The sequence below is a fragment of the Netta rufina genome, assembly GCF_964035555.1.
Source record: "Netta rufina genome assembly, chromosome: 10".
NCBI lineage: Eukaryota > Metazoa > Chordata > Aves > Anseriformes > Anatidae > Netta > Netta rufina.
The window spans coordinates 3,514,366-3,657,479 of NC_140133.1; the positions used below are offsets into that span (position 1 = coordinate 3,514,366).

The window sequence follows — 143,114 nt, forward strand, 5'->3', positions numbered from 1 at the left end:
ACCTCTTCCTTGGTTTCCAAAGTCAGCGCAAGGCTCAGCAGGCTGATGTTTTACTCTAGGTCTGTAAGGGAGCAATCCCTTAGAGGCAGCATACTAATGCTTTCCTCTTTTCTTAGAGATTACTTCCCGTTGCTGTTTTGAAGGGATAAAGCAAATCCGATGTGCCTCTCGTGAAAGTTCCTAAGGCAGACACTGGTATCACATGGGTGCAATCCCCTTCTTAGCTACGCAGAACCAAATCCCCAGGGACTTGCTTGCCACGGGGCTTTGCACTCGCACGTGTGCTGGCTTCGGTACCCAAATGTTACCCCGTGCCGTGCCTTGCCATCAGCTTGTCCAGAGCTGGCGGGTGTTCCACCAAGGGAATGGCATTTTTTGAAATCAGGACCAATTACTTGATATTGGAGCAAGTTGTTTGTGTGTCACCTTTGGCTTTGTAATTATTCCTGTGTCTTTGTCAGGATTAAAACAGTAGAAAGCAACCCTGCAAAAGCAAAGTAAAACTTGTAAGAATTAATGATTCTCATGTGAAAGGATGTAAAAAAAAAAAATAAAAAAATCTGTATCCTAACATTGGAACAATACTTTGGTTAAGAATTTCTGACAAAATTGAAACTAGTTTTCACCTGGAGGAGAAGCATTAGCCAGACATGGGAGTTGGACAAGTTCTAGGGAGGTGAAGCCAGGACCTGGTAACAGCAAGTGTCAGGCTGGCAGCTGCTGCCTGTGAGAGCCAGAGCACTGGTTCAGGTGGTAAATGCTACGGCTCTGGTGCCTCTTCCAGAGAAAATGCCCTGAAATTTTCTCCAGAAGCATGCACAAGACATGGTGACTCCTGCAGTCTTTCCCTGACTCAGAGCCAGCATCCTGGGAGTCACGGAGGAATGTCAGTGTCTGAAGGCAATACAACACTGGCGTAAACTGAGCTTGGTTTTTCTTATGGATAATCAATCTAATTATTATCTGTAGAATCTCAGGCTGGATACACATTTTTGAAGTGTATTGGTTCAAGAGACCAGAAAGCTGATTTGTTCTCTAAAAATATAAAAATTGACATTTCTTGTCAGCCAGTGTCAAAATGGTTTATAAAGGGCCAGGCTGGGGTTCTTGGTATGACAAGATGACAGCTTTCCTCTATATGGCCATTATAAAAGTGCTCTGCAACTGAATTTCAGTGGAAAACCAAGGTTGGTAGAGGTTATCTGCATGTGCTTTGGAAATATTATATCGTTTTAAAAGGTGTCTGAATTTATATGGAGAACTGCATTTGTGGAGGAGAATATTGGCACCTCACTGTTTAGGGTTCATAGTGTCCTCATTTCTAATTCAAGGCAACGCAAAAAGCTATTTTCAATTTCAGTAGCAAATGTATGAAAACTGACATTAATGCTTTTAAAGTGGTGCTCAAAACCCATAGAAATTGGAATCCAGGAAAACAAACAGTGAATAATATGGCTTAGCAACAGCCTCCCAGGTAGCAGTGACATACGGCACCGTGCCGCAGGAGCACGGTGACAGGGGACTGTAAATATCTCAGTGGAGGTATTAGCACCCTAGCTCGCACAGGGCAGGATCAATACTCACAATAAAACTCTGAGCATGAGAGAGAGGGGATTGTTTTAGCCATAAAACTGTAACACCTGTGTGAGCATTTGAATAAGGGTTCTCCAGGACTGTTTTTTTTTGCTGCAGGTCTCCTTGAGCTGGCGAGGGGTTGAAGAGGCAGGACTGGACTGACCACAAACAGCGAGCGAGCACAGCTGGCAGCAGCGGCTGGGCTGCCCTGGCAGAGGAGGAGGGCTTGCTCGCACACAAGTCCTGCAGCTCAGTGCTTGGTTGCAGCTTTCAGCACTGACACTACCACCGCAACGCCCTTCAAACAGTGTGTTAATAGGGGAATACAAAAGCATGCTCTGTAAGGCTGGAAGGGAGCATTCTTGTCACCCACCTAACAAATGTCATCAGGCTTCCTTTAGTTAATCTTTTAGAAAAACATCCACTTCTGATGCATAAAGTGCTGGAGGTTGCAAATTCACAGCTGCATTTAGGAAAATCCCCCTTGGCCATCCCCATCAATGTGTCTTTGTAGCATCACACTGTGTGTGCTCAGCTTGGCTGGTAATGCTGTAGCTGGTTAGTCCAAGCAGCCAAAAAATGTTGACAAAAAGTCCCTGGCCTTAGGTATTTATAACTGCCCATGAAGTAATCCCATTACTCTTCCTCCAGCAAATCTATGAGATTTTTTTTGGTGTGATATTTCCACCATGCTTCCCTGAGCCCTTCCCAAACCAGCAGTCTGCCTCTCCTGTCAACACCAGCACTAGGCATGACACTTCAGAAGCTGGCAAACCTGTGCCAGGTACAGAAATAGGAGGATTTTCCAGCTGTTTCTTGATATTTCTGTCTCATAGCCAGTGTTCATCTTTGTGGCCCCATGCAGCACTGGGAGTACCAGACCAGGTGTTTCTGTTTCGACTCTGCAGCCCTCCTCAGCCCTGACTTGCTGCAGTCCTCTGGCCTCCTGCAGATTTGGTGCACACTTGGTGTACATTTGTTGCTTTGCTGTGTCAAAATGCCTGCTGTCAGTCTGCAGCCAGCTTACCAAGGGAGCTGTATTTCTCTGCTGTTAGCTGCTCTCCTGTCTTTGTGTCCTTAGCATGCTTTGCCTGCAATGATTTTCTATTTTCTTGCAGGTCATCAGTATCCATATTAAATAGTTGGATGTCCAGCACCAGTCACCACAGGAATGCAATAGGAACGGGGACGGGCCGACAATGATCCCTTGGTTACGGTTTGAAGGCTGTCAGTCTGCCAGCCGTTAATCCACGTTAATCCTTTGGAAAGGAGGATTGAGACTCAGCACGGCTCACTCCAAGAGAGGGGTCAGGGGGAATCAGCATGCTTTAACTTCTGCACGTTGACTTCCTGCCTCTAATTGATTTGTCTTCATTTGTGAATGTCCCTGTAGAAGCAGGCTCCTGAGCAAAGCATCATACTTGGTACTCGGTCTGGAGTTGCTGGGGTAGGCTGGGTCCAAGAGAGGACAAATGGGGGGAATGAGTGTAGTGTTGGAAGCTGAGCAGGAGAAGGCTGTTTGGATAAACTTTTGGGTTTGTATTAGTTTCTGTTTATCTGAGGGTGTTCTGGTGTACTTGTTCTCGCTATTGACACGTGGAGCAACCAAGTTACCCCTGATTCATAGATGGATTGCTGTAAAGCTCAGTTGATCCCAGATTTGTAGAGGTGCTTATATTTGTAGTTCCTCTGTAATAAGAATTAGGTACTTAAATAGGAATAAGGCATCCAAACACCTTCACGTAGCTAAGCCAAAATTCTTGCCCTTGTCTACAGAGGGAAGACTTTGGAACTGTAAAAAGTCAAACCTGTTCCCATATCCCAAGACAATATCTCAACCATTTGATCTACGGGCACTTCAGGGGCAAACTATTACAGGCATGAGACACTAGCACACTGACTTAGAAGAAGAGGCTTCAAACTAAAAAGAAAAAAAAAAAAAAAGAGAGAGAGGAAAAAAAATCCTATAATCAATAAATCTTTGTTTGTTTAAAAATAACCCCTAGAACTGCATCCTGTAGCAAATTACAAAAGAGCAAAAGAATGGATGACTCATTTTCTTGTCACTTAGTGTTTTTTGTTGTGTTTTTTTTTTTTTTTTTTTTTTTTTTACATAGTCTTGAGCTCCAGGAAGCATTATGTACCAGTATTGACTTCAGAGGAGTTTAGGAGTTCCTCAGTTCTCTGTTCTGGAGTACAAACTGTAACATGGCATGCTTCTTTCATTTCTAACTTGTTCGGCTGACCAGAAATCTAACTTTTGTTTAAAGTGCAAAGTGAAATTTTAGCTTTTAGACTATGTACCAAGCACTGAGTGCTTCTGTGGGACCCACCAGAGGCATCTCCAATGCTGTCCTGAAAGACCTCTGACTCAGGGAAATATTTGGTTCGTGTTATTGATGTTGTCCATTGCACTCATTTGCCCATGTTAACTGAAATAATAGTTTCAGCCTGTGCCAGAAGAACTGCATTCTCACAAGGGAGACAAAGAAAGGTCTATAGATAGATAGAGCTGATACACTAAAGTGTTTTGGGAAGATCAGCAAGTTGCTGAGCACAGTGCTCTAATGCCTGATATAAACCACTGCCATGCTGAGCAGATGCAGCCACCTAGAAAAAGCAGGGAGTTAAATTGCTCAGCATCTGTGGGGAGGGAAGGGAACCTGAGAGGTTCGGAGAGTTCTCCCTTGTTCTCCCTGTGCAGTGAAGATTTGTGAAATGGAAAACAGCTTTAAAATGCATTCTGAGGTGGTTCTGCTCTTTTCTGGGCCCTCTTCTGAATTCCCGTGTTGAAAACACAAATACAAAAGTCAGCAAACCCCAAGATGGCAAGCTGGATAATACAAATGTGTTAGGGAAAGATCTGTAGGCATGAGTTAGGGTCCCATTGTATTACCCGCTGTGTGGGAACCGAGAGCCTTTGCCTGGAAGGGTTTGTGTTCTGCATAGACAAGATAGCAAGCGAGAAGGCAAACCGGGACAAAAGGAGGCACATTAGTCTTTGTCCCTTGCCATTTCCCTGATATTATCATGTTATTTAAGGACTTGGAGCTTGACAATTGGAGCATCTGCAACGCCATCTGACTGGGAGTTTTCCCAAGTGCTCTGGCTTCCTGCAGCTCAGAGGGAACCTCGCTTCCAGGGTTAGGCAGGAGCTTCAGGCTGAGTCAGACGCGGCACGGGAACAACCATTTGCTCTTATCCCAACTAAAAACCTGCACTTTGAGGCAAGTGAAAATGTACATCACAGCGGTACATTCATATACACTGTGGATACATAAACTCTGCTTTTTGGTTTGTTGTTGCTGGTTTTGTTTGTTTGTTTTTAAGAAAGAAAGAAAAAGGAAACAAAACCTGAAATGAAGCTGGCCAGAGGTGTGTGCAGGCGATGCTCAGCCGAATGGCCTGTTCTCTTTGTTGTTGCCTCCTCACCTGTGCTGGGAGCAGGCTGTGCCCCTGTCTGGGAGCACAGCACATCATGTGATCTGCAGAGATGGTGTGATAAGCCTTGCCCAAGCACGTCTCTAATATTCAATATTCAATCAAACAGTGGACTTTGTGCCTCCTGCTGCTAAAAGCCAGCCACCTGGGGCGCGGGGGAGGCACCCGGTGTCTGAGGCTCCATTACAAGGACCTGGAAGGATTTCTGGCACGAGGAGGGTGATCCAGAGGGCCATCCACTGCCTGAATGTCCCATGTCAGCCCCAGGAGCTTCCCTTCGTCTCTTGTTCTTGCACAGGGAATCCAGGAAAGGCAGAGCCAGCCCGAAGGAGAGCAGAGGGGGTGGATCAGCCAAGATGATGACAGGACACTTTTATTTATAGCCTAACTAAACCAGTGAGAAGGAGCTGTTTGGCGTGTGAAAGGGGAGGGAAATCACACTCCCCCTTCTCAGCCCTTTCGTGTGGAGCAGTGACAGCTCAGATTTGGCTTTGCAGAGGTTACCTGTCCCCTGCCTGTTTCTGGTTTCCTCAGGAGATGGGTACCTCCAAGTCTCCCAAGGAAAACACATAGCAAAGCCTTGCTTCAAAAGTGCCATTTGCTACTTCAGCCTGCTACTTGTACAAATTTTTTTTTATTCTCCTTCTCACCCTGCCTGCCAATTGTGCTTTATTGCAGTGATTTGGAAATGAACTCCTTAATCTTTCACATTGTTAGGAGAACGATGGTAACTTCACTTCCCACTTCGCAGAGAGCAAGAGAAAAATGATTACTGCGCTATAATGTGATACCTGCTAAATAGGGGCCAGAGCAGACTCCTGTCAGCGAGAATTGCTCCTCTTGAACTGCGTGGGATGGGGAGGCTGAGGCTTTCTTGGCTGTTTTGTTACTTTCTGATAAGCTTGTTAATATCTAAAACTATCACTAGTAAAATGCTTGCAGTAAAAGCCACAGATTATGAGTGCTAATCATAAGGTGAGGCAGTATTCAGAGCAAGCAGGGCTTCTCTAGGCACAAAGACAACCTGTGCCTGCCGGTGGGGCTGTGCGGGGCTCCTAAAGAAAGTGCTGGGAAAGGTAAATAATGGGAGCTGCTGTAATGCAGGGATGTCGGTTGCTGGAGTGATGACATACCAGCTGCAAGGAAAGGCAGCGATTCTGTAAGATACAAGAAAACGTCCTCATTTACTCGGTTTCTCCACCTCCAACTTAATCTGCTGCCAATTGAAATTCCTGACATGAGCTATAGATAAGTTTCTAGATAACTGCCTCAGTGCTAGTAGGGGAATAGACACGAATCTTAAGGAACTAATGAGAGCAAATAAAACGTTTAGGAAGAAACTTTGTCATTCGTGCCTTCATCCCATGTAGCTGGAAGTGGCTGAGTACACCACGATGCTCTTGGGGATGTTACTTTCCTTGGAAGGCAGTCAAATGCCTGCCTTCATCTTCAGCAATTTCTTCTCCTGCTTTCTCAGAAACCTACCGGAGCATGCCAGCATCTCTGCAGTGTTTGCAGGTTCATTAACAGAACGAAAGGAAGGCTGCTTTATAGGCAGAGACATCTCGTGTGCCAGAGCACTCTGGCTATGGGATATACTGGTTAAAAGGCACTGCTTGGTAGTAGCATTGTGTGATCGTGTCACTAATTTCCCTCACTGGGTGCCTTTGGACAAAGCAGCTCTCTGAACAGGCATGGGAGGTGGTGGCCATCCTATGGCAACGTAAATCACTGGGCAGTTCATTTGGGGTTACACAAACCAGAAAGGAAACTTGGTGGGAGGTGAGGGATCCTTGGAGGGCCATACTGAAAGGGCAAACAGCCTGCAGGTGCTGAGCTGCCAGGCTGCGAAACAGCAGGTAAGTGGGATGCGGGCACGGGGAGCTTGCCTGTAGTGTCTGTTTCAGTATTTGTTCCAGCACTCACTGCTTGGTGATCTTTAAGGGTTGGATTGGCTACACTTCTGGGTGCTGGATTTGGTGCTCACCCTGTCTGAAGGCAGGACTGGAGATCTCTCGTGATCCCTCACAGCCTGAAAGAGTCTCCATTTCTGCAATGGCTGGTAATTTAACCTTGGTAATGTTTGGTGTCACTCGGGTTTAATTAGGTTCAGGATCAGAGTTAGAGCAGAAGGAGAGGAAGAATAATAAGTGCTGCTTTGCTCGGTCTCCTAATGCATGGGCTGTTAGCTGTCGGCTGGTGGTTTGTTGCCAATGTTATGTGTATGCCAAAATAGCATAACTTAGGTTGTTTTGCTTTAAAAACCTTACTTGGGAGAGTATCCAGCTGAGGCTCCTGTATCACAATTGTCTTTGGTTTCCATATGGGAGACCTAAATGTCAGGATGGAGATGGCATTATTGACCCTGCAAGTGAAGTTATCTTGGTTTTAGAATAATAACAGAATACAAACCTATGCATAAAACACAAAATCGGTGTCACGCTGCAGGAGGTGCAGGTTCAGTCCAGCAAGGTGCTTTGGTAATTCTACCTGCATCTCTCAATGGGTGTACAGAGGATGTGAGAGCTTACCTGTGGCAGTTTGGGCTGGAAGCCTATTCCGCACCTAACAAATCCTTGAGGCTTGGACTGTCCCTGAGAGCCACAGGGCCAGCAACAGGAACTGCAATGTGCAGCAATCAGCTGCACTTGCGGATTTCACCTTTTATTCCCTGTCTTCTCTAAGAGTGAGAGTCTCTTTTCTATGAACTCAGGGCGACAGACATCTTGAAAGAACAAACCTAGCAGGAAATAAAGAAACTGCTCATTTATTTAAATAAGGAGTAAAAGCCAGAAGGTGCTGTGTGTGGCTGGAGCTGAGTGGTCTTCTGTTGTATGCTGTGCTACATCAAATCTAGGAGAGATTTTATGGCTCTGAACACTGGAGGTGACTGTAGTCTACAGAAAACCAATGTTTATGGCATCTAAATACTGCTGGGAAATTGTCAAGCTCTGTCCTGAATCTGGGACTTCACAGGGAAGGATTTCTGCAGGACTGGGTCTGTAGCTGTGTAGAACCCAGTGTGCTGGGGTATTGCCCCAAGCAATTCTCTGCAAAAATCCCCCTAAAGCAATATCATATGGGGTCTCCTTTAAATTCCATTTCTTTTAGTTTTTCAAGTACATGCAGTAAACAAGCGTGGCGGAACTGCGTTGGTGTGCAGAGTGCCTGCAGTGCTCTTTCCTCTGGTGAGCAAGAAAAATGTTTCCAAATCTCCAGTTTTGTTCCCGCATGTTCCAGATGTGCCATCCTGCCACTCCTGGGGCTCCACAGAAACTGGGCTGAATGCAAAAACTCCCACAGAACTCGGGTGAATATATTTCTCCTTTGTTTTACCATAATGAATTAGTTAAAATCAAGAGAGCTCTTCTGGGGGAAATACTCACTTTATGTTCTACTTAGTTTTAAAATACAAAATCATCTCTCAGTTCTCTCCTGTTTATTGTTTCTTACAAATGTAGAACAGCCTCTTACAGAACATCCGTGCTGCAGTCTGAGGGAATTTGCTTTTACGCTATTTAAAAACCAAGCAAGCACAAACTGCCACAATATTTATGCACTTAATCTAGATGGGAGATTTGTATGTGATGATGCAATGTGAATTTTTATGTGTATGCATCTATATCTATAGAAAATTATTCTTTATCCAGTTCTAATCGTAGTATTTCAAGCATATAGGAGTGGGTCTGTTACTGATGTAAAAGCTAAAATTACAAAAATAAGCTGCCTGATTAGATCTGGGATTTAGACTGAACCTCCTGGTCTAGAGAGGCTTTGCTGGTAAGGTCTCTGATATGGCAGATTCCTAGCCCGGGGTGATGGTCTGGCAAGTGAGCAGACTCTGTTTCTTAACCATCTCTAAGGGAACTCTAAGGTTTGCAACTTAGGTGCTTGTGCTGCACTAAATTTTGTGCCAAGTATTGAAGATAGAGATTAAGACTGCACAGGAACTTGCACCGACAGCGTTAATGCCAGAGGCAAGGAGACGGCCGGGCTGCAGCCCCTTCCCCTCTGGCCTGACTCTGTCTCACTGTTGGAAAGCTGGTGTCCTGCTTGCACTCAGCACTTGGCGTTCATGTAATGTGGTGGAGCTGCAATATCTTGAGCGCTGAGAGCATCAGTAGCCAACAAAACATCCTGGCTCCCAGAGTGCATGCACAGCTGCTGTGCACTCGGACAAGATCCTGGCGTGGCAGCGGTAGGTGCTAAATGCAGCTGTACATGATACTAAAATTGACATCGTTTTGTGTTTTCTTGGAAACTCTGTCAGTCCCTTCTGTGCCTTATTTGAGCTACGCTTAGCTACAAAGGAAGACCCCTTTGGTTGCTGATGTACCCAGGTCAGGGTCTGCTTTCCCTTGGCTCTGCTGTGCTACTGCGGCGATGGGGATCTTGCTGCTGGCTCTGCCCAAACCCACCCGGTAAGGGCTGAGTATGCTGAGGTGGCTGAAGTTTACTTCTGTTATGGCTGAAAAAGCTCTTTCAGAGTCATTTTTTTTTAATAAGAAAATTACAACAAATAAATATTTTCCCGAGGAATAAATGAATAAATGTTTCTACGATCACTTTTCCAACACAAGGAGGAGAGATGCCCTGAAACTGCTCCATGAACTTCCTCAGTTGCTGACATGTTCCCTTCCCTGAATTCTTTATGTGATCATACATACCCTCTCCATTTTTAGGTTATGCTTTACTTCCATTAGTCTGCAGTTTTCCAGCTTTTCTTTTTGGATATTGGAAGGTGACTTTAAAACAAAGAAACACCACTGAACTCAATTGGGTCTAGAATTGTGGTCACATAATTTTGGATTTGTAGCAAATTATTTCTTCTGCTTTAACTTTCTAACCTCAATGGCAGCACTAAGTCAAGTAGTTCTCACAACTCTTTTCAGATTATGTTTGTTCCCATTTATGCAGCTAGGTTAAATATAAGCCAGTTTAGGGATGGGGAGAGATGGGGAGAGCCTGTGATTGTAATTCATCCTGCAATGAAGCCACTGCCAGTCAGCAGTTCTCCCTCCTGATCTCTTATGGGCCAGCACCAGAGGAGACAACATATGGTACCATTAGGCACCACGTATGTTGTTGGCTGAAGAGTACACTGGGATTTTATCCATGCCCAGCAACCACCATGAATTTTTCTGTGTTGCTCATGTAGCAGCACAGGGTGGCACTGATGGTGGCGGTGTTGTGATGGGCACTGCAGTGAACTGGCTCCTGCCCAGAGCAATGTGCTGGGGGAATTTGCCAGCTGAATGCAACCCACAATACAACAGAACTTAGCAAACACGTGCAGAAATAAAAAGCAAGCTTAGGAGTCTCAAAGTTTTGCGATCTTGGCCTTAGTAATTTTAAACCATATCTTTTGGATTTGAGTTCTCATGTGGATTTGGAACCATTCAGGTTTTCGAACTCTGGCAAACTTGACTGTTCATACATTTTTCCAGCCAGGTTATTGCTCACTAGATTCCTGATTTGTGAGAGCAGGTCCACCTGTGTGAGCCCCAGCAATCAATTTGTTGGGAAGGATGAACCCATACGCTGTTTCCACAAACTTTGTTGTTGTAAGGGCTCAGTCTGTGGACAAGAAGTACTCAGTGGCAAGAAATTCTGTCTACAGAGGGAATTGTGTGCAGGATCTCGGCACATAAAACTTCAGCTTTGTCAGTCATGTGTCTACAGGATGAAAGAAAGATGAATGTGCTACTTTGGCTGTACATGCTTTTTAAATGGAAAGTTTGTCATTTTGACTTGGTAGCTCAAAATGTGTCCAGTTCTTGGTATTTTTAGGACGTGTTCATGTACCAGTCAAGTGTGGGCAGTCTCCAAAGATAGGACACAGTTTTACTCCCTTTTCACTTAATGGAGCATATTAAAGACTAAAGCAAAACAGACAACCAAAAAAATGATGTGTTCCAGCAGCCAAATTGCTGGCTGTGCTTGGAAAACTCTCTTGCAATTTTAATATATCATAGATTAAAGTTATTTGTAATCTAATTTAAGCAGGTGCAAATAATATCCATTAAAATCCCAAATTGTACACGGGAGTGCTTCTCTCACTTTCTAGTTTTTGTTTTGTTTTGTTTTGTTTTAAATCTATTCTCCCTCATTTAAATAGTTACTAAAGCTAGTCATGTTATTAGTCACTAATAATGTATTTTGTGTGTGTGTCAATTAAGCTACAGTACCAGTTAACAAACATCAAATAACATACTCTGGATTGCAATTTACTGGAAAGGCTTTTGTACAACTTCAAGAACACTGCACATATTTACAGAGAGCTTCACAGAGCTTGGCTGTCTGGGGAAACCCTCACAAGCAGGAGCAGCAGCATCTGCCCACTGTGGCCAGCCGAACTCAGTGCTTTTCAAATTCAGGAAAATATTTTTATATTTGTTTGTGTGCCTTGCTATTCAACCAGCTCCAGCTGGCAGTGACCTCTGTAGCAGAGTGTGGTTGGCTTGAACCACAATGTAGGAAATGAATCGGCAAACCATGCACAATTTCACATATTTATTCCTTCTTCTCTCTGCCTATGTGGCCAAGAGACGGGGATCCTGCAGTCGGTGGGGCGATGCAGTTTCACACGTCCAAGCACTTGACAGCTGTGTCGTCTGGTGTCCCCAGTCACTGAGGAGCATTGTCACTTGTGCACTGGCACTCATTTTCATTTTTCTGGTGTTGCCTGAAATATAACTTCTACTCCTTCCTGCCAGCTCTGTCTTTTTTGACAACAGCAATTATTTTTGACAACAACATTATTTCTTAACCATTTCAGAGCCTTGAGATGTCTGGCACAGAAGAAACGTTCCTGCTGGCTAAGCATTTTACCAGGATGGCCTGCCTGCCTTCTGGGATGGGGGGAAGAAGTTCGGCAGACAAGTTCAGCATTTGCTTTATTATCCAATGTTACTAGCTTTAAGTGTGTGTGTGTGTATACATATATATATATATGACTTTACATGTTTTAGCTGATGCTGTTCGCTATTTTCTCTCTCATGTGCTCCTGTCCTCCCAGTCTTTCAGGTTGGCCATATGAGATCCTGCGGGCATCCACCATGACTGCAGTCAAGAACACTACGCAAGTCAAGAACAAAGGTGAGTTTTCTACTGCTGCTTTCCTTGAAACTCGAGAACATTTCCCTGGAGGCTATGGACAAGCTTCTCCAAGCCTTTTTACCTTTTTCAGGTTTTAAAATTTCTTTACTATTTCATTCATGCCTGCTTTATGGCTTGCAGATGACATTATATTGCTCTGATGTTAGCGTGTTCCATTTGACTCTTGGGGCTGCAGGGATCAACTTAGGCAGCTGTGATCAGAGGGCAAAGAAGCTTGCTGACCATGCACAAGGGATCTCATGCGGCTGCTAACGAACTCATAACTTGAGCTTTCTCCTGACAAACGGGTTATATCTCCTGGCTGCCTCTCCACATCATGCTCTAGCTGAGAACTGGGAAACATTTGGAATTTATGACTGCAATGAATCTATCATTTGTAAAAGGAGGTACAGCCCAATGTGAGCTTTTGCAAGGCCTGGTACACACTGGAAAGCCCCCAGTATTCCCCCAAATTTTCCAGATCAAGGTCAGTAGTTCAGTTAGTCGTGGGACTGCAGGATGCCTCGTGGGGTTTCTATGCTGGCTGAGGCAGGATACTTCATTTATTTATGCCCAGGGAGTTGATCCTAGTTTCTTTTGCTGTCCCTGCCTGTTTGTGTGAGAATGGAGCTATTGGTGAGCTGTAGCCAAAGCCCAGCAATTCTGAGTAAGCTGAAGTAAGCTGGTTTGGTGATATCACTTGTAGAATGAAATACGTTCTGTGAACTGAGCTCCTGATAGAATTGTTTCAGAAAGACTGCAGTTCTTTTTTTATTAGAGGGAAGATACTTCTTGGTTGAACTAGATGGACTTGAGACCAGCTTACTTATTAGCACTTGTTAATATCATTTAATATACAGGTAACTCGTACAACAGCGCACATCAGTAACAGAAGAGGTTTTTGCTTCAGGCCAAATATTTAAGCTCTAGCTCTCCTGTTCATGCCCTTACAAGGTAGGCTCTAACAAATGGTTCTTACAGAAAACTGCCTGCATAAAGTGTAACTGTATTTTATACGGAGTAATAAATGGAGAGTGAGTGGATCCACTTGACTTACTCCAGCCACCAGCAAATGTATAGCTTGCACTTTCAGAAGTTGCTGACATATCTCTTCATAACTTGTGTCGGGAATATATTTTTTTCATGGCTGTACTCATTAAAAATAAGCACCCGAGGTTTCACAGAGAATCAAGGTACAAAGACTGAGTGGATACAATGAAGTAAAGGTACTAATTATGGGAGGTAAGTCAGCAGGATTTGGAGTGCTGCCAGATCACACAATGTGTTTTGGATGACTGTAACTCCAGGGGTTAGTTTGTGGTGGGAAAATAAAATTAGCATAAATATCCTAATAATTACTTTCCTTGTCTGTGAAATCAGATTGACAAGTCCTGTGGGGAGAAATAACTCCTTTAACGAGTCTGCAAAGGTGATGACTGCTGCACTTGTTCTTGCTGGTATAAATTTGGACTTTCAGGTATACATTGTGTCTGTCCTGGCTATTTTTGTTGTGAAGAGAAAAAACAGGATGTAGAGGTGTGCATTTAGTTTCAATTTAAACAAAATATGTACACTCAGGAATGCATTTCATGCCTTTGCTTAGAAGCCTTCTTGGTGAAAAATGTGCGTGTTGAAGATGCACAGGCTCAAATTCAGCTGTGATCTGAAGCCAAACTCTTGCTGACTTGAATATTTTTTCATTTATATGTAATAGGGGTGAGCTTTCCCCATCTTCTAGGGGATAATTTAAAAATTATCACTTGAACCTTGGGTTTATTCATGGGCCTGTCAGCTTTCTCTGCTTTGTGTGCTTTAAAACAGACCATGTCACTCCTGTTGATAACACTGCGACCCTATATAAAAACTGTCTGTGGCATGGGACTCAACATCTGGCTGGCCTCGCGCACAGTATCTTGCAACTTCTCAATCTTAAACCCTCCACAAATGCTCGTCTGCTCTCAGCGCCGAGGCAGGAGGGGCAGCAGCTGAGGAACAAGCACCCTCTTTGGGGGGGTTAATGCAGAAAGCCAAGCCCCGTTCTGAATATTGATCACAAGGTGTCGCTGAGCAAGGTCACTGATTTCTTCTGCCTGTTTTTGGTAGCCCACGAGGAGGGAAGGGGTCATCCTCACTGAGAAACAAATCTTTCTGCCCCTTGCTCAGAGAATTCTGCTACTTCTTGGTAATGCCAGGGCGCTGGGAGATGTGTTTCAGCAGAAAGCTGCTTTTGTTTAAAATCAACAGCTCTCTGATTTTCACAGCAGATCAACTTTCCAAGAGCTCTAGGTCTTAAGTGGAGAGGAAAATCCCACTGCTTGCTTGCATTTTTATTCCTCCATATAATCCCCCTACTTAATGCCCCACAGCATCTTTTCTTCTAAGCTAGCTTCTGATTTTTGGAACTGTTTTCATATTTAGATCTTAAATGTAAGAATAAAAAAATATGTATATCCTATTTGTTAGGGCAAGCCTCCCTCTTGCCCTCTCAGCCTGAGTGCCCCGATATCTGGATGCCCCATGGTTTTTGGTATGTTTCAGGCAAGGGTTCCTGGTGTGAGTTTAGCTCCATTCGAAACCTGATGGGAGTGAAAATAATTCTCTTCTTCAGTGTCCAACTTCCAGTAGCTGGGAGGGGGAGAACCTGAAATTCACCCACTTCTTCTTCAGCTTCTGCCTGCTGCATCCCCCAGGCATGGTGTCTGCGGGGCTCCTATCTGCCCTGCAGGTACCACGCTCCTCGGCTCGGCTCAGCCCTTCCTCAGATAACTGCCATCAGCTCCCAGCAGACAGACCCTGCTTGTGGTGAGCCCCTGCGGTTTTCTTATCCTTCGTCAAGGCACCATCGCATCCCCTGCAACCTGCTGTCAGGCAGTTTTTTGTAGACCATCCTCTTACTTCTCTGTCCTGCTGAAAACCTGGAAGTGTCACACAGACACTTTTTTTGTTCTTTTCCTTTTGAGCGAGCCACTTGCTTTCTGTCTCTTCTTTCCCAGTTCCTCCAAGAATTCCCCATTGTTTATTTCCTTTTACTTTGTGTGTGTTTATTCCAATACCATGCCTCTTAAAACCATCTCTACAGGCTCAAATGCTGGTTTGGGGGCTTAAATGGAGAACGTGGAGGCTCGTAACAGCTGAGGCTGGTTTGCAGTGCGCTCATGCACATTCATAGCAGGGCTCGGGGCTGTTGAGCCCTGTGGTGCTGTGCAGTGTGCATGTTTGTGATGGGGGGATTTGCATGTTCTTACCATTTATTTTGTTTCCTGATTCCTAGGCTCAGCACAAACAATTTAAATGGGAAAATAAAAAGCAAACAATGATAATTCTATTATAATTTTAAGAAACTGAGCTGGGAAAGAAAGTGTGACATCTGCCAGATTACCACAGGCACCAAATCCCAAACCAAACATGAACGTGTAAGGCCATGTCTGCTTAACTGTCACTGCGCTGATTAGCACCGAACAATGCTCGAGGAGCGGGCTTGCATGCGAGTGCACCCAGTAACATTTTATCTTGTATTGAAGACACAAATGGCTGTTCTCAGAATGTTTGTTTTTCCAAGCTACTGGCAAAACTGCATGTATATCGATGCCACTTGGCCTGCTGCACTGTTTATTCTTTTCTGTTGCAGAGGGAACAAAACCCTCCCCTCTTCACATTAACTCACCGTTTTCAGGCAGTGCTTCGGTGGGATATATGCAGCTGCATGTTGCTGTGCTTTCCCCACCTCGTGTCACTGCCCCATACCTAGCAGCAGCAGAAGAAAATACAAGGTACTGAGCTACAGCCCCATCCTGAGTCCAGCACCTCTCCGACATCTGCCCACATCTCCCAGGGAGAAGCGCAGGGTTCCTGGGCAGAAGGAAGGTAGAGCTTTGGGTGCAGCCTGTGAGCGGTCCCCTGGCTGTCAGCCCGGTGCTGGTGGCAGCCCAGGAGCAGGTGGAGGAGCTGTGACAGCTTGGCCTAGAGTTTGGCCCAGGCACGCAGCTTGGCCCATGGCACAAGTGATGCTGCAGGTCCCCGCGTGCTGTCTTGCTTGCTTGGAGTTCCCTTGATCACCTCTCTCTGCTGTGAAAAGCAGCTCTGTATCTCCCATCTTTAATCACTTCCCTGTTAGGGCTACATCCTTTCCTGTTATGCCCTAGCTACTTGCAGTCCTTTGAGAAGAGGTTTTGCTGAAAGCCCTTCTATGAAAATCCAGATAGAAAATATCAGCTAGATATTCCCTATATCCTGTCCTGTTGGCTTCTTTAAACATCCCCAGAGGATTTTTGAGATACAATTTAATTCCATTTGTAAAAGTCACGTTGACTCTTCCCCAGTATATTAAATGTATTCATGTTTTTACTGATTTTATTTGCTAAAACATTTCCTACTATCACGCTGGTGCAGATTTTGGGCTTACCAGCCAATAGCTTCTGAGGCCTCATCTGAAGGAAATCCTTCTGAAAAGCTGGTGTTATGTGCTCTATTTCAGGCCTTAGCTAATTGGGAAGATTTTAAGTGAAATGTTATGCATCAGGCTTAAAAATTAATGTGCCTGCTTCATCTTGAGGTTTTTTTGGCCACTTGATGAATGCCTTCTGCTATCGTTCTTTGCCTATGTGGTCCACAGCATCATCTACCATCTACAGACCACCTTGTGCGTCCCTTCAAAGAGGGATTCTGGCTTCCCTCCTTGTTTTCATCACGAGTAAGCAAAGAATTAATTTATCTTTTCTGCTATGACCCTATCTTCTCTGAGTGCTTCTTTCATATCCTGATCAAAGACCCCACAGGCTCTCTGGCAGAATTTCTGCTTGTAGGGCACTTGAGGAGAAATTTACTACTCATTTTGATGCTTTCTGCAAATTGCTCTTCTACTCCTTGACCTGCTTTTTGTGCCGTTCACATTTAGTCTGCTGGATTTTCTACTCTTCCCATTCAAAGGCAACTTCAGATTTTCAAAAGGACACCTACCTGCTCCTAATAACCCTCTCCCTCCAGCTTTTCCTTTCTGATCCTTCTCAAGTCCCGTCTAAGACGGCATGCCCTGTGCCTCCAGCCCTGTGGCCGAGAGCAACCTCCTCTCTGCCGGGGAGGATCTGCCCCTCGTGGCTCCTCCTCAGAGGCTGTTTTCTAGCAGGGCCTCTGCTTTGCTTCCCCTTTTTGGGCTGAGTACAACAGCGGTGAATTGCCTGGCTCCTGCTGCTCTTGCAAAGGTGCCAGATCTCGAGCACGTTGCGGTCTGCAGCAGAGGCTCGGGGGTGACGCTTTGAGGCAGGCTGTGTGCTCAGGGCTGCTGCTGCTCCCGGAGGAGGAGCCACCTCCCTTGGCAGGGGCCCGCCACTGATTCAGAAGCACCCTGGGGCCACTAACACTTCTTACAACCTAGCAGATGATTTCATTGCCATTTGAAAAGGTCTAGACTTTCTTTCAGGAATCTAATTGCTGAGCCTGAGGTGGATTTCCAGCAATAACACCTGTGCATGTGTTATCTGGTTAGAACAGAAACCTGTGGCTGAGAGCTACTGGCCTTCCTTTAGAGAGGTACAGAACAAGCAACGCCTCCTACTCAAAGTTTCTGAGCAAGGTAGACAAAGCCCGGTTTTGCTGCCTCAGGGATGAGGGTCTGATGCTCAGCAGGAGCCAGGCAGCTTCTGCAGTAAAAAGGGAGGAGGAGGAGGTGCAGGGGGCTGGCTGCAGGGGAGGAAGGTGCCAGAGCTCAGCCCGCTGCTGCAGGAGGGCTGGGGAACTGGCACGGGGCACAGGACATGATTTTTAAATCCCTGCAGCAGGGCTCTGCAGCCTGGGGCTACGTGGGCAGCGAGGCCACAGGGAGTGTTGCTTCAGCAGTCTTGTGCCCTTGGCAGCCTTGAGCCAGCCCTAATAACTGGGATTAGAAAATGGTGCCTTAGGGCAGCTTAGTGAAATCCAGCAGTCAAACAACCCCTACACAAAGGCAACAAGTGTCTAGTTGGGCTGCATTGCTTCCAGTGGTGCTGAAGGCTAAGTAAGGGGTCTGCCATAGAAAAACTGGGCTTCAGCATGGAAGCTTTCATGATTTCTAAGTTGCGCTTTCCATGCTCTTCCTTCTTTCCCCCCTAATTTCCTGTATGCATTCCCATTATACTGATGAGATTTGTCACTAAATTGAAAGCATATTGGCATGGGAGGGGTGGCACTCAAAGTGCAATCACGTTGCCGTTGTTCAGAGGTGGACAGCAACACCTTGCTTGGGCAAAACTCCCTTTTATTACAGCTGGACTTTAAGTAAGCATTACAGAAATTGGGTCAGTGTAATTGGCCACCACCTCTACTGAAATCAGCAGCAAGACTTGTGCTGGTGGCAGCACGAGCTGTCACCTCACGGGTGGCTCCAGCCATGGCCTAGGGCTGCCCTGTGCTGGGGGCTTGCCCAGCAGGCGTTTTCAGGACCTGCCTCCCTGCTGGGCAAAGCTTTGCTTTCGGTTATGAAGAAAGACTGGCTGCCCGTAGGAGGGGAGAAGAGTTCACATTCTGCTTTGGCACTTGCTTCTGGAGGTGTGTGTAACAGGAGGTCTGGCTTGTAACACGGTAACGCGGGGTGTGTGACCTTGCCATAGCAGCTGTCGGAGGATGGAGTGGACTGTGGGAGCTATCGCTCCTGGGGCCTTCAAGTGGATTTTGGAGTATTTGGCATTAGTGCAAATGCAGACCTCATTTGTAAGCTGCAGAATTTTCCAAAAAAAAAAAAAAAAAAAAAAAAAGCCACACTTTTTTTCCTAGAGCATGACTATTACTTTTAAAACCTGTGTTTTGGTTGTAGAGCTGCAAATAGCAGCCCTCTGTATCCGCAGCACAGAGGAAGGGGCGCCGTGCCCGGGCGCAGCGCAGCCGTGGCACCCGTGGGTTCGGTCCCTCGCCACTTGCGCTGCCAGCAGAGCCTCGGATCTCCCTCAGCCTGTCTGGGCTCGGTGCGTGTTGGAATTTCATCTCCCCAATCTGCTCCTGCAGACTTTTTTTTTTTTTTTTTAATTCATGTGGAAAAAAAATAATAATGAGAGGGTAAAATAAGCGGAGCGAGAGCGAGCGTCAATAGCCCCAGCCCGTATGCTCAGCGCCTTCCTGCAGAGCTCCCGCAGCAGGGCCCCGCTCAGCCCCCGGCGCTGCCTTAGGGCCCCGGGCAGGGTCAGCACCCAGGGGTGCTGGGCGGGGGCTGAGCCCCGCTCCCTGCCCCGAGCCTTAGGGCCACGGCCGGGAGCGCTGGCCCAGCCCCGCGGGGGCCGAGTTTGGGGTCAGCTGGCGGTGACCTGGGGGTGGCTGTGTGTCACCCCGGGCCTCACCCCGCCTTCCTCCTCCTCCTCCTCCCCGGGGCGGGGCGGGCTGCCGGCGGCTCCCCCGGGACACCGCCTCCCCCCGGCCCGGCCCCGGCGGCGGAGGCGGGCACGGCTGCACCTGCCGGCACGGCTCGGCTCGGCTCAGCACGGCTCGGGTGGGCACGGCTCGGCTCGGCACAGCTCAGCCCAGCCATGCCGGCAGCCACGGCGCCGGGCCCGGAGGTGCCGCGGAGCGCTGCGCCCGGCCGGGACGGCGGCGGCCCCCCCCGCGGCTACACAGGTAGGGAGGGATGCGGCCGGGCCCTCCTTTAGGGCACGGGGCGGGACCCCTGGGGGGGCTTGGGGTCTCCTGTCCCGCCCCCAAGGCTGCGGGACCCCCGTCGAGGGGCTGCGGCTGCCCCAGGTGTGGGCTCCCCTCGGCCGCCCCCTCCCCGCGGCACCCCCCGAGCCCTGGGGGCACCCCGGGGGGCGGCGAGGCCCCCGCCGTGCTCGCAGGGGGCTCGGAGCTGGGCAGGAGCAGGGAGATCGGTGGGGCCGGCAGCTCGGAGCTGGGCAGCAGCCGGGGGAGCTGGCGGGGCACGGCCCGGGGGGGGCGGCTCGGCACGGGGCGCGCTGCCGGCAGCTGCCGGCCCCCGGCACAGCCAGCGGCGGGCAACGGCCCGGGGAGAAAATGGAGCCCCGGGCGCTCCGCTGGAACGGGGCGATGCACCGAGGGCTGCGATGGGAAATGCATCAAAGCTCTCTTGCTTCCTCTTCTCCCCCCTCCGCCCCAGTTTCGTTGCTCAACTTGGGCAGGGGAGCGCGTTTCCAGAGCTCCTTGGCTGGGCTGGGAGCGGTGAACTTGATGCCGATTGGGCTCTGGCCCTAGCGCAGGTGGGACGCGCCCGCTGCACCTGGGCTGTCGCCTCTGCAGCTTTCAGGGGCTGGGGGGCACAGGGGGGTCCTGCTGCCCGCGGCGGTGCTGGATCGGGCTCCAGCAGCTGCCTGCTCGCTGCCCCGGCGAGCCCTGAAGCTGGCAAGGTAAAGCGAGAGGAGCCTGCCGGAGCTCTGCGCCGCGCTGCTCGCCCAGGCTCTCCCTGCCTGCTGCAGCTTGCGGTGTAGGCAGTTCCCTGCCTTCAGCACCAGCAGCGCTCAGCACTTCTCGAGCCCCGGGACCTCATCCTCCTGCAGCCCGTCCCCCCCACGCCCACCTCGCTGGGATCGAGTTCACCCCCGCGGTCCCGGCGGGCTTTATCGATGACCCGGTTTTTATGATGCTGATGGAAACGAGCAAACGCGTTCGGGCTGATGGTGTAGCGATGCTTTAAATTGCACCCGCCGAGTGTGCCTAACTGCGCGTTTCATTTGAATTTAATAGCGCGGTTCGTTTTTAAAAACAGGGAACAGCTTCTGGGGAGCGTCCCTGAGAATTAACAACTCAAACTCAGGCGTGGACACCGTTTCTCTAATTTTTGCTAATTATTGGCTTTTTTGCTTGTGTAAAATCACATGTGTTGGGCTCCATTTAGTTGTTGTGTCAAACTGTCCCCTCGGACTGGGCTGTGCCACCAGGCAAGATGGGTCAGAAGGGGCACGTCCCATGTGCTCAGCCTTTCCTCTTCCTGAGTGGGATAATCTTGCCCCCTTTACCTGTGGCAAAACTCCCAGAAGTGTGGGATCGACCAAAAAATCCCGGCATGCAGACTGGCATCTCAGCCTCGGTTAATGCCTTGGATGCCCACAAACCTGACTCCTGGGTCAAGCCGGATCGCTGTGCTTCACAGCTAGCAAGTACAGGCATTTTTCACCATCTGTATTTTTGAAGTCAGAACAAGAGAATGTGGTGTTACGCTTGTTGTAGTACCTCTAAGGAGACGTTTCTTCCTGTACTGAAGAACCTGATTATTTAGGCTTTGTGTGGAGAGGCTGAAAGGGAGAAACCTATTTTCAGGCCAGGGCTAGCAAGGGGCAGTCCTCCTTCTGCTGTGTTCCCAACCAGAACAGCTCTCACTGTCCTTCCCAAACCACCTGCAACAGTGATGTGGACCAGGAGTTATTATTAGTGGGTGCCAGATTGGAGTCAAAAGGGGCTGGACAGGACCACGGCACAGATACATCTGCATGTAAGTCCACATCGATTGTGGGGCCAGCAGAGATGCTTGCAGCAGGCACTTTTGCCAGACCCACCACTGCCATGCTCCCCGCAAGCTCCCTCACAGCCTCTTTGCCCACTGCTGTGGAGTCTGTTCTGCCCTTCCCCATCCACACAGGTTTCACCTTGGCTGGATATCAGTTTGTTGCTACAAGTGTACTGAGCTAGCCGGATGTGCTGCTGTTAAATCTGAGTGGTTTGGATAGCTAAAATTATGGCTACTTGGTGTATAATTTTTAATTAAACTCTTGCTCAGGATGCTTAATTTAAAATGTGATGTGTTGTTTATGCAGCAGCATTTGCAGAAGTGACCTCCAGAGAGAGCTGATGACAACTGTTATACAGCACCTTTCATTTATTGTGTAGTTATTGGTGATCATTTTTCTTTGCTGCTTTGATTGAGTAAAATTTCTGGCCCTGGCCTGCAGGGCGCTAATAAGTCTCGTGGATAAACTCCTTTGCGTGCTCCTTGTGCAGGGGATGAATGAAAGCATTGCAAGATTTCCATTTGAATCAATATATGAATGAGAGGGAAGTTAAATTCATTGCACAGCCTGATGCATTTAACACTTAGGGTCTGACAGCTTCCTGCAACGCAGTTGTGACATTCAGGCATGCTCTGCTCTTCCTGCTCCTGCCTGCCTGCTGAGGGCTGGCATCTCTCTCCCACTGTCCCTACTGGACTGAACCCAGGGGGACCGCTGCCACCCTTTGCTGGGGAAGGTTCAGCAGGGCATTGCAAAGCAAGCAGTGAGCTCAGCCTCATTTCCACCTCCCGGTCACAGCCAAGCAACAGCTGTGGCTGCAGGTGGGCGCTGGGACGCTCGCTGTGCTTCTCTCGTGCTCTGCTAGCAGACAGGCAAACGCGCAGAGCAGGAGCGTGGGCAGGGGAAGAGTGCAGCAAACTGTCCCGGTGCCTCTCGAGGCTGCGAAGAAGCCTTCTTCTATTGTGTTTTTAAATGATACTGATGCTTTTATGTTCTCCTTATCGTCTCGTGGTTGTTGTGCTGTCACAGCAGCATTACGGCATTATTGCCTTGCTGCAGGAGTTTACTGTGGACAGATGCTCATCAACCATCTCTTGCCAGGCCCGTTATATTATCTGGAAATGCCTGTGAAATTCTGAAATGCTCATTGAAGTGGTGACTGAGCGGTTTCCTGCCCTATGGGCACTGTCAAGCAGAGGCAGGGATGGCCCTGTGGCTGCAGAGCTGCGGGCAGCACAGCCGCTGGGCTGTCACTGAGGTGCTGCTGCCCCTGAAGCTGCTCAGATTATAGCAGGGGGCTCATCGGGTGGAATAGGAAAGGGAGGAAGGAGTAGTAAAGGCGTGTAATTATTTTCAGTCTCCACATCACTGAAGCTGGGGCTCTAGCCCTCTGTTTGTCTAGAACGGCACCTTGGTTTGTGCTGTGGTTCTTCCCCCAGCCCCCAGTGCAATCATGTAGCTCTTTTAAGGCTGCTCTGCCCCAGATTGGGGCAGCACCTGCTGCTAGAAACACCAACCTGCTTCTGCAAATGCATCAGTGCAGCCACAGACAAAGGTAATGTAGGAAAGAAAAACAAAATGTGTCAGAAACTATGATGCCAGGTTAGAACTTGGTAGCTCTCTTGCTGCTGGGCTGTTGGTAGTTGTGGTTCGGCCATATCCCTCTGCTTTCCCAAACCAGGAGGGAAGAGAGGCTGCCTGAGGTAAGCTGCAAATAACCTGTGGGTTGTGCCACAGGAAACCGTACGTGCTAAGTCCAGACAAATTCCTGCAAGAAGTTACCTAGCAGGCACCATTTAGGGGAAAGACACCACCTCTGGCTTAGGACAGACCTGAGCTGTGATTTGCTTGAGGAGGTATCGCTCGGTACTTGCTCGGTTGTACTCTTCTCTGGGTGGCCGTGCTGGGACAGAAGTACCAGGCCAGTTTAGCTTTGGTGTGACCCATGGTGTCTGTCCTTTTGGCACATGCTGTTTTTGTTTTGCAGTGAGGTTGTGTCCTTGCCAGTGCAGAAACTGAAAACATGTCACGAGAACTTATGGCTGCTCTTCCAGGAAAGCAAAAGCACAGTTGTTCAGAGCAGAGAGCACTGCAGCTCCGCAGGTGGGCTGCGAGGAGGTTCTGGGCTCACTCCTGTGATCCCAAGGTGCAGCTCGGTTTCTAAACTGGGGAAGAAAATCTTCATCCTGAATTTTCATTCTGCAGGGCAGGATGTGAGACAACCTGGAGCAGATGGGCTTGTAATTTCTTAAAGGGTTATTTCTCCTTCCTTTTTCTCCCATGAGATCAAAGTGAAACCTTCTATTAAATAAAATAAAAGAAGCGGTGGTGGCAGAATTTCAGCTAATTGGCTTTATCTCCTATACTGCAAAATGCTAATCTCAGTGGCTCTGTGTTTGGACCAAGCATTGTTATTGCTTTGAGAGATTGATTTTTGTGCTTGTCATAAAAACTCTAGAACGATGCGAAATAGAGAAGGAGACGAGTTATGAGGTGGTGTAGCACAGTCCTCCACAGTGCAAGATGTTTCCCTGTTGTACTCTCCAATACTTTGTCCAAGCGCCTCTTAAATTACCTAGGTTATAGAGATGAATTATGTCTAGATGTATGAATTTCAGCTAGGGAACGAAGTGAGCTGAATGTCTTGGAACCAGAACACTGACATTTCAGCTCCAAACCCACCCAAACAACCCTGCAATCTCTGGGTTTGCTGTGCCTGGGGAGCTGAGGGACCAAGCTGCTGGCTTGGCTGCTCCCTGTGTGGCAGGGCAAGGAGATCCCTGGGCTCCCGTGGGAAGCTGAGTCTCCCAGCATATCTGAAACTCTGCGACAAAGGGAATTTTAACTGTGTGGAAATTAGCACGAGATACTTACCTCATTTGTCAGGATTGCCGCTCCCTTTTAACGCACCTGGCACCGCAGCACTTTGCCTTCAATAATTTGACAGGGACAAGGCAGCACGTAGGACAGTTCCTTGTTTTCACTTAGGCATTTTATTGACAACGCTGTCTTTCAAATGCAGTCGTAGATAAGCAGCTGTGTTACTCTGTGGAGCAGTTTAGACTGGCTCTGCGGATCCGAAGAGTGACAGGGAGATGATTTTGCATTTGCAGTGGAAGCCTGCCCTGCTCGCTTTGTGTTTTGCCGTGAGATGACAATGAGAAATGCGCAAGTTGCAGAATGAGCAAGCACGCACCAAATAAAATCAATTCCTGTATCTGTGGAGGGTCCCGGAGGCCGGGCTGAGTGGGGCCTGCTTTATGTAGCAGTGTTTGCTGGTGGGGCCTGGAACACCAGGGCTGGGACTGGCCCAGCAGCACGGTGGTGTCAGCATCAGTCGGAACAGCTCCTGGAAGCACAGGTGAACTGATTGCTTTCCCTTTAATGTAGTTGTAAGTGGTTACTGAGGCCTTATCTCTGGGATAAAATAAAGCCAAACACAGCACCATGCACCTGTATGAGTCTCCTAAGCAGAGGGTCTTTGGGAATTGTTTAGGGAAGTGACGGTGTGGACAGGAGCTGGGATAGGTGCGGGGAAGATGGTGGGTAAAAACCTGAGTGAAAGTGGGGCCTCGGAAGCAGCGTTTAGAGGGAGCCCCTGGGCTGGGGTGGCAGGAGGAGGCGCTGGGGGCACGGCACATCTGGTTGTTTGGTTCCCTAGCTCAGGAGAGCAGAAACGTCTGCCTTCATGTGGGGAGCAGGATGAGGCACAGGAGGGCTTCTCCCCACGTGCCCAGTGCTCTCCAGCACTACGAGCTTTGCTGCCCGGTCAGGTCGCGAGGCACACCCAGCCTGGCAGGGCTGCTTTCGCCTTTCTCCACAATGAGCGGCCCCACAAAGCTGGTGCTGTTTTGTACAGGCAAGGAGGAGCTGTAGCATTCAGCCTGTTACTGGAATACAGGCTGGAACCAAGTTTCTCCCTCTGTTTAACCCTAGGCTACCCCTGCCTGAACACATAAGCCTTCCAAAAGCCGTCTGTCATCTAGCTCACTGGCAGAGCCCGAGGCAGGCTGGAGCATCCTGTGTGAGTGGGGCTGCTGCCCTTTGGTCCCTGTGCCTAAGCTGCTGGCCACCCTGCATGTAACTGGCCTGAAATCATTTACTGGTTTAGTGGAGAAGAGTAAACATGGTGGACAGCTTCCCTGTCCTTTCGCTGGTGTCCCCATCCATCTTCAAGTCATCTCCCGCTAATTCTGATGGCTGGGGAGGCCCCAGGCAGATGTGCCCATCGACTCGCACTGTTAATCATTGCGGGGCTGGCAGGGCTGCTGCGGGCTGGGGCAGGGCTTCCACACCCCCAGCTGTGGCCGAGCTGTTCTGCTGTCCCGTTGCTGCTGTGTGCAAAGCCTGGCACCAGAAAGCCCACCCTGGCAGCAAAAAGGAGGGAAGGAAAATGACAAGCGATAAAAACTGCTACGGGGGCTTTAAAATCTGTTACTGTCTCAGTCCATGAATGGTTTCTATCGCCATAATAAATTGCATGCTATTGCTAAGTCTTGCAGACCAGTGTCTAAAAAAATCAATTATTCACAGAAATTCTTGCTGACAGCTGTGAATGGCAGGTCACTGCTCTGTGGTGCGCTTTTAGCATCTTCAAGCAGCAAACTGGGTAAGGAACAGCAAAGGGGAACAAATGCAGGTGAGCTCACTGGCGTTCAGGTTGGTTTTGTTTAGCAGGGTGGCTGGAAATGCCCTGGCTCTGTGGGCCCAAGAGATGGGCAGAAAGCAGTACCATTTATTGCTGTGGCATCTGTGCTGATCCTGAGTGGGGTCGGGGCTGGGCAGTGAGGACTGCGTCTGGCCCTGTATGCTGACACTTGCACTGGGGCCATCTCAGAGCAAAGGGGTGACAGCCGCTGCCAGGGGGCTGGGCAAGTGGTGCCAGAACTGTCACCAGTGAGGAAGTCAGGGACTGTGCTACAAGTTGGGACAGAAGAAGGGAAAATGTTTTTCCAGGTTGACCCACATTGCTGCTATACTGGAGTGTCTAGCTGCAAGAGAACAGACAAACCTGTATTAAATGGTTTGTTTTAAAACAACAAAGTGGCTTCAAAAAAAACGAGCTTGAAAATTTTCCATATTCCTTTGGAATAAGTGCTCTGAGCAAGCAACTCATATCTTGTCGATTTGGGCCAAAACTGAACATGTTTGCAGCAAGCGCTCCAAAGTGTCCACCTAGGCTTTCATTCTGGGGTGGATTTTGCAGAGACCAAGGCGGGTCTGGCCAGCTCAGCCCCTGCTTCAGCACTGTTGGGCCAAGGCAGCACCGGTGCCATGCTCAGCTCCTCGCCCTGGCTGCAGGGATTTTGGCGGCACACAGAGGTTGTCACCGGCAGGCAGACGTGGTGTGAACGTGAGAGGCCACCTCATCAGGGGACATCTGCTTTTATCGGCGACATTCACCACCCTCTGCACAAACCAGGGCAGCTGTTAGAGGCAGATAGCCTGCTGTGGGTGCTGCGTGGGGCTCTTGTAGTGCCCGGGTTAGCGGGGATGCACAGGGACACGCACATCCTTCCTGCAGGACACAGCTGCTGGCTCCTGCGGGGTGCAACAGGGTCAAGAGCAGCGGGTTCTGCCCTGGTCAAGCGTAAGGCAGGGCATCCTTCATCCATCTGTGGCACCGAATGGATCCGTCCTCTCCCCATGAAAGTAGGTCTGAGGTTTTCTTTTGGCTTCTCCAGTTGGCAGCGTTTCAATGAAGCGCTGAGTTTCTCCCCTTTCTATTGCAAATTAAATGTACCAAAAGCCGTATTAAAAGCAGGAGATTCCTGATATTGCCAGGGCATCTTATTCGTGCTCAGTTTTTTCATCATGCGTGTTCAGATAAGAATTTCTATTGCGCGCACTGTGCCCGTTTGAGATGTCGAGGTTGCTAGCTGAGCTCTGCCAGCTCTCCTTGTCTGCACAGCCCACTGAGGGCCACCAGAAGCACCCACCAGTGCCTTGTGTGTTGAAACTGTAGCTCTGGAGCCTAATGGACAGAACTGCTGCCGGTTTCTCTGTGTTACTTTCTTTACCTGCAAAAAACAGTAAAATCTGAGTCTTGCTCAGTTTACTGAAGATGTAGTTAATTTAATTTTGGCAAGAAAGCATTGATAATTATGTAGGGAAGCCAGAAAGTGTTGAATTTGTTACCAGCTTGCTTTCAGGTTAAATATAAAATTGATGAACTTAAGTGTTTAAAAAAAAAATAAAATAAAACTCATCTCCTCTAAAGAGAAAAAGGCAAATGGCTTTACAGGTTTCTCAGAGGTGCTAAACCATTTTGTAGATGAAAAGCCACAAAGCTGAGGCATGTTCTGACAGAATGGAGTTTTTCTGGCCCCTGTGCTGGGTCCAGAGCTAATAACGTGTTTGTATTAGAACTGGCTGGACAACACAGTTTCAACATTTTTCTTCTTTCTGCATTTTAAAGGGAACAAAAGCAAGGACAGTTCCACCAGAGCTTCTGCTCTCAGGCATGAGGGCCAGGTTGCCCTATTTGGTTTTCCACAAACAAGTACCCAGAGCCTTCTCCAGAGCCCAGAAATGCCCATCAGAAACACTGTAAAAATCAATACCTGTGTGAGAAGTGTTCAGCTCTGCCACTGTAGCAGCATCAATCTCTGCTCATAAAACCTGCCATGGGAATGGTTTGGGCCAGCTCTGCTGTGCTGCCCAAGGTTCAAGCACACCATTTATTGCATTCACCCATCCTTTTTCTGCCTGTAACTTACTTGCAGATAAAGAGCATATAGCTGCTTATAAATACTAAAAGGACTCAGTGCTCCTGGGATCTTGGTTATCTCAGTAGGAAGGGAGGCTGTTGTGGTAAGGAGAGGATTTAGGAAGTTTGACTCCTCTAAGTGGTTGGTGGTTCTCTGTCACGTTGGGCACCTGTATGGGCATGGCAAAGGGCTCACCAAGGATTGGCAGCTCCTAAACCTTGTCTGTTTTTCTATTGATACCTGATCTGTGTCAGCAAGATGCTAAATACCAAGTTGGATGCTAAAATCTAGATTGTTTTGGCCTTCTTTAGCATGCTTATTTATTTTTATTTAGTTTGTGGTGGTGGTTTTCTTGCAGTTACTGTGATGCTGAAAAAGGCTTTGAGCATTGTTCTGAGATAATAGATTACCTTTACTATTGCCAAGGAAAAAATTTAACTTTTCTGGTCATGGCAGTTTCCAGTGGAAGATGCAGTGCCTGGCTAATGGAGCCCACGCACTGCCTGCAGAAGTGTTGCAGTTGGCTGCACAGGTTTAACGAATGAGGGGTTATTCATGAGCACTGGGCAAAAGTAATGATGCAAGTTGAAAATATAAACCTACAGGCTTCTCCAGCCCACTGCTCCCTCAGAAACACCTTGCCAGCAAGGACGAGGCTCTGAGCCTGGCTGGGGACAGCGGGGCCAAGGCAGCAGAGCGGGGCGTGGGGACTTTGGTCCTTGTAAATACCAGCACTTATTCCGCAAGAAGCAGGGTTGTTGGACCTGGGAGATGAGCACAGTGAGGAGCAGACCCCTTGTGCCCAGACGTGGGGGCTTTGGGCTGCCCCACTGGGTCTGCCTGGGTGCAGTCAGGGTCTAGGCTGGAGCGCGACCGAATAGCTTGTTTCAAATTATTCCTCTTAATTTTATTCTCCATTGGACCTTTATTTTAGAAACAAGGCCACAAACTGTGCATTGTGCAAATGCATCATTTATTTATTATCTGCTTTGGAATGACAAAGGGGGAGCCCATCAGCAATATTAGCTCCTTCGCTAAACAATTGGCCACAAAAGCAGCTGCTGGCAGTGCTTCCATGGGTCATCTTTATTTGGGAACTGCTTCCATTGAGACATAACTCTGGTGTGCTCTATAGGGGATGCTTGTGGGTTTTTCTTTTTTTTTTGTTTTTGTTTGTTTGTTTGTTTTTTAATTATTATTTTATCTAATTTTTTAAATATAGAAGTAATGGTGAAGAGGTAAATGGATGAATGCTTTGAATTTATTTTAGGTTTAATGGATCCTTCCCATTCTTGAAAGTTGCAATATTAACTTTTCAGAAGTGTTATAACCTACTTTTCCAGTGCTGTTGGTAAACAGACTAATAAAATGCAGAAAACCCATCTGTTCTTGTTTTACTGGGGACTTCATCAAATACCTCATTTTTCATTGAGTTCTTATTTCTCAATTAATCGTTCCCATAAGAAACATACTCAGTATCCTCTTTGTTGCCAGATCCCAGGGTAAAATCTACAGATGAGAATAACCTGACTTTGACATAAATTGGCAAAAAAAAATCAATGATGGAGATAGCAGTCCAGTGACTGGAACAAATCCTCTCTTAAAAGAGCACCATGCCATACACAAACAAGAACCACTTTACACCAATCCTACACATTATTTCTGTTGGAAATATGAGCAGATTGTGCATGTTGTCAGCAAACCCTAATCTAGCATCTCAGTGATATGTGACTTGGATTTTGCATGGATTAAAATTGCTGGCAGCCCCTGTAGACGGGGAGTATTTCAGAGCAGAACTGCGACATGGTTAGTGCTGACTCCTAAATCTCACCGTGGCTTGTTTGCTACATCGAGTGGCAAAAAAGCCAGATGAAAAATGCTGGGAGGGAGTGAAGGAGGAAAGAAAAAGGCTGGATATTGTAAATGGGGATGAACCAAATTTGTCTGGCTTAGATGTGGACCTGCCTGTGCAGGGTTCTGCAGGATGCAGATGTGAGACTGCCAGAGTGCATTGCAAGGGTCTTGCTCAGAGGCAGAAGCCAAACGTTTGCTGCTGTCTGGTGATTTTTGCTCCCTTAGGCATGACAAGACCCTGAGGTAGGCTTCACCATCTCCTCTCTGCCAAAGGGCACCCTGAGTTGTCAGGAGCTGCGTAGCAGTCAATATGTTCCTGTGTGTTGTCAGACCTGGATTGCAGCTAATATAGTCGTAGGTATATTAGCTGTATTAACTAATTGGCAGCCCTTCATTAAGGGAGTGGAGGCATCCTGCTGCTCTCAGCTGCATGGGACAGCACCAGCGCCTGCTCAACCTCAGCACTGTTGGAAAGGTGATTTAGTGATTTACTGCCCGCTGCGTGCAGTCAGAGGTGAGGTGCAGCAGGATGGGATCCAAACCGAAATGGCTTCAGAACCCAGAAATGGCTCAGCACTTCTGGTGTCCCTTGTTCCTCCCACCAGGCCCCGCTGGTGGGTGCCCCTGTCCTGTCATGCTGCAGAGCCTCATTTAACCACCACAACACAAGTGTGGGCAGGCACCTCTCTGAGTACCAAGGTGTGAATGCAGCCATGAGAAGCTTTCTTCAAATCCTTTCCTGCTTCCTCTGTGTGGAAACTCTTCATCAACGGGACAACAAACTTTTTCAAAAAAGCATTTCCATGTGTGGGTGATGGTGGCCTGTGAGAATGAACAGCAATTGGTTTCCCCCTTTCACAAATTTAAAATTAATTTTCCAGTAGAAAACCAAAATAATTTATATTAAGTATTTTAATTTGGAAATGATGAAGTCGGGCAGATGCAGGGCCCATGTATTGCTAACAGTTGTGTTTCTTTTTGGCCTGTGTCCTGAGAGACAGATGCCTCCTGCAGGCACCTTGCTGTTGCGGTTGTGCTGGTCCCTTGGCAGGCCCGCACTGAGAATGTGCCCTGGGGATGCCCACCCCAGGGCCACCCACCCCTGTGGCTGCAGCTGGGCCCAGGCACTACCAAGCCATGAGCACGGAACTGAGCCTGGCCCTGCCCACCCGAGGGGCATCCTCCAGGTGTGTAACAGCTTCCAGCAGCTCCCTTTTAAACACGACTCTCAGAAAACAGAGAAATAGATGGGAAAGGGCAGGTCGCTCCATCTCAGAGCTTGCTGACGTGAGATTCTGTTAGCAGTCGCTGAAGCAGGTCGCTCTGTGGGACGGGCAGGGAGCCCTGGGGACGCACTGCCCGGTGCCTGCAGCATGATGAAGGGGCTGCTGCAAATTGTGCAGCTTCCAAAGCCTGGGGTCCCCACTGTCACTGCCGGGTTGGGGTTACCTTTAACAGCAAGTTCTCAAAAAGCTGTGCCAGTGTCTGAATCTCCTAGGGGCAGGATAAGCTCCTCGTGGCAGCACGTTGCTGCAGCACCTCACGCAGCTGGGAGCGCAGCCCTGGCAGGGCTCCTGGGCAGCACAGGCGGGCGGCATGCTGCTGGCTGAGGGGGAAAGGCTGCTTTATTTCGCATCCTGGTTCTAACTGCTTTTTTTTTTTTTTTCTTTCCTTTTGACATAGCGAGCTCTTCCAAGAGCTCTTCTGTGAGCTCGCTGCGGATGTTGAACATCATGCCTGTGACTTCGGGGACAGTAATTTCTAAAGCGTGCTTTTGTAAGGAAATAGACTTGCAGAAATAATATCATCAGCCTGTTTGTTTTCTTCAGGGTTTGTAGAACCTAATGTTCTGTCTCTTTCTGGCATCTGGCTATTACAGCATGTTTTAGTTGCATTAAATAGTCAACAATAAGCAACACAAAAGCTTGAGTTACGTGTGTATGGGAATAATGAGGCAAAGTCGTGGATGGCTCTATTTCTGCACAAACAGCGGCTGGCTATCTTGACAAAATGCTTTCAGGTAATTACTGCTATGTTTTAGATCATTTTGGCATGTATTTATGCAATGTATTTGATTTTCATTTTCTGTGTTTTGCTATAGGGAGGGAGAAGGAACACAGGAAATCTACAATGGGCAAGCGTGCTTTACTTACTCTTTCATTTCTGTTTCCTTATCAGCAAAACATAAATCTGCAGCTTGCTGGCAATGAAACCATATGGTAACTCTTCCTGACAAATCGATTTTGCAATACAGATAATCCTGGCTATGCATGAGAAGAGATATTTTGGATTATTGTGTCTTAATTCTTACATTGCTCTCTGTTTTTCAGTGCTTGGAAATTATGTATTTGGCTTTTTCTGGACTCAGTGACTTGTGTGAATTAAGAATTTATAGAGTAGGCTCCTCTTTGATGTTTTGACTTTGGGGGCAGTTATTTGTTATAGGAAATAATGTGTTTATTTGCTACAGCCAATGCCCTTCTGTGCTGTCAGACAGCAGCAGCAGACTGAGATTCTTTTCAAATGCTGAGTATCCTCTTAGTGTGAAGTTAAGCTAAGAAATCAGCTCTTGCTGTACAAGATGCACAAGTACCTCTGAGGCATTTGGCTCCTGGTACCCTCAGCCACGCTGGCCGATGGATGGCTGCTGGTGGTCTCGGCTCAGCCCAGCTGAAGCTGTGCGTTGGCGTGGTGCGTGGTGTGGATGAGGTGTTTCATGAATGCTTTTCAGCGAGTCAAATGAAGAAGCAGGAGTCTTCACAGCTTCTGCTGGGGTTCAAAATTGAAAAATGATTTTCAGCCTTTGCTTCGTAGGGTTGTATCAGCAAATGAGTTTTCTTCTTGTGCTTAGGAGTAGTAGCCAGGATCTGAGAATGCAAGCAGAGCACAGCCTGAAGGTGAACACCTTAGGAGTAGTGGGAGCTGGGTTCTGGAGACATGTATCAAATCTAGGAGTGATGCCATGAAGCTAATCAAAACTAAACACATCATTAATTTTGATGTTTATTGTAAACTACTCACAAATGGCTGATAGACAATGCCTCATGCATTCCTCCCAGCTTTAGGTGCTGGCTGCCAAGTGTGAATCTGTTGGATTTGAGATGCAGCTATTGCAAAAGCTGCATGAGCAATATTTGTTTTCTCAGTATTACATTACTATACACTAAGAGTTACTGCAACCCAAGACCTGAACGTGATATTTTTCTAGACATTTAGAAAATAATTATAAATCCAACTATAAATCTGGCCAGCACAAGTGTTTATGCAGTACATGTACTTGTGTTTTACTTCAGCAGCCTCAAACGAGGGCCTCAGCTGAAAACAAAAAGTCCTGATTGTGGTAGGTTTAGTCAAATACATATGCCTGAAGAGTATTCAAAGGATAAACCTATACAGCACATCTGCTTATATGAGGATGGAAGCTCACTGAAACAATTGCTTTCTGCAAATGAAACCGTAAAATTAACCTAGCAGAAAAGTGAATGCAATGAGGAACCTCAAGAGCTTTATACATGTAGATCCTTAACAGCAAGGGATGCTGGAGCTTACAAGCAGGTCTTACAAATTAATTATTAGAAGACTTGCTGATGAAAATTAGGGCAAATCTGATCCAGAGATGTTAAATCTGAACTTGGATAAGATTCACAAACTCATAGTAGCAAAAATCCATGCATGCATTTCAATAAAAGCTCTTATAAAAAGGAGAAAGTAGTGAAGCCTTTAATGTTTCGACTTTGGTGGGAAGGAATTATGTTGAAAAGCTCGAAGAAGAAGAAGAAATGGTATTTCTTCTACAGCCAAATGCAGATACTTGAAATACAGTTGATGAACTTTTGGCTAAGGACCTGTGCAAATCCAGCTATAGAAGCTTTCAAAATTGTGTCTCTTATTAGACGTTATCAGAGGAGTCTTGAAGTTACTGCCTCAATTACATCCATCCAGGAATGTCACCTGAGGATGATATAATGCTCTTACATCCCAGCCAAAGCAAGGAAATAGCCACGGCTTAATGGGACATTGGCTAAAGAAAAGCTGGAAATCTTTATAGTGCTCAAGTGAAGAAAATATTTTAAAATCCATGGCTCATGAATAATGCAGACAAGGTCACTGACATCTGGAGGTTTTAATCACTCTATGTGTATGATTATGGGCAAGGACAATGCAGGAGAGGGCAAAGAGCACCTGCACCAGGTACAGCTGCACCTATCACTCAGAGTGGTTAACACTGGATTAAATGAAATATGTCCTGAAGGAAACAGTTGAGTGCTAGGTTATCTGTCCCTTCCAGAGAAGAGGCTGAATAATGATTCTAGGTAAACTGGCAAATCTACTGAAAGAGTCTAATGAGGGCTGCTTAGGAGGCTAAGCAAATGCAGTTTGATTCAGATTTGGCTCTGAAATACCCTCTGCATCTCTTGCAGCTAGAAGTGTCACTGACATGAACTCTAAGTATGTGATCGGGTACCTAAAAATAGCATTGAAACTGTAAAATGCAAAGAGGTAGGTACTTTGCAGCTTATGCCGATGGCTTTTAGCGGCAAGTGTCTGAGTGATCCAGGTGGAAAGGAAAGCCTGAACTTGTAATGTGCTGAAGTGAGGAGCAGGATTGTGCAGGTGACACACCTCACGTGTCCCAAGAATCAGATGTGGGAGGGGAGGACAGGAGATCAAGGGAAATGACAGAAAATATTTGCTCTTGTTGAGGCAAATTGCTGCTGTGGCAAGGGATGGAAAGAGGTGGCAAAACAAACAGAAATAATCTGCATGGAATTACGGAAGGCATGTTTTTAAAATCTAATGCTCAGTGCATATTTACTTAGTAGATTGGACAAGTAATTGTCACTGTGGCTTTTGTTTGGTCTTTCACTGAGATTCCCTTGGTTCCTTTTTTTCCAGGGAGTTGGGTTTTTTGAGCATAGACTGAAGATGGGCAGTAAGGCTGTCTCCTGCAGCTTGATTGGATCAGCTTAATGTTAATTAATGACTGGAGGGGTTTTTGCTATGAAAATGGAAATAGATTTGATATCAACATGTAGTTCTGTCCAAGTGCTCTTAAGGAGGCTATTAAAGCTCTAAATTTCTTTTTACTTGTACGTGCAGAAAGCATATTTTCCCTTCTCTTCTGTGTGTGTGTGCCACCATGGTGCTTGCAACCCTGGCCTCACAAGTGCCATCCCATTGCCTCTGCCTGTGGCCCTGCTGAAGTCATCTGGAAGCCTGCTGAAAGATAAGGAGCTTGGATTCTGATGCAGAAGCAGTGCTGCTATTTAGTAACTGTTAAAAAGGGGTATATAAAGCCTTTCTCAGCTTCTGTCAGTGCACAGGAACAGAGAAAACATGAGTGTTATTGTCTTTGAAGTATAGCAGGATATTATCTGTTGTCTTAATGAGTGATCATTAAAATTTATGTTAAAAATTAACGTGAATTAATGAATATTGTGGCAATAAAGCTCAATGTATAAAGCTAGTGGCTGACAATAGGTTGCCGAGAAGAGAACAGCTCATGGCTCAAAGAACAGCTGCATGAACTGCAAAAAAAAAAATAGAGAAAAGCCTAAGGAAGAAAAATGTACTACAAATGAAGGATAAAGCAGAACTTGTAACTTGAAAATGGAGATGTATGTAACCATGCTGTAGGTGCACATCTGACTCTCTGTGACCTCCCTGTACAATGTCCCTTGAACGTGGTGGCTCATTTCAGCTGAGGTCAGCAGAGGTGCTCCAGAGATAGGGAGGTGCTGGAGGGTTGTGAAAAGGTGCTACCAAGGAGGCTGGAAGGCTGAAGTATGTGATCAGGCCATTGGATCCTGGGAAGGCTGCATAGGGAGGCTGTGTTATGAATATTCCCTGCATGGAAGATGCCAGCCTCAGTGCTTATTAACACTTGGAGTCAAGCAAGATGGGAATCGGTAGATGACCAGGCTACTCATAGAGTAAGTTTGGTGGGTTTTTTGCCTTTTTTTTTTTTTTTTGCTTTTTAAATTTTTAGTATGTAACAGACTAAGTAGATACTGTTGCAGGATGAGTACAGCTCCCTTTGTGCTGGGATGAGAACAGCGGGACTGCTGAATGGCACTGATGGGGTTTTGGCCTTGGGCTGGTGCTTGGCAGAGCAGGCAGCGCTGCCCTGCCAGAGGTGTGCTCTTTGTTTTACCCAGCAACTTGGACTGATTTAAATTGAGGTGAGCCTTCACTTGTGGCTCTTGTGTTGCATTGTTTTGCTTTGTTTTCATTCTGCAGGGCAGTGCAGCCGCATATTTCCTCCCCAGCTTGGCACACTGGAGATCATTCACGGCAACGGCACCGCTGTGGGGACGGTCATCGCCTTCCAGTGCTCAGCCGAGCACCAGCTGGAGGGGCCAGGCGTCATCACCTGTGTGTGGAAAGGGAACGGGACCCAGTGGACAGCAGGCGTGCCCTCCTGCAAGCGTAAGGGTCTTCCTAAACAATTTCCAGTCCCTCCAGGCCACCGTGTATTTATTTTGTCCCACGTATCTCCTGCAACGTGAGGATTAATTCTAGACATCTGCACAAGGAAAAAGACAAATTCAATTTCCTTCAAAGTTGCCCCTCTTGACTGTAATTGCACTCCAAATGTGTTCTGACATCATCAATTATCATGACACAGAAAAGACTGTCAGATTTATGCCTGGCCTTACGTCACTGCCTCCAGTAGTGTTGCATCCAGAATAAGCGTCGCTCCGTGGCTGTTCTTCTTTAGAAAATGTGCAGATATGGCCAACCAATCTGCAAACATATTTGCAAACCCTCTAATCCGCTGGCATGCTTTTCTGAAGGTTTGCTGTGAAAGAAACACAATGATATTTTTGAGCAATTTTAGGTTGCTGCCTGTGGGCAGCTGCATGGGAAAGTTACCGTATTAACAAATATTGTTTGAAAGGCAACAGCATTGCCTACCTTTCATGCTGTGCTCCTTCTTAGTAATTTGACTAGAAGCAGACTCTAGGAAAACTCTAATACGTGGTACCTCTAAGCTTTGTGGTGTTTGAATTGAGAAGCTCAGTCTGTATCTCAGACTGTGTATCATTTAAAATCATTGGTAGTTGGGTAGCTCTCTTACACACTTATCAGTCCTTCTGAAACGCAGCTATTCTTATCTCTGGTTTAAGTGACCCCATTAAAGAAATGAGAGAAATCCTCCCCTTGAGAAGCTGCTGCAGCAGAAAGCTTTGTGTGGAGCTCCGCTGAACCGTTCCTGGAGCTGGTATTCGTGTTGTTGGAAGAACTAGACGAGTTTTGAAGCAAGATAAGGTTTAGTGCTCAGAATGAGTTGGCAGAGATCTGCATTAGCTGTGCCACACCACATTCCCACTCCTCCTTTTGTCTGGATAATTCATTTCCAGCGTCAGATCACTGTGAACATGGAGCCCTACAGATACCCTTCCTTCCATCTGCTATCCCTCCCCGAGCAGAGGAAGACTTGGTGTGTTTGGTCACTGCCTGCCAAATAGGATAATCATAGTACAGAGCCATTCTTGTTATAAAGGGCTTCTTTAAACCAACTTACCCTTTTCAGTATTTGAGCTTGCGGCTCCACTCCTTGTTAACCATTGATTAAAAGAGTCTGGCAGCTCATCTGCATTTGATATACTGATGAAGTTGTGCTTTTTAGCTACTGCAATACTAAAGGCATTGTGTTTAATTAATTGCAGTGCTAAAATACTTGTGAACAATTCATTAGCGGCTTATAAACAGGGGATTTTCAAATAGCCCAATTTAAGGCCTGCATAGCTTTAAGTTGAAGCCAAGATACTTTGATAACATATACTGAGGTGAAAATCCTCACTAAACTATTATTAGCAGAAGTGTGAAACAGATAGGTTTCAGCATGGTTTAATGAAAATGCGAGAGAGAGGGATAAACGTGCTGACCTCAGAAATGTGCTTTTGTGTTTGGTTTGCTGCAGCCATATCAAAATATGAGACTTTTGGATTTAAGGTCGCAGTGATTGCCTCCATCGTGAGCTGTGCCATCATTCTGCTGATGTCTATGGCTTTTTTAACCTGTTGTCTCATCAAGTGTGTGAAGAAAAATGAAAGGAGGAGGACTGAAAGGTACGTCAAGAAAAGGCTTTTAAAACTGTCATTAAGATGTGTACATCATGTGGACCCCATTGCTGTGAGAGCAGGGAACTTTAAAGTTCCTTTTCAGGGCTTGATGCTTACAACACTACAGTGATATTAATTACTTCAAATTCTTCATTTATAGATTAGACTGTATGTGTAGAAAGGCTTAGAATTCAAGACTATTTAGGCACCTAATTTCTGTTAATATTGGATGACTTAAGTGGGCCTGGGCAAATCTGGATTTACCCAAAATTATGCAGGAACTGAATGTACAAGTCTGATTTGCTGTCCCGATCTTTCTCACAGAATCACAGAATTTTTCTAGGTTGGAAGAGACCTCAAGGTCATCGAGTCCAACCTCCAACCTAACGCTAACAGCCCTCCACTAAACCATATCCCTAAGCTCTAACAGCCCTCCACTAAACCATATCCCTAAGCTATCGCCTTGAATTATTTAGGTTTGGCTGTATTTTCCCTTCTTTTCTTCCCTCTCTTTCCTTTTTTCCTTTGCTTTTGTTGAACTCTGCTGGGAAATTTAATCAACGTATGTCAAAACCATCAAAGCCCTCACCATCTGCAAAATCTACTTAGAGCTGTCACAAAGATGCGACAAACGAGTGCTGGAAAGGAAAGACATAGGATTTTGTCATATGGCTCGAAGCACAAGACACTGGGCAGAATTACAAACAGGCAAGGGAAGAAGTAAAACTCACTCATCCAGTCCTTTATAAAAACTCAGTGTGAAGGGTGATGGAGGGACCATCGCTGAAGCCAAGCAGCAGTAGTTCATGAGAGCATCCACTCAAACTCATGTGCTGCACGAAGTTTTCTTCATACTCCTCCTTTTTATTTCCCTCTCTCTTTTCCAGCTCACTGTTCCCCAAACTTCATGTAGCTCAGTGGGATGGCTGCACCCCATCTCAAGCCAGTAAGCTGCACTTTTGTTGATTTTTGACCACCTTTTGTTCCCAATAAGTGTTTGAATTGAGGTGAGGCAGCAGTGAAGTAGAGAGAGATTGAGGAAGGCACAAGTGAAGGTCTCTGTGCTCCAGGCTGTGTTTTATCTAAAGCTGTGTGGGAGCCAGACTTTCTCTTTAGGGGGAAATTCTGTAATTTCAAAATCTGACTGTAACCAAAATACAGACTTTCTATTCCCCTTGAAAGGATTTTGCACGGCAAAAAAGTCTTTTGGTGTCATTCCTAGTATTAAGTTTTCACTGACAGCATGAAATAATTTTTGAAATGAAAGGGATGACTGACTCTTGTAGAATTGCTGCTTTTCTTTTTGATAAGACTGTTCATATCAAAGTCCTCATTCTTCATTTATTTTAAATGAAGTTTTGTCAAAAATTAGCCATTCACATGACTTTGAAGTCTTGGTATTTCTTTCTTACAAAAGGAAAAGACCTTTACACTGGACATTTTGACCCAGTTCTGTCATCAGGGCATAAAATGATTCTCTTTGCTGCAGGCTTCTCGGTTCACTGCTGCCCTCTGTCCTTCCTCCTGTCCCTTGAGCCAGCGGTGCAGGACTGGCTGTGGTGCTGCAGTGCTCTGTGGAAGCATGTGTGGTTTGGCCCCCTGTTAGAAAACAACTGAGATCATACAGAAACTGTGTTATGTGAGAAAGAGTATCGCATCCTGGCACAAAACTTTCTCAGCTTGCAGCCTGTGCACCCAAATGCCAGATGACCTGCCTGCGGTGTTCGCCTCACTGCGGCCAGGAGGGTCTGGGAGCTTGGGCAAGTGAGGGTCTGCACGTACAGACAATCTCTTGTTTCAGGTCAGCTGATGTAGTTGGAAAATGTGGACCAGCTTCTGGATGCACAAAGCATTTCCTGATCTGAAAAGAAGCTGCAGGTCTGATGATACAAGCTGAGGACACTTGGGAGGGGGCTGGTTAAGGAAGTGTCTCTTAGACCCCCTCCGACAGAAAGGCAGTCCGTTCCTACGGAGCAGGGAAGGCGTCCTCAGTTGGCCTTTGGCTTTGAAGTCTGCCTGTATGCTTTTTTTGGGCTCTGTTAGTAGACCTATTAAAAAAGGTCACCTCTGCCTAGAAGCCTGTCTTCTAAGATATCTGATGATCTTTGAAGTGCCAGCAGGACGTGCCATCCTGTGCTGTACCCTGCATTTGGAGAGACAATGGACAAAAGCTTCTGAACATCCTCACATAACGCGGCCTCCCCACAGAGCTTGTCCTGCTGCACAAGTGTAGTGCCCGTTTTCTTTGGTAGAAGCAGAACTGCATCCCGAGAGGACAGAAAAGACGTGAAAATCAGCATTGCCAACTCTCAGAGTCTTGTTCCAACCATCTTAATCTTGTCCCAACAGCTAGTGTGAATGTCTGTGACTGTGTGAATCTTAGACTTCTTTTAAAAACAAGAAAAGCAATTGTGATTTTTTTTAAACCCAGAGCTGTAGTGCGCAGCGTGAGAAGTACCTTGAGCATATCCAGAAGAAAATTCTGAAGGCAACCGAACAAGCCCTACCCTTAACAAAGACAGTAATTACTTCCTCCAGTTCATCTGTTAAACCTGCCTGGTGATTTTTGAATCCTTTGGAATGGCACTGCTGCAAAAATTCACAGAAAATATTTTTTTCCCAATAATTTATTTCATAAGAAGGTAATGCTCTGTAGTCTCTTCATGTACAACAGGATCTGGCCTGGTGTGGTGTCACTGATAAAGGTGTCTATAAAGAACGTTGACACAAGACCATTCCTGAAGTGACTTTCTGTATTATTGAAAAAAAACAAAACATAAACAACTGAGTCAAATAGATTTAATTACTGGGGTTTTGTTCCTTTGAACTATCCACAGGTGCTTGTAAGACAATTGCTCTTTGTTGATGGTGTTTTTGTTGGCTTTTTTTTGTTTGTTTTTTTTGTTTATTTTATTTTTGAGGAATGCTAGATAATACTTAAAAGAACACAATTTTACAGAACAATATTCATGTTATTTAAGACACACTGTCCCTTAAGGGAAGGAGATATCTAAGTTTCTGAAAAATTGGCTTGCACTTGAAGTTCAGTGGGTATTTAAATGCTGTCCTCAGTAGACACAGGTTTAGATTTAAACTCTGGTGAATGAGGGCTGTGGTCAGATAAAAGCTCAGATATGTAGTTGTTTATTGCAGTACTGTGTTTTACCCTTCGCTTTATTCACAGAGATATGCAGCTGTGGTACCAGCTCAGAACTGAAGAACTAGAGAACATGCAAGCTGCTTACTTTGGTTATAAAGGAAGAAATAACAACAACAACAACAAGAAACTTAGGAATAAATCTGTATTTGATGACATGACTAACATGGCATATGATAACCAAGGCTTCTACAGGTAAGGCTTTTAAAATGTACTGGGTTTGAATGAGTTTGAAGAACGTTTGGGTTTTGTCAATGATGCATTGAGGAGACTGCCCCTGGGGAGGATGTGCTGCCATGTACAGCCAGGGTGTGCGCTGGGGGCAGCTGTGCTTGGGGCAGGCTCTGCTGCCTTGTGTGCTTTGTTAGTGCAGGCAGGGTTTGCTCACTGGGGCAAACCGAAGGGGTTTCTTTGAACTTGCCTGCCCTGTGGGAGTTACCCAAAGGTGGCATGGCAGAAAAGCTGAGCGTGACCTCCACCCAGCACTTAGCTTCTTTCACCTGCCTGTTGTCTTTCACTGGTGCTTGGTGAAGTCTTGTCTGCAGAGAAGGTTGTGCCAGATTAAGGAGAGAGAGGCTTTTAATTGGCTTTGTTAAGTTGATGCTAAACTGTAGCAGGTAAGTCGCTGGGCATTGCTGTTGCGTGGCATCAAGGTGCCAGCTTGCCTAAGAGCCTTAAGAGAGGAGCTAGCCAGGGCAGCTGGGGCTGTGCTGCAGCCCAAGGTGAGCACCGAGTGCTAGTGTTGGTCCCTCAGTGACTGTGAGAGCTCCCTGGAGAAATATTTCGTTATCAGTGTGTCCAGGACAAGCACAATGGGATCCTCAGCTGCTGGGTGCAGCTGCAGCATAAATGCCACCAGGGTGAGAACCTTGACCATGTGGCAAAGAAATGGCCAAGCTGAAAAGATGTGCGCCCTGTAGCATGGATGCATTCATGGTGAGCAGACATACATTTTGTTCAAAATCTCTCTGAGTGTGTCCAGATGTGTTGTTGCTAACAAATGAAAAATAGAAAAATGAATGCGTGTCAAATTCTAATCACTGTTTTGCTATTACCATCCATATAAATACATGCCGTTGTGTTTTTGATGCCCTTTGAGTTCTGCTTCATCATCATGTGCATCCTTGTTTATTTTTAATTCACTGCTTGCTTGTACAGCTTTTATGTACAGCAGTAACTGTGATTTGCAATGGTTACCTGCTGAAAACAACTTTATGCAAATTATAAAACTACTTCCATGTCACAGTGCAGCTGGAAATTATATTCAAATGGAGCATTTACACAGAAGTCTGATGGCTGTTTAATCAACTCCTAGCTTTGGGTGACTTCGAAAGATGTATAAACCTAATTAAATGATGATTATAACCTAGACAGTTTTCAGAAGATTCAGGATGCAACTTTTAATTTTGGGCAACTTCAATCTGTTACAATGCAAATGCTTTGTAAAAGTATAATCTGCTTTTAAAATAAAATGGATAAACTTACAGAGGGCTGTCCACAGGGGTGAGTGCTCTGCTAGAGCCTCAAGCTCCTTCTGGCTCTTATCTGCACCACTCCACAGGGCAGAAGCTGTTGTATTATGTTTACCTAATACTGTACATCTTAACTGAAAGTAGCAGGGAATATACAATTCTTCTGGATAAGCAGCTTCTCTGGGGCCAGATGTCAACAATTTTATCATTTCTTTAGAGAAATGGAGAGCGTATAGCTCTCCAGTGGGAAAATGCAGAGGGCAGGAGGATAAAGCTCCTGTGAGCTCTTTGGTTTTCCGGCATGGAACAATGCAGATGCCGCGTTCAGCACCGGTGTGCATTACCACCCTTCTGGTACACAAGAGCCATTGTTAATCAAGACCTGCTGGACTTCGTGGTGCAGAGGTGCTGTGATCCTGGCAAATTGCTAGCTAGAGCAAAAATCAGCCAGAAGAGCTGGTGTATCAGGCTGTGCACACCAGAGCCCACAGTCTAGCATAGTCCTCCACAGAGTGGAAGCTGCTTCTAATCAGAGATAAAAATGGCATTTCAGCTGTTACAGACTTAATAAAACTGTCTTGGAATCACTCTAGGAACAAGCGTGACCTGTTATCTGTTTGTGCCACACTTCCTTTCTTCACCCAAATAAGATCTATTTAATCAGGGTTAGTGAAGGTGTTCATTTCTGCTGTTTAATTCTGTTAAATACACATAAGTGCACAGGAAATTATGCTGTTGCCTCTCATGCCACATCTGGAAGATGGCAGGTGGTCTGTCAGCTCTGTGCTTCGCTTGCAAGGCTTCATTTCTGTGCGTAGCCATCAGGCCAGGTCTCCCCATTGGGTGCCCGGGCCCTGCTGCCAGCAGCAGGACGGCATGGGGCAGGTGGAGCTCGTGCTGTGAGGACTGCTGGCCTGAGAGATGTTTACTGCCCAGTTATTTCTGTGGTGCCTTTCTCCATTTAACGGGAAGCACGCTGTTGGCAGCCTCTGTCTGAGGCGTTTCCTACCTGTGTGTGCAGTGCCGCGGTCTTACGGCCTGCATTGTCCGGGGCAGTGGGCAAAGGCATTTGGCGTGGTTGGAAAACACAGCAAGTACGAGGGCAAGCGAGCCCAGAAGAAAACTTAAATATATTGTCTAGGAACTGAAGTGTGCGTACGTGGTCATGAACAAACCGAAAGGTAATTTAACTTGTGCTAATGTTTCAGACACCTGGAGGAATTTGTGCAACATACTGCTAGGCCTCTAGTGGAGTTGGGAATCCTGCTTTGTTTTTCTCGTAAGGAGCTGCACTAAGAAGGATGGGAGGCCGCCACTTGTCAGCCTGCCATTTTCCTGAGGGCTGCCAGGATGTCTCTGGGTCATGGTGGGCAATGTGGCACTGAGCTCCTCGCCCCGGCAGGGCAGGCGGAGGATCAGCGAGTGACGCCGTTTTTACCATGGCATTTCCCTTCTGTGCAGAAGGTTGTTGTGCTGCTTTGGTCTAGAAGAGTTGGGAATGCCTCCACCCTTGAAGAAAACCCTCCTGAGTGTGTCTCTGCCTATTTTTGGCTAGACAAGGATGTAGGTTATGCTGCCTTTCAGATTTAATTGAAATAGGTCTAGGGACTAACTGTAACATCTTGGTTTGCCACTCTACAAAAATACTGTAGGAATAAATAAAATAAAAAGCCAGTTCTTCCAGGCAGGTAAGGCATTGGTTATGTTTTATAGAGTAAGGAGTAAAACACTATAATCTGTTAAAGTGATGCCTTCGTTTGCTGATGAGATAATTTTGACTGTAATGAGGTGCCATATCAGAGATCCAGAATGCTGACACAAAAGTTATAAATAATACAGGAGCCCAGCTGTTGGACAGCAGAGGCTCCAGTGCGTTGTTCTGGGCCTGCCTGACATGAAATGAGGTCCTTTTCCCCCTTGTGTTTGAAGCTTGGAACAAATGTGACGAATATGTAGTTTTGCTGGGAAACATTGAATTTTAATGACAACTACTGTAATTATAATGAACCCCATTCTGGCTTCTTGGGTGCATGAACAAATTGCTTTAAAATGCTGAGAAATACGTCCATGAGTACCTGGGATCATTACGGCGTAGTCTCTGTGGATGCCACCTCTTTGGAGTGGATATAAGGAACCATAAGGAGATTTAAAAAAATCAAATTGTAGCAGAAGCTCTTACATGCAGGAGCTGCAAGCATTTACAGCATGTTTACTCTTTTATAATGTTTGAATAGTTAACTAACATTGAGTAGCGAACGGCAAGCTACAAGGTGCAGGACTGCTGGGAGGGACGTGTTTTACCCCGCGTTGCTTCTCAGATGTTTGGAGCCTGGAACAGAGATAGCAGGTTGCTGCGGGTTGCAGGGGCTGGAGACAGATTAGCTCGAGGAAAGGGTCTGTCAGCTCCGGGAGGGAGATTAGCTGCAGCTCTGTGCCCGCAGCCAGAGGAGAGCAGTGCCCGGCAGCCTGCGGAGCAGTCCTGGGAGGTGGCGAGGCAGAGGCAGGGCTCGTCACCACCGGCTGTACCGGGAGCAGCTCGCCCAGCAGGGGTGCAGCCGGAGAGAAGTCTAAAATCAGGATCGTGTTCTGCAGCCTCTAGCATGTTAAAATTTAAGTCTTCCCAGTTCTGTGTGAGAACAAAAGCAGGATTGTTTAAGTAGTTCATCCAAAGTGAGAGACCTTCCTCAAAACAGCAGATAGCATCACGTCTGCTTTGGATTAGACGGTCACCATGGGTCTCACAGGGACATTTGGTATTGCTAGGAGCTAGCACGTGAAATGCCATTCTGGATTTAAGAGGCTTTTTGAAATTGGTATGTTCCTAAGCAGTAAATGTTGGCTTTGAGTAAGTTCTTTTCTAATGAAAAAATATTTTTCCTTCCCAAAATGAACCCACAGAATCTTTCTCTGGGATAGTTCACCTGGGCAAGCACTGCCTGAGAAAAGCAGTCCTTCTCCATCCCCAGCAAACACCTCAGTGGGCAAGGAGGCTGCCAGGGCCATCAGTCCTCTGCCTCGTCACAGCACAGGCAGCATGTCAGTAACGAGGAGCCTAATGGCGCTGTCCTGCCTCTGTGCCAGCTGCTCATGGTGCCTGAGAGAGGGAGGTGAACATCAGCAAGGGGGAATATTAAAGACACCAGTGTCGATAAGAAGAGCGGAGTCACCCTAGCATACTGCTGCCCTGGGCTGTGTGTAGCTGTCCCCTGGGACAAGGTCATCCCTGCAATCCCCTGCCTGCGCTAAGGCAGAGAAGTTCGGCAGCTTGAAACAGCAGCCGCCCCTCTTCCATGAAGCAAGCAGTGCTAGCCCTGCCTCTGTGAGGAGTCATGAAAATGTGCCCCATCTAACAAAACCATGGTGAGAGCAAACTGCGTTTGGCATCCACAGCCACTAAAAACACAGATGCTGCTTGTGCCATAGCACGATTGTTCATCTGCACATGAGAAAGACAGCTGTCCCAGGAGAAATGCTTAGAAGTAGTAGTAAGAAAAAGCAGAGGGAACTTGTTTCAGTTTCCGTCAACTTCCTAATTACGGTAAGAAATGGCCACACCTAGGGAGGCCTCTCTTTTCTTTGCTTTTTCAGCATAGCAGGCCTGTGACCTGTGCTGGGCTAGGCCCATTGACTCAGGGCTGCGCTGTTATTTTGCAAGGGAGGGTTGATGGTCCGGTATTTTCCACGCTTTGGAAGAGCTGAATTTAACTGGAGACTGACTCCTTTTCATCTTCTGTCAGCTAAGAGGACAACCAGAAAGAAACTAGCCCAGCTCAAAAATACATCTAAAGAGCAGCAAAGAAATTCGGTGATTTTTTTTTTCCCTGGTGTGGAAGCATTTGGAAGAAGCCATGCATTCAAGATTTGGGCTATGCTGAGGTGAATTATTTTACACAGCTCTAGGCCAAGTTATAAAACATTCTCTATGAAGTAGTGATCTGAGTGCAGGAGTGAGTCAAATGGAAAAGCCCATGTCTCAGTAGGTTTAAAGTCCTCCTTTCAGATATCCACTACAGCTGGAGCTTATTATCAGGAAGAAAAAATGTCTTCTGCAGAGAAGCAGACTAGTATATTCTCCCACAGAAGGTATTTTTAGTATCTGAAATTCTTGTACCAGAGTCCTTTCTGACTACAAGCTGCATTACCAGTGTACCTGGCAAAAAGCAAGTAAGGGCAGTCCAACAACAAAGATGTCCAAGTGAAAAGATTTTGCAAAACTAAAAATGAACCAAAAAAAAAGCCAACGTGCTCTTAGGAGAGGCAGCCTGGCGTTTGAGTCAGTCCAAGAATCCATACGTGGAGTTGGTGAAATTAGCTCATAGCTTTGGCCTCCACAGTAAAACAAAGTGCATTTTCTTTTTCCTTTTGATTTTAGTGACTATAATGGTTGAAGTTTTCCACTACCTTTTATGAGGGGTTGCATGGGAGGCGCAAATCAGAAACTGATGTTGCTCTAAATAACGTTAGTGTGTGCCCAGGCTTGCTTAGGAGTGTGGCTGCAGGCCAAAGGACCTCTAGAAGCATGGACAAGCGGGGGAATAATACATGGCCACATTCCCACCTTTCCCTCTGCCCCCTGAGGGCACTTTCCCAGCTGCTCTTCCCCTCTGAACACATGAACAGAAGAGGTTAGCAAGCTGAGGGAGCTGATGACCTTTCACTTGCAGGATAGCCTTGTGTGGGTTTACCGCAGTGAAAGGGGACGACACTTGAAGAAAGGCCCATACTGAGAGACAAACTGCTGCAAAGCTTGATGGAAAACAAAAGTAGAACAAGAAAAAAAAAGAAAAAAGAACACCACCAGACCAGCCAGAATGACTGTCAAAGCTCCCCAGCAGGAGTTGTAGCTCTGGAAGATGCAGCAGGGGAAGAACCACGGGAGCAAACCGTCTACAATAGCAGCTTACAAGCTTTGCAAGATGGTTTGAGGTCCCCAAAGGCATCTGCTGCATCTAGCAATGCTACAGAAGGCTTTTGGAGTTCCTACTGGGTTGTATCTTCAGTGGGTTCAATTTCATAGTAGAAGTCCAAATGCTGTGGGCCTGGCTGAAGAGACCTTTGCCTTGTGAAAGGTCATCAAGCCTTTCCCCTACACACACAGCTGGATCTCTGGTTCTGCCTGAATTCTCTGTGCTGTGTCCTGACAACTCTGGTGGCACACAGAGACAGCTCTGTGCTCAGTTTTTCCCCTCTGAGCCCAGCAGGGGCAGCTGAGCTCCCACCTGGGCCCATGGTTGGGGTAACCACGTGTGGGTTACCCCCACACTTTGTGTCTGGCATACCCGCAGTCTAGACGGATGTGATGTCTGCTTCTGTTTCCAGGCCTTTACAACATCTCTTGTAAAAAAAATATTTTTTTTATTCTGGCATTTCAAGATGCTGTGTTCCTGCATTGTTTGTTTTTCAAAGTCCTTCAGGGTACGTGGCAGCAAAAAGTGTGTTTTCCTGAGGAAACTGATTTATCTATAGTTGCTATATACTTCGCTATACTTGAAGGTTGGCTGTTTACCTGAGGGCCAGACCCCTCCCTCCCGAAAATCACTGTTTTCTTTTATGATCAGCCTTGCTGTCAGGAATTGCTCAGGTTTGTCTGAAAGCCCAGGCATGCCGAGCTCAGCCCCACAGGTCCCGCTGCCCGAAGATGTGGTGTGTGCGAGATGGCTCAGGGTGTGTGCAGGGCGTCCTCGTCAGCCTGCGCTGCCGTGGATGTGGCCCTCCCCGCTCTGCTGCACGGCTCCGGTTGTGGAGAGCCACCAGCGGGCTCCTCAGCTGCTGCAGGAAGAGGTGGGGGACTGATGTTAATTGATATTAATTGTGCTCCATGGAGCATGCAGTGAAAGGCTGCGAAGCGTGGGTGCTGCGTTTGGTTTGGTTCCCTGCAGAAGAGGGGTGACTGCATGGCGCTGAGGAGGGGAGGGGAGGACACCCGGCTGGCGAAGGCACAGCAGAGGGACAGGTTTCCTTTTCAAGCCCTTTCTGTAGATCCCTGCCCTTGCAAGTTGTCCCACCCTGAGCTTCTCTACTCATTTTCCCAACATCTGTTATTCCTGCGCTTTGTGCTTCCCCCAGCTTTCAGAGGCTGGAGTCCTCCAGCACCTCCTGACACACCTATTTCAAAGAAGCACCAGGCAGAGGAAGTGAGCTGTGGTTTCATCTTGGGGCCCTGTCACAAAAGGCAGGATAGCTAGCTGCTAAATGTGACCTATTTCTGAATTTCAGTCTTAATTGCCACTGCCATGAGTGGGGAGGGTGTGTGCCCAGCACCATGTGCTTTCAATAAAGCTGCTATTATTGTTTTCCTAATGATTCCGTTATTACCCCAGAGTACTGTACAAAGTCACCAGGCATACAGCAAAAACAACCCCCCTCCCAACCTCCAGTGTAAAAATCTCTTCTCGAAGCTGGCACCAGCACCAGGCAGCACTGCCATGGCCCCACTGCTTGGCTGTCCCGCTCACAGCACTTCCCTGAGGGCTAGGATCAGCTTCCCAGCCCCTTGCGAGGTCCTTGTGGATCTCCTAAAACCGCTGGCAGACAGTGTGGTGGCTGCTTGTCTCCCCAGACAGGAGATCTGTCTTTATTTCCCCTCCCAGTTGTACCAGTGTCACTGTGTACACCCACCACCAAGGTGTCTTCACAGTGTACTTTCTTAAGTTGTTCAGGAGCTACAGGACACGTTTCCTGTTTGCTTAACATAGTAGAAATAAAAATACAGTGAAAAAGAAAGTAGAACGACCAAACCAAGAAAGCCTCACTGCTCTATCTAAGCCGCTTGCATCCATCCTTGTCAAATGTAAAGTATCAAGAATCTAGATAGGAAATTCAGCATATGGCGTTCTTGTAGGGACTTATGTTTCCAGGTAAGAGCACAGGGAGGACTTCTGGTCCACTTACTGTGATGGTTTGGAGTAGCCCAGCTGGAAGCTGGCCTTAAGGAGAATGGAGGTGGTGGGAAGAGGCCACGTTTCCTCTGTCCCTGGATAAAGCCCAGGACGCTGCTGGGGGTGGAAGCAGCAGCTGGAGCCGCTGTTGGTCTGACAGCTGTGTGTGCAGGGGGGAGCCCTGCACCTTCATCTGTCCCCTCTCAATTCTGCATCCCTTTGCTTAGCTCTCCTCAGCCTCTGCTAGCTAGAACCCCACTGAATTCACTGTCCCTCCATTGGTTGTAGGGTTCAAACGCTGCTTGAAGATATCTTCTCCCTGTTTATCTTCTTGCTTTTAACTTGAGGCTCCTAGACGAAGTAGTTAAGCCTCGTGTTTGTGTGGTGCATCTGAATGCAGCAGTGAGAGCAGAGTGCCTGCCGTCATCTCATCCTAGACCTGTTTCAACCCGTGGGCAGCTTACCAGTTTGTGGTCTGGAAGGAGCGGGCTGCTTGGCCAGGAGCATGGCTGTCCTCATGCACTCTCAGCCAGTTTGCATTGGTCGTGTGTTGCGGGTAAGTGCAGCCCCACGATGCACAGCTTTACAGGAGACACTGGAATGGGGTGAATTCTGCAGGAGTAAGCTTTACTTATTGTGCAATAACCAGAATACCTAAACTTGAAATATAATCCTGGCAGGGCTATTGCCAGGGGTTTATAGCTACCCTGTGCAGAACTTTGTCCTGGTTCGTCTCCCTGTACATGATCTTTTGATGTGATTTTTGTTTTGTAACTATTGACTACCACCTCCAGAAGACTGAAGGGAGTTACTTGCTGTATAAGAACCCATATGCACAGCATGGGTATGTCAGAAGACTTCCTTTTAGGCACCAAGGCTGTCAGCATTGCCGCAGACAGCTGCTCTTCCTGGTGGAAGATGAGGCAGCGCAGGGGAACTCAGATGTTGTTCTGCTGTCAGACACAAAGGCGCGTGAGGGCTTGCTGGCACACAGAGGTTACAACAGTGCCGTGGTCAGTGCAAAGTGTGAGATGTCACCAGGTTACTGTTTTGATGGGTAGATGAGTTTTGTGTTGTCCAAATCACAGGTGGGTGAATCCTGCGAACCCAGGCACCCCTTGGTACCACGGGTACGTTGTGTCTGTGCTGATGCGGTGCCTTCTCCCATCAAAAGCAGAGGTAGTTTAAGGTGTCTTTACACTACCTGAGTGTAGTTTGTGCCCCAAATAGTTTTGCAATACAGCTTTCCAGCGAAGAGCAAGATTTATTGTCCTCTTCAAGAACGATATGTCTGCGGTGTCTGTACCAGAGCAGCAAGGCTGTGGTTATTTGGTAGCTACGTCGTTATTTTCTGATGTTCCCCTGTGGGTCTCTGGGTTCCTATATGTGAGCACGACAGCCCTTCCTGTGAGCGCTGCTGCCTTTGTGCAGCCAGTAAATGCCGCAGGCAGGCTGCGCTTCCCGAACAGCTGCTCACAGGCGACAGGGTGAGCCCGGGCTGCTGGCCGTGGGTGTGCGGCTGCCGCTGCACCCAGCAGTAGGCTCCTCGGTGAGCCACCTCGGGTCAGCTGCTGGAGCTGGGCTGGCCCTGCCGCGGGGACCCTGCCACTGCCCGGCACGTCCAGCAGCAGCAGCGAGGGCTGGCAGGAGCCAAGGCATGGCAGCACCGTGCAGGCATCATTAGCAGTTCTGCAGAGAACAACCACCCCTCCCGGGCACAGCCACCCGCTGAGCTCCCAGCAGTGTCCTGCTAGCCAAGCAAGGACTTTCCCTATGCACCACTCTCAGCATTCAAGGGCTCTTAGTAATATTGTCTAGGTAGCACAGCATTAAACTGAACCCAGGGACTCGTTCTGTGGCAAACAAATGACATCTGCCCCAGCTGCAGATAAAACCAACCTCACCAGTCTTTTTCATCAGCTTGTACAGAGAGACAATTATTTGCCCCATTGCTGCCTACTGTTTTTAATGGGGGAAGAAGTGAGCCTGTATGTTATAGCACAAGCTGTTGTATGCCTGATGTGCAAATAAAACACGCTGGAAAGTTCTGTATTCTTGTTAGAGCAAAGGAAACTGAAATAAACTTTTTTTTTCCTTCATGCTTACAGATTCCAGGAGGAGTGGACTCGGGACATCGCAGCCCCCGGGCGTAGCAAAGACAACGTTCAGCTGCACCAGTTCAACAGCAGCAGCGCACCTGCGAGACAGGTGGTACCAGGACACAGTGCTGCAGGACATGCAGTGAATACAATACACGTGGTTGAAGTGTATGGACACAAGGAGAGATACAACAAGCCTAGCTGTCAGATACCTGGATAGCTGATGTCTGAAATACACTTGCTTCTCTGGACCAAAATGAAATTTGGATAGAAATAACGTGCCTTAAAGACAACGCAGAAAGCTAACTACTCATTTGAATCTGAAAGTTTTATATACTCCAAGATGGTTATTTAATGGAAATACTTCAAGGTTTGATATAACTAAAATAATGAATGTTGAGGCTGGCCATCAGCAGCCATCCTCTGCAGTGTGCTGTGTATTGTGACAATGGCAAAAGCATCATATCGTTCTTCTGTACCTCTAGAGAGAAATGGTAGCCGGTTTGTATCTTGGCCTCATACAAAGTCACTGACGATAATTACACATAAAATTACAACCTTCTTTTAACCTGTGTTTTTGTAAACATTTCAGGAAGAAAAATCCCCCATATTTTTACACAATAGTATGTTAGAACTACAATAAAATGTTGTTTTTAATTAACAGCCCCCTGTGCTTTGCATAAGGAAGGCCGTATTGTTTGATTTATCTTCTACGTATTCAGAGGCCGTGGCAGGTGGGGTGCAGTACGGGCACATCCCCAGCCCGCTGGCGTGTCCGGGAGGTGCAGCACACAGAGGGGTGCCTTGCCTTGCGGCAGGACCCTCCACCTTGCCGGTGACACCACTGCTGGGCAGCGATGGCTCGTGCTGCCCTGACGGCGCGCTGCAGCTGTGGCGCAGGTGGGAAGGCGACGTGGGGCCAAGTGCTGCGGCCGAGCACAGCACGCGGCGGCTGCATGCAGCAGGAGGCACGGGGTGTCAGGACGCTCGCACAGGGCTCAGCGATGCCTGCAGCATGGCCGTGAGTAGCACTGAATAAAGGGACAATGTGTCTTCCTTTCCTGTTATCGGTACGTTCGCTGTGTGAGGTATTTCTCCTAGTTTTTTTTTTTCTCGTTTTTTTTTTTTTTCTGTTTTGAATAGTTAAGTAGCTGATACAGCTCTTACTCTGCTGCTTACATGCACACATGTGTGTATCTTATAGCTGCAATATGGTTGTATTCGTTCGGGTTGAATTGTTATTTATTCTCCCCCCATCAGGTGTACGGTCACGTTCCTGTCATGACAGAAACATGATCTTACAGCAAGCCCCAGTAATTGTTTTATTGTTCGTCCTGCTTGCTATGACTCAGGCATCCCCTTAGGGCTTTCAGTTCTGAGGTTTCAGTTTTGAAATTCAAATTCCTGTAGTTGCTGGCAGGCCTAGCGATGCCCCATCCCATCCTGGCCGTACTCAGCGAGGGTCAGTGTGCTTACCCTCAGCTGTGTGGAAGTTGCAGTGAAGGAGCCTTGATTTTGTTCATAGCAAGCTCGGTTCTGTACATTAGTCATGCAATGCACTTCTTCATGCGTGCTGCAGAAGGGATACGGGACGCACTTTTTGGTGTCTGGGAGGAAGCCCCAAGGTCAGGAAGCCTTGGGATGTGCCACAGCCAGTCTGGGTGCAAGGCAGTCGCTGGTGGGGATGGCTAGGGACCTTTGCAGGGTGCTCTCCAGTGGGAAATGAGATGTGAGGAGGTGAGGTACATCCACGTCCTGTGCTCTGCTCGGCCTTGCTGCTGGCGTGGGGCTTTCAGGGGTTGTGAGAGGCTGGACCCCAGCCTTAGGGAAACGCTCCTGGGTCCTCTTTGAGCATGAAGGCTGGGTGGGCTCAGCCCACAGGTGGAGGAGAACAAAAACAAAACACGAGAAAGGAGTGCAGAAAGGAACAAGGTCTGGGAAAACCATCCAAACATGAGATGCTGCTATACAAAGGGCTTAGAATTAAATGCAAAGCAGGTAAAGACTTTACATGTGACAAAAGGTGTGACTTAGTGGAGTTACAAGTGCTTGTGGGACAAACAATAGGGCTAGGATCTCATTAGAGTAAATGACAGCTTGTCCCAGGTGGGACGTGGTAGAACTAAAAGGTCGACGTGTTGGCTGAGGTTCAGAACAAGGTGAGAGGCTCATTAATGGGAGCCTTCGTCTGGAGAGCAGAGGAGTGGGGCTGCTGGGCGCTACTGCAGCTAGGAGGAGGTGGCAGAAGGGAGGTTACAGAACCATCCCAATCAGCAGGTGATCTTATTTGTCTCATTCTCTGCTGGAGAAGTGTACAACCGCCAAGATTTAGCACGTGTCTCGGTGAATATGGTGGCAAGGAGGACAGCAGGGGAAAACGTGTTAAAAATCAAAAGTGACATTTGGCTGAATGTGAAAATAAGTGCCATCGTGTTTTTAAGGGAAAGAAGGAGGAAGAACAGCTGCATAAGGACTTCAAAAAGGGAAATTTCAGCATACTTAAATAACAAATGTAGAGGATCTCTGCAGCTTGGATGGATGGAGAACAGGAGATCTGGCAGCCACTAGCAGGGACATGCTAAAGAGACATGCCAGACAAACCCAGTGCAGAGGACAGCAAAAACCTGATACATCTGCCTGAGAAACTCTGAGGACATGAAAATGAGAGAGGAAAAACTACAGAAGAAAATGGAAATGTGGCAAATAACTGAGGAGTAGCATGAAGTGAGGTGAGCAAAGTGTCAAATCAAAAAGGTAGGAGGTAACAGGAGTAACAGCGAGCAGGGGAAATAAAAGGCAAGAAGTAAAAAACACCCTGGCAGGAACAGAGTAAAACTACAGGTAATTTATTGCAAGTGAAAAGCAGAAATGGACCCAGAGGTGACAACCACTTAATGTCTGCTTTGGTTCAGGCCTCACTGAAAAGCCTGACCTGAATAGGGGAGAGTAGAGAACCTCCACAAGTGCTAGAAGGAAGGTGCCTCTCTCATACCCCAACAGAGCGTAGGGCAAATGTTTGAAGAATCGATTGGCAAAGAAGGCAAATCTCAACCTAGGCTTAAACAGAGCTGTGGGTGTGCGAGAGAAGTGTTCTGGTCTGCTGGTAACATGCCTGGTTTTCTGCACCATCATGATGGAAGGTAAACAAACAAATAGTCCAGGAGAAACCGACAATGATAAAAGGCTTAGGAAGCAGGGCTGCTGAGGAGAGTCTAGGGGAACCCTGTGTGTGTAACACAGGAACAAGAAGACCAAGGTGGGATGTGGTATTTCCAGCACATAAAAAAAAAAAAAAAAAAAAAAAAAAAAAAAAAACTTCTTATAAAGAGGATGGAGATAATTTGTTCTGTGTATGTGTTGTAGGTGAGATAGTAAAAAAAAAAAAAAAAAAAAAAAAAAAAATCCCCTGCAATTTGCAACAAAGCAAACCTTTGAACTGAGGGAGGGTGATGAGGTAGATGACCCAGGAAGGCTGGAGGGTCACAGGGAGCTGAGGTTTTAAAAACAGATAAGGTACACACGTGAAGGTGCTGCCTCCCTGCAGGTATTTTGCATTTCCTCCCTATTCTGCATCTCTGTGATTATGTTAATTGTATTTCAACAATTAAGGGGATTAAAGAGGATTTAGCTCCCCATTGTTTTAATGTTATCATATGACTTTAAACACTACAATATGATTGCAAGTTGCTGGGTGAAATAAACTGCCCTGGGATGTCTGGGCAAACACACTGTGTAAGAAGGGAGCCCAGTTACCCTGCCCTACAGACAGGGCCAATCTGAGCAACGTGTAACGGGGGAAAGTAAAACCTTGAGATCGTGGGGACATTGATGGCCATGGGAAACAACGGCACAGGTGGGTACATTTACTGTCTCTGTGCCGGAGCATTGGATCACTGTCATTTATTAAGGCCTCTAATACAAGAAGCAGCAAAGTCACAACAAGATAAGGAAACAACACCCATGCTGTTTTTGTAAGATTTGTGGCTCTGTTCCCTCTGGGACTGTGCTTAGTTTATGACAGTTGCACCCCCTGGAGTTGGCTTTATTGCTCATGTAAACATTATTTATTGTCAGGAGGAAAATGAGTGCTGTGCAGGAAGGAGATGAAAGTAGCTGGGAATCTAAAATAGACACTTAAAAACTCACATTTATTAAGTTAACTCTTAAATGTTTGCTACCAGTGATTTCAAAAGAATTCGGGTTCCCATTTCTGCTACAGAGGACGTGTATTTCTTTGTGCATGTTATGGAACTGGTGGCTTGCAATTAAGGACCAAGTTAAACACTGCAAGCTGCATAAACAAGCACAAGACAGCCCCCTTCCTGCATAGGTGCTTATAAGTTAATTGATGTACATTAGCGTATGATAGGATAATTCTTCACAGATTAAAAAAATGCCAACAATATTTACCAGAGCAGTCGCTCATTTCCATTCCCTCACGCTGTGTTTTAAAGGAGCTTTCCCAGAGCAGGCAGCTCTGCTGAGGCTGTTGCACTGGTCTCTTGTTAAGCTCTGACTGCTTGCAGGAAACCAAAAGATGATTTTTAAGATCTTATGCTAAATACTAAACAGGGAATGTTTTTTAAGCCAGCTGACATGATATTTGCTATGGGAAAGTATCTGATCCTTACTGCCTTTTAAATGAAAATTCAGACTTTGAAAGAAATGAAAGAGAATGCATTTGCCATGCTCGAATCACGAAGGGCCGGAGCTTCAATGTACCAGCTGCTCCACGAGGGAATCCAGCGCATCCAGCCCTGGCAGAAACACCTCCCCGGGGGGCACCTGCTTCATCTGTGGGATAACACAGGGCTCAGCGTTGCTGGATCCTGTGATTTTTGTCACAAGTCTCATGATATTTTCTTTAGCTACAAATGTAAGGTGGGTGAATACGTGAAAATCACAGCTTCCATTTATAAATAAGTGAGTGTCTCACCCTTGTACTTGAAGGGAGAAGTTTCAGACCTGAAGTGCCAGACAGCAGAAGTAAACCACAAGTCTCTTGCCTTTCTTTGATGACAATGACATGACTCAGGGGTGGCCTGACTCCTGATTGGAGAGCACCTGGAGCTGTCAAATGTGTGTGTGACCTTCAAATGTCCAATATGTCTGAAAAAAGGGGAAGAATGCATTTTGATGCGGCCAGAGCAAGGAAGCTTGGGATGGATATTGGAGCACCTACTGCAGAATGAACATTGCTCTCATGGAGCTTTCCACAATGATTTTTGGAGAGGTCAGCTTTCACCCGGGCACCTGCTCCTTGGCAAGTATTTAATGTGCTGTTTTCCTCTGCATGCTCTGCTGCCGTGAATCTAATTTTTTTATGGCCTAGTATTGTTCAAAGCTTCCATGCACCTGAGAAGTCTGGGATCTGGAGAAGAGACAGGACTGTGACACTGCTGGGGCACGAAGCTTGCAGGAGGTGGCTGATGCCATAGAGCAGGGCTGGCGGGCTGCCCTCTGGCCGCAGCACACCCTGCTGGAAGGGCAGGACAGAGGTGGCTGATGGCCCAGATCTCCAACCATCTGCTTCCCAAACCTCCTGGTCAGCAGTGATGCCTTGGAAGCTGAGTAACTAAATGAATCAGCTATAACTTATTGTCAGATGTAGATGGCTTGTGCAACTATTTTAGTTTTTAGGTTTTGGTTTTAAATGTCATGCAGCACAACTTAATAACTAATTGAATGGTAGACGTAATTGAATCTTCTGCTTGGAAGGACCAAGCAGAAAACCTGTCACCATGCCAGCTGGTAGCTTCTGAGATGACTCTGTGCAAATTCTCCCCAAACCATGTTCCCCTAAAAGCGACACAAGGAGCCTTGTTTGTTTCTTCCTTCAGTAACAGGAGGAGGGGATCTTTTTTACTTTTTTTTTTTTTTTTTTTTTTTAAGGACTGTTATGAAGAAGGCTGATTTACAGTGCTGGTGTTGAAAGGCTCTTGTATAACCATTCCACAACAACTAGCCATGTCTATTGTCACTGCAACCAGAAGATATCAACTGATGGAAATGCTGTACAGTTTCCAGCTCTCTGCATGACAAGACATTTCAAAAGCCAGTCTCCATTCCTGGTAGCTGGTGCTAATGCAAATGCAATGATGGAAATGTGAAACTCCTCTGGCAGACCAGCAAGCAAGGGAATGAAAGTTCATCTGGTGTAAGGCAGAAGTGAAGCAGCTTGTTCCCTGGATCCCTGGTGCTATACTTAAGCACGTATATGTTCAGACTATCCACGTGTTTCAAGGTCAGGGTTGTATGGAAATGCTCACAGTAGTGTTTCCCACAGGAGGTATGTTGCATCTATGAGCTGCGGTCTGCAATAGCTTCAAATCCACACCCAGATGCTGGCCTTGAATTCATAAAGCCCGTGGGCTGTGTGCTGGCTGCACAATGTCCTTTTTGTCCTTCCTAGACAGTGGCGGTCAGGTGAGGCACTGGGGCTAGCAGGGTGGTCACTTCCCTGTGAGGATGCTGCACACACGGTGGCTTTGTTCTCCGCTGGAGCTGGGCTGAATCTCAGCTTACCAGCTCTGCCAGCTGTTTATTTATACACCTATGTTAAGGGGAGGATGCTCAGTTGGCTTTATTTGCTTCCTGCCTTCACAAAATTTCAATGTTTAGGGGTTTTCAGAAAAACAAACAAACAAAAAACACATAATGGGGCGAGTATTTTACTCCTTTACATAATTTGTTTTTTGTTGTTGTTTTTTTTTGTTTTGTTTTTGTTTTATTTTAAAAGGGATCAGATATCAAGCCGCGTGGTTTTGAACACATATGTGAAGCTCTTTGTCACCCCACGTACAACCTCACAGCACTGTCTGTGGTATTTCCGACGTGAGTTACAGCCGATATATGAGGGCTTATTCTACGTGCCGACCTCTGCGGTGTGCCAGGAGCAAGGGGTGCTCCGTTTTTGCGCTGTCTGTGCAACCTTTGCGTCCTGCCAACGTCGCCAACATTCCCAAGGACACAGTGGGTGGCTCCCTGCTGTCACAGCCACCAGAAGCGAAACCTGCCCCGGGCCCCCCCCCCGAGGCTGGGCCGCCAGGGAGCGAAGCTCTGTGGTGGAGCTTCCGCCCTGGCGTCTGGAGCCAGAAGGAAAAAGAAAAAAAAAAGAAAAAAAGAAAACCACCACCACAAGCGGGGGGAGCGGCCCCGCCGCCGCCCGGACCATGCTCTACAGGACATGTAAGTGAGGGGGGCTCAGGCAGTCCCAGCACATCTCCTCCTCGAACGCAGGGTGAGACTAGGTTGAAACCCGGGTTTTGTTCGTCTCTGCAGGGCTCTGGTCCCGTTCAGCTGGGGGAAAGTGGAGACTCATGTTGTGATTTAACAGTTAACGGATAGAATGAGGAAACGCGGCATGCTGACGCCACCATGGCAAGGGAAAGGCTTAGTAAATGAAGTGACCTGATAAATAAAGAAATCAGGCGGTTTCGCAGGGGGAAGCAGCGATCGCGTTGGAGATCAACTACCCAGGAAATGCATCTGCTGCCCTTGTACAAGCTGGGAAATGAAACTCAGTCAGGTCGCTTCATCTGGCTGCTAGGCTGGGGGGGGGGGGAGGAAGCCTGAGAGAAATCCCAGAGGTTGAGAAGCCAGATCAGCCCCATGGTCCAGCTCGGCTGGCAACAGGGAGCGAGGGCCTGGCCCAGGGCTGCTCTGTCTGTGACCATTTTGAAAATAAAGCACAATTTGCCTCACAGGGCACAAGGGTTTCATTTAGCCCTCTGTGCCCAGCTTGTCCTGGCTGCTGGTCCTGAAAGCTGTGCTCCATTTCTGGCTGTGCTCTTTGAATGTCACAGGCCTGGCTGTGGGAGGGGACTCGGTGGCCGGATCCTGCCAAGGCCAGGCCCCAGCACGGGTGGTGTGTGTGTGGGACACGGCCGTGTCCCCCCCAGCACCCGCCGCCTGCCTCCTGTACCTGCCTTCCCGAAGCAACCTTCCTGGCGGTAAGGTTACAGCAGGCAGACGTGCCACGGGCATGAGGAGAAGCTTTATTTAACCCTTGATGCTTGCATCATTATCTGAGCCTGCAGGACAAAAATATCTCCAGGCAGTGTGTCAGTGTACGCTGCGGCACTCCTGAGTGGTTGCTTTGCACTTTCATTCCACAGCGCTCAGAAACACTGCCTGCTAAATATCATTTGTGTCAGAGGTTTCAGTCTGTGTCACAGTAAGGCTACCAGGTTTTCAGGTCTGTGGTTTAGATGCTGGTAGTGACTCCAGGGACATTTTTGAGAAGAGCACAAACTGCAGTGAACTCACAGCTGTATAACACAGTCATAAAAGCAAACTTTCATCGTGCCATATGCCACTGCTTCTCAGTGCTCAGCAACGTCTATTGCTGTAATATTTTAATATACAGATGAAATTTGCTTAAAAATATGATGAGAGGAGCTATAAAAATGACAATTTCCTTTCCACAAGGTGCCTGTTTCTATTACTACATCAGGTTGCTACAAATGACTTTGATATGGGCATGATTAAGGTCTCTGTGTGCAATAATAATAAGTTAAAAACCTGTTTTCATGCTGTTCAGAAAATCTGGAATTCTGAGGGTGAACTGAATAAACTCAGGATGCTTATAGTCTATTCATCTTCCCAAGGGCAGGCACCATAACCATGTCACATTATTTTGTAATACTAAAACTTTTCCAAGGAGGTGGGGTTTTTTATTATTTTTTTTATTATTTTTTTTTCTCCTATATTATTACATTTTTTAAAGATAGGGAAGCTGCTTCAATTTGAAGTATGGAGGTATAGACCGAGACATTTTCAGGAGTAAATGTGGGGTCTTGGGTATCTCATTTGCTAATTAAGGTGGTTGTAACAGGCTGGCTTGCAAAAGCTCAGGGTTGCTGGCCAGGGGGATGTCCTGTGTTAGCCCCACAGAGACGAGGCTCAGAGGGTGCAGGTGTTGGATGTGACGCCGGGTGGGAGCCTCGCCCCCGGAGTGCTCCACCAGGGTGGAAATGCCAACCTGGCAGGGAAGGCCAGGCGCTGAGAACGAAGGCGAGAATATTGCAGAGCTCAGAGGTCTGGAGGAAGACTTGAGGACTGCCTGACCCTGCTAGGACAGCCCGGTATCCATCCCCACGCAGCTTCTCAGGGCTGGTGCCGGGTATGGCCCTTCCTCCCGCACACCGCCAAGTGGCAGCACTCGCAAACTTCCCGCAAAGGCTCTGTTTTACTCCACCTCTCCCCCTCCGTGGCCAGGCCTAGGCTTAGCTGAGCCGTCTCCTGCAGGGACGTGCAGCCGGCTGTGAGGAAAGTCCTCCCCGGTTCCTTTCGCAGCCCCTGCCTGCACTGTGGGCCTGAGCAGGCCGGGCATCAGGCTTCAGCACTGCAAGCTCGGTGGCGGAGCTGGGCCAAAATCTCACTGAAGGAGCTGCGATCTGAACCCACAGAGGTCTCCAACGGGTCGAACCCAGCGCTGTTACTGGCTGACCCCTGCTTGCAGCCAGCACCAAGTGAGCGCAGCTCTCCTGACCCTGCCGGGGTCGCAGCTGGGACCTGCAGGCTCATGCACTGCACTGGCCTCATTTTTAGGCTTCACACAGCAAGTTAAAATCTGCTGCTGACACGTGCACCAAATACAGCTTCCAGTCAGTCTGGGAGCATGTAAACCTATATATATGTATATAAACCCAGACTTTCCATAGAGCACGCAGCCAAGCACTTCTGGAAGAAGCAAGGGACCAGCAGGCTGTGGAAGAGCAATGCAGGAAAGATCTGGATTCTTCCTGGGTCCCATCTAAATGTTCAGGTGTCTGCTCCCAAGACACTGCATCACCAAAAGCAAGGGCTGTATGTTTTATCATCTGTCTAACTAATCCCAGTACACTGCTATAACTTCCTCACCCATTAGGGTTTAAATGGCACAGACACACAACTTCTTACGGGCTAACCCTTCAGCTGTTTTTGTCTCTGTGGCCACCCATGCAAAGGTTTTGTTTCCAGTGCAAGGGTGTGTTGTGCTGCTCGGGAACTTGCTGTGTAACAGAACCAAGTTGTCTTAGTGAAAAGTGTCTTCTTAAGCCAGTGCCTGAAGATGCCCAGGGCTGTGCAGGGCAGCAGTGTGTTAACTGGGTGCCGTGTTTTCAACGTAAGTCATAATTATAAATCATGCTGTATCTTTACCATAGGAGAAAACAAACTTTTCTGTTAGAAAAATACCAGATATCATAGTTAAGAAACAAAACAAAACAAAAACAAACAAACAAAAAAAAAGTAAAAACATATTCCTTCATCACAATTGTCATTGGTCCCAGCCAACATGGGTTCATGAGGGGTAGGTCCTGCCTAACAAATTTGATTTCCTTTTATGACAAGATCACCTGTCTAGTCGATCAAGGGAAACCAGCTGATGTGATCTTTTTGGACTTCAGCAAGGCTTTTGACACAGTTTCCGATAGGATTCTACTGGACAAAATGTCCAGCATACAACTTAACAAAAACATCATATGATGGGTGAGCAATTGGCTGACGGGCAGGGCTCAAAGGGTTGTGGTTAATGGGGCCACATGAGGCTGGCGGACGGTCACTAGTGGGGTCCCTCAAGGCTCCATTTTAGGGCCAGTCCTCTTCAATGTCTTTATAAATGATTTGGATGTAGGACTAGAAGGAGTTCTGAGCAAATTTGCTGATGACACCAAACTTGGAGGAGTTGTGGACTCAGCTGAGGGTGGAAAGGCCTTGCAGAGGGATCTGGACAGATTGGAGAGCTGGGCGATCACCAACCACATGAAGTTTAACAAAAGCAAGTGCCAGGTCCTGCACCTGGGACGGGGCAACCCTGGCTATACATAGAGACTGGGCGATGAGACGCTGGAGAGCAGATCCCTGCAGAGAGGGATCTGGGGGTTGTGGTTGACAGCAAGTTTAATATGAGCCAGCAGTGTGCCCTGGCAGCCAGGAGGGCCAACCGTATCCTGGGGTGCATCAAACATGGCATCGCTAGTTGGTCGAGGGAGGTGATTGTCCCGCTCTACTCTGCGCTGGTGCGGCCTCACCTCGAGTACTGTGTGCAGTTCTGGGCACCGCAGTACAAAAAGGAGATTAAACTGTTGGAGAGTGTCCAGAGGAGGGCAACGAAGATGGTGAAGAGCCTAGAGGGGAAGACATATGAGGAGTGGCTGAGGGCACTGGGCCTGTTCAGCCTGGAGAAGAGGAGGCTGAGGGGGGACCTCATCGCTGCCTACAACTTCCTCGGGAGGGGGAGTGGAGAGGCAGGTGACCCATTCTCTGTAAACACCAGTGATAGGACCCTCGGGAATGGTGTTAAACTGAGGCAGGGGAAGTTTAGGCTGGACATCAGGAAGAGGTTCTTCACCGAGAGGGTGGTTGCACACTGGAACAGGCTCCCCAGGGACGTAGTCACTGCACCGAGCCTGTCTGAATTTAAAAAGTGTTTGGACTGTGCACTTGGTCTAAACTTTTGGGCAGACCTGTGCGGTGCCAGGAGTTGGACTTGCTGATCCTTATGGGTCGCTTCCAACTCGGGATGTTCTATGATTCTAATTCGCAAACATACGGTTCAGCCTTGCTTCTCCACAGCGTTTATATCTGGGAATATCATTTTGTCTCCACACCTTGCTGGGTAATTAAAGGTTTATGAAATTTTATGCTGACGGGAGCTTTTAAAGTACACAGAGTTCCTTGCACTTCCTTCCTCGGAAGCAAACACGCCCTTACTAATCGGATGCTTCGCTGCGCACTCCTCTGCCGCCGAGGGGAGCCGAGGGTCTCCTGGGACGGGGCTGAGGACCCGCGGGCTGGGTTCACCCCTCGCGGCCGCACCGCAGGAACGCGGGCTGCTCTTGCACACGACTGTCACACGGCTGGTGCGCGGTTGTCACACGGCTGTCACACACACACGGGGCTGTCAGGGCCGCCCGGGGGCGGGCCGGGGCGGGCGGCGCTGCCCAGCCCCGGGGCGGCCCCGCCGCGCTCGGCAGCAGCAGGAAGGGCCGGGCCGGGCCGCTATGGCCGGTGAGGAACGGGAGGGAAGGGAAGGGGCTGGGGAAGGGGCTGGGGCTTCGGCCGGGCGGTGCACGGGGTGGGGGGCGCCGCCGCTCGCAGCGCAGCCCCGCGCCGGGCTGTGCTGGGTCATGCTGGGCTGTGCTGGGCTGTACTGGCTCATACTGGGCGCCCTGCGGCAGCACCCCGTGTTTGCCCTGTACCTCTCCGTGCCGCCCTGCTTCTGGGCTGCGCGTTTGTTTACCTGCCGCCGCGCGATCGGTCCCCGGCGCTGTCGGGTCCTAAAAACTTGAGATCCCGAGGCCGAGCCGCCCCCGGGTTTAATTTAATTCCGCGAGCCAAAACCAGCTCGTGAGTCACCGGGACGTGTGCGGCTGCTGGGCAGGGGCGGTCCGTGCTGCACAAGCCGGGGGCCGCGGGAGGTGCTCGCTGCACGCCGCGGGGCCGGACCGAGGCCGCCTGTTTCCCAGCTCCCTGTCAAGGTTTCGCTCCGGCACTTGGAGCAGGGAGCTTGCCTTGCAGTGCTGGCATCAGTTCTGCAGGTTTTACGGAGAGATGCGTGAGTTGTGCTGAGGGTTAGAGTCAGCAAATGGGATCAGGCGTGTGTGTGAAATTAAGCATATGTGTTTCTCCACCAAAAGCAGCGGGGCTGTAATGTATGTGGGCAAAAGAATTCCTCAGGGCAGAGTTACTTCCATACCAGATTTCACGCTAGAGCAGGCCGGCTGTGCAGTGCGCGATGACTGAAAGAAATCTGTCACTTACACCTGGTCCCAGCCTTCTGCTCAGTGAGACTGTGCCACTGCACCTGCAGGATGAGCTCTCCTGGTTACCTTAGAGCCCAATTACTTATTTTTCATATGAAGGTTGAAGGACCACGTAAAATAATGCCACATTCAAGTATAAAGAGCATTTTAACACTTCTTTGTTTTATCTTGTATTTTTAAAAGACGTCCAGATAAAGATAAGTTGTTGAAGTTGCTGTCAAGGCACTTACCTTGTGGTAGCAGTGGTGGCCTTGTGTAAGTGAAGCTTGGGAGAGGGGCAAGCTGTCTTCTAGCTCAATATCACCGATTCCAGGCCAGAGGAGCAGACTAGTCCCTCATCACGGGTACATTTGGTAACCAGTGTGATTTGATAATCTGGGTCCACTTCTCTGCAGCCAGATTCCCTCTTAAATCCTCAGCATGCCTTTCTTAGGTAGGCCCTTGAAAGGGGAAAGCCAACAACTAAATTAGAGTAAAAACTAACATTTCGTTGATTTTTCAGCTCTTTGCTGAGATGCTTTAACAGGGAGTTCGCATACATACATGCAAGTAGTTGGACCCACGCCTTGAGGTTTTAATTGTCAGATTGCCTTTGTGAGGTTTATGAAAATGATTGAGCAAGTTTTACAGGAAGTTGCGACTCGTGTTTACATTACCTAGCAGATACCATTAAGTTTCTAGAACTGATGTTCACAAATTATATGTGTTGTTATGAAGAACAGGAGAGATGTATTGGGGTTTTGCGTCTGTTGCATTTAAATTTTTCTGCTTTATCTTGTCTGTTTGCTTGGTAAATTGAAGGAGGCTTTTAATGGGAAACCAAACAGAACACAGCACCATAAAAATATATAGTGGTGTAAGAGACAGTATCGTGAGTCCTTATGTAAATATTGGTGGAGGTGTTCATTGGAAATGCCTACCTGCCTGGCTTCAGGCAGCTGGCAGTGTTCAGGCTCCCTGGGCCCCTGCATGGATTACAGCACAGAGCACAGTTTAGTGGCACATTGCTGTGAGGAATGACTGACCACAGGCATACAAATTTGAAATTCAGCCATGGGGGTTTGTTTGTTTGTTTGTTTGTTTGTTTGTTTTACAGTGTTAAACGTAGGTGGCAATCTAAAATGCAATGTAAGGATGGTATGGCCACTGGGCCACGTGTTTTTTATCTGAAAGGGCAGCAAAAGTAGGTTATGAAAGAGAGTACACAAGGGGGGTGGAAGCAAAAATCCAGTTTGCTCTGTCCCATTTGTTGTTCCTTATGTACAAAACAATATGGGGTCTTCTAAGGAAAGAATAATTAAGCAGAATGAAAATTACAAAGCAGTTTATGACAGCGACCTGATAGCGACATGTTTGTGTTGTCAGTGCCAGCAGCTAGCAACACCATTTGGGGGGTGTTAAAATGTCTGGCCATGCCGTGGCACTGTAGCTGTGGTCAAGGTCCGTGGTTTTGCTGCTTCAGGCTTCTGGGCAAGCACCAGCCAATAATGAGATGGTCCTTGCAATGCTGCGGTGGCTTCTGCTTAAAAACAGTCACCGTGGCATAGAGATTTAAGATTTTCTTTCCAATAGCTGTTGCCTCTTTGAGGCAGTGAGATAAAGGGTGGGTATGTGAAATGTCCCAGACCACCAGCTCCTGGATTCCTAGAGCCTGAAAATGTGTTGGTAGTTTCACTGCAGGTGTGAAGCTAGCTGCTTTGGGCTTCTTTTATTTAAAAATGTAAGTGAAGGGTGTGTTCAGTACTGACAAGCATTGGTGAGACTGCTGTAGAGCACTGCCGTGCTGGGGCAGAACATGGCGGGTCACCGGGCCGCTGTGCTACAGCAGGGCCCAGCTGGCTGCCCCGGGCAGGGCCCAGTGGCCTGGGGACAAGCTGCCACTGGTGTCTGCTGGTGGCACTGGTGGGGACAGGAGGTGGCTGGGACAGGCCTGGGCACACTGGGCCACAGAGCAGCATGTGGGGTTTGGAATGCATGTGTGTGCTTTCCAGATAGCCTTATCACCTCAGGGCAGGGTGCCACGTCCCAGCCGCTAGCATTGGTGGGGTTTTGCGGGTGTGGAATTTATTATTGTTATTTATTTAATTTAGCAGCTGGAGCACAGTTCTGCACTGGTGGGTGGCCTCCGTGGGCGTTCTCTTTCCTGGTCTACCAGGAGCTTGAACACTGCCATTGCTCCTGTGGGCTGAGCAGAGACTTCTCGGCGTCCCAGGAGAGCTGGGGGGCTTCAGAAGAAGCCAGGGAGATGCTGGAGGTTACTTCTTGGTGTTGAACTGGTGTTGAGCTCAATAACCTCTCTCCAGAACATTTTAAACCTTGCACCCAGTCCTACATCCTGAAGTGAGGTGGTTTGGAGGTGATGGTACAGGTGGGTGAAGCGTCTTTGTGGGGCAGGAAGCAGGCCGCTTCAGAGGTAACTCTTGGAAACGGAGCAGCCCATGGGACTGGAAAAACATCCTGCAGGCACCTGAGCCAGACCTAGGGTTTGTCCTTGGCAGGCACAGAAAGCAATGTCTGCTAAGAGCGCTGTCTTGCTCTCTCCTCAAGCATTTTGTCTTAAACAGGAGGAAAATGGAGCCACTCCTGAAATCTCAGTGAGGCTTACGCTACGTAATGTAATCTGTGGTGCACAAGTGTGCAGGTTGCAGATGGCAGCAAAAAGCCTTTGATAAGACTGATGATGGTTCAGTGAGTGTGTGTAAATGAAAAGCACTGTGAGGACATGGAGTGCACCTGAGTGCTCAGAAAATGATCTCAGCTTAAATGTGATCATCAGCTGGTCACAATTAACTTCATAGGTGTAACTGCTTCTGATAGACTTCCTTGTGCTGCCTGCATGGGAATCTGTGCTGACGAGGCAGTAACGGGGCATGTGGGAACCAGAAGAGATGACACTTCAGTGCTGTTTTTATTTTACTAACTAGTATATATCCTGTTTGTTGGATCTTTGCCTTGCTTTTAGCACTTGTTGTCATTTGTTATTGAATGTCAAGGTGTTATTTGAAGTTTAATGGCTCTACTAGCTTGTAAGCCGCGGGTTCAAAGTGTGTTTTTGTAAGCGTGCAGGATGTACAGAGTTGTTTGTGATGCTCAGAGACACTTCAGATCATGTAGCTGAGGCAGAGGAAGGAGGAGGAATCTGTCCTCACTGGGTGGCAAGGAGGAAGCAGGTGACATGGCATCTCATTCCCCAAAACCTATTGGCACAGACAGACAACTTGATGGTACCCTGGTGCCTGAGGCCCTGTTCGTGTTATGTCCCAGTCCTACCTGAGCCTGTCACGCATCCAGATGAGTGGATTTGAAGAGGAGAAGTTTGATTTCAGTCCTTTTGTTGAACTTAGTGCAGCAAAACAGATTTGCTCAGCAAATGTGTCAGTGCACTGTGTTTCTAACAGCACACTGTAAGTCTGCCTTGGAAGAGAGAAGTGGGAAGGCTAGGAATTAGAAACATATGAAAATAATGTGTTTGTAATAAAAAGTAAGAATGTGACTCCAGTTCTGTTTTGCCTGTGGAATGCCGCTCTGTGCAGTATCAATAGCTGTGTTTTTGTTTGAGCAGGAGTGGCACTGGCAGCAGAGAAGTTGTTACTGCACAGTGATCACACTGGGAGGTTTTCCTGAGCTCCTTCCTGCAAATGCTGTTAGTACTATACAAACGCAGGAAAAGGACAGTGTAATAAAAAAAAAAAAAAAAAAAAAAAAAAAAAAAGACAACTATGAAAGAGCAAGGGCTGTGCATAGGCACAGTGCATCATGCATTCATTTTCTGGCTTTCTCCTTAATTCTTCTGTTTGTCTTCTCTAAATCACAGGGCACAGAGAAGTGATGATGGTGTGTTTTCTGGTAGCCAAAATACCATAAAACCTGTGCATGTGCTTTAAGCAGGGGGAAGGTACTGTGCTTTTTTTTCCTTTTCTTTCCTTTTTTTTTCTTCCTGTGCTGCTCGGGTGTGATGCGCTCAACTTTAGCAGTTTACATCGACCGGTGGACTTGGTAGAGCACACTTGCGCAGGTCAGACGTTAACACTTAAAACATTGTCACAGATGTTCCATTTCTGAATCTGATAAGGGCGCAGTAACCTGTGGAACCTGCCTGAACTTGTGTCTGTATTTTAGTATGGGCAATACACACTAATAGCTATAGGGAAAGCTATGCTCTAAGAGTGAAACTCCTGCAAAAGCCATTGCTGTCAAATTGGAAATGGTGCCCAAAACAATAGCAAGTGTGGATTTGTGCATTTGCAGAGGTCTGGATTAATATAAAAGGGTGTTTTATTGGAATGAGTATTTGAGTGTACACACACAGTGTCACAGTAAAAAAAAGAAAATAAAATAAAGTTACTGCTTTTGAATTCTCTTTCTCCCCTCTCCTGGGTGAGGTGGAATGCAAGGATTCCTTCTTTAAAAAAATTCATGGCCCTTTAACAGAGATTTGCTCCCAATGTTCCAGTTTTGTTTCAGTCTGGGCAGTTTATGCTGGGCACATGGCTGGCTTCTCCTGTTAGACAAAAGGCAGCACTAAACCCTTGGCAGGTTGGGTGACATTGGTGCCAAGTTGTCTCAGCCCTGTTGTGACTGTCTGGGCGAGCTTCCCTGCACCCCGTCCTGTACCGCCAGCCGCTGTCATCATCGGGTCCTAAGCAGCAGGCAAAGACCAGCACTGCTCTGTGTATTGGTATCAGCTGCTTACGTCCTTTGAAGCCAAATTAAGTCCTTTTACTGTGCTATGTAATAGAGAACATCTATGAAACACATTTACAGAAAAGTTAGTTTAAGATGTTATTTTTAAGCTCTGCAATCTGACTTTGTATTTATAAATGGCAGAAAATGTTCAGTGATTTAACAATATTAGGACCGAATGGATGCTCTCAATATGATTAGATATTGGTTAGTGCTTGACATCCAAATAATTTAGAGCCTTTGGAAAGAGAGGGCAGTACCAGTGACTAGCCAGGGGGTCAGGCTTGTGTAATTTTAATGGACAGGTCTTTGAAAGCATGTGGCTGTGTTACATATCCCTGATATGTTTGGCTTTCAAAACTTATGTGATGGTAATAATTCTATTTTATGCATTTAACCACTGTTAGGAAAGTGGAATGTACAGGACTTAAAAATAGTTTGCTTACTGTGATTTTGCTTACTGTGATATTACTTACTGTGTCTTGTTCTTTGTGTTATTTTATTCTTAGATCAGTCGTATTGTCAGCGGCTGCAACATGACATGTATTTTCTTACAAGCAATAGCCGACTGAATGAGCAAGTGGTTGATAAAATTATTCTTCAGCTTAATAGAGTCTACCCCCAAATTCTCACCGATACAGAAGCAGAAAAGGTAACGTAATGAATTTTATTATCTCTCTGAATGTTGCATTGTTTTTCTGAGTGCTGTCTAGTGAGCCTTTCACACTAAAAAGCCCACATTCTTCAATATCTGCCTAGGCGTTCTTTCTCATCTTAATTTGCACTTATATTAGCAGTTCTTTCTGTAGTATTTCAGCACTTCGGGGATTAACAAATGTATCTTCAAACAGTGAAGTGCCAAGAAAACTTCTGTGTTAAGAAAATTCTATCCCTATTTTTCTCAACATAATACCCTCTGTTTTCTGTTGGTAGCAGCTCAAAGACTAGGTCAGGTACATGTGAGCTGAGTTGCTTCTTCACCTCATTGCTGTCTTCTATAATTGTTGGGGCTGAGAAGTGGATGGAGTTAGTAACATCTTCAGGAGGTCTAGCTGTACGTGGAGGAAGGCCTCCTTGAGCTATGAAAAACAGGTAGCTGTTTTTAGGAAGAAAGATCTTTTAAACCTGTGTAGACTGAAAGGCAGTTAAAAGCTTCCCAGATCCTCATTGTAACAGCTTGTACTTGCCCTCTACTGATTGCATTGTCTGCAGAAGGCTCAGAGTTTTGGCACATGAGTAGTTCTGCAATAGGAAAGCATAGATCTAATTCTTTCTCAGTCAAACTTTATGGGGATAAATAGTGATTTGGTGGTGGAGAACAGCGCTACGTCATCAGCTGAGCCAATCCAGCCACCAAGTTACGACAATCAGTATCATGTGCACAATTAAAGATGGTCTAATTTCCTCAAGGTCTTCAAAATAAATGAAAAAGGAATTTATGATTTTTTTTTTGATTGATTTCTACACTTAGCAAATAGTAACGAGCTACTTTCATGTAGGTCCAGGCAAGTTTCTGTCATCTCTGAGCATTTAGGAAGCTTACCATTCCTGATGTATCTATTTGACCTTGTGGAAATTTTGCCAGAATAAGGAGTGTTGTATCAGATGCATTGTATTCCCATCCCCCTAGAGAATGAATTGATCCTAACTAAATGTACTGCAAATATTATCTACTGTACTGGTATGAAATCTAATGCTTTGCTGAGAATGACTTTGGACACTTTCCAAATAAGCTGAGATCAGTCTGATGTGTGTAAGGTACACATTTTCATTTTTCTTTGTAAGGTCTTCTAATATTCATCACATTTTAGAGTACAGAAAAAAAGAGCTTTCTTCTGCAGCTGCTTGCCGTCGTGCCTGAGTAATGAGAATTCATAAATGCTGCACTGGGTATGCAGCAGTTCTGGAAGCAATGAGATGTGTAATCTTGGGATGATGAACACTCCAATATTGGGACTAATATAAGTAGTATAAAATACCTTTTTGGGTGATCACTGCTAGGTATCTAAGGGAAAACCTGAAAACATGGCATTTGTTGGTATTTCCTATTTGCTGTCAGACTCAAATTGTGGAGTGGCAAGTACCACGTTAGTTTGAATACAGAGGAAACATCAAATGTGAAGTAGCTGTCACTTTATTGAGACAGCAAAAAAAAAAAAAAAGAAAAGAAGGAAAGCAGAGGCAATATGCTCTCCAACAAGCAGTGCTGTCCAGATGGAGCTCAGGGTCTTGAAGAGTCCCAAGCATGTCCTTTTTAGGTTCCCCTAATTTTCTGGCCCATTGTTTTATCAAATGTAACATGAGCTCAATATCTTTATTTCTTGGCATATTGTGAAGTGATATAAGATTGTTCTCCAGCTGTTGTAGTCTCTCTTCTGATGAGTGTTTTTCTCTTACAGTTCAGGAATCCAAAGGCATCACTCCATACCAGGCTCTCATATCTGATAAAGCACCTTCAAAAGAAAGGAGACAGACACTGTCAAGAATTTTACAGAGCTCTACAGATCAATGCTGAACAGCTGTATAATGACCTGCCAAGCAGGAAAATCTTGAGTAAGTTGATTTGTACGTTGAATGAATTGTGGATTTCCTTATCCATGTATTATGAAATCTCATTTCAGATGATCTGTTCAGATTATTTACGTGTGTATATATATATATATTTAATGTAAGGATTTCATCTGACTGGAATTTTAAAAAAGCAGTAAGGGATTTTGATTGCATAGCTCTTCTTGTTGGTGGGTTTGGGATTTCAAAAAATATTTGATAACCTAGAAATACGAGCACTCATGCTTGAAACGTTTTAAGTGCTACATGTAAGACAGCAGTATAGCTCATATGAGGGACAATTTCTCTCTTTGTAACATTGGCTCTTCATGGATTTTTTATTTCATCAGTGTTTACTCTTCTTCACAACAAGTCAGAGTATTAGAATAAAAAAACCTTCAATTTGTTAAGCTTAAAAACCCAGTGGCTAAGAAACTTGCCTTTATCTCAATCTGTAAATCACCCAGTTGTGTCTACTTTAAGATGAAGCAAACACTGCTAAATCATGTTTCATCCATGTACCTTTGCAATGCTGAACTACAATATTAGTCACTTAGGGCTCATTTTGTGCATCTGGCGTGCCTGATTGATGTCCATAAAACTTCCCACCAAAAATATGTATATGTATACATGGACATAGTCCAGAAGGACTGAAGCCCAAACTTCAGATTTGACACTACACTGCAAAGAAGCTAAGTTCTTTAAGGAAAAGTATCAAGCCTGAATCACTGTATGTTGATTTTTCTTTTTTTTTCCCTGCCTAGTGAACTGGAGAAAAGAACAATATTCAAAATGGATGGGAAATATGTTTAGGCCTCCAGCATGCTGAAATGACTTGAGCAGCTTGAGGGAAAGCTCCTGCATATGGGTTAGTGAAGGTGCAAAGGGACTGCAGTTTAAGAATTCCTTAAGAAATATCTAACAGTACTAATATCTAACAGTACTAATGCTTCACCAGTCAGTTGATTCCAGTTATAAAATCTCCACAGATATGTGCCAGAGGAAGTTTTAGTAACGTGGGTCAAACACTATTTAGATTCAAACTGTTTCATCAAAAGTTCCTAAGTCTAAAGAAACAAAAGACCAACAAGTAAATCTACTCTTTCTCTTATTTCTGGAGTATGGCATGCAACTGGCAGAAAAAAAGCAGGCAAAATTGTAATTACCTTTTAAGGTACATCATTGTCTAGTTTTGTTCAGCCTTCCTTTTTTGAAGGAAAAGGTTTGTGTCTGTGCAGCATAAACATAACAGCTGGTAGACTGCGCCACTTCACTGCCTGCACAGGAAGGCTGCAAAGCTCCCCCAACTCTCCAGATCCTATACCCAAACTCCCTTGAACGGGCCCATCCCTGCCTCAGAATCTCAGCTGAACATGAATCCCTATTGATTCAGCCTTGCAGCAGATCTAAGGCAGTGCTTTTGATCTGCTATTCACCTTGCAGCTGCCATGCCCTTTCAGAGAACAGGCTCTTGAATCAAATAGTCTTCGATCTATCACTTTTATCTGAGTTAGAGGTGAAGGGCGACAGGTTTTCCTGCCAGGCTGACTAGAAGGCTGCAGACAGCCTTTAGTAATTAAGAGCAACTTAAGAAGTCTTAGTGTAGTCACTAAGAATATAATTTCAAGCGTGTATTGATGTTTTAAGAATTTAAACTCTGTTAACGTTCAATAACTCTTATCTTCTACAAGCCATTTCTGAACATGGCTCTTACCTTATCTGTATACATTTGCCGAGGCCTGACTACATGCCCTGTAGATGGTCTGAATTCAGCTGGATACTAGAAACTGCACAGCTGTGCACAGGTTCATCAGTACCCATAAAACTCACATGGGTAGGTGTGCAGATGTTGAGCAGATGGCCCCTCACACTGCGTTGTGCTGTTGTCACACCTGGACAGACTAGCAGAGAGGAAGCTTGCACAGGGCCTCTGAGCAACTTTTTTTTGACTGTTAGCTAGAACATGAACATGCTCATCCCGGCCCCTTGGTTAATTGAGAGAGCTTTTCTTGAGGAGCCATGCAGGGTGAGGGCCTTCTCATGTTCAGACAGCACATAACAAGTACATGTGCTAAGGCTGCGTCAAAGCAAAAAATAGCTGCTCATGGTTCTCCCAAGCTATTTATCCGCAATTGCATTATGTAGAGGGACTCCTAGTAACAGTTGTAAGTCATTAATACCCTGTGTCTTGGTACAATCTTATGTCACCATCCTCAGAGCGATGAGAACAATTTAAATAACTGAGTTAAATCAGTACTACATGGTGAGATTGTGCAGTTTCCTTGTATTGACCCAAGGAGGAAGTAAGGTGATGAGAGTGTTTGCATTAATGTGTTTGCTGCTTCTTACGAGTTCTGTAACTAAAACAAATGTCTGCATTCTGGATTGAAAGGCTGAAAAACATCTGTGCAGTATATTGAGCTAAAACCACATATGATTTAATTCTTCAGAAAAAGCTACTTCTTCAGTATAAGCTACAATTTCTCATTTCTGTGAACTTGAATCATTTTGAATATTACAGGCATTATCCTTCAGACCTCCAACATGTGCAACTTTTATGTTACTCATAGGAGTAGTCAAAAACATATTCTACAAAGGAGAACCTTTCAAAGACTTCTCTTTCATTACAAAAAGAACTTCAGTATTTGTGCTAGAACAAGATTTCTTTTCTTTGCCTCAAGTATAATATTGCAAGTGCAATGTTTAGCAATGTCTCCTAATTCCCACTAGAGGGTGGAGAAGGCACACAACATGGACAAAGCTATTGAAGCCAAACAGGATTTCCATGTGACTCAGAAAATGGTTTTATTTCTCTCAAAGCTGACACGGATTAGAAAGATAAAGGATCAGCTCAGTTCAACCAAATGATAGCTTGGCAGAAGTGCAGAGTTGGCTGTGCTCTCCCGTGGAGTGCGGGGATTTCTTTACTAGAGTATCTAGAGAGGACGTCCCTCACAACAGGCAGGCTACGTAAGATTGCCATCGATGCAGAGCACACCATGGAGGCTCTGCAGCAATCCTTTCTCCCCCAGTGTGACTCAAGCTCTGCAGCAAAGTGGTTCAGATGTTTCTGTTCTGCTTGAGTGCTGTGCTGTCACCCCCCCCGAGAGGGATGTTTGTAATGTGGGAGATGAGCGTTCGCGGTCTGGCTGAGGGCAGGTGTACAGGGCAGCTTTCCAGGACACCTCATGTAGCACCAAATTGTTGTGCAGGAGAACATCAGCTTAGACCTGTCTCAAATTCTGTCCTATTGACCATCAAATTTGAAACTCTGACTTTGTGCCTTTTTAAAAACAAACAAACAAACAAACAAAAAAACCTCTTGTCTACCAAGAAGTTTATGAAAGCAAAAAAAAAATCAGCTGCAGATCCCTGCCCAAAGCAGAGGTGGAGGCTCTGCTTCACCTTGTCTCTGTGCATGAATATGCAAGAAATTAGGCACATGGTCTGAACTTTTGGGTAGACCTGTGCGGTGTCAAGAGTTGGACTTGATGATCCTTAAGGGTCCCTTCCAACTCAGGATATTCTATGATTCTATGAAATGGGCAAAGAATCAGTCTGGGCCTGTTCTAGTAAAACAAAGATGCTGCTTAGATATTTTACTCCACAACTGCTTTCTTAGTGTCCTCTCACCCATCCTGTTATGCTTTCAGACCATGTTTTTAGGAGAGCCTAAATGACTATTCTTCCTCAAGCCCTTCCAAAAGCTGTTCTGCGGTTATCCCTATATCTTACGTGTGCAGAGCGCTAACTTGGAGTAAACCTGCATGGGATGACTCTAAATAAAGGGAAAAAATAGCAACAGCACAACTTTCTTGTATTTCAGAAAAATAATTTTATAGCTGCTAACTCTTGAAAATCTTGTCTTAAGGTCAACCTCCTTTTCAACTTGATTTTGCAGAAAAAAAAAATAAAAAATGCTACCTAGAGGCAAAAATTATTTGTGCCAGGTGTTAGCTCAAAACACCTACAGATTTCAAAAAGAAGCTGTACAAGTATTTAGCTGAAAGCAGAATTTGGATAAATAATCTGTGCCAAGCAGTTCGTTCTGAGTGCTTCATCTGCCAGATATATTCAAGCATGGAGATTTACTCAAGAACGGACCAGAAAGGATAGTGCTACATTAAATCAAAAGGTTGTTTTCAGATTAGCACATTCGTTGTTGGCTCACAAATATTTTGTATTTAGCACAATGAAAGATTCTGGCATTACGGAAGGATTAGCTCCTGCTTTTCTCACTTGGGAAACAATTTGAGTGTCGTAAAGTACTCACGTGCCAGTGGTTTTCAGTAGTTGTCCCTCATGTCTGAATGCCAGCACGGCTGTGTGTGATGTTACTTATGTGGCTAGAGCCTAACCAGATCAGAGGTGTTGCTGCAACCATTTATAGCTATTTATAGTGCATTCAAATGATGGTGTAACTCTGTCTTTTGATCAAAATATATCCAGGTTTAACTGTAGCAATGATTTATTTTGGGAGGGGCTAATATTTCCTGTCAAAAAATGATATTTTTCTGAAATGTGGTATTTTGCAGAATTTAGCATGTGCTGATTATGTTTGTGTGTTTGCTTGAGCTGAGTACTAACTTGTGATGTATTGCTTTTATTTCTAGAAACCACAGATTCCACAGAGATAGACTCTGAGATGGAGAAATGTATGCTAAATGACAGGGGTAAATAAATGCATACATTGTCACTTTATGGAATGGCTTTTCAGATTATGATGCAATTTATTTTATCATGTAACTTGCATTTCATGTAACAAATTGGTTGTTTTATGGTATCTTTACTGTCACCATTTAAATGGAATTAATGGAGGAAAGCATACTGAGCTGCTGTTGAGGAAAACAGTGCCAGGAAATTCAAGAGACCGTAGAGTTTAATCAATATTCACAATGGTATTTTACTTGCTTTGTTTTAGCTAAACTCTTCATTTCCTATGATTTGTTCAGGGTTTGAATAGGAAGGGCTATTCAGCTGCTGCTGCTGTGGCTTTGCACAAGGCCATCAATTTTTCTGTATAGCTTTCAAATTTTTTGATTTTTTTTAAAGCTTTCAATTTAAGTGCAAATCATTTAAAAAGAAAGACAGGAAAATAAGCAAGGATGAACTTAACTATATTTTCCTTAGGGAAACGTGTTTTTTTCCTCTTGCTTTTTTTGATGTCCAGATTACAGAGAGGCATATATTTTTTATTCACAGAAAGATATTTTGGAAAGAAATTGAAGAGCTGAAGAAACTGAAAGAAAGATGAATTTTTTGAAATTCATAATGAACTCGTATCATTTAAGTTTTAGTTGATGTTTTATATAGAAATTCGCATTCAATTATGGGATATTAAAAGCACCTTATGTGCTTTTTTGGCAGTTTCCCTCCTAATAGAAGACTGAAACAAAGGGCAGAAACACAGTTTAGTTCGACGTATATTTGTGTGTCACTTCTTTGAATATTTAACCAATTTGCTGTTCAGGTTTTTGTTCACACTGCTATTGCTGATTGCAGCATAATAGGAAGATCAGACAAGGTTCTCAGAAATAAGAAAATGAAATAATTTCTCTTCTTCCTCACGCTGATGAAAGAGCCACCATCAGACTGGAGGTTGCTCAGCTACTAGTGACCCTCTTAGGGAGGTTACATCTGAAAGAGCAACCAAGTTGTTGCTCCACTGCTGTTTCTTTAATGTCCATGTCCATGTGATTGGCTCCCACTGATTTGTTAGTCTAGCGTACGTTTTTCCTTAAATTGATAGGTGTAGTTTAATTCATAGGGAAGTCATAAATATAAATAGAATATTAGATGATAAAGAAGCTGATATAAATATTTGTGAGGCTTTTGTATATGGATAAGTATGAATTAGAAAGGTTTTATTGAACATCAGCATTAAGCTGCATGTAATTCCAGGCAGACGCATTAAAGCAGTGTTTCTAGTGAGAGGTTTGAGGTATGCGTGTGGCTCTGTACTTCAGAATTGTAAACAGGAACAAGAATATTTGTTTTTGTTATGAAAGCATAATTTGTGAATAGCTGTATATATAATTGCATGCAGTCCCTTCCTGCTACATTTTATATGAATGTGTGCATAGATGCTATTAAAATAAATGAGACATACAGCTACAGGAATAAAGTAAGTCCTGTGTACTAGTTGCAATCAAGGAAACTGAACTGATGGCTGGCACTGAATGGGCTTCTGGCATTGGTTCTGTTTTCCTTCTTTAGCATTAGTTATTTTTACAGGGCCTGATTCTGCACGCTTCTTACAAAAAGATGACTTTGCATGATTGAACCCAGTGGAACTTGAGCGTGCTGCCTCCACAGCAGGATTCAGGGAGAGTAGCAGTTTGTTTAGGGAAAAAGGAGATAGGCACAAGGCAAAAAATGGGATAAAACAAAACCCTGAAGCCCTGCTTGTAAGGGACTGCAATCTCATGTGCTGTATTTTCTCAGTACTCTTACCCCATGGGCAGTACATTGACCCAATGGAGTAAAACACTACATTATGTGGGTGAGGTCCCAGTAATCTGGTTAGCATTTTGTTGTAGTGTTTAAAGGTGTTTTTGCTAAGTTTCATACTAAGAAAACACCTAAGGAAGCTCTCACTTCAGTTTAGTAGAATACAGTTATGTGAACAGAGGCAAACAGTGAATGATGTCAAAGCAACTAGTAAAAATTAATTATGGTGTAGTAGATGTACTTCATAGTAGGTTAGGTACAGCACATACATAATTGTGAATGTGCTAGCTTCATTTGAATACACTTAGTTATGCATATTAAAAGCAATTGATGATTTAGGAACTGAGATAAACTTCCACTGCTCTGCTCTGTCCTAATGGGTTCCCTTTTTCGTTTCCTCTAGGTCCAGTGTTTTTCCTCACTTGTTTTAGCGTGGCTGCAGGATTTGCATTGTTTTGGTATTGCTCTCACTCAGGTAATGTACCTCGGTGTTTTTTCTCTCTTTTGCCTTACTTTAGCACGTGACTGGGGAGAGCGGTGTGCTTCTTGATCTAACATGGCTTACTTAATAGAGCGGGTCAAGGTGTCATCATTCATTAATGAGGTTAGGATACAAATTGCACTTCAGACATGCCGAGGTATAAATAATGGATAGGTTGCCTCCAGAAGATGCCGCAAGTAGGGGCCCTTTTTAAAGGCAGCAGCCATGTGAGCTCCTGTTGCTATAGCAATGGGTCATGATTCCCAGCAGCCATGAGGCAGAGGCAGGAAAGCAGCCCCAAACCTCCTGGCTCCCACACCTTCTGGAGCTGTTGAAGCACAACCGGTTCCAGGGCTATGGGTCTCTGCTTGATTGCTGAGCCCAAACAGCTACAGCATCACCTCTGCTGCTGGCTCTGGGTTTTGCTCTCCCTGCTGTCTGCTCCGTAACAGCTGGCCAGGGCAGGTACCTGCTCGGCTTCCCAGCCCTGCCTCTGCTCTCCCAGCGCTGTTGTGAGGGTGGCGACCCTTAGCAGGAAGGGCACTGGCATGTCCCAGTGGGTCAGCTGCAGGGAACCAGCGAGTCAGCACCAGCAGGAGCGGGCAGCTGGCTCAGCGGGATTGCTTCCTCTTGGCCTTCACGTGCTGGGGGAAGTGCCATCTCTACAGGGTGGGTGGGGATCAGAGCCCAAACTTCATTTTAGATTAATGCCTTCTGGTCCTTACACCTTGGTCACAGCAGTCATATTTGGGCATTGTCATTTTCTTTTTTTTTTCTTTTTTCTGGAGCTGTGGGCTGCTATCCCTGATCTGTAGCACAGGCTCTTGGATGTTTCGGGTGATGTCTGGGCTGTTACACTTTGCTCCCAGATCGGTCCCTCAGCTGGACTTCCCACAGAGTCAGGGTTTAAGATTAACAGAGAACCATTAGACCTTTGAGGTTAACTCTTGTGCTTCCTTAGCTGCCATCACCTTCCTTCATCGGGTTCAGTCACCAGCATTTTACAGACGCATTTTCAGAAAATCATTCATGGACCAGTCAAAAAAAAACAAAAAAACAAACAGGATCCATCACGTCCCTTGATCCCAGTTAATTGTCCAGAGTATTAGAAGTGTGTATCTTACAAAGTTGTTTTCAGCTCCAGCTGAAAATTTATTATGCCTTTCTCTACCAGATTAGAGCCCTTAATCCCTTGTTTCTGTGCCAATTGACACTTCATGTTGTCTCCCTGTGGAGGTGCTGGTGCCTCGATGACTTGAGCGACTCTGTAAAATAAGCTGCTAAAGCTCTCCAAGTCTTTTTTCCAAGGCTCTTTTATCCAGTTCTTGTTACTCTTTTGTATCTGTGCAGAGTCGCAATGCCCCCTGTGTAACAGGACCACCAGACCTGGATGTGACATTCCACACTCACACCACCCTCATATCCAAGGCCATGCTCAGGTGCAAAACTGCCTCCTTACCTAGCTCAGTAACCTCCTATTTGTGTGCCTGGGACTGCAGCAGTCCTCACATTCATCATTATCCTGTCTTGGCTGTTGATGCATACAATATTGAAGGAAACAGGCTTTCCTCTAGAGTAATTTTTGTATTGATTTTTATTTTTCCTAGATGCTGCGCACTAGCTAGAATGAAATTTAACTGTGTTCATGTTCTCTCTTTCCTCCCATCTTCATTTCTGTTTTAGATACGAAAGTCATAGGAAGAGCCAGGAGAATCTTGGGCTTTTCTCCTATTATCATAGGAAGACATGTTAGAAATATTTGTATGTTGTATTTGGAAGACATATCAAGAAATTAAGGAAAAGCTGCCTCTTCACTTAGACATCTGTACAGTGTATCTGCCAAGGGAAGACAACGGTGCATGAATATTAATGTACTATACTCTCATACCAAAGATTTTATTAACTAGCTTCATCAATAATTGTGTTGCCTGAAGATGTATTCAGAATTTCAGCTATATATGTCCTTCCTTATGGGAATGGACCATTTATTTTTGTAAACGCTTATTTTAAAATATTTATCATTTGGATAAAAGTATTTTTAATACAAGCTATAAAATTATATCCTAACTGATCATGGGTCTTAAGCCATATTTTGCATATATGTTTTTTGTACTGGAATGAAGGAACGTAACTGTTTAAAGAATGCTACACTGTCTTTTATGATAATTAATTTAAGAAAAGCACTTAAAAACACACCACACACACTCAAAGCCTTACTAAGAAATGGATTTCCATCTCTGGATTGTCTGTTTTGTCTAGATCCTTTATCCTTACTACCTGAGCTCAGGTACCTACTGGTACCTACCTGACCTCAGGTACCTACTGGTACCTACAGGGCTTTTCAGTGCCAGTTACCTTTGTGTATGCCTAATCCTTGCCATGTTTTCTAATCCCGTTTGTGCCTCACCACACCTGCCTTGTTCGTGCTCATGTTGAGCTGTTCATCATGGTTTAAATGCACTGGAACTCCTGCAGGCTAGTGCCCAGCCCGTGGAGGGTCCTGGGGACTGGAATGTCTGATCTGAAGCACTTGAAACTACTAAGATTTTTCAGAGTTAGCTTTGTCTGTACCAGTGAGGTGTTTTGGGGACTGTACATCCAAGAAACTGGAGTAATCCACAGTATTTTGCAGGGACTTAGTATTGTGACTTTTTTAATGGCCAAAAATGTGTATATGTACTTGAAGAGCCTGCGATTGTTCATAATGTTGTTTTATGTGTTTTTTGTCTAGAAGATGAAACCTGAAAAACCTGCAGAACTCATTTTTAGCATACAGAGTAAAACAAAAATTCTTGAGGGAGGTTCAGGGAGTCAGGGCTGCAAATGAAGTATCTGGGTTTTCTTAGCTTTTGGAAACCTAAGCTCCTGCCTAGCTCAGTACAAATGGTTGTGAGAAGTGACATTATCAGTGGGTAGTTCTTCCATGGCCTGTTCAAGTACATGAAGAACCTGGGGTGACTGTTTCCCTGTACTTGGTGAGAAAGATACTTTGTGGCTCCTCTTTCACTGGAATGCAACTTCCGAATCAAATTGAAAGCCGTTAGAATTTCACATGGGATCCTTCAGTGCATGGTAACTTGTGATGTTGCTGCATCTTATTCAAGTGACAGAGCTTTTGGAGAAATGAAGTCATTTGAAGTGGATTTCTCAAAACATCCAGACCAAAGATTGTCTTCCAGCTTTAAACTTTATGCTATAAAAATGCCATCATATTCTCCAGGGCAAATTATCTTGTAGTAACTGTATTTCTTTCCAGCACAATATTCACCAGATGTTGTAGCAGGAGTGTATTCCAGAGGAGGAAGTGGGTACAGGGCCAAATTTCTAAATAAAAGACCCATGGAGTATTTTCAGGAAATGCCTGAGTGATGAAAAAGGGCTCAAAGCTCCCCAGTTTTTACTGTTGTGACGGAATGTTTTAACCTACTACTTTGCAGTGACTGAGGCAAGAGCCAACCTCAAGTAAGAGTAGCCGCAGTCTGCAGTAGGCAAAATCTTGACAGTGCATCCTGATGGTCATCACTGCCGTGACTGCAGCTCACCTGAAACACCCAGGTGAAATGAAATGGGCTGCAGCCTGGTTGTGGTACTGCTGCAAGCATGCTGCAAGTCAGCACCAGCTACCTGGCTAAGCATTCCTTCTGACCCTCTGGGGACAGGTGAGCCAAGCTGAGCTCCTGGCTGCGGGGTTTCTGCTGCTGCCGGCACCTGAAGCAGCTGCTCTGGAGCTGGCCTGGATATTTTTACACAGCTGCAGCCACTCCTTTGCAGAGCTGGCGTTTCAGTAACAGCTCCCCTGGGGTAACCGTGCGGCTCTCAGCAGAGCAGTGGTTTGTATAGACAGACATACCCCAAGATCAGCAGCGGGCCACGGGATGTTATAAACACTTAATGGCCTGATTGGTGCAGCGTAAAATCTGAAATGATACAAATACCAGGCAAACAAAATAACACCCAGCAGAGCAGTTTATTTCGACTTCTTTTCCCCTGCCTCCATCCTACCATCTCTTGTGTCTGCTCAATCTAATCTCCATGGGGAATCTTATTAGGGAGAGAACAGTGACAGAGCTGAGTGTTTCCTATAGCGTTGCCGAACAGCTCTGCTTTGGGCACACTGCAAGGCTCTGCTGCCCGTGTTACACCATGAGCTGTTGCTGTGCTGCCTTCCATCTTGGGAAGGGCTTTATTAAGGTCTGTTGTTTCCACTGTGCCTTGCCTTCTGTTAAAAGTGACAACAGGTGGATTTTCTCCAGCAAACCATCTCTGATTTATAGCATTTGGAATGAATTGTTACTCTCCCCACTCCTGATTAAATCCTATATCAACCCCTTTTTAAGGGACTAGAAAAAATACTTCTGACCTCCAAGGAGGCTTTAAATCCTTGCCTTGAAGCCAACTTCAAAACCTCATTAGAAGAAGCGTATTCCATTTTACATGAAAAACATTATTTGAAATAATGGCAACAGTCACACCTCATTTTAAAGCAAAACCAGAAGTCTCATTGCTGCTAGGCAGATTGCTTCTGCTTAGGTCATTTACCACGTTACCCTTAGAATAACAGGTTGCAAATTGTTGTGATCTGTTACTGACACCTGCAGAAGCTGTCGGTGCCTTGCTTAACCTGAAGGTGAGACCCTGCTGTGCTTGCTGGTTCGAGGATGCCCAGCAATGCCAGGAGCCCTCCCAAGTCCAAACTGCCCCAGGAGCACAGCAGCTGTGCAGCAGCACATGGTCCTCCCAGATCATTACACCAAGGGGCTTTCTTGAGCCTCTGAAACCATAGGGAGTAGGAAGGCTTACTGAAGGCTCTGGCTGTATTTCTTTTTGAGGTTGCTTGAGATAAAGATGCCTCTCAGGAAAAAAATTCCAGGACAAGCTATCCCCAGGGCCAGGGCTGGGAGGAGGGAGGAAAAACAAGCTCAGATTCATCCCATTGTTGTTGGTGACAGGACCTGACAGCAAAGAATGGAAAATAATCTGTTCCTTTATCAGCGCTAGTTTTTAATTTAAAAAGTGAGGGTAGCTATAAAGCTGTCGTGTGCAGAGGCTTGTGCAATATGCAGTCTCCAGAGAAAGCAATGACTAGGCTCCTTTTCTTCCCTTTCCCTGCACCATCATAGTCCTTAAAAAGGCTTAAAGAAGTTGGGCAGAACTTCAGTGGGTGTTTTGTACTTCTCTGGGGTAGAACAGAGCATTGCAGGCGAGCCTGTTGGGAGACAATCTTTTTCTCTGAAAATTTTTCTTTCAGGAACAAATGCCAAGGTTTAATACGCTTCTCCACAAGTGTGTCTGTGCAGCAAACGCAGACAAATGAAGTGATAATTCTGTATTTGGGTCCCGGAGGAAGCACGTATATACCTGCTTGGGAGTCAGGTCCTTCTAGGCAGGCAGTGTTATTTACTTCAAAATAAATTCGGTAGGGTTCTGGATGAGCCTGCCAGCTGCAAATTTTCAGCTTCCCTGTCGAGAACAGCTTGGCATTTATGGCTGAAGATGCACTGGTGCTGAGGAGCACGCCTAGCTGCCTGTGCAGGGAACTTGGCCTGGCTGTGTGCAATTCAGTAGGTGGCTGAGCGTGCAGAGGATGGAGGCCGTTCTTGTCAATGTCATGATAAACATACAGTAGACATAGAGGAGCTAATAAAAAGCAGCCATGTTTTCCACTTACCTTGTCTCACCTTGTGCTACTCTGGTTGAAGCTGAAAAATGTTTGCATTAGCAGCATCAAGGGCTAAGGTGCCAAGCAGCTATGAGGTCAGCAATCCTCATCTGGAGGGCTGAACACAGCGCTCAGGGAAAAGTTGGTCAAGACGAAGTGTGGCCACCAAAGTGTGGGAGCGTGCAGGATATCAAGCAGCACCAGCATGTGCTGTGCTGTGCGGCCCTGCCTCCTGCAAGGCTGATACCTAGCCAAAAGTCATCATTTTTCCCTGCTTTTTCACGTGAAGGGGCTTTCTGATTTTAAGTAAAGCTGAACTCTGATTGTCCTGTCCGTAGTGCCTGGGGTCCCTAGGTTCCAGCAGGAGAGCTAGGTGGTGTTGCAGCCCCCGAGCAGCGAGCAGGCTGCTGGCCCCAGCCCCCTGAATGGCTGAGGCAGGCTGGCTGGGCCGTCTGCTTCCGAAGGGCTGGGAAGCGAAGTGACAGATCATACTGTGAATTTGCACAGCTCCATTTAAAGACAGCCTGCTATTTAAAGTACTTCAGTGGAGGATGGTGTGCCTGCAAGTGAGAGCTATAATGAAGTGATGATTCACTCCAGGGCATGCAGGGCTACTTGATAGCTGTTGCCTGCAGTGTTGGAAGCTGCTGAGGCAAAGTTACCTTTCTTCCTTCTTTCATTTGTGATTTTTTTTTTCTCATACTGTAATAAATTAAAAACATTAAAACATTTGGTCAACGACTGCCGTTGTGGATGCTTTTCACTGCTGTTGTGCATACACAAACATTAGTCCAGAAAAATGACTTGCCTTAACTGTGTAATCAGCGTTGCTGTTACACAAAGTAATGAAAACAGTTTGCTGCACTTCACAGGGTCTGTCTTTGTAATCATTTATCCTCACATGTGTTTTCTTTAATTCTATACAAATTAATGGCATTTTTTTTGTAATGGGATGAAGCTGGTAATTAAATTGTAATAAAATCTGTACTGAGAGAAAAGTGCTGCTGTGTATGGTGTGTGATACTCTTTGCTCCTCTCTCAGAAGTGCTCCTTGACACCTTGCCCTCATGGCAACTGTCTGCTGAATCCTGCTCTCCGATGGCTAATATTTGCTCTTGGCCATTTGTGGCAAGATTTTTAATGTTACCAGCTGGTTTCAAAGTTCTTTGCCTAACCTGCTATGCGATCTGAAATCAAACTCGATACATGTCCAAAACCTGGTGTCTCGTGGTGAGGCCCTGGCTTGGTGTCATTCGGACAGCCCCGTGAATCCTCCTCACCTGCAGGGGCTTGCATGGGGCCTACAGCCACTCTGCAGAAAGTGACTCGGACACACACTGAACGTGAGGGTTGTCTTCACCCCACAAAAAGGGACTTGAGGTGGCATCAACATGCAGACTGATTTGTTACTGGCCTGTTCTGTTGTGTGAGCTTTAAAGAAGATCTTGGTCAAGGTAAGCGATGATGGACGAGAGTGATCTAGTTGAGCAGTTTCCCTCCCTTGGAAAGAAGGTCTCCGCCCCTACAAGGGAGGCCTTGTGCCTGGCATGAGCAGAAGGGAGCGTCACCAAGCTTTTCTCATGGGCATCACCACGGCTTGGATGTGTGTGAGAAACCATCACGGCTGCCTGCTGCAGGGGGTGGCCCACTGCACCAGGGTCTGCAGCAGCCGTGGTGCCGAAGGAGCCAGCAGCATTTGCACTGTGGGCTGGTGTGATTTTATGGGAAGGACAGGATGGGGCCCTGCCTTGCCACGTGTGCAGAAGAGCATTTCAGGTGAGTCCTGAGCTGCCCTTTCTACTTCAGTGCACAGGCCGCGTTAGGCTGTGGTTGCAGGAAAAAGCTTTCTTACATTTTGGTGTTGATAAATGTTTAATGCCATCGTGCCCAGTAAAGCAAAAACCTCTCAGCACTGGGCCGTGCCTCGCCAGCTGCTGATGAGGGAGGCAGCTGTGAGCTGCTGCAGGCACGGCACCCCAGCGGCCTCCAGCCCCTGGGCACAGCATGGCCGTGTGTGTGCATGCAGGTTGGGCATACCAAGTGTGAGTCCTCTCATTCATCTCCAGCAGGAAAATACTCTGACACTGTCGGATGTTGGTTATCTTTAAACACCAGGTTCTACAGCCTGTGGCCCCAGCTCCAGCTGTCCTGTCCCTTCCCTGCAGCCACCGCCTGTCCCACTGTCCACTGGTGGACCAACTCGCTGACAGAGGGAGAGAGCCCTAAGATGAGTCTTTCCGCTGTCTGTGTTGAGATAATTCACTTAAAGGTCTTCTAGCAGAGGTCGAAAACAGGATGCCTGAACAGCTCAGCTACTCGTGACCAGTGATGGGTGCAGACAGCTGGGTCATGCTGCTCCTCTCTGTGGAGGAAAAAATAAAATCCCACTGGGGCTGAGATCTGCAAGCCCACTAGGAGCTGAGCAGCGTGCTGTCCAGGGAGCTTTGAAAGGCGCCTCAGCTCCCAAGGCTGCCGGGGGTCCAAGCTCTCCCTCCTGTCCTGCAGCTGCTCCCCGGGTGCAGGGAGTGTTTCTGCCTCCACTTCTCTTGGTGGCCATTTGCTGCTGCCCAGTGCTACCGCCCAGCTCTCTGCTGCCCACAGGGTCACAAGCTGTCCCACTGCAGTACAAAGCAAGTATCTTTCCTGGTGCAGGTGTCTCACAGCTATCAGAGATCTGTTAAGAAGGTTCCCAAGGTCAAAGTGGGCTCTGGATGCTTTCAGGGAGAGAGAGGAGGGAAAACTCTGCTACGGGGAACAGTGATCCATGTCCTGTACCAATGCCCAGGCTGCTGGCACAGGAAACGGGCACAAGCAAGGCTGGGGCTGCAACGAGCAGCAGGGACCAGGGCCAGTGCTGCGCTCTCACTTATTCCTGCACACACAGAAAGGAAAACCTGGCATCTACCGGCAACCAAACACTTTAGTTTGAGGTTGTTCTGTGGGTAAGCAGTGAGGTGCAGTTGCAGACTCTGGAGGCTGGGAGAGGCTTATCTTCTCTTGGAGGTGCCAGCTGTGTCTCTGGAGCTGGCTTGGGCTCACTCCAATCTATCATCTCATCCTGCCAAGAAGCAGGAAGGGACAAAGATGCTTTATGGCAGCTGGGATCCAAATTCAACGTCCAGTCATAACAGGTAAACTGACTGGCTAACAGCATTTTAAAAATCGCTGTTGTTTCATAGGAAAGACTTGCAAACCCATGTTTCACTGTGTCCCCAGGCTGAAAGGCAGGGAGCTCTGTGGGACACACATGAAGCCTGTCTGGACTAGCACACAGTTGTTACAAGAAGCAGACAAGTGGGAAGGAAATTTCTCACTTGGAGCTGATAGACATTCCACCCTTGGACGAGCATAGACCAGTCCCAACCCTGAAACAGCAGCAAGACTTGCTCTTCCATTGCATCCTGCATCTGGAAACAAATGGCACATACACATCAAGCAAAACAGTGACACCAGGCGTAAAGCTGCCAGCATCTTGATTCGATAACCACGGTCCTGACGACCAGTGATGTTCTCCAGAGACGGTGTGTGATGAGACCTGCCGCTGGGCTCTCCTACCTGATCTGTATCAGCATGGGAAAAAAAAAAAAAGAGTTTTTACAGAGCATGAAGACACCTGGTAAAGCAGACTATGGAACAACACAGGCCTGTCATAGCTCGCTCTCACTGATCCATGTAGTGCCTTTGACACAACTTGATTTTGTTACAGTCACATTCCCAGCGTTTGACTCTACAAGACTGGCAGAGGCCGGTGACTGAACGCAGCCTCCTGGCTCACACGGCCAGGCATGGGAATATCCATAAATCCTGCTCCAGGGTGAGGGTGAGCTGCTCTCTCCCTCTGTAGCTTTCACAGTTCCGGCACAAATCTGAAACTTAAGTCCTTTCCAACAGTTTAAATTATTTCATCCTTCATGCCAAACAATTGGGGTAGTGATGAAACCAACTTACTCTCAAATATTTTTGGCACCAGGGCAAATGGCTGGCAATGTTGTAGGAGTTCTGGCTGGGCTCTTTGCATCATGGCCGCAGAGTTACAACTCTTTTCCTGAATAATTAAAACGCTGCTTGCTGATAAAGCCCAGCTCACCCTTTGTGGGATGTGCAGCACCCATGCCCGCTGGGGAGCTGTGCTGCAGCACGCTGCTCTGGTGCCAGCAGCGGGGTGTTTCAGGGCACTGGGCCCAGCTGGCAGCAGCGGCATGGGCAGGGCTGGAAGTCGCCCTGCTTGTTTGGGTGCTGTGCTGCTCCTGTGGAGCAGTGAGAGCAGCCAGGCTGCTGCACAGTGTGTGTTACGAAGTAATGCCGGGCGAGAAAGAGCCACAGAAACAGATCTTTACTTCAGTGGTCTGTGGAGAAGGAAGAAAGTGAGTTTGGATGAATCTGCTGCATCCAACACCAGGGAAGGTAATTTTTTTGTCATTCCCACACAGCACCCTGTGTTGGACCAGAGCTTGCTATGTATTCCTCTTTAAAAGGCGGTGTTCCATGTCATCCCGTGTTTACCACAGCGCTTGCCGCAGTGACTTCTGGCTCCCCCTCCTGACACACATGTGATAGCCAGGAGCCATTAGAAATGGCGGGTTGAGGCTGTGTGTGTGTTTGGCACAGAACAAAGAATCCAAGCAGCCTGAAAACATGAGTTCCCCCAGGAAGAGCAGCCTTTCAATACCACACCACCATTCTCGCCCCGGGGGCCCAGCTCTGCACCAAGGCAGCCAGGAGCAACCTGACAGTGCAACCGGGGGCACAGTGACACAACACCCAGCCTTGGCCGAAAGCCTTCTCTGAGATCCTGCTGTGCCCATGCCACAATTTATCTCCGCATCAAGCACATTTGTATTAAACTATTTCTGGCCCTCATAGTTTCTTCTCTGAGCTGTGGCCTCTGAGCCTGGCCCTTTGATCTCCTACAAGCACCAAGGGCACCGTGGCGGGGGCTTCCCCTGAAGGTGCTGGGCTTGGCTCCCCCTGCCCTGCTCTTGTATAGCTCAGCTGCCGTCAGGGCTCCCTTCCTTTCCCCTGAGGGGATGTGTGGTGTGGGCTCCCTGGAGGATGGCTGGAGGGCAAAAGCCAAGGGCAGGGGAGATGGGACATAGACAACAGTGGAAGGAAGCAGCTGGGGGGAAGAAAAAGGACTCTGGAGTCTTGCTGGAGAAAGATCTGACTGTGCTTTCCCCCTTGTGGTGGGGGATGAAGCTCTGGTTTGAGTTTGCATGTCCCACAAGAAGTGAAGCTGCAACCAGATGCTGCTAATGGGAGCACACAGAAGATGTGCCAGACACCCACAGGTGAGTCCTGCAGGGGGGTGATGTGCTTCTGAGCTCAGTGTGGTAACCAGCGGGTGAGGCGCCAGGCCCTGGGATGGGCTGCCGAGCCATGGTGCACGCAGTCCCTGGCCCAGCAGCACAGAGCGTGCACCCCCTGACAGCCTGTGCATCCCATGCCATGTAGGCTGGGCAGGCACCTGTCTTTGTCATTGTTCTTCCATGGCACACGGGACCTAGCTGTGTGTGTGGAAAGCGGTGTGTAAGAGTGGTGCGGGTGGCACTGTCTATGCTGGGAGTGTCACTTGGCTGGGCTGGGCCATCCTGCCTTGCTGCTGGCCCTGGGCCTTCCCACCCCGTCTGTGCCTGCAGGGACATGGCACTCAGTCAGGGTGCTTTGGGACACAGGGAGCTTTTCTGCCTTTTGTGGGCTTCAAAGTGGTTATTTAGCTCATTAGTAGCCCTGAGATGGGAGTTTTTGTTGAGACTTTTGGACACGGTGCTTAGCAGTGTTGTGTGTGAAAACTGGCATTGAAATGAAGTGCTGAGATGTTATTTCATAAATGAGGACTTATTCTTGTTTCCCATCACTGAATGAGCTGTCTGTCAGAATACACACACTGTCCTCTGGGGTAGCTCCTTGAGGCAATATCTGTGCCCAGGCACACGGCTGTTGTGTGCTTTGCAATGCGTGGACTTCCACGGCAGCAAGGAGAAGGCCAGATAATGTCTGGAGGGTTTGAAGCTGTAATAAACACAGTCCTGGCTGAGACCACTTCGTGGTTGCAGGGTTATAGTTTTGGAAATTGTGTGGGAAATGCTGAGCATGCGTTGAAATCCACACAAAATGTCATGAGTGCAGGCCTGGAGGAGTGCTGTTGGAGACAGACACTGCTCAGCATCAGGCAGGGGCTGAGGGGAGAATGCCGCGTGTGAGCACCGCTGCTGTCCATGCACTGCGTCGCTGGGAGGGTGCCTTGGGGCCGGGTATTTCAAGGCACAGCTGCAGCAGTGAAGGAAGGTCAACACATTTGTGTGTATTCAAGTGATGCAAGTCACAACTATTTCTACTAAAGAATAATAACTCACAAATAATTACCATCTGGTGATATCCGGGGTACCAGTTGTTTCCTGATGTTGTTCTGTGGGAAATGCACTATCTGTGCTATTCTTCCTCTCCTGGATGCTGGTTTAATAGTGATAATACTCGTGTCTGAAGAACTAGACAGTGCTGTGTCTGCTCTGCTGGACAACTTCTCTGTAGACAGTGCAGCAGCACTGCTGGGAGTGTTCCAAAGCTCGTGGTTTATTATTGATTTCTAACTTCATAATGGAAGCATAAGGTTTGTGGCTTTGCAAAGACAGGAGACTCCACCATTCACATTTTGATGGTATGTTTACCTATGTAACCTGCAAATCGCTTACTTAAAAGCAAAACAGTGTCATTTAGCAGCAGAGTGGTTTTCCCTGTGTGCAACCAACAATGGGGGGAAGGTGGGGAGACAAAGCTCCTTTTAGTCTCGGCGCTCCTGGTATGCCCTACTCTGCCTCTAACCTGATGGGAGTCCTCATGCCTTATTTTCAAGGAGTGGTGCTTTTATGTGTGCAGATTATCAGAGACGAGCTGTACGTATCAAAACATACCCTCAGTTTTCTTCTTGCCACTGGCCTGCAGTGAGGAAGTACGCTTCCAGAGGAGCCTGCTCTCCTGCGGTTTGACTGAATTATACTCTAGGAGGAGCCTTCCACACTGGATTTTTTTTCTTTTCTTTTGGAAACATGCTGTTAAACACTGCATAGATTGGTTCCACATGTGGCACTTGCAGAACGAGATAAAATTTGCAGTGGCAACACCTTTTGTAAGCTAGCAAATAAGGAAAACTTGCATAGCTTTGGGATTCTGCTACTCCTTCCTGGTAACTCTATTGTAAGTATTTGAATGATTGTGATTGTTTTTTTTAGAGCTGTTAACAACAAAAGAGCATCCAAGCTTTTACTGTAATGTGTACTAAGTGTGCCCTGTCCCATGGTGAGTGCAGAACAATGACCACCACTGTCAGAGGGCTCTGCATTCCTGTTTGGCAGGAGGCAGTATGGCTTGCAGGAAGACACGGCAGAAACAGGATAAAAACACTCAGAAGGGTTTGGCCGCTCCTACTAATTTATTCTGAATGATGGTTGAAGGGAAAACAGTGACCAGGATTATACTTCATTGTTCAGCCCATTTTACCTACCGTTCATCTGCAGAATAAGCTTCAGCTGGTAACCTGTTTCAGAAGACAAACACAGGTCACTTCCAGTAAATAATTGTCACCCCCCTTAGTAAATAACACTACATTGAAAACTTCAGCATTGTCAGGCCTTGATGCTGAAGGAACTAATGAAAACAACTAGAGCAGCATGTGTAATTCTTACTGTGCCCAGCAGCTTATGAAACAGAAGTAAGTGGATGACCTGGTATGAACTGCTTCCTGAGAGAGCCATCTTGCTTCATTATTTACGACCTCTTTTTAAGTGAAATGCTTGCCTACAACCAAGAACTCCAGAGAAGCACGGCAAATCCAAGACCTGTTTAAACTGATGTATTTGTTTGCCATCCCTAGGAAATACTTGCTAGGATTTTAAATAAGCACCTGATTTAAAAGCATAATTATCATGTGATTAAATTATTTATACTCGAAATCAACTTGCAGATGCTTTTGTCTGATAAAAAATACATGACCTCTGAAGGCTGCAGAGACTTAAAACACAGATTGCATGTCTGAAGACATTTTGAAAATCTTGCTTGATCACAACAAAACACACAGTAATAAACCAGCACGTTTTTTATTAAAAAAAAAAAAAAAGACAAAAAGACATTCAGTTGTAAATAGAATACTGTTGATGTCCAGCACAGGCTCATAGTCAGATGGATGGCTTTACAAACAGGTTTTCCTATGTTTAGAACCAGAATAAGAGACCAGGCCTTCTGAAGTTGCAGACATCCCTGTTGTGATGCTGCAGTCACACTTCCAGCAGCTCAGGAGGATGCAAGGCTTTTGTTGTTCTAAGGCTGGCTCCAGCAGATGCCAAGGGAGCAGACTTCTACCACCTTAATGCAGGTCTGTGTGTTCAGCCCTTGGCACTCAGCAATGTGTTCAAGCTTGAGCATTTTTCTTTCCCTCCTGTATGGCCCAAAGCTTGTCTTGCAGAGTCTATTGGAATCAGTAGTCAACACATCCATCACCTGGTGAATGCTTCACACTCCAGTGCTACATGCATAGTCATTTTTTCTCTGCTGTGGTATAAGCAGCTGGGAGAAAGGGGTATACAAGCCTTGCTAGTTTCTGTTGGATGGCTGTGAGATGCTATAAGAACAGCTACTACTTCTTTCAGGGGAAACCTGTTGTAATGGCTTCATTACTTGAATGACCTGAAATATTACAGCCCAATAATGAGGGGAATAAAGTGGGAAAGGTGCTGAGAGAGGATCTACAAAGCACTGAAAAAAAATGGAGTGAAACAAAATTTAAATCTGGAGTTACTGAAAATCAGAGCTATGTGGGCAGTAGAGAGGCGAGTCTTCCTGGTACATCTGTGCTGCAGCCCCATCTGACTGCTTTCAGGTGCTTCAGTGCTTATGAGAGAGGGCTGTGGCAACAAGTAGCACAGGTGTGGAAGGCCACATTCAAAACTGGGCCAAATCATCACCAAGTATATATCGGGTAAGCAACAGCAGAGCCTTTGTCCGCTTGTATCTGCCTTTAGGGTAGTAAGGACAAGTCAAAAAGTCAGGATTAACTAAGTGCCACTAAAACATTTCTTCCCATTTTTCTCTTGATTAAAAAAAAATCCACATGAACAACACTAAAACACAGGAAGATACAGATCTGGCAATGAAAATTATCTGATTCATACCTAAATTTAAAGCAGAGCATGTCAGAAATTATCCTTTTGGAGGGACTATGTTATACCACAAGAGGGGTTGTATTACAACACAAAGCAATGACTTCAGACATCCAACTGAAGTACAAAGTTTCCTGTACAGTTAGAGAGGTTGATGCCTCCAAAGAGCCAATCCAGACCGAATCAGGTGCACAGACTGGCGAACACCCCAATGAGTAAAAAGGTGGAAAGTAACAGGAACACATTTAAGGATGCTATTGAAATTACTGCCCAATGTTGAACCATACACAAATTTCATGCTTGGAAGGGCTCTGCCTACAGTCATCTGTTGAAAAAGGAAATGTTTTTAAGGTTTTCTGCACCACTGTTTGGCCAGTCAGTTCACTACAATACAGCACTGAAACTGCTGTGACACAAGGATAGATGAACAGTCCTGCAACAGTTTGCTGGTTTGTAAAAATAAATAAGAAAAATTGTCCTGAGTACCTCTTTCAGTACTTGTTCTGAGCTATGTTTAAATTTGTACAATACACACACACAATTAAAACCATCGTTTGCCAGATGTTGATTAAATACACGTTAAGTTAGAAATAAAGCAACCAAAAAATCAAAAGGAATATCTGTTTTCTTACTTATTGACAAGTTTCTGATTGGTTTTCTGTCAATAATTCCTATAGAACATGTAAATAAAGATATGGTACATCAATTGTCCTCATATTATATAACTAAAAAGAAATGCTACCAATAAAAATCGTAAATGAGATGAGACGCTTACACGGAAGTCAAACTTCTATAATTATGTGCAAGGGAGCATTTAAAAATTCATGGTAAGAAAAAGCATTGCTACAAATTTGCATCTACAAGTAAGCATGCTCTAGAAAACTAGGACTTTCCTGATTGCAGACGTAATACTTTGGAAATTTTAAAAAAGACTGAAATGTTTTTGTTGTAGAAATTCTTGTAACATACACCATTACTAGCAATAGTGTATTTAGAAAAAGTATCAGTCCCTGAGCCAGCAGGTAAGAACCTAAAAGATATATATGTATATATAAAGTGATTTTAGCCATAAACTCATAAGAGTGACATAACTGCAGCAATGCATACCTTGCAAAGAGGAAAAGTAAGGGTTAAACATCTTCCAGTGTACTCCTAGAGTTGCTGACAGGCTCTCAGTACTACTTTACCAGGTGGAGATCACCTGTGTCCTCTAATTTTCCAGCTGGGCATAGAAAAGGTAGCTGTTTTATCAGACTTTCCAGAAATACGTATAATGCACAGAATATGGAGTATCATGATTAATAACAAAAAAAAAAAGAACAACAACAGAGCACCGAGGTTATCTGTTTATCTGTATACAGAGAAGGAAGCTTGAACTGTGGTCCAGAGATGAAGAAACACAATACGTGACTATCTGTGAGAACAAAAACTGGCCAAAAGATAGTCAGCTGTTTCTAGTTGTCTTATCATTGCTGTAGTTAAATAAAGGAACTGGGATGAGTGGGAGAAAACAAGACACAGCTACCTTTGAACACTGCAAGGGAAAAGCACTGTGCTATGGAAAACCATAGGTCTGGTGCAAAGTGAGTGAAATGAAGGACAATGGGGCCATGCTAGAACTGAAGGCCTGCAGCTTCTTATCACTGTGGAAATGTCAACTTGCTGCAAAGCAAAAGGCATGGAAAATGGGAAGCTCTGGAACCAGTGAAGTTCCACCAGTTGATATTACCTGTTTGAGTTTATGCCCCTTTTCTGATTAACGATTACTCTACAAATTGAAATGATAATATTCAGAGGAGCAATGTCCTTGGGTCAAAATCATCCTTTCCTTAGATGCCAAATAATATAAATATTAACACATTGGAAAACTCTAGGTACACAGATGTGTTGCTTGTTGGAAACCTGAGAAAGCTGCCTCTGTAGGTCGTCATCCTCAGATATTTTTTTTCTTGTGTCCAATTATAACTGGTTCAAGTGCAAATGGCATCTATGCAAGAATGAATGCATCGTATCTCTGAAATGAGAAACAGGTATTGGGATGTTAGTAATGCAGGAATTATGGTAAATGGCAAGTTTGTTTTAAAGGGGGAATCCTTTTCTCTTTTTAAAAGTGTTCATGGTAAAGGTAAAGCCAGAAAATGACGGTTCATCTCTCCTAGGGATCTGAGATTATGGAAGCTCACTGTGAGAAAGGACTTTTTTTTCCAAGTTCCATTCAGATCATTATGGATAGGTATTTTTAACAGAGACAATATGCACAAGCAAGCCAGCAGATGGAAAAATCTAAAGCAACCAAACTTCCAAATTTAACAAATCTGGATTAAAAAGATGCAGATTCTAGACACTACATTTAGTCATTTTATTAGGAAACTGCATGAAAAGCATGAAGGCAGGATCACACAGCTGGTGTTTTTGTACAGATGTAAACTTGCTTTAAGCATCTTTTGGTCTTGCCTCTACCCAAGTTTACATAAAATATCCGTTTCCCCATTATTGAAGCATGGCAAATTTATCAAATCAGTTTCAGCAGTAGATGCTGATCATGTTTATGTATGTGTAGAAATGCTCTGGCTGTGCACAGCAATATGTGGCCAGCTGTATGCGCTATTTCCAGCCTCTAGGCAGAACTGTGCTTCATGCTGTCATGGTGATCTCATCAGAGTTGCATGGGAACTGACTTCTCATTCCTACTAGGAATTCCATGGTCCTGCTCATAATTAAATCACAAAACCCTCTGGGCTTAGAGTTTATGGGCTGCAGAAGGAATCCGCAATCCACCCCCATCCATTCTGTTTAGAGTCCTGACAGATTTTTCTCTGGTTTCCATTCTTGCTAACTTCTTCTGTGTCATTGCTCTTCAGACTAGGAGTTTAAATGCCTTGTATTTTTTTTTCCCGTGGAGTAAATTCGTATAAAAATCAATTTACCCTACATTTCTAGCAGTGCTAATATAAGCAGACTGGGGTTTGAAAGTTTCTCAGTGTAAGGCCTTGAGTTAGTTCTTCCTAACAGGCAGTTTCCTGAGAGGACTTTATCTGGAAATTCACTCAAACAGATGTTACAGGAATGGGCTGTGTGGTAGCCAGGGCACTGTGGCTTGCCAGGAAAATCAAGTAACTCCTTTAGCAGGTCTTATGAAGGTGATTTGAGATCTGGAAGATAAAAAGCCAGAGTAATGCTGGCCCACACAGACTTAGCAGTGCTATTTTCAAGGCAGGTGTTGTTGGACCATAGTGCATCTTAGGTTGCAAGCCTGCAATTTAGGTTTTTCTTTTTAAATTGCTCATTATAGTTATTACACTTATTTTGATTCTCACAATTACTATATTCATGTTTCTGTACAATCAGGTAATTTTTAAAATGTAGGTGGAAATAAACTTGTTCTAAATGACCACGTGTATCAAGTAGTGATAGTGTATCAAATAGCGTTAGCACATGTCTTTGTGGGTTTAATGTCCCATAAAGTGAAAACCCTGCGATTTGGGAGGACAAAAAACCACACTATCTGCATAGGAACTAAAGGGCTCCAATGATGTGTGGTGTGATATTTTGTTGTTGGACTTGTGAGCTCTAGCAGTTCCCTGGCTAAAGGTTTAAAAAATCAGTGGTAATAACAGACTGGATACAGTATATTGCAGACCTTTCATACAAAAACAAGACTTTTAGTGGAAGCAGAGCATGATTTCCCTTCTTGGCTTCATCAGCAATGAGGAGAAGGATTGGCTAAGCCAGAAGGAAGATCTTCACACTTCCTCTTTGTGACACATGCAAGGGGTCCCTGACAAAGTAAGGTGCTGCCATCAACTTCTGAACTCCATGTTTACAAATGCATCGGAAGTTCCTAGTAGCTTCAGCTTTTGCAACAGTCTGAAGTAAACCTATTTATCGATAAAGTCTAGAACTGTATAGAGAAGCTCACTTAGAGATAAGCTGTTTTTCAAGTTACACAACAGTGGGCACTGTTCTTTTGCACCACTTCCCCCTGTCTTACACTGCAGAGCCCACACTCACCTTGCAGTTACTGCTTCGACGCTGACTCCACCATTGGCTTCTGCACTCCAAAGGCAGTGATAAAAATATTCACAACTACTATAATGAATACTAGTCCAGTTGTAAGGTTGTTGAGGAAATCCAGCTTATCATGTTTTGCAGGGTTGTTCAGGTCATATTTTACTTCAAAGAGAAAGAGAAAAAAAGTTTTAAGCATATGAATATTTCAAAATCCAGAATAAGTCTTCATTATTCATGTGGTTCAAGAATTTCTTCCACTGAGCTATTTGTACCAGTCATACTTAAAAGGGAAGTACAATTTTGCACTGTCAGTAAAAGTGCTGAGGAGAAGATCTTTAATCACAAGGCGCCTAATAGCCTCCAGTCATTAGCATCTAATCTCTGTGGATGCACAAAGGGAAGTAACGGGTACACAGCATTACTGGGAACCTTCTGAGTTCTTGATCTCTTAAAATCTAGTTTTGTTGCAGACTTTAAGCATTTAAAAATAATTTCAGGCATGAATACATGAAGCCTGAAGCCCTTACAGTATGGAATGAAATTAAAGTTCATACAGTGAAAATGCCACAGCCCTATCCCTGAGTGCTGGATCTTTGGGTATGGTGCCCTCCCCTAGCTGTACAGCTTTTTCCCCGATAGGTACAGCTTTTGCACCAATTCTGTTTTCAGAAAACAAAGGTATTATCTGTTAAACAGAGGAAGGTTTCAACGCAGTGTAGCTGCAGTTCTTTTCACAGACAGCATCTGCCGTGTAAACATGTTCTTCTGTTTCTTGCAGTTCTTTGATTAAACTGCTAACAGGAGTTAGGGAGGACCACACAAGGGAGATATTGTCTAGTTTAAACTTTGATTCCAGGCTTTGTGAAAACCAACAGGTGAGTTACGTTGCACAGATAATACACTTGATGATAGACTAAAACAAGTGCTTGTATAGGGCAGTAAGAAGGGGGAGGGGGTGCTTGGCTGTCATCATGTGCAAAACCAGGATTTTTCTCTGCTGTTTTCCTGCAGTTCACAGTGTTGCAGCTCAGACCCACTGCTAAATTTCTCTGCTGGTGGGATGAATGCCAATGAATTCTGGAGCATGGTCTGAGATTGGTTTTTGCATTTTTTTTAAGATGCTTAGTTCTTAGGTGCATATAGCTCACTGGAACTTGTGAGTGCGTGTACAAGAAATGAGGGGGAAAAGTTTATACCTGACAAGTTTTCAGTAACATAAATAAAACTTGGAGCTCCTTCTGAAAGGCACATATGTAGACATGTAGGTTCTGGCTCTGCTGCAGGAGGTAAACTTTGTTTTTAACATAAAGCCCCTGTCAACACTGCAGAATTTAATCACAGAACCAAGGCTTGCTGGCTCTTGGAGTAAGTTAAGTAAAGGGGAGGCAAACAATGTTTGTGATGCTGAAGTACTAAAAGCCAGGTACAGTTGGTGTTCTAATTAGGAAGTCTAATGCTGTTTTGGTTTCTGGGAATTCTGGGTGCCTGTTCAAGTCCTGTTTGCTGAAGCAGTGCAATCAAACATAACAGGGCAGTCAGAGCACTGAGGAACGGTGTGGGGGAACTACCTGAACAGCTTAAGCTACTGCACACCTGTGTTCACATGAAATAACTTAAGCTCAGCAGTGCTTAACCCTGAAAATGAGTTGACACATGTCTGTAAGGCATGTGGAGGCTAGCATTGTAACGGTCCTAGGAAGGACTCCAGTACTTTCACCTGAATGAAGCAGAATAAATGAAATGGAACATTAATCCTTCAGTATGTAAGAAAAGCATTTCAGACAGCTGGGTGGTTTTAAAACAAAACCAAATGGCAATAATGGCCTAACGTGTTTTGCGAGTTACGAAGAAATCATGCTGGAAGGAGAATTGACACTTTGACAGCTGTCACTTTGACCACATAAAGACTAGAGAAAACATGTACTGCTTGTCAGTTTAGCTGGGACTCTAAATTTTGAAGTAGAACTGCAGTAATCCTATCTTTGTTACTACAGTACTTCAAGTGACACTTTGTGGAAACGTTCTTAAATTATTCTCTAAGTATTATAGTGTGATTAGATTACTACAGTTTCATGCTAACTAAACTATTTCAAGCATTCTTTACTTCCAAAAAGTTAGGACTACCAAATGACTTTCAAGGACAAGTTTGCTGAATAATTCTCAAAATATTTGATTTTTGGAAAATTGCTTACACTTTTTTTTTTTTCCCTTTAAACTACCTCTTCTGAATGTGTGATTATGGCAGGACAGAGCAGTACTTTGGGTGAGTTAAAGCCTCAACACTGCTTTACTCCAATAGGAAACACCTTCCCCAGTAATTGCTTTTTCCAATTCTTTTCTGGAATCTCTTCTGTGTCAGGACCTGGATTTTGCTCTTGTGCCAACTTCACCAAATGCAGACACAGCTGTAGTCAATCTCTTTCGTAAGAAAGAAAAAAAAAGCTATGTCAGCTGTTTATCGATATTACAAGCCAGATGCATCCTCGTTTCCTCAGAACTTCCTTCTTGAATGCTGCTGTTTTCAGTTGTGCTAAAAACTGGAACACAGAGCAAAAGAAAGCCAAAGGTGGTACCTTTAATTTCACAAAAGCCACCCGTGAACGGTAGCTATCACCTTGTAGCACTGGTAGGCCCAGGAAGCTGCTCAGTGTATTTTGATATTGTATGTCACTTCATATTTCTGACTAAAGCTATGGTATGTTCTTAGGATGAAATTTTGCTCCAGCCAGCCTATGTTTTTAGCTTTAATTTCAGTTTAACATTGGTTTGAAAAATGAGCTATAAGTATATTCCTATCATTCATTGCCTAGAGATTTAGGATGCTTTGAATAATTTCCTAAATTTAAAACTAAGTTTTTTTTAAACTGGTGTTAAATCAAACCTTTGATTTGATTGCAGATGCACAAACTAAAGACAATATACAACACCAACATGAAGATGCACAATTCTGCCTTCACTTTTTTCCAAAGTTTCATGTTCATGATATAAGTGATGTAAGAATATGTACATAATATAAATATATACGTGAATATAAATGTATTTTGGTCATAAGATTAAGTAACAGGTCTTGCCAGAAACAGTATGATGAAATTAGGAAAGTGCATAATCATGTCTGCCCTACTAATGCTTGTTTTACGGTATTTCATCACATTCCTTCCTCTTCAGGCCTTCTGAAAAGAAAAATATTCATACTCTTGACAAATGAATATGAGGAAGTTGATCAAAACTGAAGATTCCATGTAAAGCTGCCTCTACTGTTTTTTTTTTTTTTTTGCAATATTTTTATGGCTTTAAAGGAAAATTTAATCAATTCTGAGGTAAAAACTTTCAAATACAATGGTCTATTTTTACCAATAGAGAAGCTATATACACAGGTTGCATCCGATTAAAAAAAAATACCTCTGTGGTTCTTGCTGTTGCTACATACCAAGGAATATCAGAAGTACTCCCACCATAACTTGCAGGGTGAGTGACAGGCTGATGAGAACAATAAGCGGGATGTAGAATGAGAAAGAAGGTCCTTGCTCCATCACAGCTTTCAGCTGGGACGCATTGGCCATCAGCAGGGCAACATCCAGCATGCTCTCTGCAGCACTCTTCTTGTTTGCGTAGTGGTTGATATTCATAGGTCTATTTCGCTGGAACCGCTGTGATGGTCTGTGCTAAAATTGGGAGAGGAAGAAAGGTTACTCACATCTACTTCAATTGGCATATGGCACCAGAGATGGCTTAGCCCATCAACTGACTTCTGTAGTGATACTGATAGAGTAACAACAGGACCCAGACTGTCGGTGCTTCTTTCACTGTTACCACTGACCTCCACCTGATAACAGCCCACTAAACTGAGCTTGTGCTAGACTTTGGTAGCTACACTTTCTCCAGCTTGCTTCTAAACAGTCCTTGTTTCTACCCTGAGAAAAGGAAAGTCTGGAAAAGCGGAAAAGTTTGCGCTGAGAAAAGTTGGGAGGAAAAAAAACCAACAAACTGCTGTAAATAACTTACTCCCAAAGGCATACTCAAAACTACAAATATTTATTAAATTCACTCTCTGCAGACATCATCACCCATTTACATAATTCTTTAATTACTCACGAGTCCTCTTTAGAGGGTTTATGTGGGAGTTGGCCCCTCTAAGAGCTTTGGTTGACCTCTTTTCCTGCAGGTTCTTATTCTGCCACGCCATGTCCAGGTCCATACACAGAGAACTGATTCTCTGTTGAAATATCATACGACTGGTGGTTACCAAGCACTGCCCAACTAACAGGGCAGCTTTTCTTTCCATTTTCTCATCAGCAGACTTTTTCTGAATTCTCCAGCAAACAAACAGGAAAAGAAACACCTACTGCAGGGCAAAACCAGAGCTGCTACGCCTGGAGGGATGGATAAAATGAGCGCTTCCTGATGATGATTCAGGTGACCTAACCTGGAATTCAACAGCGTGTCTCCAAGGGGTCCTACTTCTCTACAGGTTAGATGCAGCTTTGAGTACCTATGCTAGACCTGTATGCATAACTCTTCGATGACGGAAAATGAGGTGTGATGCCCTTCTGAAGTCTCTGAGCATGTTAGGGAGGTCCTTCTTACTGATCTTGCTCCTAGACTTTATTTTTAAAACTAATATACAAATATAAGAGTACGCTTATTCTAGCTGACTTCTTCAAAGCTGCTTCTTAGAGATTTTGTTACTGCCGAAATATGTTCACACTTGCCAGAAAATACTGTGAAGAAAGTCTCTCTTTAAGGAGAAATGCAGAAAACACCCTCTAATGGCCCTCTTCAGCAGCTCTAATTACCATCAAATTTCCAACTTCAAAGCCAGGTTTGCCACTGTCCAGACCTAAAAGCATTCTTTGGAATAGCACACACTGATGCATAGAGCAAACATTCCCAGTTTTTCCAGAGCATTCAAATGCCCTGCTTGACCTATTTTCACCAGACACACTGTAACCCACCTCAGTCTAAATATTTTACTGAGAGAAAAATACCGTGGGGCAGCAGCAGGATTTTTCTGCAAAGGGAGTGAAACCATGTAACCGTAGCCTTGTGCAGACAGCTTGTTTACTCAGACCCTGCTCAGGGAAGAGAATGGCTCTGAAACGGATACCAGCTTCAGGAAGGAAGAACTAGACACGCATTTGGTTTTGTCTGTATCCCACAACCTAAAAATGAAATTTGCCTGGCTCAGGGGTCTGTCCCCACTTTGTCACCATTCCTCTCCCCAAGGAGTCTCCAGTTCCCACCCCCAGCTCCACTGAACTGCTCTAACATTTGGATACTTACAAACAATTCCAGTACAGCATCCACCACAAGCACCCACAACAGCTGTGGGTGCTTTTTTCCTCACAAAGCAGCATGAAATATGCTGGTAGTAGGCAAGAGAAAAATCTAGGCTAAGATTTCATATAGTAAAAAAAAAAAAAAAAAGCGCTTTACTCTTGCCTACACAATATGTAAAAGGGTGGGGAATAGCATGTAACAGTAGAATTTGATTTCTGGGCACGAGTTTAAAAAACTCTTCTTGGTAGACTGCAGAAGTAATATGATCTACTCTGTTGTACATTCCTGTTAGAGGAAGGATTTTTCCTATGCCTGGTAGCTACTTACTTCTGCCAAAAATACTGACTCTAAGACATCCAAGTTTACTGGGGTGCAGTATGTGTGTAACACAGGCAAGCACTGCACAGGTAGCTGTAGCTCTGGTCTTAATCCCGAGGGAATCCTACAGTGGAGACCTGATGACCGTTTTCACTCAATGCAGAAATGTGATGGTAAGGTTGACTCGGCTCTCTTTGTTTGGTGATATAGAAGAGTAAGCAGTCTGGGCTGCCTCTTCCTTTGTTGCATCTCTGGCTGTGACATAAGACTGTAAACAACAGAACATGATCTCTTCTGAGGCAGATGCACTGCTGCATAGCAAGGATCTTGCTGTTTGCTAATCCTTGGTTTCTGCATGGCCGGGTTGTGTGCGGTAGCCCACAGCGTTTGAACTGCTGTGGAAGCAAAAGTTGAGTCACTTGTAACTCTGATAAAATGAGAAGGCTTCCCTGCTAAAGCAAAACTTCTTATTCCTAGCACCACAACACAGTTATTTACTAGGCTTAGATTCCCAAACCCGGCATTTTACTCTGCTAGGAGGCTTTCAGCCAGTGCTCCTGACAGCAGAGCAGTTCTCAGCCGGAATGGGGTGCATGGAGGACCGAGACCTCAGTTCTACTGCACAGAGGGTTTTCTCAGCCTCCTGCCAGGAAAAAGGATGTGCAATCATGGAAGCCCCAGAAATAATCATTTCCTGTTTCTTAAGAAATGGAGCCTCCTGTCTCGCGATGGAAAACCATAAAACCCAACAAAATGCAAATTAGCATTGACTTCTGGAAGAACTTGAAGGCAACTGCCCCAAGGACTAAAACACATGCAGTCAGTACTCTGCCAGCAGCTCTTAACAACAGACTACATGTTGGACAGCAAAATATAGACAGGCAATGAAAGGAGAGCTGTTGTCTTAACCCCAGGTTAATGACAGTCCTGTACAACAGAAATTGCATGGGGACTTTGTTACGTGGCTGTATGGTTTCAAGGAGATCCCAGGCGTGCAGCCACACGTGCAGTCTGCGGTTCCGAGCTGTGCTATCGTCACCCGGGGGGATGCAGGCAGGGGGACTGACGCTTCTGGAGACTTCCTGTGGTGCATGCAAAGTGCAGCTTTCCTGCAGGTGCCACTTGGCAGGAGATCAGCACGTGTGCCATGCAAGGGGAGCCCTGCAACCTGCCTCAGTCGTGATGCACTCCCAGCACCTGGCCTGGCTCTCAGCAGTCAGACTGCCTGCTGCAGACGAGCTGATCCCTGCAGCTGGTGTTGCCAAGGGAGGCTGGGGAAAACCAGCATGTGTTCACAGCTGCCAGCACCTGAGCTGTATGTGGCTGGGGCTGCTGTATCCTGCTCCTGTCAGCAGCAGCCTGATTTCGGGTCCTGTCCCCCTGGAGTACGGCAATCTTGGAGGAGCTTGATCTCATGCAGCGCAGCACCTCTAAGGCAGCAGGCTCCGTCTGCTTGCCTGGCACGCTGCAGTTTGCAAGGGTGAAGCAAGAATGCTGCATCAGAAGTTGGCGTGTTTTTGCTTCTCAAAGATCAAACCTTTTCTTCCTTCATGCCAGCATTGAGTGGTACTGGACAGGTAGTCCTCGTGACAACTGCTCTGGTCCAGGCTTTGCCTCTGCTTTGCTTTACTACTCATCTTAACACCCGGAATAACTGAGTCCCTACAGAACACAGAAAGGATTTATTCATTACTTTTATTTAAAAATAAATAAAAAGGGCACTGAGGTAGATGTCCTTAGATGCCGAGTTTGATGGATTACTTCTAAGGCACACCTGATGATGTAACAGGAAGGGAACAGTGCTGAAAATGGAAACATCTGAAAACAAATAATGAAGCATCTTTGCTAAATACAGTAGCTTGTTATAGTAAGGATTTCTGCTTCTATTACAGCAGTAAATCATTACTAGTGACAAAATTCATATGGCTGTTTGCTGAACAGGGTATTTATCAAACACTAGTGACTGCTGAAGTAGTCAAATTAAGGTGTTGGAAGTCTGACAAAAAAGGAAAGTCCAGGAGCAATTTGTTTTCTTGTTCATCTGAATTCTGAGTTCCCCAAAATGGTACCAGTTAGTCTGCCAGGAGCAGACAGGTGGAGTTTTTTACATGCCAGTCATCTGGAATTCACAGAGGAAAAAAAGCAGTAATGAAAATGAAGACTATTTTGCACTTGTATTTTAAAACTTTTATTTTTTACGATTCATTCCTCTTCTGGGATGTTCCTAGGTACTCCACTGAGCTTCTTATTTTTTTTTTCCTAATATATATATTTTTTCCTAAATGTACTACTTTAAGTTTCAAAAAAATAATAATCTGAAACAAGTATTGCCTGAGCTAATAGGGCCCTGAAGTCTCCAAGTTAAGAGCCAGATCTGTTATGAACACTGAATTCAGTGTGACTGCTCTTGTGAATGGAATTACCAGGTATCTGCAGTAGCACAGGACTGGTTACTGTTTTCTTACTGAATCACCTAGAATAACGGTATGTTGCAGTTAGCAATGTTCAACTTCCCAAAATTATACCTAGAAGGAGAAACTGCAAGGCATAAATCAGAAGTACACCCTGACTTCCTTGCCATAGTCATTGCAGCTACCTAGTATCTGCTGGGACTGCAGGACCCAGAGCTCAACTGCTTTGCATGCCAGGCCTGGCAAGTCATATCTGGGTTCCTAAAACATACAAATACTTATTTTAATATACAGATACAGGTGTTTGCACTACATATTTTCATGGTATTCTAATTTTAAAACATTCTGTACTAGAATGCCTTTATTAGACACAGGAGACCCACAGTTTTGTATGGGATCATCAGGAAAACAATCCTAATTATTGTTTATGCATTCAGGACAAGGTTTCTAAGACCTGTGCTTCTGATTAATGACACCTGCCTTACACTGTCAGAAGGTTCCTCACCTTCAAGTACACCTAATCTGACATAGTCTTTAAAATCTTTGGCTAGCTCTAACTCTGCATGCTGTTTCCTTTCTATTTTAGGTTAGTGATTGCTGCAATTGTAGGGCAGTTTTTAGGCACTTAATAGTCAAACAGCCTTGATTCAAAGTGAGATGGGGTGATCTTTTGGTCTGGTTACTGATTGGTATAACCTCTGGGTTTGTAATAGTACTGAGCATGCTTCTTTAAACCCTTGCATTTAGGGACAATCCTGATTTTAAAATAATGGAAACATGCTAAGTAACAACAAGTGCAAATAAAAGTCTGTGTCATGCTGACCTCAGTGAACTGTTCTTTGTTTTTTGCAAGTCTACCTGATTAAAGATACTAAAAACCTCTTGCTTAAAAATTATTTTTTTTAATTATTATTATTTTTTTTAAGTATTCATCTTTAAGAAAACACTGTTTAGCAAACTTTTCCAGACCTTTTTCAGCACAAAATTCCAGTAATGTCATGAAAAGGATGAGGCATAAAAGAAACTATGCAGAACTAAACAGGAACACAATTTCAGAACTTTTATTTTTTTCTACGGTTAACCATAAAGTTGTAGAATTGAACTACTAACTTTATGTAGTTTTTGTTAATAATGACAGATGTAGAATTTGTCTACATCTCCATCACCCATGTAGTAGAAATGTAATGGGTCAATATGTAGCTACTGAAGTCAGACTTGCCCTGTTTCAGAGAATTTTATCTAGAAAAATTGAGAAAGTGTTCTACGAAGAAGTGAAATGTTTTTCCAATAAAAATATTTGAATCTATACCAGTTGTACACCGGATGATTAGATACTTTGTGCCCCTACTTGGAAAGATGTGAATTCTTCTCCCCCAGTAAAACTTTAGAGCACTTGTTCAACTGAGCACTGACTCATAAAAAATCCCTAAATCTGGCACTGAATCATCAGTTACACTTCCTGTAGGAATTCCATCCGGGGGAGGGAGGGAGATCTGTCCATTCAAGTACTAACCTAGCATAACACTACCTAGCTTGTGAGACTGCTGGAAGCACATCTTGACACAGTACGGTCGCAGGTAATGGAAAAACACAAACCCACCTCAGCCTGTGTTCATAGACAGCATTGATCGTCTAGCATCTTGAAAAGCCTGTACTTAAGAACCGCACTGTATATGGAAAAACAGAAAATGCTAGTATGACTTAAAAAAAAAATGGTAGCCGTGATGATTCCTGATTGCTAAACACCTAGTATGAAAAAGGGAAAAGTACAGTCATGTTAGCTCAGGGCAGAGCACTGTTTCCCTAAAGCTATGCATGTTCCAGGACCAAGTCAGAATATTTTACTCATTTAATGACTTGAATAATCAGCATGCCTGATGATTTCATGAAATGAAGTTATAAATTAAACTCATCTGTACAGCTATTTAAATAGATGTCTTCAGTACTAATTGGTCTTGCATTACTACTGCTTATTCCAGTGATTGGGTCTTACAACACCGCTGCCTGTCTTGTGCTGCTAAATCACTGTTTGTCCTAGTTACCTAAATGCAAATAATTATCACTGATACGGGGGTTTAAATTTGTAATACACACTGCTTTGGCACAGGCCATTTCATTCTATATGCAGTAGAAGTAGGTTACTACAAATCTCAAGTTTGTTACTTGCACTATAATGCCAAGAAACTGCCACGTCCCAAAATTACTTATGAATTAACATATAATCTTGAATACATTTTTAGCAACAATTTGATAATACAATCCAAATACTCCACAGCTGTTCTCTTCTGCTACCCAATTCTTGTTCACCTTTTTCATAGCTCTTTAACTATTTCAGCTGGCATTTGTCACTATCATGGAAACACTAAACTGGTTTTCACAGCATGGCAGCTCTAGACTGTTTCAATATGGAGCATGAATAAAGAAAGCAAACACAGGAACATGAAAAAACTGTTACTATCTGCATTTGTATGAACAGATCCTTTGCACAAAAGGCCAAGCACTTCTGCCAACTGTAATTATTCCCATTACACGAGATGTGCCAGGCTGAGCCAGTACTAGAAGCCGTGAGTTTCTTGCTCCTAAAAGTGTGACAGCTGGTGAGAAAAAAAATATCCAAATTAATAACTGAGTTAAAATAAAACACATCTAGAAGGAGTGTGACAACTCATTCAGAATAAGTGGGCTCAGCTTATTTTTTCCTAAAATTCACACGCTTCTACATTGTTTCGAAGGTAAGACAGCCATAGCTGCATCATGTATCAGCCTAAAAGGCATTCAGCAAGAGAATGATGCACAAGAGAATGTATTTAGCAGAGAAGACAGATGCTAGGAAGAGCAGTGAGCACTCCAGGCCTGCTAAAGATACACTGCAGTGTTCCTAAGAGCAGGCACCTATGCTCTTTTGACTCCAGAAACCACAGGTTGAGGACCCATGGTTTTGTGGCCTCCCCAGGCTCAGCTGGCTGCAGGGTTGGGGCGTTCTTTTCTTTGTGTGAATTGCAGACTTGATCAGATCTGCTATTCAAAACTTGTTTTTCAAGAATTCCATCCCCATTTGTTTCACCTTGTATATCCTCCTCTGATTGTCTTTTAGAAAATGAAAAAAGTGTCATTGCAATATGACAATGTCTCACTGCTTATTCTTTACGTGATCCTTTCAGTTTTTATGGGAAAGATATAATGATGGTCACTTGCAACCGGAGATGAAGCAAAACAGGAAAGTCACAAAAATTCTTAGAGCAGACCAAGCCAAAAAAAAAAGAAGTCCCTATTACTTGTACTTGTGGTGCAATCACAACTGTTTAAAAATTAATTGCTAGGAATTCAGGGGCTTGAAGGAAATCTCTTCACTGGTCAGTTTCACATTCATGTCCCAGTACTGATTCTCTTTAGGTACTTTCCAGGATTCATTAAAACCAGATATTTTTTTCTGTTCTGGCAGCCGTGTTTGCAGGGGGTTGCGGGGAAGGGAGGGAAGGACGGAGCTGCTGCACGGTCCCCGCTGTCTGCCTCTAACCAGAAAGTTTCACTAGTGATGATGGTGGTTTAGTGTAACTGCTTCTGTGTGGCGGTCGCAGGCTGGAATAAGAGCTGCTTTTTAGAGTTTAGACTCTTCCAAAACAACATGAAAGATGCTCTTTTACCAGTTTGGCTTTTCGGAAAAGCGGCATACTTGGAAAACATCCTTTATGTGTAAACAGAATATGGGATGAAATGCTTTCCAGTGAACATCTCTAGGCATGTTTTGACTACATTTGTAAAGAGCTGTGCTCTTCTCTTCTTGTTTTTCTGGGGATTTTGTTTGGATATATGGAAACACCACCTCGCAGCCCCAGCCCCAAGGCAGTTCCTTCCCGTATCTCCTGCGTGGACATCTCTGATCTCCATCCCCTCCCACATCACCTGTTTGAAAAAACCCTCCCCAGAAAGAAATCCATCTCTGTGCAGGGCTTTTGTGCGGGGAGGCCGCCTGACAGTTTAGGAACGAAGCGGTCACCGGGGCTCAGAAGGCTCCGTGCAGCCTCCTGCTAAGCCTACCCGAACCAAAACAAAACGCGAGGCTGGCAGCGGCACCCCCACCCCAGAGGGGTTACAGAAAGGCGAAGGGCGCCGTCCCTGCCTCGCTGACAGCACCGAGCCCCCCGGCTGCCCGCTGCCGGCTGCCCGCTGCCCGCTGCCCCCCGCCCTGCCCCCGGCCCTACCCGCTCTGCCGCCGGCTCCGCGCCCTCCGCCTGCCCGTTGAGCTCAACGGTCTCTCCGCCGGAGTCCATCGCGGCTCCCCCGAAAGCGGCCCAGGGGAGGCCGCTGCCGTCCCGGAGGGAGCCCCTTTTGTCCCGGCCGCCCGGGAGGGCCGGGCCCGGCTCCGCCCGGCCGCGCAGGGGAAAGTTTCCACGGCGGGGGGGAAGGAGCGGGCGCGGCCGCCGCCCCGGGGCCGGGTTTCCAGGCCGCTGCCGGCCCGCCCGGGGCAGCGAGCAGCCAGGCGGGCTGGAAGCTCGCTGAACGCCGCCTGCAGCCTGCTCCGAGGGGGCTGGAGGCAGCGGGGAGGAGCCCACGGGGCGCCCCTGCCGAGTCTGGGGCCTCACGGAGCGCCGGGGCTCTCAGCAGCACCGCGGCCTTCACACCCCTGCTGGCCGCGAGTCCCCGTGCGTGTTGGGCTGGGGGGGACGGCAGATGAAACGTGTTGTAGAAAGCTCTTAACTAATGTTATTGACACAATTAAAAGCTAGGTGGTTTTGTTACGTTTTCTTGGTTTTTGTTTTGTTGGCTGGTTTTGGAGAGTGCTGTCATCGTCCCCGTGTTCAGGCTTTCAGTCTCACTGCACTGTTTTTTCTCTCCAAACTCACCTCCCACCTGTGCAGAGTGCACACGAAAACAACGAACAGATCCGAGGTAGAGGAAGGTTCACAGAAAACAGCATAACCAACAATTACAGCAGTCCAGTAAACTAAGCCTAAAGTAAGAAACAAAGAAAAACAATATAAATTACATTTTAAAATGTCATTTTTATAAGCAAACCTTTTTGCTATTCCAATTTAACAGTGTGCAGTACATAGAAAGTGTAGAATATAAACAAACACAGAATACAAAGCATAAAGGTCTTTTGCCAGACCTTACTCATGTATAGAGGTGATGCAGAAGCATTGCTACCTATCCCTTTCTCACCTCAATAGGTGAGAAAGGGATAGGTAGCAATGAGCCCTTTGCATGAGCAAGCCCTGTGAAGGGAAAGCTGCTTAGTGCTATAAATGCAAAGCTGCTGGACCTATGCTTGTGAACAGGCTGCAGTTGTGAAAGCAGGTCTAGACACTTTGCTGTTCTTGCTTTACAGCAGGAGTGCTTGAGAATTTGGCCTTAGTCTCACAAACGAGGACCAAGACCATGCCCTATCTGCAAGGAGGGGAGAAAAAATAGTTGTGCAGGAAGGATGTGCAGTTCACTATAGTAGGTACTCTAGATGGATTTGGGCAGAGGATATATATGAGGTCTTGTACTGCAGAATGGGTCTGCCTGAAAATGCAGACTTAGACTTAAGTATTTTGACACATCAAATAAAATTTGCTATTGTATACCATATCACTGCACCTTTTTTTTTCATGCAGTGGATGTTAAAAGGTTACTGAGTGGATATAAGAGTGGAACTGTGGTGATCATTGTAAAAATGTATGAATTTTTGTGAAATTTTTTTTAAAGTCCTTTGAACAGTCTTCAGTGGAATTTGGTGAAAATTCATACTGTTCTCAGCATTAAACTGCACTGACTCCTCATTGATAACTTTTGGTTTTGAGTTCACAGTTATTTTATTTTTTATTAAAGCAGACATAATTGGTGACTGAATCAATTTTTAGTTTCCACGGAAAAGCATATGGACAACCAGATGTGAGTAATCACAAATTTAGCACAAGTTAGGCTTCCAGTCTTAATGCTAAAGGTCACTGAATTTTGCATTTGACTGTACTTAGGAACATATTGAATTGATAATTAACTTTTGTCTTATGAAATCCTGTTGACACCATGTACGCTTTCAAGTTAATTGTCTTGACACACCACACACCAAACATTTAAATGGACTTTATAGGAATTCCTCATCCATCTCGATTCCTAGTGGCCTTCTCTGCCTCATTTTAGAGTGGTGGGCTGGAAAACACTTTGAGAGCAAAATAAAGTTTTGTTATTATAGTTATTATTTCCAAGGGGAAAATGGAAGAAACGATGTATTATGAGAGCAAAGATATATTTGTATCTCTTCTTATCCTGAGGAGGATCTACAACAAAAGCAGAAGAATGAACATAAACTGAAAAAACATTCCTTGAATCTTTTTTTGAATGTTGAAACCTCACCTGCAGTGTTTCTAGTGGACGGGCATACCATAGTAATTGTTCAGGGGGTGTTACGGCTTGCCAGGGTAGGCACAATTATTTTGTCCAAGTATAAGCGCAGTTAAGAGGTGACACTGGGGCAACTTTGAAACAAAGCTATAAATGTACCCTGTTGTCAGTTCCTAGCAAGTCCAAGGCTTGAAAAAGCATTTTACTTTCCTTAGTTGTAGGGTTTGTAGTAGCTGAATTTGAGTAATGTACTCAACTGGGCTATCGTTTATCAGACATGTTAGCAGTTAATTTAACAGTTATTAAATATGCTTGGCCCATAATTGCTATGGTATTATTGACAAGAAAAGCTGGTTGGAATCCTCTCCAGCTCCAACTGTCTAGTGACATTTTCAGACTTACTGAATATTTTTAACTGCCCCTTTTTAATCTTCTGTAGTTCTTAGCAAATGCATTTTGATAAATCTATTTGGCAGGCGTAGAGATTTTATTGTCTCTAATTAAAATATTCTGTTCTTAAGCCTAAAAATTAGAGATCTGCTCTCTGTAGGTGACACTTTGATATGGGAGGGTTGAGTTATTCTTTCTCTATACTATGTCACCTTTGTATTGCATGGTCATGTACCAAAGAGATTTATGAAAATAGAGAAATAACTGTTGTTATTAGTCTTATGGGAAATGGGTGTAATCTCACTGGTACTGAGAAACATCTTAATCTGAGTCTGTGAAATTACCGGTGAAGCAATATTCACATATGGTCTGAAGCAGTCAGTTCTGCATTGCATCTTTATATTGCTGTGCTCCTCAACTCAGCGTCAATTTTTAACATTTTTTTTTTCTGTTATCAAACCTTTGAGTTACTCCTGCTGATTAAATCATAATAATATAGATTATATTTTGCTGCATACAAAAAGGACTCTGTGCTCCCCGTAGAAAAATAGTTGAGTTGGTGGCTAAAGAGGTAAGAGACTGGTGATGTGATCAGTCTGCAGCCATGTAAATGAAGCAGCAAGCTAATACTGTGTGGTAGGTCATTCTTGTTTGTGTGTGAATTTGAGCATAGTCATTATAAAATGAGAACTCTGCAAATGATATCACATGAGGATGAGTCAGGATTTTTGGTGAGCATCATGCAGAGCAGATTCTGGAGGGTGCAGAATGGGTCCTCGGGACCACTGTCAGATTGGCTGTTGAAACCTAGATGGCAATTTTCAAGAGAAAAGATGTGATGCTCTGAGTCCTTGTACCTTCGCCATGAAATTAATTAGCAGTCTGTATTAGACTCCAGACCTTGGTCACGATTAAATGTTTTTATTTTTTTAATTATTTTTTCAAAATTACTGTGATGACTATGTGACAGGCACAGAATGACACTAGAACACTAATGAAACCTAACTGGAATAATAGAGTGGCTATGATTCATGTGTTTCTCATAATACCTAGAAAGGATGATATATATTTCCATTAAAATTCCTTTTTTTTTTTTTTTTTTTGTAACTAGGATTCATGTCCTCTGAGTGCTATTAATACAGAATCATAAAGGTTGGAAAAGACCTTCAAGATCATCTGGTCCAACCATCCTCCTACCACCAGTGTCACCCACTGAACCATGTCCCCAAGCGCCACGTCCAACCTTTCCTTGAACACCCCCAGGGACGGGGACGCCACCACCTCCCTGGGCAACCCGTCCCAGTGCCTGACTGCTGTTTCTGAGCAGAAACGTCTCCTCATTTCCAACCTGAACCTCCCCTGGCACAACTTGAGGCAGTTCCCCCTTGTTCTATCACTAGTTATCTGTGAGAAGAGGCTGACCCCCAGCTCCCCACACCTTCCTTTCAGGCAGGTGTAGAGAGCAATAAGGTCTCCCTGAGCCTCCTCCAGACTAAACAACCCCAGATCCCTCAGCCGCTCCTCATAAGACTTGTGTTCCAGACCAAAGAGACAATCTGAAGAAGCCCAAAATAAAAAGTACATGGTACTACCTGATGTTTGTGGTCACTATAAAAACAGGTCATTATGCAGAGTGGTACTTTTGAACTAGAGCACAAGTTTAAGTAAACGAAGTGGCATTTGGTATAATCTCTCTATGGGAGAAACAGATTAGTAATTCAAAAATGTAAAATCAGGGAAGGGTCTGAGAAGAAGGGTGTTGGTAATGAAAAAATGAGACTGCCTGAGCTATTTGACATGAATATAGAGGTTGCAATTTCAAAAATGGTGTTTGATATCAGTTACAACTGCATCACCCTCTGTATTCTCCCACCTCCCTCAGCACTCCCCACTTTATTTTACTGGCTTGTAAATTCATTATGTTCACGAAATTTTATTTCTTTGTTGTGGTGGCTATCCTTAGGGGAAAAAAAAAAAAAAAAAAGCCTTTCTCTATACTGGAAATCCTGTAGTTTGTTTATTTCTTTTGGGAAGGGGTGAATGTGTGTTGTACCATTGCAACCACCGCTTTGGATGAAAGCACTGCACATTACTTTGTGCTTTTTCTTCCTTTTTTGGTTTCCTGTTATTCTTCCAAGCCTTGCATTATACACTCCAAAAACTGTAGTGTTTTAGAAATAATTTTAAAAATAAGTACTTAATCCAAGCAGTTCTTGCTACAAATGACTGACCTTTGTGAGCTGAAAATGACAGTACAAAAATCACTAGCTACTCACAGTATTTTATCTCTTCTTAGTTCATGGCTCCTGGTAGGTGTGAAGTCTGGGAAACAAACTAAGTTTTTTAATTATTATTTTCACCTGAATTATTCATTTCGTTGTTTTCTTGTGGTCTCCTTTTCTACCTCCCTGCCTGATCCTTGCTCTTTGTGCTTATGTGAGCTACTCAGGAGTGGGGAGAAGATAGACAAAAAGGAGTTTCCATGTTGCTGTCTGTGAACGACAAGATGTAGTAGAGATATTCTCTGCCTAAGGGCAAAGATCTATCCCACTTTCCATTTTCACAGAATAAATGAAGTTGGATGCATTTAAAAACAAAACAAAACAATTTAACTTGAAGACAAAGCAAAGGATGGTTGCAAGGCCTGACAAATACCTAGTCTTGCTGCAGAACTGCAAAATTCTCTGCGTATTCCGTTCATCTCTCTGAAATCAGTCTCTGCTTCTTGTGCTTCTGTCTGCTAGTTCCCAGCAAGGCAATCTTTAAGTTTAAAATAACTTCATAATGCATGTGAAAATGGTGCTTTTTTCCATTCTGAATGGTGCCTGTATGGAATTATTTCTCTGTAGTTGGATGCATCCAGTGATGTAACAGACACTGCAAGCTAATATTCTGTAGTCTATTCTGTGTCCAGGGGTCAGGATACATAATTTAGATCTGACCTGTTGCATACCCTTTCTCTTTAATAGTTCTATATTTAAATGAACTATTAATTCTGTCAAGCCATAAGATGTTTTGCAGTATTTGTGTAAAAAAAGACATAAAATCTGTACCTTACCCTGGAGCAACATTGGGCAGAGGGAATGTCTGGTGTGATTATGGCTATTAAGCAGATACAGACTGCAAAAAAGTTTAAATTAATGATCTGGTCAAGGCTCCATATTGGAGAGAAAGAGGAAGAGACAGACTGTTTTGGGTCATGGCTACAGCCACCTCTAATATTAGAGACAGCTGTGGATGCTGGACTTGGTCAGACACATGTAAAAACATTTAGATAAGCTGAAAATTGTCAAAGAAAAGTTTTTATTTGAGATTTCAGTTGTAGCAATATAGCTACTGTGACTACACAGTCAGAGAAGCAGGCTATTAGAAGATTTTAAGGGTCCATAAAAAAGTCTGGGGGATATGTTTGTGGGTGCCTAATACTGGCATGCCAGAAAGGCTTTCTGTATTGTAGGCAGATAACTAATCCTTTGCCACTTAAAAAAAAAAAAAAAAAAAAAAAAATCCCCCAGAAAAAAGCAATAACAAAGTTACCACAACATCAAAACAAACAAAACCAAAACCAAATCAACCAAAAAAAGTCAACCAACCAACCAACCAAACAAAACAACTAATTGGTCAAATATCTTTACATAAAACAGTGGTAGGGAGGTTTATTGAATCCTCTTCTCTCAGGTCTGATAAATAACAGGCTACTTAGATGGCAGAGTTGCTGAAAGTGCTCCCAAGTAGTTTAAATTGCAGAATTCTGCCTGTCTGTCCCCAGGAACCAGGATACATGGATAGTTACGAAAATGTCAAAGTTCTGAAAGTGACTTGGGCATTTTTGATTACTAAGAGCTTTCATGAGAAGCCAATGATCAAGGCATGTGATACTAGGTGGCATCCTTCACTTGTAGTCAGCAGGTTCTGGAATGACTTCAGGCTTTTTTGCTTATCATGTAGAATGGGTTGTGGGCTTAATGTATGAATCCCCAGGGAAATCTCTGGCCATTGTTATTCAGAAGGCCAGATTTGGCAATTACCGTTGTTCATTTTGGATTTAAAATCTGAGAAACTAATGATTAAAAATATTTTTTCACTTAAGATCTGCTGGCTTGCTTGGCACACACATACTTGAAAAAGGCTTTTTGGGAAAGAGAAGGCTTCAAGCAGCACTGGACTCATGCCAAGAGGAAATGAGTAAGCTTCTACCTAGAAATATACAGAAGAATCTACGCAAATGCTTTAGCATGAGCATATAGATGTCTGAAGTTTGTGAAAATGTTCTGACCCAGGATATGCAAGTCAACAATACTCTTTTGGACTCCTTTTTGATACATTTAGAAATGTAAGGCAGTGCAGTCTCCCAGTGAAGAGCAAATGCCATCCCTTATGTAATCAGCTCTTCCACACTGTAGTGCGTACTTCCTTCAAGTGCTAGCACAGTTCTGAGCAAGGTATTGTATTCACAGCACACATAAAATTAGCTGTACACTCAAATAAATCTTAACTGCTGCATTCTGCTTCGTGGAAACAGATGTGGACGTAGTATAAAATGCTCTGTGTTGTTTGTTTAAGCAGCTGCTGTGGATGTCCTCCAGATGTTAGTGAGTCTGTGCCTGACGGGATTGGGGTTAGGGAAAAGAGGGTGCTGGTGACCTTGGCCAGAAGGAGTGGCAGGGCAGTGGCTGCGGTACGGAGCTGCACTGATGGGGGGGTCCCATCCGAACACAGTCCCAAGCGGTGGCACTGTCACACATCATCTGGGACCGGAAGAAACCTGCATGTGGTTAATGTTGCATTATTAACTACAAACCCTGTGTGGTTGCCCAGCCTGACCAATGGAGCAAAACTCTGTGCTTTATAAAAATTATTGACATTCCTCCCTGGAGAGTCTGTTGATCTTTTTGTTGTTGTTGTTGTTGTTTGTTTGCTTGTTTTTAATTATTATTATTATTATTTTTTTTTTTTTTTTTTGGATGACTGCAGTCACCTAGATTTTTGGGGGCAGTGGTCCTGGTACGCGCTTCCTGAGGAGGTCTGGCGCTACTGGCCTAAGCCTTCCATTAACTCCATCCTGTGAGCACTGCTTCAATGTGTGCCTACATCTGGCTTTCCTAGAAGGTGATGGTACTCACTCTTCAAGAAATGTCACCATACAACACTATCTGAGAAATTAGTTTCAGAGCTTTATTCCTATTTTGTATTTTAATTAGGAAATAAAGGTTGAATCTGGATAGAAGAGTAACAAGGAAGAAATACAGCTCCTAATTTTTATCCTTAGTCATAACAACCTCATAATTTCTACGTTTACAGGCTGAAATATCTTATCTTGGTTTATTGCTATATCCTAATTTCTTCTTTTTAAAGTTCCATTAAATCACTGCACCTTTTTTAACCCCAATATGTTTTTGTGTGTATACAGAGTTCTATGATTAGAAAACACATATTTTTGCAAAATGTGGCACAAAAAAATTTGCAGCTAAAATGAGATGAGATGTGAAGTTGCAACCGTGGCATTGTGAGGCTACGCCAAGAGTTCTGATGAGCTTGTACACTGTCTTTATGAAAACTGCTTGTGAAAATGTACTGCAATGTGCATTAATGTATTAGTGTGGCTGGGAAAGTACCTAGCTAAGAAAAGCCCGCATGTGTGAAGCTACGAAGATTACCTGCCTGCTGCAAAGTACACAAATAAGGTGACTTGAGGTGGCGCTGTGATGTTAGAAGCATAAGCAGGTAATTAACCTTAGAGCTGCTGAATCTGTTTCTAGGTAAGGAATGTGAGAGATTGAGAATCCATTACATATAGGTTTTCAAGCTGTTGTCATGGTTTTATCCTGGCCAACAGAATCTTCTTATCCTGAAATTCTTTTTATATATGTTTTTATATTAAACAGATGGAGAATTATTTAAAAACCTTGATAAGCAAACTCTGGGAATAATGTTTATTTTTTAAAGGTTGATTTTAACTTTTTTTTCATCAAATATATTTTCAGTGATGGGTCAGAGATGACACACTATCAGTAATACATTATAGAACAAGGAGTTTCAAGAAAAAGGAAGCCTGCTGTATTTTCCAGGTGTTGTCAGCAGAGGTGCTGCAGTGCTCTAAAAGAGGGGGTGGCAGGAGGTTATCTGTAAACGTGAGTAGAGAATGCATCTCTTTGCAATGCCAGCTCTTCGTACAGGTGTGAATCTGAATGTCTTTCCTGTGGCAGGTATGCTCTGCTCCTGCACTTGACATAAGTCTTGCTCAGGCTTACGAGCCACAGTAGGCCTTGATGTGACTGTTCCTTGGTCATGGCCATGAACAAAGGAGGGGGCTGCCTTAAAGCAGGTACACACTGAAAGCCCTTAGGGGAAATGGTGGATCACCTTGGATGCCAGGGACTGGACTACTGGTAGGGACTGGACTGTGTGGTAGGGAATCTGAGTTTGACTATGAGTCAATCACTTTGTCTTAAAAATATAGCAGCCAGAGAAACATGTGAGGTAGCTTTTCTCCCAGCTCAGCTGTGGTTCAGGATCAACTGCAGTTACATCAGTCCTCCATTATCAATGGGCAGCAGACGTAATAAGGGAGCACGAACAGCACTCCCTGATGGTCTCTCAGACCTGCAGCCTGGGCTCTAGGTACTGTACTTTCTGGGAGGTACCAGAATGACAGGCTTGGTGGAAAATACCAAAACTGCCTTGTCTGACCTGTAACCAGGATGGAAAACTACTAACAGTTAATCCTCTCACGGTTCTATAGACAGCAGTCCAATAAACAGCAGAACCCTGCAGTAAGTTTTGGGTGAACCTTGCCATTCCCAAACCTTTAACTAAGTCACTGTTTCTACTATAGCAAATCCTGTTGAAATTGTTGTGTTAAATTGGTTGATGATCAAATGCTGATTAAGTGCTGTTAAAAATCATACAACCTAACCTTGCTATTTATCATAAAGGTATAAAGTAAATCCTGAATTGCTGCTACATGAAAGTTTTATAAAAGCAATTTCATAACACTTACATAGCCTGTCAACCATAGGGTAAATAAGAGAAGAAACAGACCCTAAAACTGCTTCTGACAAAGCGTGAATCAATGAAAGGAATAATCTGGTTAAATGAAAAGGTCTCTTTAGTTTGAGTCACTCCAAAATGTAATTCATAGAACAATGTACACTATTGAAATGTATTAAAAAAAAAAAAAAAAAAAAAGGAAAACAAAAAGAGCTGTTCAAAGGGCTGTTTTGTATCATGGACTCATGGTTTTAGGAGTAGTTTCCAGCTCACAGATGTACAGGGAGGGGGAAAAGGAAAGATTTACTCCGACAGTCAAGCAGCTCTAGGGTTGCTATAGCAGTGGTGAGGTTCCTGAGGTCCTGAGGCACCCATCATGCAATGGGCGTGAGGAAAGAAATGAGGATCAGAAAAGTAGACTCTATCACTCTATCACTGAAGTCCATCCATAATGTATTTTACTAATTTTACTGTCTTTAAAAAAAAAAAAAAAAGTGAGCCTTGCTAAATGTCACAGTCCTACAGCTGTCAGCCTCAGCCTTCAAGCTCTTTGTTGCAGTAGGACTGTGACTATAAGCAGGGCTGTGCAGGGTGTGAGGGCTGAACCTGTTTGTTTTTGCTTGGACTGTCCCAAGAATGGGTTCACATTCCACTGTGTGCACTGGGGTAAGTTTGTGCATTCACAGGTGAACATAAATAATGTAAAATAAGCTTCTTAGTGTGACTGCTGTATGCACTAAGGGAGCCCATGCTCCTTTAGTGTGCAAACGGTGACAGTTTTCTTTGTTGAATGAAAATGGGTAATTATGGTTGGTTTTCCCTGTATTTCTGGAAGTCATATGTTCCTACATTCATAGGATAATTTAGGTTGAAAGGGACCTCAGGAGGTCATCTAGTCTAATCTCTTGCTCAAAGTGGGATCAGCTGTAAGGTCAGACCACATTACTTAGGGCCTTACCCAGCCTGGTTTTAAAAACCTCTGCAGTTGGAGACCCTCTGGGCAACCTGTCCCATTGCTTGTCTGCTCTCATGGTGAGACAGTTATTGCTGCTGTCTAGTCTGAATCTTTCTTGTTTCCACTATTGTTTATTGTTTCTTGTCCTCCCATGGCACACCACAGTGAAGTGCCTGGCTCTGTCTTTTTGCTGACCGTCCTGGTGGCACTGTGTTGGACTCACTCAGGTTTACTGTTATCTGTCTTGAACTGTGAGCCCAAACCTGGGTGCAAGTTGTTAAAGACGTGCTAATGAGTGCTGAGTGCCCAGGGGGATAGTCACTTCCCACTATCTCTGCCTATGCTCGTTAATACAGGCCAGGATGTTGCTGGCCTTCTTTGCTGCCACAGCACACTGCTGGCACCTGCTCATCAACATTCAGTACTTCTTCATAGTTTCTTTGTAATGACGATATTTCAACATATAAATTTACAAATATTAATTTACATCCCTTTCACGTTGTCTTTTTGCCAGGTTCATAGAGAGAAGTTTTTTGGTAAGCTGGAAATTGACAGTATAATAATGATTTATTTATTTTTTTGGTTGGAGGAAGCTGAGAAATCTTTCGGTCTGTATCACTTAATAAGATATCTGCACTGCTCTTGTGCTTTTATTACTGATACACAGCTTAAAGTAGCAGTAGGAAATCCTGTCTCAAATGTACATTTCAAGGCAAGAAATAACTACAGAGGTCATTTTGCTCGACTTTCACTCAGCACCGCTTGGTTTGCTCAGTAGCTTGTGGTTGAACTGAAGCACATATATAAGAAAAGCTGTTTGTTTTGTCTAAGTCCTTGGCATTGCTTTTAAAACTGGCAATGAAGGTACTCAACAGCTTTGGTAAGTCACAAACAATCAGCCTATAGCCTAGACTGGACTGCAGCTATAAAATATGATACATAAGGAATTTTTTTAATCTACTTGGACCTGGAAGTGCTGATTGTCTTCTGCAGAACCTGCAGATGCTCTCCCTCCGCTGGTGATCTTCAATCACTCGTTCCCCTCTGCAGTTACACTGAGTGTTATTGGCTGTCTGTAGAAACTGATTTATGTTGGTGTTTTGCTGGCAGCCTATCAGAAATACATTGCAAACATTTATTTTCTTTTGGTTCCTATTTCCAATAATATATGTACATATAAGCTGTTTGCTTTTCAGCGACCTGTTGCTTAAAGAAAGCAGCGCCATCTGGCTTTTTGTTTCTTCTACTGACTGAGTATTTGATGCAATAGATCAAAAAATTTCTAATATAGCCAGTTTACTAGCTCTGTTTTCACTTCATTTGGTGTTTGTGTTTGCAATTATTTCCCGCTGTTGGCTTTTCTTGTTTTATTTGCTGGCTGACTTTTATATTCATCTTAAATCTTGATGCTTGCACAAGATGTGAATAATCTTCCATGATTTAGAATATAATAATCAGGGAATTAAACCATAAGTCATTAACAGGTCATAAAATGAAGAAAAAAACTATCAAGAATATCATAATGTCAGTTACATAGCCCACGGATATAAAAACTTATTTGAGTTTACAAGGAATTTGTCATAATTTGATCATATTTGCTTTTCCTGTAAGCTTTGTGAGGCGTATGGGGAATGTGTCTTTAGGGTAGCTGCCCTATTAAGATGCATATTCTAATTTTAAAGCCTGAGTCACCTGGGACTCTTGAAAACTTTGCTTTTTTTTGTGTGTGTGTGTGTCAGTTTCTGCCATCTGCTCAGTTGCACTGTGAGCATCTCATTTTAACGCTTGCATTACTCCCATGAAGAAGCTAAGTATCAGTCCAGTGTTGCAAACTGAAATACTGGTGCGTGGAGGGAGTGAACAAGAACTGATCAATAATGTTTTAAGTACAGCAAAACATTTTTAGATGCAAACCTGTGAATTTTAAAGGCCATCAGCTGGAGATTAAAATCACTAGTTGTGCTTCTACCTAAAGTCAAGAACTGCTCGTGCTGTGCAGCTTGATGCAGAAGCCTGACTGAAATCTAAGGGCTGGTAAATTCATCTCCCTGAGGGCTCAGGGGCTGGATCCATGTTCACCATGCACCCTGCTGCATGTGCAGCTTGCACTGGCAAGACTGGGGTCCTTGTATGGTGCCACTTCACTTCAAAATGTGGTCCTTAGAGGAGGTAAGGGGGCAGTTCTAGAGCTAAATTTGGAGTTATTCTCAGAACCGGGAGAAACAAGGTCTCAGCCCAGCATGGAGCTGTTCACCAGGTGCTTTGGCAAGCATAGGGAAACCCAACCCAAATCCCATTTTCTATGATCCAGCAAATTATTCTGGGAGTGGTAGTATGACTTTACCGTGAGAGGTGCTGAGCACACGACTAGCACAGTGTGAAACCTGTCGTTACAGTCTGTGGGGCACAGGTTTGAACGCAGCTAGGTATGCTAACAACTGCACTGCTACAACATGGGAGAGGAACACCATTGCTTCTTTATTTTAGAATGAAGCATTTTAGTCATCTCTGTGAAAGAAAAGAGTCGCTTTGGTGCCTAGGTTATGGATCTTAAATAAAATGGAGTGAATTCTTACTCTATCTGAGAGTGGAAGGAGGAAATGTGCTAGTTCAAAACTTGTGCAAGTTGGGCATGCTGATGGAAGTGGGTCCCAAAACGAAGCCTAGCGTGCTGGCTACTTAGGTTGTCATTTTATAGAAGAGCTGGGTACCAAGCACAGACTCCCCAGATTTGCTTTTGGATCAGGTGGTTCAGGATGCAGTGGTTCAGTATGTAAGAGAGTGAATTGCATCTGGTTCCTAGGGGACCTTCACCTGACTCTAAGCACAGGCTACATCCACACTGGGACCAGAATCCAGGTGTCCTCATTTACAGTCCTGTGCCAATCTCTGTGGTGCAAGGAGAGCTGCTGTAAGGGCATGGATGCAGGCAGAATTTAATCCTTTGGGCTAGAACCATCTCTGTTGTAGGACTGGATGTGAATCCTGTCTGCGGTGCAGCTGGTTGCCAGGAGGTTTATCTGTGAAGCCCTAAATCTACCAGTCAGTGTGATGGATTGTAAAAGGGTTACAATAAAAGGGGAAGTCATTAGTCCCTTCTGAGGATTTCCTTCTTGAGTACCACCAAATCATTTTTTCTGGCTTCCTAAGCAGGCAGAAGGGGTGAGATATGAATTTATCTTTCTCTCTGGCACTCCTTTTCTGCAGGATTGATACACAAACAAGAGGTAATCGATGACTGAGACAGGAAACATCCTAATGCTGGGGCCAGGGCAACCGTGGCTCGGATATTGCTTCGTGCTGCACTTCTAGAGACTTGGTTTTTATTTCAGAAGAGAAACTCTAATGGTAGTGTGTAAAATAATGGATGCTTGCACCAACACGTGGGGTGATCTCAGAACCTTTTCAAAGGCATGGCTGCTAGAGACTCAATGAACAGAACAGCAATTGGAAATGGTTAAAGAGAAATGTTTGACCAAGTAGAGGTTTCTGGATGAAGGCAAAAATAACCACCTTCAATTTTTAGGAAAATAAAACCTACAATTTCAGCCTAGCTTAAAAACATTGCATTGTTTCATACCTGTGGTTTGTAACAATGAATTAGGGTGGTGAGTAGGAAAGCTCTGTTCTGCACTCTGTCTGCCTATACCGTGTACTAGCCTCAGTGTTCTACAGCCCCGGTTTGTAGTATTGTCTAAATATTTAAACAGTTGTCAGCAATTAGGGTTAATCACTTTCTTAGTGAGTAATATTGTAAGGTTGTTCAGCAAATGCTTCTGCAGTGGTGCTGGCTATATGGAAGTGAAACATCTATTACTCTGAATATACAGCTTCTTAAACGGCTGCTATCAGGATAAATAAGAATGCAAAAAAAAAAAAAAAAAAGAAAAAAAAAAAAGAAAAAAGAACTGCTCTGAAGTATTTAATTGCTGCTGATCTGTCAGCTACCTGCCTAAAAAATACCTTATGCTAAAACCTAGCAAACCTACCATGAGGACAAAATACGAGTGCTTAAAATAGGTGCTATTTTCCAAACCAAGCAGCTCAAGTTATTGTATGGAAACCAAGGATTCAAATTTACCTCAATTTGAGGTACATTTATTTGTTTTGGTGGTGGAGGCTTAAAAGGGACTATATAATTGGGTAAAATGTAAGAGAGATGTGTATGAGTTAGCTTCTGAAGAGGTGGAAGAACAACAGGGTTGTTAGCAAACCGAGCTCTGTATGTCCGTTCGCACTGAGAGGTGGGAGCAGTGTGCTGTATGAGTGGCCTTCCAGGAACTGGTCATTCTCTGGTAACCTTAGGGCAAGCCTGGAGCTGAATTCACAATTCTAGTCCTTCAAACACTCTCCACAATGCTGCCCGATGACATTTATCCATCTCATAAGGAAAGTGATGCAGAATAGAAATTGCCACTAGTACATCTGATGAGTTATTGGAAACCAGCCCTGAGGATTTTATTGTCATTATTGAAAATGCTCTATTTTGTTACATGAAATTTAATCCAGTAATTATATACAAATCTTGCCTTTTGTTTTACCTGACTATCCATCCCACAATGTTTATTTCTGTGTTTGTTTTTTTTGTTTGTTTTGGTTTGTTTGTTTGTTTGTTTTAAATCTTTCTTTCCTTATTTCTGCTTATGACAGGTTTATGAAAGGGCATCTTTGGTCAGTGGTCTGAGTAAGCTTGTCCTGATGCTGTTCGGGATAGAAAATGGATGTTTACATTACCTTGCTGTAGTAATAAACCCAAGAAATAACTTCCTTTATTTTTAAGTGGAGTATCTCACTGTAGATATTATGACTTTCCATTCAGGAAATTAATTGAATTTATAATTAAGGATAGTTACACAAGGCTTGCAAAAATATAACCCAACAGAGCCCAAATAACACAACTTAACCCAGAGTGTGTTGCAGTTCCTTGGCCTGTTTTGATTCTTCGAAAGGGTTTGGGAATGGCTGATAAAGGTGGTTTGTTTGTTTAACTCTCACTTTCCACAAAGCTTTGAACAAAGATGCCTCTTAAAGCTCTCAAGTAGTTAGAGGAAGCAGCAGGATTGTGTTGTGAGTTAAACCCTGGCTAAGTAGCTGGAAACAAAGGAAGCCATAAAACTGTTTCTACAAGCAATACCGCCTCAACACTGAGGTCCACGGTACGGGCAGTTTTGGTGAGGTTGTGGGGGAAGCTGCTGCCTTGCTGCCAGCAGAGCTGCCCCAGGAGCAGGATTGCAGCAGGGTGTGCAAGGCTTGTCCTGCTGCAGCACCAGCTGTGCCATCGCATTAGGTGGGCTGTGGATAACAAGCACAATGCACTGTCTGTATGCGGGGGCCATCTGATACCCTGATACTCCTGCCCTTGCTGGTGTCTGCACCGAAACAAGAAGGCCGCTCTGAGTTTTCAGTGTGAGTTAAGAGCCAGAAATCAAGAGTATGTTGAAACCTTCCTTCAAAAATTATTCAAAGGGTTCAAAAAGCTTCTTATTAAAGGTAAATTGGGGCTGTAGACAATGCATTTAAGGACGCTTTGGGTTAGTCTCTCAAAGTATGAATATAGCACACAATTGTAGGCTTTAGAACAGGTTTTCTCGTTGTGCAGCTGCAGAGACAGCAACTGAATTCAAAAAAGGAGAGTAAGATTTAAAAAGTCTTCTATCTGTATATATGTTCAGGTTAAAAGATGGTCTTTGTTTTAGAAGTTTCATGGTATCTAGAGCCATTCTGTTGAAATAAAATTCAGAATAAAGTTGCTGTGGAAAGCAACTAGCCATTAGTGAAAAGTCCAACAGCCAGGCTATGGAAAAAGTTCTGAGTAAGTGCAGACATGCTTAACTCTGCTAACGCTGCTTCCCACTTTGCTATACAGCTTTATGGTGCCAGTGACTTAAGAAGCAGCCAGGCACATGACTGTGTCTTATCCCACCGGTATTTATACTGAGGCTTACCAAGGAGAGAGACAAATTGTCTCTCCCACCCAATACTTATATGTTAGTTAGGTAATACTGTAATATAGAAAATGGCTGTGTGTTCTGGCTGCCAGACAATCTTCTTGGACCTGCTAATGCAATCCCACAGAAGCGGAGCGATCATTCCGATGCATCTTTAAAGAGACTTCTGATTTTTAAAGTGAAATAACTCATGGGGATGGAGCTGCTTCCAACATGACTTCCAAGCAGTAGATATATGGGTGAGCATCTTGCTTATATTGCCTATGTACTGTGCATCTTTTATGACGTGGGGAAGAGCACCTGTATTTTCATGAGCTGATTCAAACCTTGCTGAACTTGAACAAAATCCTGCAGTGAGCTTTTGCTGAATGCATTCAACATGAACCAAGACAGCGGTAAAGGTTATAAAATGATGTTTGATTGCGTTAAAAAAGACATTTGTTACCTGCTGCATAATTTGCCTGTTTTATCTCTTTTGCCAGACCTCTTAATAGACTTTAGGTTCTTAGGCTCCTTCTTCAGGTTTTCTGGGTGCTGCTGTTTTAGTTTATGTAGTCTGGGTTTCTCTTCTTAGCTAGTAGTCCATTGCAGAAATAAAAATACACTAGCAGGAAGGAGAACCAGGCTGTTTCCAGAAGAAAAATATACTGCCTATGTCATACATCCCATCCACCTTCACAGCCTGAAAAGAAAAGTCTGTACTGATATTTTTTTTTAGGGCTGATAGTACTTAAGTAAAATATGTGTCTTGATATTTGCATCTTCCTCCTTGCCACTCACTGCTTTTCTGCTCTGTCTTCCTGTGATCTCTTTTCTGTCCCCAGTGTTTTAACAACTCTTTAATCCTCTGGAGCATATTCAACAGTTTCTTTATATGTGTAGAGTGAACAATTCCTTTCTGTAGGCTCTGTGCAAATGTTTCCGTCACCGCTTTTTGAGCACATGTGGTAGCTCACCATGGAGGGCAGAATTCTGTATTCCTTGCAAAGTACCTTCTGTGTTAAGGTGAGAGAGCTGCAGATTAAAGTAGCAAATCTGTGCTTGCGTGCCATACAGTGACTATGGCATAGCCCTGCATGAGGGCTTGGTTATTTTTGGCTCATCTGAATTCCAGAGTAATGATTTTATAACTTTATCACATAGCCTGTTTCATAGCAGCACCACTGATGACTTTTTTTTTAATCAACAGTCCTGTGAAAAAAAGATTCATTGTATTGACATAGGTTGTAAAGATGCTTACTGTGGGAAAAGTTCAAATGCTGCAACCAGCATGTGTATCGTATTCTCTCCGCAGTTTTTAATATAAGCTTATTTTAATATTCAGATGAAAAATGGAAGTGCATAAACACAACCTGAAGTTACATTATAACTCTCTGCAATCTTCCTTATTTATTTACAGCATTTATCATGTAAACAACTGTGTTGTCATAATTTCCTATGCTAGCGTTTGTACAAATTAAATTTTAATTACCCAAGTATATCCTGAAATAGGAACGCACTGTGGAAGACACACATACTGTGGGTGGCGGGTGAAAAATTAATACTCTGTCTTCGGTTCTGAAGCAGCACTTGCAATCTGTGGCTGGATCTGTGCTGACATGGATATATATTTACCCAGTTAGTCGCCAGAGTGCATTCTAAGATCATAATGGCCACTTCTGTTAACCATTTGTGGGTTTTGTCTGACAATGTGTTTAGTATTGGTGTGTGGAGCTAGTGCTTGGAGGTGGAAATGCGCAGTCCTCAGCAACGTCCTGAGGGTCACAAGGATGGCTGTGGAAGTGGTGGAGTTTGTGGCGATGGAGCTGAGCAAACACCAGCAGGGCCAAAGGCCTGGCGTGTGCCCTCCTCTGCAGGCTCCTTCCCCCCTTTGGTGGGGGATGCCCCATAGGTTCCAGCCCCAGCAGTACAAGTGACAGCCAGTTCTAGTGGTGGGGCTCTTTCTGCTGACACTTGGGCTGGAAGGGTAAAGTCCTCCCCTTGCAGAGCTTTCCAAAATCTGGCTGCTGGAGGACAAGCTTCATGACCAGTGAGGGATTGATTCACAGGGTTCAGACTGGAGCTGTATGAAGCATCAGTGCAAGGGCTCGGTGGGTTCCTGGGAACCCTACCCTTGGGGAATGAACATCATCCACCTCAGGTATCCTATTCCATCATATAAAAATGATTTCACCTTTGATTCAGGCAGAGGTTAGGTGTGTTCTTCATCGTTCTAGAATTGGGGTTTGAATTGAGCTTGGCAAAAATCCTAGTGCTCATGTGAGCGCTTCTCATCTCTGGGTGAGTACAGGCAAGGTCCAGGGGACAAGACTGTGCAAGTCCTTGGAAGAGATGAGGACATATCTCTTGGGGATAGATTCAGGTTGTCAATTAAAATTTAATGATAGCCTTTGGCAATATGAGAGCAAGGGTTGTATCTAAAGCTTTTGTTCAGTTCTATAAATAAATTAAAGCCAGAAGGTGCATTGGTCATCATCTGAAAGACAGCTTTTGCCAGTAAACATAGTCACACTGTATATTAGATTATGGAATTATGAATACTGCTGTACAATGACAGAAAATTAAAACCTGGCTTTCAGTGCAGGTTTTATGTGGTTAATCTGCATAGCAGCTGAATGAACCCAAGTGAGAGGGCTGAACATAATCAGCAGGAGCTGACTCCCTGCACTGCCACTGTTCTGTGTGGCAGGCGGTGAGGTGAGAGACGGCATAGGGCTCTTTCTGGATCTCAGTAAGAAAGGCCTGACAACAAATAGCTGAATAACCTAACTGCTTTCATAAGGCAGAATAAGAAGAGGAGTATAGGGAGCTAATAAATCTTAGGTCCTCTGAGATGCCAGGCACCCTGCATTTGTGCAGCACTGGACAGCCCAGGTGGATTTTCCCCCAGCACACAGTGCAGAGCAGTGCAGCCCCTGCCTGTGGAGAGAAGATCTCTTGGGCATTCTAGCCAGTATATGATTTCTGTACAATAAAACAGCTCTATTCCTACAGGATGTTGTCAGGAGAACTTCTTGTAGCACTTTCAGGTGAGGACGAGGCCAGACAAGTGTGTAATTAGCAGCAGCACGTGGCAGCAGCTGGCAGGCTGCTCTGCTACAAAGAGTAGGGCTGAGTTTATCCCGAATCCAAGGGGTTTGTGCGGCACAGTACTGCCTGCACCCACTCAGGTTAAACCATGTACATCATTAACTCCTGAACCTGCAATGGTCTCTTAGTCAGGATCAATGCTTTACACCTCTTGATCCACTCACAGTTTATCTTTCCTAAAGCTGTGGTAAGTTACAGATTACATTAATTACATACAGGCTTCTCAAGCTCAAAGTATGAGGCCCAGTAGAGCAAACACGGCCCGTTTAAGATCATTGACTCCTCCATACAACGTCTTTCTTCTGCAAGACTCCAATACAGTTACAGTGTGACACTGCAAGTGAAAAATCCATCTTAACATCTTTCACTTAATGTCAGCTGTGCAGAGCTGCATAGCCTACCTGCCTTGCTCATAATTTCACACAGAGCAAGCATGGAGAAATCCTGCAATAGGGCTGCCTCCCCAACCCAACAAAACCAAACACACACACACACACACACAAAACAAACAATAAAACGTAAAGATGTGGTATGGCTTGGTAATCAGAGTGCCACTCCTGAGAGTATCCAGCACCAGCAGGCTTGTTGCTAGGCAAAAGCACAAAGGACTGCTGTAATAATGCTCCAAAGAGGAGCCTGTAGATTCAATTTTAAGAAAGCAGTTGAATTTCAGTAGAGACATTTACATATTTTGTTTGTAGAGCTGATGTTTGATATTAATTTTGAAAGAGATCTATAATTTGCCTGGCCTGACTCTGGTGTTTTAACTATTGCCTGGCATTATATTTTTCCCCACTGCAATTAACATACAGAAAATCTGCTGTTTCTTTGGATTTTATGAAGACGATTGCTTTCAATATGATTACTGTGCCATGTTTTTTCACAGTGAATATGTTCATCATCTTACAGAGTTAAACATGTTATTAAAATGTAATAACAGTAACATCATGGAGTTATAATTACATTATAAAACCATTATCTGCACAAAATAATGGTACTTGAGGGACACGGTGAAGTGTACAGGTTTTTGCATTGTGAGGTTGTTTTACCACCACAACCATGTCTTTCTTTCTAGGAATGTCATCAGACTTTTGCAGTGCTTAAATAGTGATGTGTAATAATAAGAAATCTTGAAAGGTAGAACCCTAAGTGACTTAATTTGAGCAATTTGACCACATTTTCTCAGTTATTGCTCGTGGCTGGAACCTCTTAACTGTTGAGGGAGTTAATCAGTAAATGAATCTATGTTTGTACCCTGTACATGCATGCATATACAGACAACATGTATGTGTATGTGGGTGTAAATCTACCTGCAATACATCCCTGTTAAGTGACTGGATGTCACCAGATTTTTTCATTTCACTTTTCTCAGTGAGAGAGACACATGATGAAATCCTAATGCTGACTAGCATTAGCTAGCTGACCTTACTGGAGCTAGAATTTCAAACTAGGGATTTTAGCCCTCAGGCCAAAAGAAATATTTTTAATAAATAAATAAATAAAAATCCCAACATTAGAAATTTAAGAAAGAATATATTTTTTAAGATTTTTAGGGGGGGGGGGTGGTGGTGGTGGTGGTGGTGGGGTGTGTGTGTGTGTGTGTGTGTGTGTGTGTGTGTTCAAAGTCTGTCTAGCTGAGTTGTACAAAAGTTGTATAGCAAGAAGAGGATAAAACTTTGATATTCTTTGTTGAAATTTGTCTCCTTTTTATAGATCTGAAATGTGGATGATGTGCTGGCACATGTTGCATGCGCTACAGACACCGAGCAGTGTCTTATTTCCTTGGTAGTGGCTGGTCCATTACTTGCCATAGTACATCCTCATATCCAATATAAATAGGCAGAATGAAAGGTATTTCATTTACATAGATAATTAACAGCAGTAATTAGGAAATCAATGTAGAAACTTCTTTATGTGAAAAGAAAAAAGTAACTGAAGACAAAATTAACTGCACATAATAGCATGAGTCAGATATCTCTAGGCAATTCCGTAAGGATGGCTTCAGCATTTATATCACTTACCTCTGTGATGTCTCAGCCAGTTCTGGCATGCAGCTAGGGAGAGAATAGATTATTCTGCAACAAAATGAAGTTATTTGAAGAAATGTGGTCATTTAGTCATCTGTTTGTGTAGGTCTGGCTCAAAACTGATCTCAGCTGCTAGGCAAAGCTGGGCCTCAGGGAAGCTTCTGACAAAGGGGCTTGGGAGCGAGTCTGTGCCTCTCAATGGCCTGGGGACTGGGAATGCTGGGGCTGCTGCTGCTTTTCCTGCTTTACAAACCTTCCTTGAGGGTGTCTGAAGACTAGATTAGCATCTCAGTCTGCTCTTCCCACAGCTCTTCCTCTGCGACTGCTTTCCCTTCACATCCATTTCCTTCATGCACCAGGCTAGCCTTAGGTGCAGGCAAACCCCTGGAAGGGAACACTGTGCCCCTTTGTAGTGTGGTGCCTCAGGTAACTGCCTTCACTTAGAGCTGAGGCCGTTCCAACACCTGAATTTATACACGGATGTACATTTGTGGCCTCTGATCTTCACCGTAACTTAGACAGGAGTTGCCCACAGCCATTGGTACCACGGAGCCCCGCTGCAAGGCTTGTAGGATAGCTTTCAGGCCGTGATGCAAGTTTGCAACAGATTGCATCAGCCAGCATTACACATCAATATAACCCCAGCAGAAGCCATCAGCAGAGAGAAGGAAGCAATCTGGCAGCAACTGAGTTAGCATGGAGTGAAACGCGGGTATCAGGCCAACCTGGAGGGCTGGAGTAACACACTGACGCAATGTGTTCATCTATTCTGCAGTTTGTAAGGAAAGGAGAGAAAAAATGGTGGCCAATGTATCCAGAGAGGCAAAAGCAAACGAGGAAATACAAGTTTCTGCCATTCAACATGATGTCAGTGGTACTGCCTTGCAGAAAATCCTGTGTAAGACTTGAACAAACTGGGTGCACATGAACATCCCAAATCTTTTAACTGCTTTGCAATGTACAGTATTCAAAGTCACTGCTGCACCGAGTAGTTGTAAGGCAAAATGTTTTCCTTTTTGTTATGAGCTATGTCTTTCAGAAGAACAACCTCTTGCTCCTTGTCACACGAAGTGTTTGTAGGCTTGTCGTGTTTCCTCTTGCCTGTGGCTTTGAGCTGTGACGCAGCAACGTGCGGCACAAGGCAGGAGTGCTGCACTGGGGTTCCGCTCAGTAGCTAGCAGCATATAAATTACTTGTGCAAAAGTGTCGATGCAGGCAGTTTTCTCAGACATCTATTTACTTTAGCCTCAAGCTTTCTGACCTTACTTCCACCTTCTAACACATAATATCATTTTTTTGTTAATTCTTTCCCATTGGTAGGAGCTGGGCAAAAAAAATCTAGCCTATGCCACTGTTCTGCGTGTGTACTATTTCTTGCATGTCTGAAAGAATACTCCTTGCAATCTTCACAAAACCTAACTGATATCTGAGGTTAAAACCACTTCTGTTGTTGAAAATGTGAGGTATTATGACATACAGAGCTTATAGTGATCTTGTCTAGGCACAGACAAATGTACTGTGCTTAAAAATGGCCTCTTGCTCGGTGGGAAGCACCAGAAGGTGACTGCTGCTGAAGATGAACACCCACCAGACATGGCTGGGCTGTGAGGCTGTCCACAGGCCCAGCTCAAAGCGTGAAGTGCCCCACTCCTGTGCGAGCCTTGTGCCCGGTGCACTCACCTTCCTCGCACTGCTTGCTCTGCTGCTCCGTGCCCTCAGCGCTCCGTGCGCCATGCAGGCGTGGCAGCAGGCCCACAGCCGGTGCGAGGCGGCACGCTCTGCTGCACTGCTTGGGGATGTGGTCTTGTATTTGTATTTCTGCATTTAGAAGTTGGAGGTGTTTGAGGAGGCCAGCCCCAGACTGTTTGGGCTTGTTTTTTTTTTTTTTTCCTTACAGTTATTATCAGCTGAACGTATGCAAGTTTAAAACATTTTTTTCTTCTCCAGTGACTCACACTCTGTGAAACATGGTCTGTAATTATGTTCTCCCTTGGTTTTCACAGTGTCTAAGCATTCCTATTACATTTGTCTAATGCTTGTACTATTTCTTCCGCCTCTTTTTAATTTTTATTTTAAGCCTATGACTAAGGGAAACAATTTAAAAACCCATTACAGTGTTGTCCTTGATGATGTGTTCATCAGAGAACGGCTCATAATGCTCTCCTAGGACTGAAATTATTGGGTATCTTCAAAGCTCAGCTGACAGAAACCAACCAAGCGAGGGAATTAGCCTGATCTACGAGATAGAACAAATTCCTTTCTGCATTTGCCAAAACATAATAGAAAGAACCATTGTTAGTGTGAGGGAATCATCCTCTGCTAAGGCCCTGGCCATTGGCCTGCATTGTGAAACGTGGATTATCCACCACTGGAGGTCTTTTAAGAACAGGCTGGAACAACATGTAACTTGGCAGGAGCATGATATGCCTTGAGGAGCCTGCCTCAGAGCACCGGGCTGGAGAGATGACCTCCCTTAAAGTGCTTTTTTTCCCTACCACTCCAATATAGTTTGTTTGTTTGTTTGTTTGTTTTTTACTTGACAGGCAATACAGATGTGAATGTCTGGGTAGCTAAGCAACATGTCTTCAACTAGACCTCAAGGTTTGCCTCCAAAAGTCACTTTATCCATTTTTGTCTCAGAAAACACAGAACTTGAGACTGGCTCAGAACCTGGAGGAACGCTGCAGAACGGGCAAGGACTGCACAATTCCTATGGGAGTGTGGAGGAAAATGAAGAGCATGTGCTGTTCTCATGAAAGTATACTCTTGAGGCCCCCAAATCCCTGTTTCAAAGCTTAGTCATGGACACCAGTTGAACAGGTCAGTCAGGAGGCCTTGGCTTGCAGAAAACGCAAAGGGAGCACAGAGCGATCTAGCTAGGTTCCAGGTGGATGCTCTGGCATCCGTTTCAATTTCTTTTGAATCTGTGGTTTACAAACCTTGAAAGAGTTGGTCCAGATCAAGAAAATCAATCTGAATTCAGGTTTCTAGTAAAACCTGGTGCAGTTCTTCAAATCTGTTGCATGACTCCATAGTCTTTTGAGTTCACAAAAATGGAATGTATTTGCTTTAAAAAAAAAAAAAAAAAAAAAAAAAAAAAAAAAAAAACAAGAAGAAACTTTTATTAAAATTTGTTCTAATTCAATTTAGAACCTTTTAGATTCTTAAAATAACATATTGACCTAAAGTTGGATGGGGCCTCATTTTGCTTGGGAATTACGACATCTGAAGTGGCTGATGTTGTGCTGTTACTGTAGTGCCTTGCTTGAATACGTTCTGTCTGACACGGACAAACCCTGCTGAGCTGTGATGCATCAGAAGTTATGACGCAAATGCTTTCTCTTTTCTTTTTTGCGTTGTTAATCACAGTCCAAACAAGCATAGCTATCAAATCCCTCTTCATTTTCTTTCTCTTTTTGTATGGGAAGCAAGAATCTGTCAGCAGCAAAGTGATATAACTAACACAAAGGAATGCTCAGCCATGAAGCTTCACTTGTGCTCTCTGTGTGGCCTCCTGAGGGTCAGAGATTTAGCATGAAAGGAGAGTCCAGTCTCTAAAAACAGGAATTGCTGGTCAGGGTATAGCAGTCTAACCAAAGAATATCTAGAGCAGAATCAGGCATTGCCAGGCTCATAGTGTGTTAACTTAGAGTAAATATGGCTTTTTATCTGTTTCTTCTTCTGTTATCTTCTAGTGCAGATGGCCAGTCTGTAACCTTTGCTCTGTAGCACACCTGAGCAGGACAGCTAGGACAGAGGGGTTCCCCTGCCACTTAGCCTAAATGCATGAGATCTTCCTTCCCTTTCAAGGCAAAACCCAAAGGGTTTTTCTTTAAGCAATTTGTAGTTAGTAGTTGCACAAAGCTGTGTTATCCAGAAGTGATTACATTCTTTGATTTCTTGAATCATTTGGAGTACTCTGGAAATGTCACAGCATTCAGTGAAAACTGCTGACAGCCCTTCATATCCTTAATGGGGTATCCCATTGTTGCTAAAAATGTATTCAGGGTAAAATAATGAAATGAAAATAGGCAGAATGTCTCTCTTGTCTGAATGTAACCAAAAATCCTTGCATATTTTTAAATCAAAGCAGCTTTGCTGTCTTGTGTATACTAATACAATCTTAATAAATAAGAGAGCATTCTTAAAATTCAATTTATCAGCAGTTATTTGGCTACTTGGCTTGATATGATTGATTGTTATTGTGATGAAAGAGGTCTTAAAGTTTCCAGCCCAAAAGTAACAGAACTGGGCAGTCAGTGCCATTAGACTTTTCTTCCTCTATGTTTGTATGAAGATATTTTTATCCTATCATGGTTTTGAATAACATTTTTCAGGTCTGTCTGAAACTGTGTATGAGTAGTGCAGCTCCCAGAAAAGGCAATGGACCAGGTAAAGCACTGATGTCATTTCACACATACAGCAACCTCATCGAACTGGCACATATGTTATTCAGCTATTTTATAAATTGAATTCAGAAAATGTTGAAGGGAGTATCCAGGCAGAGGAAGCCTAGGTGACAAATTCCTGCAAACAAAACTTACCTCACAACTCAGCTGTAATATACGATGGAGATTGCTTATCTATTAAGTCTTGCCATTGGGTTGCAATGTGAAATAAAGGAAGAATCTCTTTCTAACTGCAGCAAAAAGGTGTGAAGGATGTTAATATGAGTTATGAATAAAGCTGCACACCATTATAAGCCACAATGAAAATATACAACGAAGTGGAAAGTGGCTGAAAGCAGAACAGTGTTAAAAACTGGTGCTGTATATACTTAATTTATATTATTTACATCCTAATGTGTTTTTTGAACAGTGTGAATTGTTCTCCAGCTCTAGAAGAAAACAACAGCTGTCTGTGCTAGCACTCAGACTGTCTATTAGCTAAGGTACATCCTTTTTGTCAGTGGAAATAGTGTCCCAGTGTAAAGCTCGACCAAAGGTTTTATTGCTCCACATGTGTTTCCCTGCTGGATTTCCTTATTTTACTGGATCTGAAGCTGTTCTTTTCTGCCATTATGTTCATTGATTTCACTTCCAGAAGAAGCAGCTGGAACCATGTTTCCCTATGAAATGACAATACTTGGCAAACAGGTTGCAAGACCCTGCTGTATCTTTCTTTAGCTGTTGGCTCGTGGTTATTTTACATGATAGTGAAGAACAGCCAGCCAGCCAGCCAACCAATGATCTAAAATCAATGCATGCTTTAAACAGGCCACATCCTATGCTCTAGTGTAATAAGTATAGATCAGTGAAGAATAAACCCACTGCATGAGTGACAGAAGTCTGTATAACATTCTCATTTGGTTGTTTCATGATAGGCAGCTTTGCAAATGATTTCAGAAGTGCAGAGAGATGACAGTATTTGTTATCATGCTCGTTTTTATTATAGATATTAGGGTCTTGGATGCCTTGAAATATTATGTGCTTTAGCAGGGAAAATGCCTCTCCTATGCTGCTGAAAGCTTGCTCTGTGCAATATATTTCCGCCAGAAAAGATGTTTGAACCACCCAGGTAGAACAAGTGAAGAAAAAAAAACACCTCTAACTAAAAAAGTAAGTGCCTTTGCAGAGTTTAGGCTGGTAGCCTGGATCGTAGGACGTGGGCAGGAGGGAATCCTGGGCCCAGCCTAGGAGGGTCTGTTTCAGGGCGAGTGTGAGGTGGTGTCTGTCCTTCTCTCTGCCCCAGAGACCGCTTAGCACTGATACCCTGTGCAATATGTGAAGGGATGTGTGCCTGCTGCACCTTATTTACTCATTAGGGCCATTCGTGGTGGGGCATTGCTTACAGACTCGGGTCCCAGGAGGGTCTGCAACCAGAAGTCAGTTCCTGTAGGCTATTTGCTGGGTGGCAGCCTTATGCAGGAATCAATCGGGCCCTGCATCTGAAACTGGCTGTGTGATTTGGAGTCACGGCAGTCAACTAGGCTAGAGGAGATGAACTGCTAAGCCTCTCCCAGAGCTAGCATCTGAAATGTGTGTAATAGGACTTCCAGAGACTAGTTTGTTACAAACGATGCCTGCTTCCAATTTTCCTCCAGTAAGCACACGCTTCTGAGAGTGCTCAATTAATTCTCATCACAGCAATCCATTGGCTTTGGGAGGTTGGATTACATCCATGTAGAGATTAACTTTAGGCTGCTGTATTTGTTTTAACCAATTTTCCTAATGAAACTGCAAGCTCATTGATGTTTATTTATGTTGTAATTAGTAACAGCTAAATAGTATATACATAGAAAAGCTCTGCTCAAATTCCAGGCATGATAGCTTGCAGAAGTCTCCCCAAAACAAAGAGCCTGCACTATCTGGAGCATGTCCTTGGCATTTAAGCGTTTTAAAGAAGGTGGCTTGTGCAGTTGTTGTTAATTATTTCTGCTTCTCTTGGGGGTCAAAATCTGACAGAATGCAGAACTTCTCAAAATGAATGAGAAGGAGAGAATTCACTTCTTGAATATCAAAGTATATCTTTGACCTTTTTTTTTGTAGGAACTTTCAGTTGTTAATTTCTTCAAATCAATCCACCCGTCTCCATCTGTCTTAAAATGCCTTCAGAAGAATGGGAACATCCATTTTAGCAACAATAGTAGTTTCCAAATTTATAAAATCTCTTAAGAATTGTTGCTAATGATCATTGTCTGGAATAGAAGAAATTATAGAAGCCACTAAAACACTGAGGGCAAGGCAATAAAAGTTGAATGTCTCACATTTAAGAGTTTTTAAGAAGAAATTTAATTTAAAATATAAGGATCCTACCTGCAGATTTAGAAAGACTGAAAACCCAAGTATTTTAGATAGTGCTAAACAACCTAGGCATCTTGCTGATATGATTTAGAGTTGTTAAAAATAAGCCACAGTGGAAAAGAAACTTGAAGTACCTATAGACATTGCTAGGATGAAAGTTAGAGAAGCTGATCAGAAGGTGGTGGTAGCCATCTCATAAAGTGTTAGTGCATGGATACTGATCTCGATAAATAACACTGCAAATGTAAGCATGTGATGTTTGAAATCAACATCACACCCTCACCTGAAGCACAACATTCAGTTCTGTTGGCAAAAGGATTTTAGAAATGAAAGTCACTGAGAAAAGTATTGAAGAGATGAGTCAGAAAAATGATAGGCACGGAGAATATGAGTAAGAGGGAATGTAATAAATATGCTTAGATAAATAACGAGAAATCTTGCACCTCTATGTACTTTTATCGCAAGAGCAAGCATTTTAAATCAAAAGGCATAAAATCTGATGTATTGGGCAATGTTTCAGCGAGGAGCCACTTGTCTTGGGACTCTGCTTATTCTCTGGGTAAATGCATTGAGCACTAGAAAAAAGGGAAAAAGTCCTCTAAAAATTGTTTGCGCTGGCGTGAATGATTGTCATCCTCAGGAATTTATTTCTTAAATCTGGAGCAGGCCCTGGGGAACTGCAAATATCCGAAAGGTTTTCTCGGCACCATATGGTGGTTATGAAAGGATCCAACACAGGCCTAGTTTTGAGTCAGAAGAATGGAAGTGAGGAGGGCTAGATCTTGGAAGGCAGCATGTTCCTGATTATGAAACCAAACGTGGTAGACAGACTTAAGCCCTCTACACTTCAGCAACGCTTGCCCTATGTCTATTTATAATTCATTTTGCTAGAGGGACATTATTTGAGTGAGAAAATACTCTTCCGCTCCAGCTTGGGAGTGAAGAAACTATTATTACAAAAGAAAAGCAAACGGGACTATTTCAGGTGTCTGTAAGAGGCCCTGAATACAGCTGTATACTTGCAAGAGATCCTTGCCTTGGCTGTTTTGCCCCCCGTGCTGTGAGAGCAGTGTCTGTTACCCAGCTTTTCCCTGAACAGGCAGCTCTGCCAAGCTTGTGTTTTGTTGCTCCTTGATAAAACAAAGCTTGATAACATGTGAACACCTATGCAAATGCCGGTAAAGCATTGTAGAGGTTGTTGTTTAAAGCAGAGCGAGTTCTTTTTGGACATTTGCCTTGCACTGGAGGATTACTTTCTCCGTGATCTCCTCCCCTCCTGTGTTGGAGAGATGCTGCACTAACATTTTGCTTGTGCTGGCAGGGTCCCTCTCATGGCATTCCCAGCATCTCATTTCCCTTTGTTGCTGTTCCAGCTCTAGGAGTCCCCCCATTCAGCACTATGGTGTTTGGGAAGGATCTGCTTTAACTGTCCACATCTCTCATCGCAGGTCAGAACCTGCTGGGGCTTTTGTTTTATGACAACAATAGAAGTGCTGCAAAGCATCGGTTGTTTGTCCGTGACATTCCTCCGACAAGCTTGTGCCCTCTCCCCCGTCAAGCAAAACAGGAATATGAGGGAGTGAGAGCCATAACCTCAGCTGCGCCTGCACAGCTGGGGGTCCTGGAAAGCCCCCCAGCCCCTCACTCCCAGCAGCAGCATGGCTCCACTGAGGTTGCTGATGACATCCTTGGGCATCTTGCAGCACAAAGGTTTCATCCTTCTCTTCACAGGGACCAGAGCTTCCTCCTGAATCCCGCCGGTGGCTCCTGGCTCTCTGTAATGTCCTCTGACCGTGTAGAGCAAGAGCAAGGCCTGCAGCTGTGGGAATTCTTTGTACAAAAGCAAACTTCCAGGAATGTTTTCAGGTTGGCTTTGCACCAGCAGCAGGCTTCAAAGAGTACCCCAGGAAGAGGCTCTTCCAGGAAAGTGGCGTACAGCACGCCGCCGTGGGCTGGCAAGTGGTGAGCACGTGGCTCCGCGAGCTCAGCCAGCTTGTTTCAGGCTACTGGTGCCTGTGTGAGGGAGCCAAGGGGAGGGAGGAAGAGTGCTCATTCATTCTCAGTGTTGTTTAGCAAAAAAAAAAAAAAACATGTTTGGCACATTGGGAAAATGCATGTTCAAGCACAGGTGATTTTCTTGCTGTGAGAGAGTCCCTGATGTCTATTGCATTAAGTCATTTATTTCCTTGGTACAAATCATCTTCAGGGCAACCAGGTATATTTAAATAGATAACACCGGAATCATTTATTTTTCCAGTGATCCTATTTAGTAATTAATCCAAATGGATCTGTACCCGATAGCAGGATTTGGCACAGAATGGCTAATCCCACTGGAAAAAATGGGAAATCAGCAGGAAGAGGTGACTTGAACCGCCAGGGTTTCAGCGCAGAGAACAGAGGTGTGTTTTTGTTCCCCTGTGGTGCAGATCAGGGATGTCCATTTACTGAGCACAGATCGTGTTTCAATTACTTATTGAAGTTGGACTTCATTGCTAGAACTAGAATAACGTTTTAGAAAATATAAATGCTTAAACAAAGAGCTTGAAGAATTCCCTGCTGAGGTATTATTTTACTGCCTTCTATAAAGCAGTTCTGCCTCACGAAGTGAAATCACAAAAATCCAGCAGTAGCTGGAGAGTATGCAAAAGGGAAGAATGAGGATTTTGCTTTAAAATTAAAAAAAAAAAAAAAAAAAAAAAAAAAAGGACAACCCCCCCTATATTTTTATAACTGGTTTTCATTAAATTTTTTAGCAAATATTATCTGGAAAATAACTTGATGTAAATTGAATTAATCTATATAACAACATAAGGGAAAAGTTGTACGAAGTATTTTATTTTTCGAGTTTGTTCAAACTTGTAAAAAATGCACTAAAGATCTCCATGTTCAGTTGTCCAAAGCTGCCAAAAATTAACTGCTGGGCCCCCTGATCCACTGATGTGTGGTCAGAAAGCCTTATGTTTTAGCTACGTTTCCAGCTTATAATATGGACTTTGGTTTTGTTGCACCATGCCCTTGTTTACAGCAGCATGTAAAAAAAAAAAAAAAGGTGTTAAAATACTATTTGAAAATGAAGCAGATCATTTTTAAAGTGCAAGTAAGTTATTGAAAAGCCATTTGCACAGAGGAATAGCAGAAACATGAATTATTCTGCCCGCTGCAAATGTCAGGCAGTAATGACTTCTGAAGGCCCTGTCAGGAAGGAGGGAAGGCCAGCTGAAAACCAGGCGTCCTCGTGCAGCCCCACCGCTGCTTCCCACGGTGGTTTCCACCATTCGACACGATGCCAGGCTTTAACTTTTGCCCTTTGGAAGATAACACTGCTGGCAGTTTAGGCAGTATGTTCTAAATTTCCTGAACTGGTTGTCCAAGAGGGTATTTCCCCCGCAGGAGAGAGCAGGACCAGTGGCTTGGGTGGAAGCTGGAGTGAATCGCGGGCTCGGTGTGGCTGAGTGCTGAGCCACCTTCAGCTCTGTTTTGTCACAGGGCTGCTTGTTTGCTCTGTAGAAATCATCACCCCGTTTACTGTTATTACGTATCAATGCAATGAAAATCAAAGATTAACCTTTTCAGCATGTGCAGAAATACACCAGCCTCCCATTAATTTCCAGGGACATGCTAGCAGTTTCCTGAACCTCGAAAACCTGCGGCTAGGGCATTTCATTGAGAGAGCTACACACTGCTTATTTTCCCTGTCTAATACAAAGAAGCTTTGCCTAGTAAAAAAGGTGATTTTCAGGGGATGTCGACTGCTATAGCTAAAGACTGTGTTTGCAGCGTGCTGTCAGGTGGTACTGCCGGAAAACACGACGCTCACTTTGGTCTCCAGTAGCAACACAGATTTTTTCCTATCTAGTCATATTCTGACAGAAGCCCTAAAAGATTACATATTGTTTTAGATGAAAATCTGGAAGTACAACAACACTTACAGTTATGGAAGTAGCACAGATGCTGAAGTCTTTGAAGACCTGGCATCGTTTTCAGGAGGGTAATGAAGAAATTAACAAGACTGCCTTAAAGTCAGCCATTCTTGTGCTCAGGACAGAAAATGCTATGCACACCACTTGAAATAATCAGTGACTCAGCAGCTGGGCTTGCCTGTCCCAGGGTGTCACAAGCCATTGATCTACCATCATTCATCTACCTCCTTCTTCCTCTATCCCTGGGGTTCCACCCAAGATGAGTATGTCCTGGTATACACTGGTTCTGTATGTACTGGCTCTGTACCACTGTGGAGATTTGCCCTACACATATTTCCATACATGTGGGGGATATGTGTTATTTACCACGTTTCTCAGAGCTTGGATGTTAGCCTTTAAGGGAAAGCATCTTTTGCAGGGAATGGACACAGAGGGTCCAGGTGAGGACCAACTGCATCCTGCTGAGGCTTTTCCTAACTTGGCTTCGTTCTCAGGTAATGAAATGTCATTAAGCCCTCCAGCAAAAGGATGATAATGGTCATGGAATTTAGCCTGTATCAGGAAAAGAATTTGGGGTGTTGGAAAAACACTGTATTTAAAACTGTTCTAATTTCCAAATCCAGTGATTAAACATTCTGTGCTATTATTTTTTTTTCATGTTGATATTATCTTGTAGTTGGGAAGCTATTATTGGAATTCCACTCTAATCTGTCCATTCAATTATTTTGGCTTTGTGTACTACTTATGACCTTTTTAATATTCTGTCATTTGACTGACTGCCTATTCTCATTCTTTTTACTATTTACGGTTTTACAGCCCCATGGGGAAGGAATAACCACACTGACTATTAATGAAAATGTAGAATGCTGAAATGAGCAGAATGGTTTCTCAAACTGCTACAGTGCAGTACGTTCATGAAGCTTACCAAGAACAGTAGCCTTGTTGCGATGGTAGCCCTCAGCCCTCTTCCCACTGAAGTTGCTGGGTGTTTTACCCTTGTCTCATGAATCTGCAGAGAGCAGAGGCAGCATTAAAGAGCTGTTCCAACAAAAATCTAACACGATCATGTCAAATTGTTAAAAAAAAAAAAAAAAAAAAAAGGGGGGGGGGGAGAAATTATGAATGTGTGTTGCTGATTTTTTTTTTCCTTCAAGTTCACAGTTTTTTTTTTTAGAGCAACACAGAGTGCAAGTAATAAGAAATGGAGAGTTAAGGTGTGAACC

At 44.7% G+C, this 143,114-nt stretch overlaps 3 protein-coding genes across 7 annotated transcripts; 2 read left to right on the plus strand and 1 right to left on the minus strand.

Moving 5' to 3' along the window:
* Window positions 1-19,601: 19,601 nt before the first annotated feature.
* SUSD3 (sushi domain containing 3) lies at window positions 19,602-51,986 on the plus strand (the record flags this gene model as incomplete). The annotated part of the gene is made up of 5 exons (XM_084292585.1): window positions 19,602-19,689; window positions 36,332-36,520; window positions 38,019-38,166; window positions 41,345-41,512; window positions 51,776-51,986. 5 exons carry the CDS (start codon window positions 19,602-19,604, stop codon window positions 51,984-51,986), a joined length of 804 nt encoding a protein of 267 aa, XP_084148711.1.
* Window positions 51,987-58,753: 6,767 nt separating this feature from the next.
* CARD19 (caspase recruitment domain family member 19) lies at window positions 58,754-85,336 on the plus strand. Of its 5 annotated transcripts, none has more exons than XM_084292763.1 (7): window positions 58,754-58,954; window positions 68,330-68,410; window positions 69,708-69,850; window positions 71,598-71,751; window positions 76,359-76,418; window positions 78,599-78,670; window positions 80,360-85,336. In XM_084292763.1, exons 2-7 carry the CDS (start codon window positions 68,389-68,391, stop codon window positions 80,470-80,472), a joined length of 564 nt encoding a protein of 187 aa, XP_084148889.1. In that variant the 5' UTR covers window positions 58,754-58,954; window positions 68,330-68,388; the 3' UTR covers window positions 80,473-85,336. The 5 variants fall into 5 exon arrangements, with proteins under 5 accessions (XP_084148889.1, XP_084148890.1, XP_084148888.1 ...); XM_084292762.1 differs by lacking the exon at window positions 58,754-58,954 and adding an exon at window positions 63,647-63,760; XM_084292764.1 differs by lacking the exon at window positions 68,330-68,410 and having other exon boundaries at window positions 58,757-58,954; window positions 80,360-85,076.
* A 7,073-nt stretch (window positions 85,337-92,409) lies between these two features.
* NINJ1 (ninjurin 1) lies at window positions 92,410-109,850 on the minus strand. The gene is made up of 4 exons (XM_084292594.1): window positions 109,704-109,850; window positions 100,923-101,157; window positions 97,496-97,657; window positions 92,410-95,498 (listed from the first exon to the last, which is right to left on the minus strand). The coding sequence occupies exons 1-3, from the start codon at window positions 109,770-109,772 to the stop codon at window positions 97,503-97,505; spliced, it is 459 nt and encodes a 152-aa protein (XP_084148720.1). The 5' UTR covers window positions 109,773-109,850; the 3' UTR covers window positions 92,410-95,498; window positions 97,496-97,502.
* Window positions 109,851-143,114: the final 33,264 nt, after the last annotated feature.

What these genes read in the sequence shown, in the direction of transcription:
- CARD19 (XM_084292763.1), top strand. Translation starts at nt 68,389, where the DNA reads ATGTGCTTTAAGCAGGGGGAAG. An exon ending in GTGCTTTAAGCAGGGGGAAG is followed by an intron (nt 68,411 to 69,707) that starts GTACTGTGCTTT and finishes TTTTATTCTTAG; the next exon opens with ATCAGTCGTATTGTCAGCGG. An exon ending in CCGATACAGAAGCAGAAAAG is followed by an intron (nt 69,851 to 71,597) that starts GTAACGTAATGA and finishes TTTCTCTTACAG; the next exon opens with TTCAGGAATCCAAAGGCATC.
- NINJ1 (XM_084292594.1), bottom strand. Translation starts at nt 109,772, where the DNA reads ATGGACTCCGGCGGAGAGACCGTTGAGCTCAACGGGCAGGCGGAGGGC. An exon ending in CGGAGCCGGCGGCAGAGCGG is followed by an intron (nt 101,158 to 109,703) that starts GTAGGGCCGGGG and finishes TCCCAATTTTAG; the next exon opens with CACAGACCATCACAGCGGTT. An exon ending in AGTACTTCTGATATTCCTTG is followed by an intron (nt 97,658 to 100,922) that starts GTATGTAGCAAC and finishes TTCTCTTTGAAG; the next exon opens with TAAAATATGACCTGAACAAC.